The 118506-nt window shown below is 42.6% G+C and overlaps 1 protein-coding gene across 5 annotated transcripts; it reads right to left on the bottom strand.

Annotated features, from left to right (window-relative positions):
- Nucleotides 1-2216: 2216 nt before the first annotated feature.
- Lamb1 (laminin subunit beta 1) lies at nt 2217-70679 on the bottom strand. Of its 5 annotated transcripts, XM_027416975.2 has the most exons (34): nt 70559-70679; nt 70316-70437; nt 68981-69156; nt 66638-66773; nt 63677-63750; nt 57657-57845; nt 57508-57571; nt 53623-53825; nt 50359-50479; nt 49153-49341; nt 48514-48693; nt 48283-48395; nt 46658-46737; nt 36781-36916; nt 35560-35718; nt 34528-34655; nt 34233-34356; nt 33172-33376; nt 32115-32258; nt 31701-31932; nt 28108-28271; nt 26663-26887; nt 25451-25665; nt 24734-24830; nt 15709-16078; nt 12837-13021; nt 11837-12078; nt 9197-9400; nt 8508-8652; nt 6320-6527; nt 5570-5711; nt 4356-4532; nt 2609-2768; nt 2217-2493 (listed from the first exon to the last, which is right to left on the bottom strand). In XM_027416975.2, the coding sequence occupies exons 2-34, from the start codon at nt 70350-70352 to the stop codon at nt 2357-2359; spliced, it is 5361 nt and encodes a 1786-aa protein (XP_027272776.1). In that variant the 5' UTR covers nt 70353-70437; nt 70559-70679; the 3' UTR covers nt 2217-2356. The 5 variants fall into 5 exon arrangements, with proteins under 5 accessions (XP_027272776.1, XP_027272775.1, XP_027272779.1 ...); XM_027416974.1 differs by having other exon boundaries at nt 70316-70660; XM_027416978.2 differs by lacking the exons at nt 66638-66773; nt 68981-69156; nt 70316-70437; nt 70559-70679 and adding an exon at nt 64415-64484.
- Between the last annotated feature and the right edge of the window lie 47827 nt (nt 70680-118506).

Below are 118506 nucleotides of genomic sequence, written 5' to 3'. Positions count from 1 at the left end.
ATGTAAATAAAAGTGATTGTCTCTCATTTTATTTAACTCCCAAATCCCTGGTAGTTTAGAGGTAGAATTATTCGTTTAAACATTGAGGTTGTAGTTGGGCCTGTAAGTTAAAGGCCATTCACTTGCCCAAATGAAGATTCTGTCTACAAAACTATTAAATGGAGACTCATGATTATACCAGGGAATGAAGATACCAAAATAAACATGTCTTAAATATTTATTTACTGGTTATTCTGAGTGCATATTAAGATGGTTCTAATTCTTTTAACTACCTCTGATTGCCTTTTAATTCTTATTCTTTATTACTTTCATAACACTAAATATTTTACAGATAACTATTAAATGTTTAGCCTATACTTTAGGAGAAACAACGTAAGGGAACCTGTTATCTGCTGTCTTTTCCAATGTGCATTTTCTTGGCTTAGTAAATGGCTTTCTTATAGTCTTTTTCTTTTTCATTCTTATCTTAGCAAATGGCCACTTTTTAAAAAATGCTACATGATAGCACATACCTTTAGTCTCAGTACTCAGGAGGAAGAGGCAGGTAGATCTGAGTTCGAGGCCAGCTGTTTTATAGAGCAATTTCTAGGACAGCTAGGAGTATGTAGAGAAGCCCTGTCTCAAAAAGAAAAAGAAAAAGAAAGTGCTACAAAATTGTATTTACTGTTGTTATTAAATAGACCAAGCTGGCCTCTGCATCTGCCTTCTGAGTGCTGGGATTAAGGGTGTGTGCCACCACCATCTGGTGGAATTGTAGTTCAAAGAAAAGATTTTGCTAGTTGTACTTTTTTTTTTTTTAATGTCTAGTGGTTTTAAGACTGTTAGGGCAATGACTATACATTGTCAAGGCTGGATTCACTAATAAACCTTTCTCTATAAATACATTTTTTCTTTAATCAGGCAGTTAAATTGGCTCAATTCCAAACTTTGTTTGACAGCAGCTTTGCATCGGAAATGGTTTAAAGTTTTGTTTTGTCCCAGAAGTCTACTGAGTTAGGGAGTTTATAACATTTTCTCCTTTGTATTTGCCTCAAATTCTGTTTTTTTAACCATAGAAAGTTGGCTTTTAATTTTCAAGGGAAAGCTTATTTAAAAACCAAGACATTCTGGTTTGCTGTTCCTCTGTGTTTGCTATACAGTGCCTTTACATTTTTATTTCTTTCGCTCAGAATTTGCAGTTAGCAGAGGGTTTGTCTATATGTGCTAATGTATTTTTAAAATCTAAAATGTCAGTTCCAGGTTGGGTGATGGTTTATTTAAATCTCAAACATGCCCCCCTCCTCTCTTGGAGTTTTCTAATTTGGAAGTAGTAAAACATAATTTAATATGATCTCCTGGCTGTACAGATACACAAAAATAGTAGTTTTCTAACTCAAGAATTCTCATTCAGTATGAGAATATAAATATAATCTAGGCGAATAAATGCCTAAGAGTAAAACAAGCCTTTAAAGTCTCCTTGCTAAACTCTTAGTGTTTGGGGTCTTATGCGAGGACCTTACAGGTATTCATTCACTGAGCTGATTCAGTATATGAAAGTAAGGGCTTTTGGTAGAAACGACATGGGGAGTGGTATGAGTTTAATAGAGGAACCACACATGGTAAAGTATGTTTTGGTATTTACTAGGATTCATATTTTAGATGAAAGGGACAGTCTTAGACCAGAAGGAAGTTGCTTTATTTAAATTACAGATATTTACGTAACTTTTATGCAGGTCCAGGTTTATTTGCACCTGTGCTAGATATGGGGATCTAAGATTAGCCCACTCTTTTATAAGCTAATGATTTTCTTTATGCACTACATACTTGTTTAGAATAGTTGATTGTGAAGTTACATAAAGCATAATAAAGAACCTAAGAGTGTTGTGTGAGTAGCTTTTGCTCCATTACCATAGTTTCCATACATACACTGGCCTAAATCACCAAAATCCTGCCCATCAGTGGTAAAACCTAGAAGCCAGAGTTCTTCCTTCTGATGTTTAGAAATGGTTGGAGCAACAAAGAAACCAGTAAAGTGGTATAAGATACTCTGTATCCTTCCTGTTTAACTCCCACTCAGGATTCTCCACTGGGGGATTTAAAAGGAGTAAAGTTTTGAAGATATATAATAGAAATTAACGTCTTCTTAAAGTGCTTTAAAAGTCCATCTTTACACAGAAAGTATTTCTTGGTAGGATTCATGAAGACCAAATCAATAAAAGAACAAGAATTGTAGTAAATGTTTATATAAAACCAATGTATTTTATTTAACTCCATACAAAAGTGGGTGAATAAAAACATTAAATAGGAAATGAGTTAATTCTCACACATAGTTAGTTTACTTTGGTCATTGCAGCCTCCTTACAGCCCTTTTCCTGGGTTACAAGCAAGTGCTGTAAACTGCAACCTTTTCGCTTATGTCCTTAAGGAGCGAGCGGACCTCTCCTTCCAGTCGTACTAATTCTTGAGCTTTATCTTCTAGGTATTTTTGATTGTCTTCATATTTCCTTTCTAAGGCTGTGGTGATAAAAAATATGGTTATAAGTTAATGTAAGAACACTAAAAACCTAAGCCTAAGCGAATAAATAGATTTTCACCATTATAAAACAATAAACCGGAAGAGAAGACCCACCTTCCAACAGCTGAAGCTTGCTGTTGGCTTGAGCCAAGAGGGTTTTTGCTTCATTTTGTAGCAACTCAGCTTTCCTCCTGGCATCTGCTGACTCTTCAGTTTTTTGGGCAATTAAACTTTCTACCTTCTTATACTTTTCATCAAGTTCACCATCTAGAGCCTGTAGTTCCATGTTAAAAGACAGAAAGAGGTGAAAATGGTAATGCCAGTAATTAAATCCAGGAGCATTAGATCAAAGACATTTTTTGACAAGCAAGCATTCTGGATTAAGGGTCACCAAAGTAGCCAACTCTAAGTTTTAAAAACATTGCAAAATTTTTTTTGTGGAATTTTAAGTCTATTACTGTGGGGCTTACCTTGTTTATTTGGATGAGCGCTTACTATAGAAAATAAGCCCATCAAGCTATACAAAAGTACATTGGATATCAGAAAACCAGAAGGGACAGAAAGGGTTAGGAGTAACTTGTTGAGCTTGTAGCACACACACATAAAGAGGTGAATGGCTGGCTGTGGTGGGGGTTGCACACCTTTAATCCAGGCACTCCAGAGGAGGAGGAAGAACTGAATTGAGCCCAGCCTGGTCAACACAATGAGGTTGTCAAAAACAAAACAAAAAAAAAAACCAAAAATAAAAAATAGAGAATACGGGGTTTGGAATAATAGGCACAAACAGTAATTATGGAAATTCATTCCTAGAGCATTAAAAAATTTCAATAGGGGCTGGAGAGGTGGCTTAGGTTCTAGAGCACTGGCTGCTCTTCCAGAGGACCTGAGTTCAGTTCCCAGCACCCACAGGGTGGCTCACACTCATCTATATTCTGGCCTGCAGGCAAAACAATGTATACACGATGAATAAATTTTAAAAAATGTCAATAGTATTTTTCTTTCAATGGCTCATGAGATTATTTGGGAGGGTTGTATGTTCAGAATTACAGATATAAAGTAGGAACAACAGGGAAAAGTTGTCTGACACTGGCAAGTTAATTTTTCTTCGGGTTTGCCTCCCTCCTAACTCTGGTGCAGTAAAATTACTGTAATCCTGAAAAGCTCCAAAATCACACACACACACACACACACACACATATATATTAATAGGAAGGAATCAGAACTAGGTTATATAGTAGTTAAACAATCCTGACTCTACTCCCAAGTTAAAAAAGCTGTCTTTGGGCAGCCTGGTGTACAGAGCAAGTTCCAGGACAGCCAGGGCTACACAGAAAAACCATGTTTCGAAAAACAAGAAACCAAAACAAACAAAAAGTTGTCTTTGGAGGTAAATTTAGAAATGAAATGTGTATGTAAAACAGAAATCTGCTAAATCCAGTACCTTCCATTGAAAAGTAAAAGGGAATTCAAAACAAGCCTGGCAAGAAGTGAGGTTTGACTCCCATTGCCCTTTCTGTAAAGAACTCTTTTGAGCTTTCCCCATTCTGTCTCTAAATTATTCTCAATTGTGCAACTAACTGCTATGTTGTAAAGGCCTTTCTGAACTACAGTACAGAAATACCAGTCTCGTGTGCATCCTTTTAGACTGTCACCCCAGGCCCGTTAATTCCATTTCCCTAAACTCATACCCAAGTGAGAGCTGAGGGCCTAAGTTTACAGTGGGGTCCCATAATTCATTATTTTGCATGTATCTCTAAAGACTTAAAGTAGGTCACTGGGGTGTTTCTATCTTAATAATGTCCAGTAAGGCAAAGTGAGTAATTAGTTGCCTATTTATCAACTTAGCGATAAAGTTACTTACCTTCTTAACATCGTCTGCACTCTGTTTTACACTATAGACTACTTTTTCAATATATTCCGCCTCCCCAGAATTCTGGGCAGCTTTACGTTTGAGTTCTTCCACATTCCTCTCAAGCTTGCTGATGCGCTGGGAGGCGTTGCTCAGGCTTTCCTCGGAGGCTGCAGTTTCAGATTCAATCTAAAGGTGTAATGTTAATCATCCAGACTCCATTAATACAAGTTAAGGGGAGGTGAGGCTGCTGTGTTAGTTTGCACTACACTAGAAGCATTGACAGTGTTAAGACAGCTTAGTGGCGGTGGTGGTGGGGGTCACATGTCAGATATCCTGTAGATCAGGTATTTACTTACAATACATAACCATAGCACAATTACAGTTATGAGTCTGGGGTCACCACAACCATGAGGACTGTATTAAAAAGGGTTTCAGCATTAGTGGGTTGAGAACAGCTGGCTTAGATAAAGTGCCCAGCTTCAGTTGCTGTTGTGTCCATCATTCTTTTAGTAACATTTGCTGATCTAAGCTACAATTGGTGTGAATTTTTTCTTGGTGTTAGGAACTACCTTCAGACAGTCTGATGTGTTTAGCTAAAGAATATTCACAAATATGCAACTGTGAGAAGGATTTCCAATGAAAAGTCCAAATTACTGTGGAAGGATACCTTTCAGTTATCTTTTTAGAAATTTCTGTCAGCTCTGTGTTTAACTTGGTAGCTAGTAACAAGACACTAGAAATACTGAGTTACTCCAGAGGAAAAGCTGGTAAGGATCTATAATTGATCTCATTGGAAGGACAAACACTGTCTTTTTACAAGCCAGCCAGAGTAAGCAGCCTGGCCTTTAGTATGTTTCATAAAATTAACTGAAAAGCAAAACATCTATCAATGGTAATGCTGGTAGAGAAACAGGCCACAATTTACAAATCAAACCCAAGATTCTCAACCTCTTAACTTGGAAAAAATTATAAATAATTAAAATAAATAGTTGAAATTCTTAAGCATTGGTGCTTAGTTTCTGACAAACTCACTTTAGAGGGAAAAAATAAAAGGGTTTCGTGGCTCAGTGTCTTCAGAGTCCTATTTTTTTTCCATACCAACATTTCCCACTAAGAAATAGTTCATATTGATTTAAAGGAATAATTTTAGTGTTAAAAGAATTCTTGTCCCTAGTAACAGTTAATGTGAGTCTCTCCCATACAGCCCAGCTTCGCCTCCTTACCGACGTTAGCAGGTTTTGGGTTCCCTGGATATCATCATCAGCTTGTTTGATGGCTGCCTCTGCTGCAATCTGGGCTTTCTCAGCCTCTTCTAATGCTTCCTTCACCATGTCTGCAGTGACTTTAACATCTGTTGCACTTTTGCTGAGCAGAAGAACAAACACTGTTTTTAATATGAAAAATAGCATTTTCTTTGAAAGCGTATCTGTGGGGAATATTATTTTCAGGTGTGTGACTTGTTTATGCTGCATTTGTTTAACTCTGTGAAACTGTGTTACTATGCCTGTCTACAACACTTGGTGGTTCTAATAAAGCTCTGAATGGCCAATATTGAGGCAGAAGCAAGGATAGGCAGGGCTGGTAGGCAGAGAGTATAACTAGGAGAAACACAAGGAGAGAACAAGGAGAGGAGGACGTCAGGGTCCAGCCACCCAGCCAGCCATGCAGTAAGAGTGCAAGTAAGATACACAGAAGTAAGAAAGATGAAAGCCCAAAGGGAAAAGGTAGACAGGATAATTTATGTTAAGTAAAGCTGGCTAGAAACAAGCCAAGCTAAGGCCAGACATTTATAACTAAGAATAAGCCTCCGTGTGTGATTGATTTGGGAACTGGGTGGTGGGCCCCCCAAAAGAAAAAAAAACTGTCATTACTACACATAGCGTCCTGAGAGACACTTCATTAGTTACAGCACGCTAATTACAACAGATGACACCCTACCCACCCACCCAGATTGCCAGTTTGTCTTCAGATACCTTGCTCTTTTCGCTTCTTCCAGCAACAGCTCAGCTCTGGCAATGTCAGCAGCACTCTGCTGCAAAATAACTTCTACTTGAGAAAGGGTTTCAACTCTTTCCCGGATGTCTTCTGTCAGGTTCTGTAACTGCTGTGGAGTGCTAGGCATTTCCATTTTCAGTACTTCGTTAGCAACTGCTTCAATACTGTCCAGATCCGCACTATCCTCTATTAAAAGCCACGACAGAAAATCATAGATCTGGCTCACTCAGCCACATAGCCTCATGTTATCTACCACTTCAAGGTTACAAGACCCCTATTTCAGAGACAAGCCCTCATTCGGAGAAGTGCCATAGGCTGCAGAGGTTATGAAAAATGAGAAACCAAACAGATTTTGAAGGACATTTTAGGCTGGGGAGAATGGGCAGACAGAGCATTATTATATATTAACTGTGGCTTTAGGTTATGGAAGATGGAGGCCATCCAGCATTTAAAGCTGGGCCTGCAAGGCAACAAAAATCCTTAAACACAAGGTTGGTAGATATTGCCCCAACCCTTAGGAGGCAGGGCTGGGTTCAAGGCTAGCCTGGTCTAACAGTGACTGGGGATAGCTAGGTCTGCATTGACAGGACTGCACTTTTTCTTAAAAAGAAAAAAAACATTTCTTATCTGTTATCTAAACTTAGGAAATTCTAGAAGAGATTGAGGGCAATACTCAATCAACACTCAATCTTTCTAGCCAGCCTGACGTTTCCTATGTGTTGTTAAGCTTTAATTAAATAGGTCAGATCTATTTTAAGTATGGATCCCAAAGGATTTAAATGGGGAAATTGAAAAGCAGTTTATTATTTCTCCTTTCTGTTAAACAGATATTATTCCCCTTCCCATATCTATCTGAAAATCAGGCGGAGGATCAAATGAGCAGTAAGTTTGCTTTTTACACTGGAACTCCACGTCCCGTGGCATGTATGTATGGGCCACGGCTAATTTCTGGCCAGAGATGCAAGGGCATGCCCTAAGGTTTCTTCCCTCCTAATAGGGTCTAGCAAAGGAGTAGGAAGGGGTCCTCTTCTTCCATCAGCCAGTGTCTTCATGTCAGACTACAACTTGTAATAATAGGGCCATCTCAAGAATGAAATTAATAGGCTTAAAATGGCAAAAGAAAAAAGGCAAATTGAATGAGTCTCAGACCCTTGAAGTTACACTACTTTATGTGGGATCATAAATACCCTTCTTGACTAATTCTGATTCAATTAGAAGTTTTCTTGCAACCCATTAACATCCATGTTGATAGCATGTGAACTATAATCAAAACTTAAAATTTGGACCAGATTCTAGATATTTCTCTACAGAAAACATTAACTTCTGGATTAAGGTTCTGGATATACATGACAAAAGCTTGGGGGCATGGCCAAAATAACTCCTTCAAGGTCCTAATGATAAAAGCTCTAATTCAGTTTCAGAGTAAATGTTTTGAGTTCTTGGTAGATTGCTTGGGAGCCCCAGCAGGTATGGCAGTGCCTACACAACACCTAGGAAGGTTATTTACAACATATATTTCAAGAAAAGGAGGTTTACAGAAGAGGGCTTAGTGTCCAGAATGCTTACTGCCCATCAAAACCTGAGCTCAGAGACAGCATTCATCTGGGGGGCTTCCAAGTGCCCGCAGTGCCAGCTCTAGGGGACCTGGCCTCCATGGGCACCTCTGTATACATACATGCATACACAAAAATGCCCCCAACCCTTTTAAGGCAGACTGGGTCTCCTGTGGTTTTTCTATGTAGCCAAGGGTGATACTGATGCCTGTTTCCTGCTTCTACCTTTCAGGTACTGGGATTTCAGGCATGTACCTACAAGTTCTGCTTGAAATGAAGATATGTCTTTTTTCCTTTCATTTTTTATTTTATTATTTATTTGGTTTTTCGAGAGAGGGTTTCTCTCTATAGCTTTGGAGCTTATCCTGGCACTTGCTCTGTAGATCAGGCTGGCCTCAAACTCACAGAGATCTGCCTGCCTCTGCCTTCCCAGTGCTGGGATTAAATGCGTGCGCCTTCAGCGCCCAGCAAAATGAAGATATTTCTTAAGAGGGATATTTTCTGTTACTTTAACTAAAATGCAGATAGGAATTCTTGCCTCTGAAACAGAACCTTGCAGGAACAAATGTCTGAAGTAGAAGTAAAACAAAGAAGTAAAACAAACACTACTTACCAGTCAGAAAGTCTCTGATCTGCTTGATGAGGTTCCTCAGGTCCTCATTGCTCTTGTCCACTTTTTCTTTGGTAGCATTTGTTTTCAACAGGACATCCTGAGCGTTCTGCTTAGCTTCGTCTGCTCTCACTTTTGCTTCAGAGACCTAAACATGAATAAGAAGCCATCTCTGAAACCATCTTGCTCCCTCTAAAGTAGACCAGAATGTCAAACAGTCTGCAAAGTATTGTTGACAAGCACAGAAACAAATTCTTCTGTAAACAAAGTGTTGTGCTTTTATGTAGACTAAAATCACAATATACACACAGGCATTGAAATTTCTGTTCAATATTCTTAGGGCTAGCATTTGAAATGTTTCAAGGCTGATTTTGGCTCCTCTAAAACACTTGATGATCTAAGAAGAGTATGTCACTTTGGAACAATGCCCAATTTTGAGTGGTATAACAATGTTCTCTCAAATTACTGTTAATCTAAAATTTATGCCGCTTTCTCCTGACATACATGTTATTCCCATGAAGAGAAAGCAAATTCTTAGTCTGAATAAGAACCTCACTTGCACCTTTTTGACCACACAGAAACATCAGCTTTCACAATGGACAGTGAATTTGGTCCGCATATGGAGCTGACTTCTTTTCAGACCCTCCCTGCAATTGCAAGCCAATAGACAACAAAACCATGCAATGACTTACCATCTTGGAGAGCTGTTCCACTTCAGCTAGGGCACTTAGAACATCACGGTCAAAATCCATGGCTTTCTGCCAGGCGCTATGGGCCACGGTGACCAGACCACCACAGCCAGGTCCCCCACACTTCTTCTCTCCTTCATCAGTTCTGCAGTTGGGGCCGCCACATTCACTTTCAGAACAGTCAGCCCCTGGAGGTGTTCCACAGGTCTGCAATAAGCCAAGGGTCAGGCAAAGGGGTTCAGGGTTAGTCAGCAACGGAACAGCTGGGTGGCCAGAGAACACAGGTGGTCCTCAGCAACGATACTTAAAAAGTGTTTAGAGATGCAGGAGTTAACCAGCTTGCTTCCACTGAACTTTACTCATCTCCATGGCTTCTACCCAAATGCATTTGAGCCCATTACCTGCTTTATCAAGTTGTGTCCGTGTGAGAGTTAGAACTGAGTTAGACTGGGGTGGGAGGGAAGGCACCCCGGAACTCGTGTAGGCCTAGCAGCAAGCGCTCTGGTGAACAGGGTCTGCTGTGGCACCTAACTTTGACTTGTAACTTCATCATCAAGATGCGATGTCGTGAGAAAGATGAGATGTGCCAGAGGACAGTGCTGAGGATTTAGTGTCGACAGGGAAGCAGAAGGGTGGGATCTGAGTGAGGAAAGTGCTACAACATTTCAGATGGGAAGGAAGACAGCTTGAATGAACAAAGGTGGGTGTAGCTGTTCCATGTTCCTTCAACCACCCCACCCATCTAGCTCTCAGTCCTTCCTCTACCATGCGATTAAATATCATCACACGGTTATGGCACACAGATGCAAACAAATTCTAAGCCTGCCGTATGATAGGAAAGGGTTGTGCAGGAAAGAAGTTATATTTGGCACTTTTATGGAAACTGTAATGAAGAGGCAGGGTTACTGCAATGGGAAGTAGTTGCAAGAGTACCCCAACAGGAAAGTATTGTTTTAAAGATACAATGTGTTTAGTAGAGATACTGTGAACTCTGGCCCAAATAATTCTAAAATAACTATCATCCCATATATGTTAATAACTAAAATAAGGATCATTCATGTATCTGGTTTATAGCCCATAAAACACTTAGTAATTGTATTCCATGGGCTACGGAAGAAAATGAAGTCCTACTCAAGACCCGAACTTATAGAGCCTTACGAATGTTTTCTAAAAATAGGCTGGCAGCACACTAGATCTGCTTTGTTTCAACCAACATGAGCATGGCTGAGCTCTTCTCTATGAAGGATGAGTAGTACCAGAGGGACACATAGAGGGGGAGACTCTTAACAAGAAAATGGTGGTACAGAGCCCTCAGAAGTCTCTCACAGAATTTGTACAAGAACAAGAAAACAAGCTGCATGTTACCAGAAAAGCCTGCACTGAGGTATTCATTTGGAAGGCTAGAGCCATTCCTCCGCCTACATTGCCTGCTCTTAGGCTGCCTGTACTCTGTTACAAAGCAGAACTCCACTAGCAAGCTTAGCTGCACCTCACTGCACTTTGTAGATATTTAAAAATGACTATTTTTTCTCATTAGAATTTGTAAAGAAGGAACCTTGAAAGATGAAGAAAACTAGCATTTCAGGTGGAAATGTGGAGAGCTGTGCACTCTTAGGTGTCAGTTATGCTGAAGCCAGGCCTTCATTTCCTTTTCATCAACAAAATCGTGGTAAGAAATTTGTGCAGTAAATCATCATGAGATAATGAGTACCTAACCTTGCAGGCACCCATAAAATTGATGACAATACAGGAGGCAGCGTACAGTATTTCAGACTGTATGTGGGCAAGAGGGACTATGACAACCACAGAGTGGTTACTAGAAGTTTTTACCATCTCCAGTAAATGAGAAGCACCTCAGCTCGCTAGATTGTTGCTTTGTCATGGAAGGAGTGTGGGAGCGGGTGGTGGGCGGGTGTGGGTACCCATGGCCTTATAAATGGGTGTCCTCTTTGCAGGCTTTCCACCTGATTCTTAGATTCCTGTCTTGGCAGAGAAAAACTAGAAAATAATGTTGGTGTGTTCTCTCTGGTTCCCTCCCATGAAAAACAATAAGGAAATTAGAGAAAAAAATTGTTTTGGCTTTCTGCCTGATTTTCATTAAACTCACTACTCAATTTCATATGGCTCCAGAGTTACTTTTTAAAAGCTTCTAAGAAATTAATCTACTTTCTAGGCCAGCTCAGACTTTAATCTTTACCAGGTAATATTACTAGAACAAAGGAACATTAGCAAACACTGATGGAAAAACTTGGCAAAGTCTGTCCCTGAACAATTCTCAATTCTTCCACTTGGATGTTGTAGTTCAAAGGAAAACATGCAAGGTTTTTTGTTTTGTTTTAGGCCACATTATAAAAAGGGTCCAGTCTCAGTAAGAAGTCCTTCAGCTGATATAGGTAATAGGGGAGTGTCCTGACTCTTGGTGGTCTCAGAGGAACAGCTAGAGGTGGGAGCAGGCTGGGACTCACATACTCTGTTCCCCATGACTTGATCATGGCTAACCCACACTGCAGCCCAGCACCTTGGACACCGGAGTCACCCCTGCAGGTTTCCAAATGCAGCATCAAAGACAAGGCAAAAGTTTTTTGTTTGTTTTCTCTGTCTCCTAGGAGACCAGTGAATATGAGACCAAATCCCAAGCCTCACCATCTCAGCAGCAGCTGACAGATCTAGACTTTGCAGTTTGCCGGCCAGCTCGTCCAGGAGGCGTGCCTGTTCCTCTTGCTCTTCCTTGAACTGGGACTCTCGCTCCAACATCAAATCTTCTACTCTGTCTCGGGTGAGAGCTGATTGCTCCACTGTGCTATTGGGATCCGTGGTGGAGGCATTCACCCTCTTTTCTGCCTCAAGAGAGATCTGGAAATACTTGGTAACACTATCCAAGGCACCTAGGGCAGGAAATGAAATTGCCTACAATAAATCTCCTCGTCCCTAGGTTCCTCACCAACCAGGGCCCATATTTGATGTCTTGTGGCCCTGAATTAACTATAAAGCTTTAGGATTCAAGAAAATCTTTAGAAGTAGAGATTCCCTCTAATGAACAGATCCCTCTAAGATCTCTTCTATCCCATTAGTTCCTGGTCAAAATATGGAGGCTGCCAAATACTGGGGTGAAGACAAGAAACTAAACCATCATGCACATGCTGTTTCTACACACAGGCCAAACCCTGGTGTTGGGCAGCTTCAAGATGACTGCTTCTGCTCATTTGTCTACCTGGATCCATTCAAATGATTATTAGAGACATGAAGAGCACAGTGCATTTTGGCATTGGAGGCCGTATAATGAAGAATTATGTCATTAACATATTTCGCCTTTGCTTTTTGGGGAGGGTCTTATGCAGCCCAGGATATTAATAAGTAAAGTATTTTCAAAAGTTACTTAAGTGGCAGTAATCTCAAATGTGAAAGGATTTGCAGAATTAACAACTTAATATTTTTAGTACTCTTAAGTCTAATAGGCAGTTAAATTAGGAAATGGACCACATTTTGACTCAATGGAGCCTCTATGTCTTGTCCCCAGGTCCCATATCGGAAAACCAAGAACTTTAAGCCCCATTTGTGCCAAAGGCTCAAATAGCGAAGATTTAAAATTTTTAGAGGGTTACTTATTATCCTGGTTTGAGATTCCTGCACAACAAGTCCTCACCCTGAATATCGGAGTTTTTGATGAATTCTAGCTGCTCGGCCAGTTCTTTCACAGTCTTTTCCAGGCTCTTTGCTTCTGCCTGCAGTGCAGCAAGCTCTCCAGCTGTGCTATTACTCTGTGAAGCTGTGTCAGATAATCTCATTTCTACTTGAGCCATCTTTTCTGAAACATCTTTGGTTAATTTCCTATAAAAAGAAAAGTAATCTTACCTAAAATTGGCCCAAACTGTCAAATCTCACCACATTTTCCACTAGCATAACCCCTCACCCTCCACCTTCAGACAAGCCCAGTTCTAACCCTCTATGCTCTACTTTTATTCCTATAAGACACACTTGAAGCTAACACCTTTTCATTAAATACTTTGAAGAAAACCCAAGTGAAGCCTCAGTTCTGTGGTGGTGGTAGTGGGGGTTCCAAACTTCTGCCGTAAAATGAACAAAGGTCAGTGTAGGCTGCGAGTTCTTAATGCAAGCAGGTGCAAGCCTTGTAAGCCCAGACTCAAGACTCAGTGCAGAAGAATGTCTTCCATTCCCCTGCCAAAGCCCTTTTCTCTGACCCTCACCTCAGGGCTCTCCTTCAAGACAGAACATGATGAGAGGAAGTCCTGCCATGAGGCCGGCAGAAGCCACCTGAAGCAGTGAAGAGTCTGCTCCAAGCAAAGCTGCATCGAAGAAGTCTCTCCCGTCAACAAAACAACACCCTTTATTTAGAAAAAAGCTGAAGAGAGGTGATCACCTCTGGAGAGTGAAACATTGCCTTTACAGTAGTTCCTCTGGCCCTGAGACCATTTTTCTGAAGCTTGTGTACAAAAAACATATGATGTCTGTGTGCACACATACCACAGAGGAATGTTCAAGAATACCTGACCTCTGGGGATTACTGGCTCACCTCAAAGAATCTAGTGTCTTCTAAGGAATATGGTAGTCACTGTAAAGTTCTCGAAAATCATCCAGCCATTAATTGTGGCAAGCCTTTTCTTATCTACTCTGGGAGGCTGAGGAGGATAATCACCTTAGATCAAGAATCTGAGCTTCATTAGGCAACAGACTAGAGAGTTCCTTTCTCTTAAAGAAATTATCAACAACAAAACCTCTAAGATGTACAAATGTTACAAACAGGCAAACAGTATGGCTGGGCAGCTAAACTATTTACCAGCCCGACAACCTCCTGGTTTAAGCCTCAGGAGCTCCATGGTGGAAGGAGAAAAGTGACTACCATTGGTTGTCTTCTGATCCTCACATGTGTTCTATGACACGTTTGTACACACACACACACACACACACACACACACACACACACACACACACACACACACACACACACACACACACACACACACAGGAGAAAAGGCTAAATAAAACCTGGGTGGGGCTTTTATTTTTTATTTTTTTCTTAAGAATGTTACTTAAGGAACTGATGAGAGGCTAAGTCAGTTAAAGTGCTGGCTGTTAAACCTGACAAATCAAGTTCTACACCAGAACCCATGTGATACAAAGAGAACTGGCTCTTCCGAGTTTGATCTCTACATGTGCTCTGAGGCATGGGTGCACCCTGAATCCCCAAATACGTAAGTGCATATTCTTTTCTTTTCTTTAAATGATGCTCCTTAAGCTGAGAGGATGACATGGATGATCCCCCACAAAGAACAAGCACTGCAAAGGGCTGTGGAGTCTGGTAGGATGACTTTCCTGCTGACAATTCCCCCACCTTTTCACTTTCAGCAAGTGACTGATTCTAAGGGCTTTCATTTCTTTTCAAGTCTCAAATATCTTGCAATTAAAAATATTATCTAGAGCAGGTGGGATGGTTCAGCACATAAAAAGGTATTTGCTGCTAAGCCTGATGACCTGGGAAAATAATAATTTACATAAGTTGTTTGCTGGCCTCTATAAGTATACTACGACAGGCATATGTCTACACATGTACAAACAAACAACGATTTCAAATATATTAATATTTTTTCTGGACTGGGAAGCAAACCTAGGACTTGATGTATTCTCAGTGCTGAGTTCTCCCTTTAGCGCAGAGTGTATTTGTACATTCTTTGTTGCTATTCTCTGTTCTCATCATATAGCCCAGGCTTGCTTCTAATTTGTCATCTTTCTGCCTCAGCTGCCCTAATGCTGGGATCTTTCAGGCCTGTGTCACCACACCCATCTCTATTTTCCTTTTTTTGTCCTTCAACTCCTAAGTCTTACTGCATGCTGTTTTGGGGCTCCTTTCAACAGAAGTTGAAATATTGAGGGCATGGAAAAGGCTCAGATAAAGAGTAGAAACATGACCCCTGGGTGGCATCTCCACTCAATTCATATTGTTTTAACTGATAAAAATAATCAGTACTGAATTATTAGTAAAGAAATGAATATCCAAAACCCAATGAGGAGGCTGCTTCCACGTAGGCATTTCACGGTTTCATCAATGATCCTGTTCATGAGACAGCAGCTGAACAGAACAATTTGGGAATAAGGGTCTTATTTGTGGTTATGAGAGTTCCCTAGTAGTAGCAATACTTAAAATGACAATTTAGGTTCATAATCTTTCTGTGTGTTATTATATAGATCAAACCATGTAATTGGTTGGGCAATGGTAAGAGACAGACTCAGGAATTAACACACTTACAAGCCTTACACATGTCAAAGCTGAGACTCTATGGATCTTCTGCCCTCAAATCCAGTTCTGTTCCAACAGAGCTAAGTGGAGCACTGTGCCTCACACTCTGTGCTACTCACAGTGAACACTATTGATAAGCAAGGGGCCCAGAGCCTGTGTAATCGGACTAAGAAAACATAGCATAAGTACCACCCTGGGAAATCTTGGGTATTCAAAAGTTGAAACACCTTCAGGAATGATTTTCAGCTCATTAACTACTTACTCTGCTTCCTCAAAGAGATTGCCAATGTTTTTCAGTGGTTCTGCTGCTGGGCTCTGAGCCAGGATGTCTTTTATCTCATTGACTTTCTTCTCCACAGAGTCCACGGTCTCCCGATACGGACCAATCACACCACTGATTTTCAAAGCTTTGGCTTTCTCCAGGAATTTGTGGGTCCTGTTGGTCAGCTCACCAATGATGACATCCCAGAGAGCAAAGCACTGGTGGCAGGGTGTGCAGTCAGGGAAGACCCCCGAGTACCCTCTGGTGCACTTGTCACAGCGGGGACCCTCAACACCCTCCACACAGACACACTGGCCCGTGGACTGGTCACACTGTGGTGTCTCAATACCCCTGGGATCACAGTCACAGGCTGGAAGGAAAACAGAAAAAGCTTCAGTGACAGAAACTGGCATTTAAATCCTTAATCATGGTTATAGCCTACAGTAGGGCTTGGCCTAGCATATATGACTCACCTCTGTTGCCCCTTTCTTAATAAGAGTAATAGTAATTTAAAAATCAACAGGTAAGCCTTGCTGAACACTTCTTTGTGGCAAGCACTATAGACATGTTTTATATGTATCACATCATTTAACCTCATACCATCCCTATGGGCTAGGCAATATAGTTATAACCATTTCTCTGAAATGGAAACTAAGGTAGAAACATTACATGACCTGCCTCAAGTCTCACAGCAGGGAAAAAGACCAAGCTAGGAGTCAAGATTGAGCCTTCTGCATCTCCAGGGGCCACCTTGACCCCCATCCCACCTCTGCCTTTCTCTAAATCTGAGCTCCCACCTAACACAGTAGTATAGATGATCATATTGCATCCTGATGTGAGTCCTTTGCTAGACGTAACGTCCTAAAGGAGCAACACTTAAATAATCTAACCTACCCTCTCACAAAACAATGCACTGTGTACTAGGGAAGATATAATATAATATACTCGACCAGCAGAAAACTACATCTAAAAGAAATATGAAGAATCCAAAATATCTGGTTTAAAGGCTTCCACTACATTGTACCACTCATCTACTGTGACTAAATACCCTCACAGTATGAGCAACAGACTCATAAAAATGTCAGAAGAGACTCCAGGGGGTCTTGGGAACCACCTGGACCTAATCTGTGACTGATCCAATATGGTTGGCATCTCACCTCAGAGCCAAATGGCAAAAGGGAAATTCTGCCTGGCACAGGGAAAAAACCAGCATTTCTGGCCAACAGCTGACTGGCATCACTTATTTTAACACATACTTTCTGAATCCTTGTTTAGAATTCTGAACCTCAGGTCACTGAATCATTTTTCTGTCAGCGTTTGGCATAGCATAGTATTTGTGGAGTTTGAACAGCAAGAGGTCTGAATATGCATCTCTGGCATCCATTCTGGGTAAGGGTGTAAAAGGAAAATCAATATGGCCTCTTATTTCCCTAAGTAGAGTATAGACTCCCAGGGCAAGGACATGTCATAAGCCATTTTTCCACTCGGTACGAAGCACAGAATTCACTTGTACTCAGGAGTCCAGCAATCTTTGTCAAATGAGGTCCTAACTTCATGTACAAGCATTCAAGAAGCATTTCACATATCAGTTTGAGATATAACCAGCCTAAAGCAGCAGTGTCTCTCTGGCAAGTCTCTGTATCCTGACTCTACAATGTCAGTAGCTTTGATTTGCAACCTAAATGCTTTCTCATGGAACATTATCCAGAATCAGTTGGACTGGCAGCCCTAAGAGCTGCTTATATCTCCAGCCACTTCTCACCTCACAAAGGTGCTTGCAGCCTTAGAGGGCTGATGACACCTGCCACATGCTGCTTTGTGTTCCTCACTTTGTACTGTACCTATAACCTTTAACAAGCACCATGGGTAGAATACAATTAAGGACTATAAATACTGTCTTCCCCTAAACCCTTCTGTGCCCTAGGGCAAGGAAAGGGTGGATAGGACAAAGTGTATGTGTGTGTGTGTGGGGGGGGGGGGGCAATCCCTGAAAAGAGACAGGACTTCCACATTTGTAAGAAGGGTAAGGCTCACACCCACCTCAGGAAAATTCATGGCAAGTGTCCTACAGCACTTGTGAGAGCATGTGGTACACAGCAAGCACTCATCAATGCTAGGTCTCTCCAGTCCCTACCTGTGTCCCTGTATTTGGTGGTCTCCTGTTCCATTTTACCTGATCACAGGGACACTGAATAAAGGCTAGGGGTGTGTGTGAGTGCATGTGTGGTTATTTGTTTTAGGTTTATTTTTGTGTGTTTTCCAGTAATAGCTTATTCAAAAATTTAAGGTTTGGCATATTCCAGCCTTCAACTTTCAGGACTATAAAATATGCTTTCCTTGGAGCCCTGATGTTTTAGAACTAAATTTTAGGGTTTCAAAATTAAGCGTTTTTTCCCCCTTAAAATATGAACAATCCTCAGATCACAACTTTCTGAGCACCAGGCATTTTGTTTTCCTGCTTCTTTTGTAGGCAATGATTTATCAAACCAGAAGCCACTTAAGCTGTCAATCACTTCAAGTATGATCCCTACACCATTTGTTCTCTAGGTTCCTTAAAAGAAAAAAAAAAATCTCATGGGTCAATTTGTGAGGTTATCTTCCCTTTGAATATTAAAAGATATTTCAGACAGGTATGGTAGTACATGCCTTTAATCCCAATAGGTAGGTTATCTGGGGTTCCAGGCCAGCCAGGGCTTCGGGTGGGTGGACAGGAAGAGTATTAAAGTCACAGGACTGCAATAGGCTAAACTGTGCTTTAGGTCATTCTCACTGTGGATCTTACAGTGGGATGAGTAGTGATCCAGAGACACCAGGGAAAGACCTGGCCAAGTCTACTTCGGTCAGTTTTTCAGATGACTAGGAAGAGGTGTGATAACATAGCTGTTAAGTTTTAAGAACAAGTTTCCATTTCATTTGGTAATATGCAGTTGTCTCCTAAGCTCCCATCACCTTGAAGGACTGTAAAACAACACAAGAACCAAAGTAACCCAACATCTTAAAGGAGCGATAGTATTATCGTTTTTGGATGGGTTGGTGACTCAGGGCAGTTGCTACAACAGAAAATCTCTGCTCAAGTTAAAGAAAATGTTTAAATTGTAGTATCAAAAGAGTCTTCAGTAGAAAGGAAGAGACCAACTGAATATATGACTACTGTCATTAACTGGTCTGCAAGAAGTCCAGCTTTGCCATCCAGGCTGCATATCCAGTCACGGGGAGTCTTTGATGATGGCAAAGGACTTTATCTTTGCTGACCAAGTCAGCACCCAGGTCAGGGACTAATCTGAGAGAAACTGCCAGAAATACTACCAAACACCTGTCAAATGATGACTGTATTAAATTGTCAAGAACTGCAGACCCTGGTTTCATTAAGAATTTTTGTTTCTGAACAGTGAACTGATCTCCCAGTAAATGGAGTTCACCTATTTGCTCTTAGAAGTTGGCTGGCACTTCCCATCAATTTCTCTCTCTCTCTCTCTCTCTCTCTCTCTCTCTCTCTCTCTCTCTCTCTCTCTCTCTCTCACACACACACACACACACACACACACCTGGTTATTATAAAAGCTTGGAAACTTACCTATGATGTCTGCCACAAAGAGTACATAAAGCTACATAAAGCTCTATGACAAACTGGACTTATCTTTTAGAGAGATGGAATCCTCTTAGAATGAATGAGACAAACAAATTTGAAGATAAAAGATTCAAGGAAGATGATGATGAATGAAAGACAGACTGTCCTAGGTCAATTAACCATAGGCTAATACATCTAACCTGAGGCTCCCAAAACAAAATAAAAGCCTATTTGAGGAACAAACAGATATGGTCCTCTAAGTGGTAGACAATGTGCAGTTCTAGGTAGGATCTGCTATTGCTCGAATGATTGCTTGATATAATCCTTAAAATACCCCTGTATTGCTTGATCTGGTATGGTACTAGGGGATGAAACTGTTTAAAATACATGTAAGTGAAACTGTGTTCTATCCAGACCTTCTGAAAGGACTACAGTGGTCTATGGTCTTGACTGTGGAAGAATGTAAACTGCTCAGACATCCCCTGCCTGTGGCTATTTCTAATATGCTGACCTTGTCCCTAGCTAGTCAACAACTGTATCTCCTTTGACAAGGCGCTGGACCATAAAGGAAACAGATGCATGCCTTCACTGGAGCTGATCCATCACTGCACACCTGTCAATACTGAAGAAGTACGATGTAGAGATGCTCATAAAGCCTAAAAACCAGTATCATTTTAGATCACAAGAAGGAATGTCATCTAGTGCTTTTTGTTTTTTACAGTTCTCCATGACTGCATTTATAGCCGGCAACGACTTCCACAGCATTCTGACAGCTGCTATCTTGGGCAGAGAGACCAACATGCTGGGAATGTGCTAAAAGTGAACACATGGTGGAAGTTACTATATGAAGTGGGAGCTGCTGTCATGGCTAAGGATTCAATGTCCTGGGAATAAAACCTGCTTAAAGGATGTAATTTTTTGCATTTGAACATTCTGGGTTTGGGGTTTTTATTTTATTTATTTAAACCAAACTGGTGTGTGTATATATAGCAAAGAACATTAATCATGTATATTTTAAAAACTAGTAAAGAAAGTATCATCATCAACAACAGAAACCTAACTCCATTATTATCTGTGTATATATGCTGTTCTATTTACAGTTTTTTTAAAATCATGATTTCTAGGTGGGTAGATCCATGAACAATACTGTACCTATTTCAAAACCACTGAAAAGAAAACACTAGCCAACTGCTCTCACAATGGGAATTCATCTATGTACTTATTTCTAAGACAGACATGTAAGGTTTCTACTTCCTTACAGACTTCCCTGTCTTGTAGATCTTTTCTGCCTCCCAACAGAGCCCACTTTCACTGATGTGGCATTAATAAGGCTTCTCATTATCTGGTGAAACCAAACGTTCCCAAGAATCAAGCTAAAATTGTTTCCTGGGGGTCCTTCTCATAGGCACATTGTGACATGCTGTCTGTGTTGTCTGCTAGGACAGTCATTTCCTCTCTTTTAGCACCACTGCTGACAGGACAGGAGCATCAGGCAAGGGCAAGGACCCTGGGCTCCACAGGCCTGCTTTTGGTCCTGGTTCTCCCCTCATTAGAGGCATGGCTCTCAGCAAGCCACTTAACCTGAGCCTGAGATCCAGCAACTACGACAGAGGCTATATTCATCTGCATATGTAATTTGTTGCATCCATAAAATTAAGAAGGCATGTATAATATACCTAAAAAGTGCTCAGTACTAAAAAACTCCTCTGAAAATTCACATGCCCCATTTTCCCCAAATAGCCCATTAAGAGCCTCCTGGTTAGGCAAGAGCATCTTCTGAGATGAGATCTCATGGAGCTCAGGCTGGCTTTAAACTCATTGTGTAGTGAAGAATGGCTTTGAATTCTTTACCTCCCAAGTACTAGGGTTACAGGTATAGACTGTCAGGTCTAGCCTACTCACTTTTCATGTGCACCTACCATGACTGTTCACCTTTATATTGGAAATTGAAATCTGATTTTGAACACAGAAATGATGCAACCTGAGAATCAAATAGTGGAATCTACTGCCCCCAGCTTCCTACCACATCCCATTCTTGGCTTTGCCTACAGCCACCACAGGCTCCCAGCCCATGCTACAAGGCTAAATATTTGCTGATCGTGTGCATGGAAGTTTCTATTTCACTAAAAGCAAAGGAATACATGGATGACCATGACTAATCCGCAGAAGTCACAAGACAGAAGAGAACTGACGCTGCAAGTTGCCCACTGAGCTCCTTATGTGTGCCACAGCAGCCTCCAAATATTAAAATCTGTTTTTGACAGCGAGGAAATCTTAATACTTTCATCCTCTTATATGCAGCTTTCATTTTTCTGACATTCCAATCCCTTTCTTTTTCTTTTTTCTTTTTTTTTTTTTCTGGCCTTGTTGACAAAACCTCAGTTCTGGAATGAAGCTGAAGGATAACTGATTTCAGCTTTAGTAAAGACTAAAAGAGTAAACATGCCAGGCTTTGCTTTGCTGGCCATTCTGCCAGTCTGGACTATTAAGTCTGGCATTGGAGCACAAAGGAACCATAAACAACCTATCAGGGAATGAATGCAAAGCTTTATTTACCAACAAGTACTCTGGGTTCTATTATTAGGATTATAAAAGATAGGACCTCTTGCTAACTGAACTTAGGGTGCTCTAAAATCTCAAACAGTCTTACTTCCTGAGTCACAATGGAAGTAACAATAAAAGGTAGGTAGGCTGGATTTGGCGATGTACCCTTATAACTGTAGCACTTGGGGAGTCAAAACAAGAGGATAAAGAGTTCAAGGCCAGTCTGGGCTACATGAGTCCCTATCTCAAAGGGTAGAGGGAGCAGGGAGGGGAGTAAATTGTGGAAGAAGAATGAATATGTAGGCAAGGAATGTATGGTATTTCCTTCTTTTTCTGTGGTATTGAGGAATGGAAATTAGCTCTTCCCACATAGGAGGCAAGTGTTATAACCCAGGAGTCTCCCAGCCCACTACCCAGTACCCATGCCTATGCCTCGATGCTGCAGTTTCACTGGTTAGAAAGCCACTGGCCTTCTAAGGAGCCTGTGGCCTTACAAGGGCACACTGCACTCTTCCCTTTGCCATCTATGAATAGACAGAAAGATTCCTCCTGGGACCTCGACCCCTGCAGGGTGCAGAACAAAGCTTCCGGCTGCAGACTGAACTAGCAAGTTCAGCACTGGGTAGATGAGACTTTCCATCCCAGCACAGTTGTGGTCTTGTTCAGAGTTGGCACAATAGGCTGAGAGCCCCAGGCTGCCTGAACAATAGGAACATTCAACCATTTGTATGCTGGAGGCCACAATCATTTGTCTTTCACAAAACTACATTTTTTCCCATAAGGAGACGACTGAGCTATGACCTAAGTCCTTCTACAAGTACAGTTTCTGGATGGCAGAAGAAAGTCTAAATTCGTGCCCTCCAACAAACTGTTTAAACTGAGAATACATTGGCAATTCATTACATAATCCCAGAAGAGTGTGGTCTTCAATTTCAGATGGCACTTGTTCTAGCTGCCCTCTGGGGTCCTTCCATTGTTGATGTATCCCAGTACAAAGAGCCTTGAGCTGTGTCTTACTCTGCACTGTTGTCCCTGCCCTTAGCCAACATGGAGCTTTGTTGCCACCCACAGCCCCAGGCTGGCAGTGAACCCCATTCTCCAACCATACAAGTTCCAGTCTCTGTGGGAGCTTTGTAAATTCGGAGCATTTTTCAGTCTCAATGGCATTTGAGGGCCCAACAGATTCTTGTTTAAGGGTCTGCCTGAAGTGCAGCAGGAAGACAGGCAAATGGAGTGACCCCATGGCAAAGAGCAACAACAAACCCATCGTGGTGATAGGCTCAGTTCTCCTCTTCTACAAATTTCTACAAACCTTCCTTCCCCGTTTAGTCTCAGAGACTGGGAGAGACAATGTCAACCATATGTTCAAAAACATTTTATAAGCAAATTGCCAATGTGAACAACTAGGTCAAGCACCTTTTCCCCTGGACTTTGACCCTTTAGGAGACAGAACTTCCTGGCTCCATCTGAAATAGAGGAGGTTGGAATGATGGTACGATTTAGGAGGAAGCAAGGAAAAACAGAATTTCTCCATCCAGGTCCTATCGATTTCTCTTAGGGCATTGTTTTCCTTGAATCTACATCCAGAAACAGTTATTTCTGAAGGGCTTGAAAACAACTCGTTAGTGGATGGGCTAAAGGGATGAAGAGTTGGGATCTGAGAGTGACAATGTGGAAAGATCTGAGACTAAACTTTTAAAAGTAAACTCTATGTGTATTATATTGAAAACTATGTGTGTATAAGATGTGAGTTAGCTACTAGTCAAAGATCTATCATTGTACCTAGAAGAGGAAAAGGTCGTTCTTACATTTTGAGTTAGACAGGACCTAAAAGAAAAATATATCAAGGAGCATGTAAGAAAGTATAGGAAATATTTACCCAAAGATATGCTTAAAACATAGGGAAGAAAAAGTAGGAAACGGATAGGAAGCAGGCTAAACTTTTTTTTTTTTTTTTTTTGGTTTTTAAAGGCAGGATTTCTCTGTTTACTCTGGATGTCCTGGCACTCACAGAGATCCACCTGCCTCTACCTCCCTGAGTGCAGGGACTAAAAGGCATGTGCCACTACCATCCAGCTTAAACAGCTTATAAAATCTTTTTATAAATGTTTTTTAAGGTATGAAAAGTAACTTGCCTGGTTAAAAAAACTGGTAACAGTATAAAAATCAATCAACCCTTCTGACTGATAGGTTTTTAGTAAGTAGGCCTTTTTTTGTTTTGTTTTTGCTTCTTGAGATAGGTTCTTGCTATATTGACCTGGAATTTTTGCTTTCCTGCTTCAGACTCATAAGCGTTGGTGGCATTTACAGGCAGTAAGTTTCTATTAAGAGAAGGTCCCATTGCTCTCTGCCTATAGGAGAATCTGGGTTTGAATCACACTGCACAGACTCGGAACCCCAGCCGAATCCACTGCACTCCATATCCCCCTTCTAGTCTCACTGTAGGAGGCTGCAGCAACAGCCTGTTGCAGAGCCTGCTTGAGTCTCGGAATCGACAGATCTTATCATAATAACTGTACCTATGCACGCACGATTAAGGAAGCTGCCTGCCCATGGATGGCTCAGAGAAGGAAACAGGTCAGCTTGTAGGCATGCGTGGCTCATGTAGACTCACTTTGCTGAAAATCATTTTTAGAAAGTGACTGCATACACTGTAGAGTGTTCACGCATTCTTGCCTGTGTGTGTATCAAGACAGATGCCACCCCCACCCCGGTGTGGGGCTGAAGAAATGAGCACGTCCTTTGTTTACTAGTCATGTTTATCCACAAGGCTAGATTAGGAGTTCTTTAAAAGAAAAGAAAAAAAAAGAAGAGCACAAACTTGTTATGTTATTTTGACTGAAGGCCTTTGCAAATGTAAAACTCCTGTTCTTGCCCATCCCACCAAAGCATCAGCTTGGGGTCTGGCCTCACCTCGGCATTCCACATCGGGGTCTCCCCAGAAGAGCTCTTGGCACTCGCTGCAGGTCCGGCCTCCGAAGCCCGGCATGCACTGACACTGCCCGGTGAACTGCAGTCCAAACACAGACCTGTCAGGGGCTCTCAGAGGAGGAGCCACTTGTAACTTGTCCCAACCCAGTGAAGTGACAGAAGTGGAACCTGGACACCTGTGGTGCAGACTGGGGAGAGGGTGTCACACCAGCAGTTCCTAGCTATTCTCTTGTAAGGGGTTTGGAAAGGTCTCTAGCACGGTAGGATTTTGGCATCCTCACTTTTTCTATAGATGGACACCAATCCTAGGCCATCTCAACTCCGGGAGAGTGTCAGTTTTAGCCTATGCCAGCACAAGTGACAGCACTTTGCAAAGCTGCCAGTGGCTATGTAATTCCTTTCAATCAGAGCAGCTCTGAAAACTGTTTGATTAGGGGCCCGGCGAGGGAAAGAAATGACATGTGAGTCTGCATCCATAGGTGGACACTATCCTGACACGGATGCTCTGGATGCTAAATGAGCATGCACAGTAACTTGTCCTTAGCCAAGAGGGCAAACAGGGACTGGCAGCAAATCTATACTCTGCTGGCCAAGCTGAGTGCTCTGTGTTGGCCTTCCTCCATATGGGGCAAATTCACCTCATGGACTAGTTGTTACTGAGCCTCTCAGAGGCCTCAACCCTTAGTCACAACCCCTCACCTCATTGCAGGATGGCCCAAAGGAATGTGCAGCATTGCAGTTGCATGACTCACAGCCGGTCCCACTGGCCAGCTGCCAGGTATTGGGTGCACACTGATCACAGTTCTGCCCGATCACATTGGGAAGACACAAGCACTGACCAGTGGCTTTGTCACAGTGGCAGTCAGAGCCATTACAGTGCTCTTGCACAGTGCCCAGGTAATTGCAGACACACTCTGAAACAGAACAGCATGATCAAATGCACATCTGGTCACATTTACGGGCACACAGCAAGCAGAGGCTAGTTACATGCAAACAGCTAGGCTTTTCTCTCTCCAAATCTCAAAGCTGACACGCAAGAAAAAAAAGCCAAAGTCAAGTTTTAAAACAAACGCCTAAAATTAGCATCCTTTGAAGTTCTCATGATGACTATGCATTTGGCACTTCCCAGGCAGATGACATGTCCACACAAGTGTAATGGCAGACTTCTGCTTGTCTAGGAGTATTTTCGAGACATAAAGATTCAAAAGATTCAAAGTTTGAAAATTTTCAAGCTTTAAAAATTTAACTGGAAATTATAAAAACAGACCAGCAGGAATTGAGACATTCAGTGATTTCAAACTCCTGGCAGGAAGCAGCCATATGTCAGAAGCAGCAGGCAGAAGGCCTGTTAAGCTAAAAAGACTTTAAGGAATCCAGTCCTGCCGGTCCCCATCATTCCACATGTTTCTAAACAAAAACAGATGCCTGTGGGCTTTGTAGCCAGACAGCCTGGCTGATCTCCTGATAAGACAAATAAGGTCTGGACAATTTTATTGCTGTTACTTTTTTCTCTACCTTAGGGGAGAGGCCTACTCCACCACCGACATCAGAAAGGTGCTGCCCACCCACAGTGGGAATTCAGGTCTCTAAGACCTGCTCAATCAGCAAATTCATGGAAAGCACACAGTGCCATGCACTCTACTGCATGACATTTATCTTGATGACAGCCACAATTTCCCCTGGCATACAGCCACATCTTGAGACTTGTCTTGCCAAAGAATGAAGATATACAGATTTAAAAAAAAAAAAAATCTAGTCTCATCTTTCATTTGCTGAATGTGAAATTTTGCCTTACTGAACAAGGGTTTTCCTTGTGAAATAAGTACTCCAGTAACAAACCCTGATTTTAAAAGAGGGGTGGTGGTGGTGGTGGTCACCACAGTGGGCATGCTAAATGAATGTGCATCTTACTTCTACAGTCTTGCCGAAGAGCATCACCATAGTATCCATACTGGCAGAGCTGGCAATGGTCCCCTTCTGTGTGGTACAGGCACTTGAGGCACCTTCCTGTCTCCTTGTCGCAGGCTTCTGGATCAGTAGTATCAATGTTGTGGTGACACTGACAAGGCTGACATGACCCCCCAAAATCTGAGGGATTGCCAAAAAAGCCAGGGGCACAGTCATCACATCTGGAGCCTATGTGAAAACAAAACCAAGTACATTGTTCATTTTAGCTTTTGTGAAAGCCTGTTCACAAAGTCATTACCATCCCCATCCTGGCAACCCACCAAGCAATGACTTGTTAGTATCACTATGTAATTTACCAAGCCCAGTGTCTATGATCCAAAGAGAAGGAACAGGCTTCTAACTGTGAAGCCGGAAAAGTATAAATGTGCTCCCCAAAACTGCTGCAGCAGCCTCAGAGACCATAGCACAATGGGCAGGAGAGCCTTAGCTTCTAGTCATACCAGGGTGGAGCAGGCGAGGAGCTAAACAGAGATGAGATCACTTCAGTGTAGTTGGGTGTTAAAATTCTAACCCAAGCATTAGCTAGAAAAGGAAGAATCAGTGATCCTCTGTGAACAGCCAGGGAAACAAGCTCCTCATGGTGACCCTGTTTCTTGAAAGCTCTAAAATCATGCATGAAGTAATTCCTGGGTTGTGCATGAGCCTATCTAGCCACTGATCAGCAGTTTTATGGCTGGAATAAAAGACTCCCAAAACACACACACACACACACACACACACACACACACACACACACACACACATACACACACACACACACACAGAGCTAACTTCACTGGACTTCAGCTGGAAACAGAGTGTAAACAGTGAAGAACATATTCAGCTACGATCCATCCTGCTCTTGATTCTCCAAATGATCTTTTCTTTAGCCCACCCTACGGCCACCTCATGCTTTCCAAACACTCACTTGGGTTAGGTTATGGGAAGAAAAAAATTAAAAAGTAAATTAAGGCTGGGCGTTGGTGGCACACGCCTTTAATTCCAGCACTCGGCAGGCAGAGGCAGGCGGATCTCTGTGAGTTCAAGGCCAGCCTGGTCTCCAGAGCGAGTGCCAGGATAGGCTCCAAAGCTACACAGAGAAACCCTGTCTCGGGGGAAAAAAAAAGTAAATTAATCTTCCTTGTTTTGAAAACTGAAAAATTACCCCTAAAAATTGTGCTGCATTCAAATGCTGGTGATCCTGTTGTTGTAACTCCATTATCTTGCACACCCAAGGATCGGCTCTGCCCCATATGCTACATGGGTAAAGGGCAGGGGCCTCCTGAACCCTTTAAGTTTTAATGAAGGATGTAAAGGTGAACTTAACTGGTTTGCTGTCTCTTTCTCACTAACAATGAACTCAGACACATCTCCTGCCTCTTTGCTCCTTACGGTGTGTGCATACTTACCAATGTACCCAGGATCACAAACACATGCAAGCTGGAGAGTAATGGGGTCTTGATAACAGCTCCTGGCGAACTGGCGTCCACTGTTAGGACCATCTGGACAAGGGCAGGGGCGGCAGTGATCTCCCGACCCAATGATGGGATCGCCGTAGTAACCGGCCAGGCACCTGCAGTGGTTGTAAAAGACAGTGAGCCCTGACCCAGGCATAAGAACAGGCTTAGAAACTGGATTCTGTTTGAGGACCTGACTCCTCATTCCACCCGTTTCCCAACAAGGGACTTTTCAGAGCAGCAACAAGCATTCTTACACTTTAGTTAAAACTCCATGAAGGACTTTGTTTAAATAGGTTTCTGGGCTCCTCTACCAAATATCTTGGTTAACCAGGTTCCTGTTGGTGCTGAAGCTGCCTGATACGTGAAACACTTGCAATAATGTATTTGGGATGATATCCCTTGATTAGTGTGATGCTCTTCACTAACTGTTCCCCAGACGAATAGTTTCCCATGTAGACCTCACTCTCCCTTGGGCTGCATACCTGCCTTGGACATTTGGCTTTACATTCTCTGTTTTAAGGAGTCAGTCTGTCTGCATGGCTTATTCTTCTTAGTCTGTGAGTATGGAGGTTGGGGGGAGGGAGGGGATGCTAGAGGAGATACACTACAGTTAAGCTGGGGGTGGGGTGGGGGCACAGGTCTCAGCCATTCTTCAATCCAGCTTTTACCCAACAAAGCTGACAGGGATGCTGTACAGCTGTGACCCCCAAGTCTATCTCTTATATGGTTCCAAACCTGGGAGGGAAAGTGGGTGTTAGCAGCTTACAAATTCATCACATGCACGATTTTTAAGACTGTGAAGCTTGAATGGTTTGCAAATGCTTACACACCCAGATAAAGGGCTTTAATTCTGACTCAGCCTCCCAATTTTGAGCAAGGAATTACCTTACTGTGTCATGCTGCTGACCTCGAAATAAATGTCAACTAGGGTACTTTTACTTCTCATGTAACACAAAGCTTGAAGGAGTTTTGGGTTCAACCTGGCTATTACATAGACAGAAGTTGGACACTCTTGTTCATCCTCTGACAGTTATGAAGCAGTTAGAAGCACAGCTGGACCTGCCGCTCACCCTCAAAGATTTACACTTCATGTGTTATCCATGCTTTTTGTTTTGAGTTGGGGCAATAGTTTGTAAATGAGGAGGAAAATGAAGAAATACAAGAAAGCTCTCTACAGAATATCAACTATATATTTAATTTCATGCAGAAATAGTATAAGAACATGTTCCCTAGTTATGCGCTGGGGACTTCTATAGTGACAAGAAGCTTCTCGTAAAGAGCAGCTGAGGAAATCTCTAACACATTGGTAGGTGAAGCAAAACCAAAGACGAGCCAGAAATGAAGTGTTCATTTCCTGTCTCTCCATATATTTCATCCTTTCAGGCACAATCTGACCAGTTTCCTTGTAGATCAAGAGTATTAAAACTCTGATTGCCTGGGGATAAGGTATAGACTGAGAAATTTGCTCACACTAGCCAGCAGAATCTCCAATGATTTGATGATGTGTTCTGCAAACCTAATCCTTAGTCTTCCCCTTCTCACATACCCTTTCCCACTCTCCACTAGAATACAAAGTCCTTTTAAAGATCCAAGGCTAGTTGTAAATGGCCAGCCATTCGCTTAAGCACATCCCAGCACACCTCTTTTGAATCGGCATGTGGATGACTGCCTCTGGGACCCCCTCTTCTCTACTCTTCATACTAGCCTCCTATCTCCCCCTGAAAGACCAACAAAAAATTAGGGCAGATAAAGATAACATGGGATACATTAATTTCCTCCTTTCACTCTTGTATGACTCTAATTTTCTTTCTACAGAACAGCTTTGTGGTTAGAACCAGTTTACGGAAGTAGCCACTGTGACCTTCACATTCTCCACTATTCTAGCACTAAGCCAAAAGCCATGTGTTTGTTTCATCGACAGCTTGATACTTGCAACGGTTAATCTTGGTTGCCAACTTGACATAGCCTGGAAGAGGGACCCTCAGTTGAAGAACTGTCTGTCCCCAGTTGGCCTATGGACATGTCTGTGGGATATTTTCTTAATGGGTAATAGAAGCATGAAGAGCCAGCCCACTGAGAGTGGTACCATCCCTACACAGATGGGTCTAGGCTGTGTAAGATAAGTAGCTGAATGTAAGTCTAGAAGCAAGCCCATAAGCAGCATTCCTCCATGGTTTCTGTTTCAGGTTCCTGCCTTGAGTTCCCATCCTGACTTCCCTCAATGAAGGATTGTGAATTGGAAGTATAAATCAAATAAGCTTTTACAACCCACATTGCTTTTGGCTATGGTGTTTGTCATAGCAACAAAAAGCAAACCACAATACTTTACAACAACACCAGCACATTCCATTTTCCTTTGCTGTTCTTTCATCTGATGAACAACTTCTGCACCAGCTACAGTATTTAGTGTCAAAGTGACTCTTTGGAACCCATGCCCATGTTAGTGATGTGGGAAGGTAATGACTCTTACCCTACAAAGTAGGTCCTAACCAGTCTGTCATGAACAGTGTAAAGTAGCATGCATATGTCCACTTTACAAAGGGACTGAGAGAAACTGCTCAGATCACTGGAGGCACACTCCATGTCCTATTCTTAAACTCTACTGTGGTGGTTTGAAAGAAAATGGCCCCCAAAGGGAATAGCACTATTAGGAGGTATGGCCTTGATGGAGGAGGTATGTCACTGTGGGGGCGGGCTTTGAGGTCTCTTTTGCTCAAGCTTCCTTCAGTGTGACTGTCAGTTGACTTCCTGTTGCCTGCAACACTCTCAGCTCCAGCACCACATCTGCCTGCCCCCTGCCATACTCTCAGTCACGATAATAGACTGAACCTCTGAAAGTGTAAGTGAGTCATCCCAATCAAATGTTTTCTTCATACAAGTTGTGGTCATGGTGTCTCTTCACAGCAATAAAAAACCACAACTAAGGCATCTACCTAGTGTGCCTTGTATCCATGGTAGTTATTCAATTAATATTTGCTAACTGGAGGACAGCTTTACTTTACACATTTTATATCTCCAGGAAACTGAGTGCATATAATGTTTTGAATAACAAAGCCATATAAAGTGCATAGTCCCATTTGGATGAGGTTTCTGCTTTGACCCAAACTAGACAAGAATATTTCTCAACTCTCATCCAAGCCAGGAAGGGCCAATGTTGGGGTTTCCTCAGTCCAAGGCTGAATTGCCAGGCAATTCCCAAAAGTCAGACTTAAGGTGGTTGTGATGCCACTTGTCTAGCTCCAAAGCAATGTGTGGCACAAACCAGGTATAAGCTACACTTGTACTAGAGTGAGCTTTTAGAAAAAGTGAAATGTCAAAAATGAGTCATCTGGAGCATGCAAGAGATTAATTCTGTGGTTTGTCCAAGGTAATATTTACTTAGGCAAAGATGATGTCCTTCTCTTTCTTCCTTTTTCTTTTTGAGACAAAGCCTTGCTATGTAGCCCAGGCTGGCCTCAAACTCCTGATCCTCTTGCTTCTGCCCCACAAGTAATGGGATTACAGGTATCCCAGCTATCATACCCAGTATGAGGCCCACATACCTTTCACAGTTGTGTCCTGTGGTATAGTCCTGACAGCTCAGACACTCCCCTGTCACTGTGTCACAGTCTTCAGCATGACCGTTACATTGGCAGGGCTGGCAGCTGGGAAAACCCCAATGCCCGGGGAGACATCGGTCACACTGCCGAGCATATATGCCTTGGAAACAGTGGCACTGGCCCGTGACAGCATCGCAGAAAGCGTCCACAGACCCTTGTAGGTCGCAGTCACAAGCTGCAGATGAGGCAAACAAAGAACACACTGAAGAGACAGACATTCCTGCGCATGTGCACAGCCTCAATCAATAGTGATCTAGTGCTCATACCATCAGGTTCAGAGCAGAGCACTGACTTTGGAAGTCAGAGAACCCCCCAGGACCATCCCAGAATTCATTACAAAGTCTATAAAACACCTACGTTTGCATCCGTTGGGGCCAAAGCCAAAGGTGCCTGGTGCACACCTGTTGCATGCTCTTCCAACCACATTAGGCCGGCACTGACACTGGCCTCCGTTGGGGTCACACACAGAACTCAGGGAACCCTGAGGGTCGCACTCACAAGCTGCAGGGGAAAGAGCAGTTAGACAGAGAGCAGGAGCAGTCCATCACACCTGCCTCCCCCAGAACACTCCGTGACCCCTTTTCTGCTCTAGTTTCAAACATCCCTGTGCTGACTGGGAGGGAACAAACCAGCTGCCCTGGCAGATCCATGCAGTTTTTGTAGGCTGGAAGTCATTAAGGTTTTCTCCCCTTGGCTCACAGCTCAAATATCTGACAGCATTAAACCCCTGTGACCCCTGGAAGCTGGTTTAACCTTCCCTAGAGAAAAATGTCTGCTTTCAGTTAGCTGATGCTTCTCTGACTCTCGGCCCTCCATGCCCACAGCCTACACACAGGTTACATCCTCACATACTGTGTCTAGTCACCACTCATGCATACTTGTGATTTATTTTTATTATTCTGAATCATGTATGCTTGTGGGGGTAAGAGCACATGAGTGCAGGTGCCCATGGAGGCAGAGGTGTTGGGTCTCTGGGAGCTAGTTGAACTTGGGTCCTCTGTAAGAGCAGTGTGTACCCTTACCCACGGAGCTATCTCTCTACCACCTTTGTAAATTATTTTAATGTGAATTTCATCTTTTATGGTGCTAAATGACAAAACCATTTCTTATTTCTTATTTTTTTCTGAAACAAGGTTCCACTATAGAGCCCTGGCCTGAAACTTGGTATGTAGACCAGGCTGGCCTCAAATTCACAGGTATCTGCCTGCCTTTGCCTCTTGAGTACTAGGATTAAAAGTGGTCTACTATCACATCAGGCCAACTAAAACATTTGTAAAATAAAATCAAAGTCAGGCTTAGATAAGACATTGCTTCCTTCATGCTGTATTACAAGGAAGCACAGGTGTGGACCCCTCTGTACCTCCTAGTGACAAAAGTGCCCTGCAGCCTCCACAGCTGTTCAAGTGCTACCTACCGAGGCCTGTCTGGTGAATCATGGCAGAGATGCTGAAGATGATGTTTCTGCAGACATCTGTCATTGGCGTTTTTACTACACTCCGGCTGTTCTCCAGACACCGGTACCTCTGGAAGGTTTCCCAGGCACTGTTGGTGACCTCCCCATCTCCGGAGCCTCCAGCAGTGAAGATGCCCAGGGATTTACAGTAGGGCATGAGAACAAGCTATAGGGTAATAAGAGTGACTCGATGACCTCGTGGAGGAGCTCACATTATCAACCACAGCAAGCAAGCATGCCAAAACCTACAGCCTTCTACTGTGGGATCAGAAACACATGACATTCACGACACAAAGCGGAGACCTTCCCAGCTGTAAATATTCTGGCCAGAAAATGTTGAGGTAAACTTTATACTGCTAGGTAGGCTTTGAAGAACTATTGCTGAAACAGTTCACAGATTTGTGGGGAAATGGTTTGAACACATTCTTCCCAGAAAAGTGAAGTGCTATTGTAAGTGTTTGTCACAGCTCTGAAGAAAGGTTTCTTTGATGGAAGGGTTACAGCTCTGCTTAGGCAAGGGAAGGGCTCCCCATTGCAAGTGTTACCGCTCTGAAGGGAAAGGTATCCTAGCAATCTGAAGGCAGTAACTATCACAGAGTCACACCACCCAGCAAACCTTACACAGGATTTATTGGGAAAGACACAAAGTGGTCACCTCTGCTTTGGGGAGAAGCAGCATGGAACTGGGCAGGAGACAGGCTTACATAGGGTTTTGTGGGGAGGAATTTTCCAAGGTAGAGATTTCCTAGGTGGAGATTGGTGAGATTTCAAGTCCTAAGCTTGAAGCAAGCCTAGAGATTGGTGGGATTTTGTGCTCAGGGATTGGTGGGTTTTGAACAGAGATTTTTTTTCATCCAGAAGTGGGCTCAGACCTTTTACCCTACAGCTATAAACAAGGAGACTCTGGAAGCAATGACGGCCATTCTGTCTTAGTGCCCAGAGCTGTCCCTCCACACAGTACTTGGGTGGCAGCTGGGCACTTCCTACTAGGCTCTCTTGTAGGACAGGAAGTTGGCACTCACTGAGTCAATGAGCGTGTAGGGGTTCTCCACATCACTGCCAGATGCTGTGTACTGGGGCAGCTCCAATCTCACTGTGTAGTTCATTCCCTTCTCAAAGCACACTGGGCGAGGGAGGACGATATATCTGCCCCAAGACAAGAGAGCAGTAACAGACAGGCAACTTTTAAGCTTCCAATAACAACAACAGGGAGAAAAGCAAAGGGTTATGGTGATCATTCCAACAGAAGACTTTCTACAGCCAGTGCCTCACTCTGAAATGGTGACCCAGACTATAAGACCCCACTGTCACACTGACCTTGACCCTGGTGACAAAGACACCACCTGGTTGTCATCATCAGGAACAGTGTTGCCACAACGGCTGCTGGTTGGAATCTTTCCGGGTCGCTGTATGGTGATGACAGCTTTCTCCCAGTGGTCCGGTAGCTAGAGCAGGAAACAAAGAATGAAAGGAACTTTTGTGTTAGCCAGTCCAGTTTGGAAGACCTCTCTACAGTGACTAAGCTTCAGCAGAAACCACACAGTTGCTTTCCTGTCCCTAATGCTTCCTCTGCTACTATCCCCAACACTGGTTTCCTTCCTACGTGCCTTTGCTGTCTACTCTCAAGATACTCATGTATACACAAGCTCTTGCTCAATACACAGTTCCGAAGCCTTTTCTCATCCTGGTACTTTCCCCACATATACTTCTGACCAGATCCTTCGTCTAGCATTGGGAGTGACTCTCAAAAAGCCCCTCTTCACCTCTTCTCCTTTCTTTCCTTTGGATCAGTTTATCAAAACTCTACTTGTGTGCTGTATGTGTTGGCTCACATCTGCAATCTGAGCACTGAAGAGACTGAGGCAGGACTTCAAGCTCAAGGTTAGCTTCAGCTAAGATCCCATCTTTAACAAAAAACACTAGTTAACAGTTCCCACTCATGCTGGAAGGCCTAGAGCTGGGTCTGTAGGAAATATTCTAGAAGCCCTAGCTCACTGACCCTGTACACAAGTCTCCCATCTTCAGGTGCCATCTTCATCTCTGTTACAATGTCACCTCTGGCCTTTTATTGCACTAGGGGGAACAGCCACTGGGCAGCCAGGCCTCAGGGGGAGGATAGTTTTGATACACCAACATCACCTCCTTAACTTAGCCAGGCCTAACAAGAGACTGCTGAATGATAATCTGTATTTAAAAAAAAACACATGGAGATTAGGAAAACCAGTGGCTGGTATTTATTTCAATGCAAACTCATCTTCAGAGAATGTTCTAGCACTTATCAGGACTAATGTTTTTCTAGTAACAGCTCCTTAGATCCCCCACACAATGTATATTGATGACTTTCTTCACCTGTGGCTCGTAGCGAATCAGGATGTCATACTCCATGGAATATGGTATGTTGTCAATGAAAAACTCCAGATAAGCCCCCTCAGGCACTCGGACGAAGCCAGGTCCTGTCCAAGAAGGAATCCGGTCCTGGATGTACTGTCTTTCCACCACAATGACTCCCTGGAGACAAGGAAGCACTAGTTATTCTTTGTATGAAATGAAATTCACCTATACCTCACAGACAAAGAAGTTCAATGACTCAAAATTGTTGCTATCTTCTGTCTCCTAGCTACAAATTCCCTGGATAGTAAATTGATTTTAGGTTTGTGTCTTTGTTTTTTTCCCCCTCTCACATAAACAGGTATCTGGATGCTTTTACTTTTGTGGCTGGAGTTGTCTTGGTACATTGGAGAAGGAAGTCAAAAGTCTGGAATATCCCTTACTCGACATAACCAGTGGGTAAACAAAGGGAGGAACATGGCAGCTTCTGAGCATGTCTAGGAGTGCTGAGTCCTCCTCAAGCCTGCATGGCAAGCTTAGATCCAGTGCGGTTCCTTCTCTCTCCTCCACTGTAGGAGTTCGATATACTGCTGAGGCCTCCTTAACGATGCGTCCTCTCTGGTGGACTGCTCACAGTTATTACACAGAATCTGTGACTGGTCATCTCCAAAGATGGCCACCACCGAGTCCTTCTTAGTGTCTGTGAGAAGTTTTGCCAGCTAAGAAGCACACCCAATGTTTCATTCCCTGTGAACTATGCTGGCCCAGGGAATTGTGATCGGCAGAGTATCAGGGAATGATACTCTGGAAGCCATGCTTTGAGGATGCTCAAAGCAGCAGGTCATGTGGGGAAAGATACCCTGGCTCCAGCTGTGCCAGCCAGTTACGCTTAAGTGCCAGACACACATTTTATAACAGAAAGGTTTGGGATGGGAAGTGAAATTTGTCTGAACCTACATGATATAAGACCTACAATAACTTTGAAGCACAAATGAGAAGAGTGGAAAATACTTATTCTTGTAGACACACCAACCAAAAGCCTTATTGGAGAACTCTCTAAAGTCTACTTGTGAATTCCATATCGACTTACCTTTAAATATGACAGCATGTCCCCACCCTTATTCTGTGCTGAAAAGATCTACAAAAATATTTCTTAAATGACACCCTGATGAGGCGTGTGTATACCAAAACAGACACCACCAAGTGTTGCTCTACCAAGCTCGCAGAAGCTCCCCGACTTACAGGTCCCAGATTGGCATCCTCGGCTTCGTAGATGTAGTGGTCCAGGGTGGTGAAGTAGTAACCAGATTCCACCTCATTGCACTGCCGGCCAATCATGTGAGGCAGGCAGGAGCACTGGCCAGAATCCTCGGAACAGCTGAGGAGGAAGCATGGCTCATCAGAGCTTACTGAAGACACAGACTAACCCATTACAAGTCCTTCTGTTTTTATATTAAACTTATCATTGGGCAACATTTTTTTATTTCAATCAAAAAATAAAGTACACGGGAAGAAATAATACCTGTAAACGAATCCCAGCCTTATCTAAACACATGACCCTGAATGTTCACGGCCTGGTCTTTCCCTCTCTTTCCCAATGCTCCTTCAACACCACATTGAGACTTTCTGCAGACATCACACATTTTCTTGCTTTGGAATCTTAACACTATTTGCTTTTCTTGCCCCCTTCACTTTATTTTATGCATATGGGTGTTTTGCCTATGTGTATATACATACTACATGCATGCCTGGTGCTTGAAGAGGCCAACAGAGAGCACTGGATTCCCTGGGACTGTAGTTATACATAGCTGTGAGCAACCATGTGGGTGCTGGGACTTGAACCCAGTTTCTCTAGAAGTGCTCTTAACCACTGAGTCATCTCTCCAACCCCTCTTTTGCTTTTCTTCTAATTACAACTCCTTTTTTTGACCTCAGACCCAAATACCCAACTCTCTGAAGGATATCTTTAACTCAGCTGTCCCAGAGTTTCCTCAGAACAACTGATCCAAAGATGCGTCACTCCCTCCCTTCCTTGGTCGCCCCTGGGCTGATGGCATCCTATCCACACTGAGTCAAAGTGTGCCCTTCCCCTCCCAGTGGCTATGCTGTGCTTTGTTGTTCTCTCACAGCCAGCAAAGGTGACAGTTTTCTAATTGTTATCTATGATGGTTTGAAAGAAAATGGCCCTCAAGGCAGTGGCACTAATAGGAGGAATAGTGTCTTGTTGGAGGAAGTGTGTCATTGTGGAGGTGGGCTTTGAGGGCTCACATATGCTCAAGCCATGCCCAGAGAGACAAGTTTACTTCATGCTGCCTGCATACTTGTCGATACCTCTCCAGCATCATGTCTGCCGGAATGCTGCCATGTCCTGTCGTGATGATAATGGACCGAACCTCTAAACTGTAAGCAAGCCACTTCAATTAAATGCTTTCTCTGTAAGAGTTGCCATGGTCATGGTCTCTTCACAGCAACAGAAACCCTAACTAAGACAGAATTCTTGTCAAATATAGAACCTAACACAATTCTTCCACACAGCTGCCCCTCAGGACCTTTCTAGAAGGCATCAACCATGTGATTTCCCGGCACAATGGGCAGGTGTATTACACCTTCTAGTCTGGCCTTGTCAGCCTGATGTCTTTCCAGACCTCACCAAGCAGCACACTGCACTATTTGGAACTTCTCAAAGGCACTAGTGACTGTGACTTCTCCCTTGGCTCAGGCTGTACCATCAGCCTAGGAAGATCTCTCTCTCTCTCTCTCTTCCCTGTTGTGGCAGATCCTGACCACGAGCCCCTATCCCATAATTCAGACTTCCTCTTTCATGCCACCGCCTTACTTCTGTATACATACAGTTTACAACAAAGTTTGCCACCTCCTTACAGCGGAGGCCCCAAGTGAGCCTTCAAATCTGCTTTTCAGAGCCTAGACTACCTCCTAAGGCTTCCTTAGTTTCCTACTTCCATCACTGACAACTGACGCTCTTTAAGAGTGTGATTCTTCCTTACTTGTGTATAAAACCTTTGCTTTTTCCTTTATCATCATCATTAGCGGCTCTCTATCCATCAGCTGGACTGCAAACCTGATGGCTAGGTCTGGGTCTTCACACCTCAACTGCCCACATCCACCCAAGGTTCTGCACAGGGAGTATATTCAGTAAACAACAGATGAACAAAAGAATGAACAAAAGTTAGAAAACAAGATTTAATGTAGATAAATTCTCACTATATATTATTACTTTAGATAATAAATACACCTGTATAGACCACAATTTATTTATTTTTCCCTCTGCTGTATTTCTTTGTTTCTTCCCATGCTACCATGAGTCAGGTAAAACTCAAGTACATGCATCCTTTGTTGGCTTTATTTTTCTTAAGTGGGGGATCTCTGTAAATAGCTCATGCTGGCCTGGAAGTTGCTATGCTCCTACCTCAGCTTGATTTCCAGGATTTTAGACTGAATCACCACACCTGCCTTCAGCCATCCATTTTCACTCCACTGAAAGTCAAGATACAGTTTACCCCCAGGACCTAAGCCCACTCCCAAAGTTTAGGGGAAATGGGGCTCCAGGCAAGTTGCAACTCCAGCAGATGGAACAGGCCAAGGCTTGCTGTCACGTGACATTCTTACTAGCTGAGCAAGTCATTATCCCAAAGAACCAGTGCCAGGAAAGGAAAGCCTATTCTAATTAGGACCTAGCACTCTTGGCCCAGGCCACCAACAACGGTCATTTTTAGAAATTTAGCCATCAGATATTAATTGCATCATATGGACCCAGTTTCCCTACAGCAGATGCTTACTGAGGAACCAAATCAACCATCAAATAAGTCACCTTTTTCTATCATAAACAACCCATGGCGATGAGGATGGAGATGCTGGCAAACTCTCCTTTCCTAGGCAGCACAATTCTAAATAAACAACAATCTCCGGAAGATATGATTGCATGCAAGGATCTAGAAGGACCTTATTTCTGACAGCTCTGTGACCACAAGTCTAGTGACAGACTGGAATCACTGTCACTGTTAAGCAGAGCTTCAATTCCACACTAATGTTTTTGTGAGTTTCCCTGTGCCTGTACCAGTTCCCTGTGGTAGAATATTATTTTCAGGTGTATGACTTTTGTTTATGCTGCATTTGTTTAACTCTGTGAAGCTGTGTTACTCTGCCTGTCTAAAACACCTGGTGGTCCTAATAAAGAGATGACTGGCCAATAGCAAGGCAGGAGCAAGAATAGGCGGGACTGGCAGGCTAAATAGAAGGAGAACCAAGGAAGGAGAGCAGCAAGAGAACAAGAGGAGGAAGACGTCAGGGGCCAGCCACCCAGCCACCCAGCCACCCAACCACCCAGCCACCCAGCCACCCAGCCACCCAGCCACCCAGCCACCCATGGAGTAAGAAGAAAAGTAAGATCTACACAAGAAAGATAAAAGCCCAGAGGGAAAAGGTAGATGGTTAATTAAAGTTAAGGAAAGCTGGCTAGCAACAAGCTGGGCATTAATAAGTAATAATAAGACTCTGTGTGTGATTTACTTGGAAGCAGGGTGGCAGGCCCCTCAAAAAGAACTAGAGAACAAAACACCAAAATAATACAACCATTTCAAACAGTTCCCCACAGATGTTCTTCACCCTTACAGTCCCAGCAGGCAACTGTTGCGCTCACTCCATAACTCCAACCATGGATGAAGCACGTCCAGCTGCACTCTTGATTTCTTTTGTCCTGAAATACTCAGCATCATCCACACCACCTTCTCATTCTCTCTTCTTAAACGCACAGATTTTAAATCCTTTCTCTTATTCTTCCTCAATACGAACATCGGAGTCTTATTTCAGTATATTTCTCCACTCAGCATCCTCCTTCCCCTGCCACCGTCATTGCCTCAGGCCATGATGCCACTATCTCATGCACTTTCCTAAACCATCCTCTCCTGTGTTCACCATCACTACCCTGTCCACTAGCCCGGAGCCCTACTTCCACAGGTGTTTCTTGTAGAGAAACAAGCATTTCTCTGCACCTTGTCGCATCAGGTAATGTTGCCTCTGTTTGGCTTCCTGCAGCTCCACAGTTCATCTCCTGAAAATAGTAGCTTGTCTTCCTGGTATAACCCCGTGCTTTCAGATGAGCCACACTCCTCGTACTCTTCAGCAAATATTTGCCGAACAAATATTGTCCCTGGACACTGTGTGCTGGCATCAGTGCCCTCATACTTCAGTCCAATTTGCTTCTGAAGCAACCCTTAATTATTTATGGATAAATAATACGGGATGGGAAACTTAGAATCTTACTGGGAAGATAAGTAACAAAGCAATTAACCAGGACCAAGTATAGCCAGAGGCAAAGCACTCTGGGTGTACACAGGAAGCTGTAATTCACCTGATGGAGAAAATTAAGGGAGACTTCCTGGACGATGTAGTCCTAACACTTGAGGAGGACGATTCTGGATTCTGATATGCAGAGTGCAGAGAAAGAACGGGAATGATGAAAGCAAAGCAGTGGGAGAACCTGACCCCCCCCCTTAACCTCTACCCTTTTTCCTCCCAGCTAGAAGGTCCTCCCCCAACAATTACGAGACCATTCAACCTTACTCTGCTTTCAAAAATCATTCTCAAATCCAAGCTCTTCCCCAACAAAAGAATGGCATGTAACTGTTCTTTACTGGTCTAAATTCAAACGAAATACTATACAAATTTTCACACTCTCACTACAAGTTTTCCTGCAACCTGAATACAGAGTTAGTTTAATCAGTAACAGAAAGATAGCACAACACAGAATAAAGGCTCTGAGCAGCAGAGGCTTGCCATCGAAAGACATTTATCCTCTCTGGGACCTGCTGGTCTATGACTGCACATGGCAGACAGCATTTTGAAGATGAGATGAAGGGCAGGACCCCAAAATGGGTGAGATGATCCTGGATTATCTGGGTGGACTCAATCTAGTCCCAGGAGCTCTCAAAAGTGGGAAAGGTAAGCAGAGAAGTGGGTTAGAAAGCCATGCTGTCAAAGCCATGGCTTTGAGTAAAGAGAAAGGGAGTTGTGAGAGCAAGGAATGCTCTCTCTAGAAGCTTCGAACAGCCTTTAGGTAACAGCCAGCAGAAAACAGGATCCCCCTACAGCAGAAAACATGCTCCCCTGTTGTCCATCAAAAGCAGAGGATCCTATACCAACATCTGTCTGTAATCCAAAGAGACAGCTGCCCTACAAAACTGCAAGATATTAAGTTTATATTGTTTTCAGCCACTAAAGTGTGGTGATTTGCCTGGCAGCAATAAAAAAACCAATACAAGCTCCAGATTTTCCCAATAGGTCAAGGTTAAGATTACTTAGCACAGAATTCTCACAAATACAAAGTTCTGATGGAACATAATTACTTTTAGTTACACATGAACGAACAGGAAAAGTGAAGTTCAACTTTTCTCTATTAACAAGGAAAATTTCTAAAATATAAAAACCATCATTCATAAGGGCCAACTGCAGTACTCAACACGGCTGTCTTGTTCACAATTGATTCCAAATTAGAGCAGGTTTACCTCGAAGACAAGCACCACCCATTCCTTCTGGGTAGTGTCACTACCACCCCAACTACACTTCCTACAGGAAGAAATGATGTTCCAGAAACCCTTAATGTACATCCCTTGTAGCAACTAAAAGGAGGCTAGATAAAGCATAGCTATTCAGAGAGCTGATGAAAGTGTCATGTGACCTGTGCTCTGGCTTCACAGTGGGTAAATTTCAGAGCCTAGGGATGGAGCTGGTGCCAAGGGAAACAGAAAACAGAGTAAACAAATGCTGAAAGAAAATTGGGAGAGTGCTGGGAACTTCAGAGAAAGTAGCACCCTAAGAAAAAACCCACTTCCATCTGTTCAGGGAAAACTTGGTGAGGGTGGTGACAGCTCTGAATGGAGGAATCAGGACTGCCACAGTATGTGGCAGACCAAAGCCTCCCTGCATTATGGGACCATTCCAGCTGTCTCCCCTCAAGGGTGTCTAAGAACAGAGTTCTCTGGAGGTAGAGGCCACAGGCTGCATTGCAACCCAGTATACTCTGGAACAGAACAAATCCAAATGAAGAGACCAAAAAGAACACATTCTCGAGACTTCACATCTGAGGAGTGTTGGGAACTTCTGAGAAAGTAGTATGCACCTTCTAATGCACTGCTAAGAGGGAAGACTGGGGATACAGCTTAGAGTGCTTGCCAAGACATGGTGGGCTGCAGGCCAGATGCCCAGGGCTGACATTTAACTGAAAACATCTGGAAGGATGCTGCAAAAATGTTGATTTAAACTACTGTTAATGGTACCCACTTCCAATAATTCTTATTTATTCATTAAAGCAAGCAATCTGGACAAAAATTCATTATCTTGGCTTAGTTCTATTACTTAAAACAATAGGTCTGTTATGTGATAGGTAGAGTTTTAGTTGGGGGAATGGTAGGGGAGGAGGGAAGGGAGGGAACAGGGATTGACATGTAAAACAATCTTGTTTCTAATTCAAATAAAAAAATGGAAAAAAAAACCAATTAGGTCTAAGTTCTTTAAATATTTAAAAACTCAGATTAGTTGTCAACATACTAGATGTGGATGAAAAAGTTTTTACTGTACAACTCAAATTCCATTTGGCTAGCTCTACAAAATGTTTTGAAGTGTTTTTCACTTTAAATACTTTTGTACTGATTCTGTCCTTAGCTAAAGTAACCAAAGGGTTTTGATATCATTATTTAGAGACTGCTTCACCTAGGAAGCATATGTGTAGTTACTACATCTTGAAAGCTTTTTGCTCCTCACATTCTTTTTTTTTTGGTTTTTATAGACAGGGTTTCTCTGTATAGCTTTGGAGCCTATCCTGGCACTCACCTCTGCCTCTCGAGTGCTGGGATTAAATGTGTACGCCACCAACGCCCGGCTTCCTCACATTCTCTTAATCAACTGTCTACAGGAAAGGGGAAGGGGCTGCTGGAATGGGTAGGGGTGTCTGGTGCCAAGCCTGGGAAACCCAGAGACGGATTTCTGGAACATCTATTGTGGAGGGAGAGAACCAACTTACTGAGGACTGTCCTCTTACACACACGCGCGCACACACACACACACACACACACACACACACACACACACACACACACAGAATGTAAAAATAGTTTTTTGAAGGGATGTAAAAAATATATCATTTGTGCCACAGATCAATTCATCCAGCAAGTGTTCCCAGAGTGCCTTGGATGTGCCAGGTTCTCCTAGTTGCAATGGTAGATTTTGGGAGAAGCCTAGGTAACTCTTTGAGAAACTCTGCTTGGAGGAAACCCTGAACATGACCACCATAGGACTCCTTCCTCTCACTGGAACTGTATCTCATCAGTCATGCTAGACTGGGGGACAACTCCCTTTAAAATTCTCACTAAAACCTTTTGTTTCACAGATTCTCTGGATTAACATATTCTGAAGTTTGAATTTTTTTGCAGGAGAGATTAGAAGACAGGCTAGAGTGGAGACCAAGACTGGAAATATGTATGCACTCAAGAAAAGGAAGTGAATGGAGACCATGTAGAATAAAGGAACACCAGACATTCCTGAATTATGAAGGCCACTTTTATCTGCTCAGAAAGGACTTGGCGGGGGTGGTACAGCCGTGAATGGAGGAATCAGGACTGTGTCCTGTGGCAGACCAGAGCCTTTCTCCCCAAATCTATGGGACCCTCCCAGCTGCCTCCTGTCAGGAGGTAGAGGCCACAGGCTGTATTGCATCTGCGCATACTCTGGAACACAGTGAACTCAAATGAAGGGGCCAAAGAGAACACATTCTGGAGACCTCACATCTCAGGCCCTCCTAGCACTGCACAGCTGGGAAATTAGTTGTCAGAGAGTCAAGTCTTGAGGACACAAAGCTTGCTCAATGAATTCAGCATGTTCTCTGAGGGAAGATTGAGGAGACAAGGAAACATCTGTCCCTGCAGTCACTTATATTCTCCCTGCCAGATGTTCTGAGTTTGATCCAGTGATAGAGACTAAAGTTCTTTTCAGACTCAACTGTGGTTAACTCAACTCCCACAAGAACAACAACTGATAAACACATATTACACGTTTCTGTAGAGATTCACGTTTTATCAATTCAAAGAAACTAGCATATTTCAGTAACTAAAAAAGGTATGTAAACTTTATGAATAGATTAAAAGTTACAAAGAAAAAAAAAATGAAAAGATTCTCCCAACCAAATGAGAATCTATTTTCTATTCATTAAATGAGTACAGCCAAGGCCACACAGAGAAACTCTGTCTCTGAATAAACAAAACAACACAAAACAAAAACCAACAAAAATTAGTGAGAAAGAAATTGCTGCTACCAGCTGAGGCCAGGGCCAAGGGAGCCAGTGCTTCTGTGACAGACAAAAGGGAACTAGCTGGTTTAATCTGAGGAAAATAATATGGCAGTCTCTGAAAATGAAAATATGTACGTTCTTTGGCTTAGCAGTTTGATCACTAATAACCTGGTCTCTAGAGATGCCAACATTCATCAAGACATGTCTTTAAAGAGCTTCAGTGCAACACATTTAAAAAGGAAGACAAAAATAACCAAACTGATCACATATTTTCACCTGATAGATACAAAAGCTATCGAGAATAAAGATGTGAATCAGTGTAAGACAAAAGTTCTACAAGTGGAAAATTTGCCAGTTTCAGGATAACATGTTTAGGGCTGACTAGATGATTTAGTGGGTTAAGGTGCTTGCTATCAGGCCTGATGACCTGACTAACACACCAGAATGAGAGAATCAATTCCCTCAAGTTGTCTTCCCACCTCCACATGTGTGCTGTGGTGTGTACATTTGTGGACACAAATGAAAATAAAGGCAATTGGGAAATCATGGGCTGGTTTTCTCTTTGAAGTTGTCTATTAAAATATAAACAAATAGGACCTGGGGAACAGGCTCAGTAGAATGCAAGAGGACCAGGATTTGGGTTCCCAGAACCCATTTAAGTGCTTGGAGCCCACCTGAAATCCTAGCCTCATAAGTTGGAGACTGGGGATTTCGAGCAAGCTGGCGAAGGAGACTAGCCATGTAGTTAAGCTTTGGACTTGACTGAGAGATTATGCCTCAAAAGAATGAGGAAGGAGAGCACTCAAAGAAAACTCCCACTGTCAAACCACAGGCTGTTATACACATGTGCACATGTGTGCACACAATATATACATGGAAAGAAAAAGGAAAAAAAAACCCAAACAGGTAAAGCCTAACATCATTTTCAAACAAGAGAAGAAGCTGGGTGGTGGTAATGGAAGCCTTTAATCCCAGCATTTAGAAGGCAGAGGCAGGCAGATCTCTGTGAGTTTGAGGTCATCCTGATTTACAGAGTGAGTTCCAGGGCAGTCAAGACTGTTTCACAGAGAAAAGTGTCTTGAAAAACAAAAAATAAAACAGGGAGGGGGGAGAGAGAGAAGAAAATAACATTGACTTTCAACAGGCATATTTAACTCATAACTGCCTGTATTAATCTTTAGGGAGCAACAAGAAGCTTCTAATAGTGGCACTTTTTAGCATTACCCAGGAGAAACTTGGAAGAGAGAACAGGAAAACAAATGCCTTTGCATTTCAGTTCATAGTTCTTTGAACTGTCTGAACTCTTTACATGGCTTCCATAATTTAAAACATATGGAGAAATAAAAGTACAAAACCGAGTAACAGCATTATTTAAAAAAATAAATAAACCAAAGCATAAATTTCCTAGCTTCAAAAAAATTATCCTTTTTATTTTTATTTTTTAAATTATGTACATGTGTGTTATATCTGTGTGTGTATGTGCACATGAATGCAGGTGCCTGTGGAGGCCTAAAGAGGGCGCTGGAGGCTGGAGCTTGAATTACATACAGCGATGAGTGAGTGACATGGGTGCTGGTACCTAAATATGGGTCCTCTGCAAACACAAAGCCACCCCTAGGCCAACATACATGATTTTAACATTAACTCCTGGCATAACAACCCTTGAGCTCACTGAGACCATAGTACAAATGATTAGCTGGTACTCAAACCTAAGATGAATATACTTTACAGACTTTCTTAAGAGACAACAAAACTTCATATTTCCACAAGTCATGTGTTTCCTTGGTGCCTGCGTCAGAATACATATGAGATTCCACTTACCTATTGTTTAAGGCTCCTCCAAGGTCACAGTCACAAGGTCGACATCCATCCAAATCATTGCTTAAGCCCCAGTGCTGTGGCTACAGAACAAAAGATTAAACATGTAAAGATGGGTTCCTTTGAATGTACAAGAGACTCAGCAAAGAACAAGCTCCAGCCTGCTTCTGTTATTCCAAGCATTTCTTTCAACCATGAATACAGATATAGGGTAGGAATATTCTTAAAACAAAAAAACCAAAAACAAACAAACAAACAAACAACCCAGCTCATCTTTGAGTCATTTGAGGGAAAGTGCTATCCCGCTCTGAGCAAGCAGTTTCTTCATTTACATGGCTCTGGCAGTAAGAACAATTATGGCAAGCATTTGGCATGCCTTCACATTTCCCTCAATTCAGTCTGTCAAACCCCACAAGGAAAGCTTTAGGATTTGTGTTTGAGCAGAAATCGAGGAGAGCTTATTCTCCAATAAAAAGAAAGGCAACTATGAGGCCTTGGGATGCTCTTGATACAGAGGAGATCCTTGCATTTCAAAAATGAGCAGAGGTTCATCTGATCACAGACTCACTAATTTAAACTAGACTTCTAGATGCTCACAGACTCACTAATTTAAACTAGACCTCTAGATGTTAAGCATCTCTCAGGATTGTGCATACACACTTAGTGGCCACAAATACATGTATGTATGTGGCATGTGGATCCCCTAAGCAAAAATGAATAAAAGCAACATGAAAATATCACAGAAGCTATAAGACAGTTTTGTTAACTACCCTAATGTGTCTTCCATTCGGGGCTATAATTGAGGTTCAGTGGCAAGCCCCTGCTCCCCAAAAGAAATTATTCCACTGAACTGTTTTTTTTTTTTTTTTTTTTTTTTGGATGTACTTGTTGCAAATTTTGTCATTCTTGATGATTTTTTTTCCTGCATGAAGTATTAGTCACATCTTTTGGTCTCTGTTTTGTTTGTTAGTAAAACAATGTAAACATTTCCTTGCATTAGTGTCATTTTCCACAGGAACTGATATCACTCTGTATGGAAATCCCCAAATTTCTGTAACTAGGTTCCCACTGCTCACTTCAAGTCTTGTGACATAATTAGTAAGGATGCAATGATTCGTGTCCAGTTCTCTGAGGATCTCACTGGGAGCCTCAGAAGAGAGGTTACTAGGTTAGGAATATGTATATTTTTACTAGCTCCTAAGACATCTTGCTGAAACATTTTTCACAGTATGAGTCAACTGGCATTTCTGTTAGCAGCTAGCGAGTCTTAGCTCATGTACTTACTAGCAGTTAGTACTGCCATTTTTAAAAACTGTTCACTTGTCTTCGTAAGTGGTATTTATTGTGGTTTGTCAACTAACTCCCTAGGAATTCTCATTTTGGCTTTTCTCCCTCGGTCTCTTAGCATTACCTTGTAAGGATAATGGTAAAATCCATGATGGGAAAAGGATACCTTATTTATGAGGTATGATGGTACATACATACCATACAAGGACCTGGGTGGCGGGGTTGGGAGGACTGTAGTTTCAAAGTCAGCCTTTGGTATATATTGAGACCCTACTGCAAAAGCAAAACAAGACATGTCTCATTCACTAACTTCTCATCCCCAGAAATTAGGATTTACTTACCAGACATTGGTCACAGCGCTGTCCTGTCACCAGTCGCTTACAGTAGCAGTACCCAGTCTCAGAATCACAAGGATTCCCACCAGGAATTGTTCCCAGAGGATTGCAAGCACATGCTTTATTAAAGACAAAACAAAGCAAAGAAACACAAGTGAGTCCAACACTATGGTTTAGCTTTAGAATTTCAGTGTAAAATGGAACTGTATCCCTGGAGTATGCCCCAAAGTGACTTACATTTACAACCAAATGGGTCTTCAGCACTTAAACCATAGAAGCCTTCTTTACAGACATCGCAGCGCTCTCCTTCAACATGCAATTTGCACCGGCACTGACCAGCAATGAGACCCGCAGAGAAATCAGTGTAACCGTCACAGATTCCTCCATTCTCAGAACCAGCTGGGTCACAGGTACATGCTGAGAAGAACAACTCCAGGTTAAAGGCAGCAGGCAATCAGGCCACGGCTTTTTGTAAACACCCATGTCTCTTCCGCCCTCCAAATCCAGTCAAAAAGAACTTAAGGCTTGACTGGCAAGTAAGAGCTTCTGCCAGCATCCTAGACAGCAATTAACTAGCAATGCAGGATGTGCTGCTCAGCCTGAGCTCCAAGAGGAGGATACTGACAACAAACTACTCTGCATGAAAAGTGATAAAAACAGGTCCTACGGCCCGGCGTTGGTGACGCATGCCTTTAATCCCAGCACTTGGGAGGCAGAGGCAGGTGGAGCTCTGTGAGTTCGAGGCCAGCCTGGTCTCCAGAGCAAGTGCCAGGATAGGCTCCAAAGCTACACAGAGAAACCCTGTCTCGAAAAACCAAAAAAAAAAAAAAAAAAAAAAAAAAAAAAAAGGTCCTATGAATGACACCCCCAACGTACGTTCACAGAGATTGGGGTCTCGGACGTCCCTCTCGGGGTGCTGGTAGTAGAATGGTTTGCACTGCTCGCAGTTGCGTCCCATGGTGTTGTGCTGACAGTCATCACACACGCCCCCGCTGACATTCCCAGTGGCCAGGAAAACTGCCATGTCAAAGTGACATGAGCTGGAATGTTCATTGCAGTTGCATTCTGTACGACAAGACAAGACCAATGTCAAGAACAAAACTTTTAAATCTACTTACCAATGGAGGATGGAGTTGGCACGAAGGAAGCTTGTTTAGGAAAGTGGGGACTGAGTTTGAGTAAAACAGCAATTAGGGAGAAGGCTCCAGTGAAGAGAAAGGACACAGGCCTTGTTGATCCCGATTAACACACAAATCAGGTTAGCAACTTTAAAATTGCTAGGCTGGGCCATGGTGGCTCATGCCTTTAATCCTAACACTCCAGAGATAGAGGCAGTAAGTACTTTCTAAAGGACATGCTGGGTGATGCATTCTTAGAAAAGAATATGGGGTTGCATATCTGAAGAATATGGCAGTGTGTGGGGGGATGATAGTGGCAGGCAGGTGTAATCCCAGCACACAGGCAGCTCAACCATAAGCCAGACTTCTTTCATCACTGTGACAACAAAGGCTCATAGTTTCAGGGTTACACCCTACAACCGGCTGGCTCTGTGACAAGGCAGGGAATAATGGCAAAAAGACAGGGAATCGCAGAGCAGCTCCCTTCAAGGCAGCCAGGAAGCACAAGAGCAAACCAGAAACATCAGAGCATCCTCACCTCCTTTGACTGGACCTAACTTAGTAAACCCATCAGCAAGGAACACGTCAATGGACTGATCAAGTCCATGCCCTGGGGACCCAATTACTACTAAATAGCACCACCAGGTGAGGACCAAATCTTCAACACATGGTCCTTTGGGGGCACTTCAGACCCAAACCAAAAACATACGATATTTGTCTTTTATTTATCCTGCTGTCCTCCTGTCTTAAAAGCAGATACTTTGTCATAGACATTCCCAATGCCAAACATACTAACTAGTTCCTGTTAATTTAATTCAGCAAGTACACATTATTGCTCTGGGACAGACACAGCCAGGAGAGCGGCGCTATCTTTCCTCCCCTTGGCAAACAGAGTAACTGTAGAGCACAGATCCCCAGAAAGCGGATCCCACTGCCTCCAACAGCACTCCCAACTAACACTTACTTTTGCAGGCATTGCTGTTCCGACCTTCAGCAGGTCTCCATGGCAAATCATGGTAGAAATCCATGCACAGCTCACAGTTTAAGCCTTTGGTGTTATGCCTGCACATGCAGTGTCCATGAACCTGGGAAGTTACAAACCAGGAGAAGCAAAGTCAGAAACATACAAAAAACTGGCCACATTTTTTCCAGCCAGCAGAAGATACAATCTTTCACACACATCTCTAGCTCCTCAGAGTGAGGGCTTCTTTTTATTTTCTTTCCCCAACTAAGCAAGTTCTATCCTTGTAAGTTGATGACTATCATCCTTGTTTCTGGAATAGTTTCTATAGTTTCTATGATACAATGGACATTCAATTGGATAGCTACACAAAGAATCCAGATGAGCAAAATTGACAACTTAAGAATTTTTTTTTTTTTTAAAAAGAACTGTAGGCAACTAAGGAACAGCAGGCGAAATGGTCTTCCTCAGGGAAGAGCACATCAATTGGTTATTCAATACCAAATGATCATCCCTGAAAACATACATACAAGGTAACACACAGACTGAGCAGGTTGTACTTAGGTATTCAGGAATATATTATGTATGGATGTATGTATGAATACACACACACACACATTCACATATATAGCAACAATTAATGAAGAAAAAGGCACAAATTTAAAAGAGAGCAAGGAGGTAAATGGGAGGGTTTGGAAGGAAGGAGAGGGATGAAGAAAATGACGCAATTATAATATAAAATAAGTAATCATTAAGAATTAAAGTGCCAGGCGTTGGTGGTGCACGCCTTTAATTCCAGCTCTCAGGAGGCAGAGGCAGGTGGATCTCTGTGAGTGTGAGGCCAGCTTGGTCTAGAGAGCGAGTTCCAGGACAGCCTCCAAAAAGAATTAGAGTAACAACAAAACCCACCTAGGGCCTGTGAGATGGCGTAGTGGATAAGACCTTTGCCACCAAGCCCGAATACCTGAATTTGATCCCCAGTATCCATATGGAAGCAGAAACTGATCCCCTCAAGTTGTGCTCTGACATCTATATGAACTCAGTGGCACATGTGTGAACACACACACACACACACACACACACACACACACACACACACACACACACACACACTGAATTTTAAAATGCAATGTTTTTGAACTAGATATTTCCGAATAATTTTTAAAAAGCCATCGTAATAGAAACCTGTAAAAGTGAATGTAGAACTCAACACGCACTGGTCTCCAAGACCAGCTTTGACCACTGTGTATTTTACACCGTGCCAGGTGATCATTTCCTTTAAGAGGTTTCTGCTTTCCCCTTCCCCCACTTTAAACACAGCACTTATCTTTTTTAACCACAATAAAGAACTTTTTTTTTTCAACTGTTTGCCGTGTTTTCCTTCAAGTAAGAAAACAAAGCTATGAGAAAGACACATTAATTGCTCTAAAGGATTTGGGATGCAGTACTGTACGCCATTTTACTGCTTAAGGCCCTTGCATCCTGCGAAGGATAAACAGATCATTTCTACAAACAAGTATGCACGCACACAAGCCCTTTCTGTAATCCTGCTGTCTACTGCATTTCTACAAACAAGTATGCACGCACACAAGCCCTCTCTGTAACTCTGTTGTCTACTGAATTTCTACAAACAAGTATGCACGCACACAAGCCCTTTCTGTAACCCTGCTGTCTACTGCATGGAATTCGGGAACAGGACAGACAGGTCCCTCCTCTCTTGCACCTGCCCTGACAGGAGTGCAGTTAGAGATTAAACTCCTCATTCCCAAAGGTTGAACTGAACTGAAGAGCAGTCAGCCAGCCCACAGCACAAGACACTCGGCACCTTAATGTGCATATTCTATGAGAATGACTTGACATAAAGTCACAAAGATTTTTATGCTGCCAAGTAAAGTCTGTCTAGAATTCTCAGAAAGATGTGCTGATTAGAAACATAACCCTTCCTTCGGGCTGTTAAAAAAGCTGACTTATTTACCCATGAAGATTTCCAGCTGGAGTAAAAGGAAGACAATGGTTTTAGAAGGGCAGAGTACACATATCCTGCACCCTTTGGACAAAGACTAATGAGCTTTGAAGAGACAAGATAGCAAATAAGCCACACATATCTGTCGTCAAGGGAGGTCCAGAGACTATGGGAGATGCCTGGGACAGAGGTAGGGACTAGGTTTGAACGCTTGCCACTAGTTACTCATTTAGTAATTGCTAACTTTTTGTTCTCTTCTCTCAAGGTTGGCTGAGTCCCTATGTGGTATTAAACTCCTAAGGGTTTGAAGACTTTTTCTTTTCTAGAAACCACTTAAATGGATTAAAATACAATACCCCAGCCTAACTGCTACAGTTTGCTGCTCTGTTGTTGTAACCAAAACCAACTTGGGAGGAAAAAAAGAGTTTATTTGGCTTCCATGTCTTATACTTTTGGTTGTGAGCCCATGGCATACACTTCTAAGTCATAGTCTATCACTGAGGGACATCAGGACAGGAACTCATGCAGGAACCTGGTGAGCCACTGAAGCAGAGTCCATGGATGCTTGATCCCCAGGCCTCATTCCGCTTGCTTTCTTAGGACCAGGAGCCCAAGGGTGACACCACCACAATGAGCTGGGCCCTCCCACATCAATCACTGAGCAAGAAAATGCCCCACAGACTTGCCCACAGTCTGATGGAGGCAATTCCTCAATTGAAGTTCATTCTTTTTAGGGGACTCTAGTCTGTGTCAACTAGACAAAAACTAACCAGCATATTAACCATATGGCAAAGAAAGGAAATCTCAGATTTCAAACATTTGATTTGCAAACAATATAAAACTGGCAAAGAAAGGAAAGCTAAGGAGAGGACAGAAAGAAAACTCCATTGGTCTCTAAGTGTCATCTCTGGTCCTGGGCTACAATTGCCAGTTTCTCTGGGCTGAGGCCACCTTGTTCTTGCTAGCATAAAGCCTGGAGGATTGTGGTTTTTAATCTTTCTTAATGGAAATACAATCTGGATTGTTATTTAGACAAGTTTTTAATCCTTGGTAACTAAAATACTTCAGCAACAGCCTATAGCAATGGATTCCAAAAACTAATTCAAGGTCTATGAAACTAGTAGTTTTTGCACACGTTCTCATAACCTAAGCAACTCTTCAAGAGAGGAAATCAGTGCTTGACCACCAACATGACACAAAAAATCAAAGGCTATTTTGGGAAATTAAAACCCCTTAAAAATGTGACAGGCTTAAAGACAAGTTTTGCCTTTCAGATCACCTGTGCAAGCACCCACAACACTTACCATTCCTTCCACTGCTTCATCAATTCCATCCACGGGAGCACATTCGCTGGCATGGCCATAACAGAAGCAGTTACCACGAACCACCATATCATAAACGGCGTAATAGTACTTCTCTCTGATTTCCATTCTAGAGTCCAAAAGGTTATCTCCCAAAGTGTGCAGTTTCACAAACTTTATTCTCAAGTTGGTGATTTTTAATAGATCTACAAAGGTCACCAAGAGGAAAGGTCTCATCAGACAGGCAGGCATGCTGTGGCAATTGTACGTTACTTCTCTTTAGTGATGGATTGGACAAATGACAGCAGCCTACCTAACTTCAATCCTCCTGAATGAACTAGATGATGGTTGTAAACCTTACCACAGTTAACTCTGTACAACAGTGTCTGGAAGCAGGGGAGGGACTGGTCTCCTCAGATTAGTAAGAATGTCAGTTATAGTCTCAGAATTCCAGAACATACTGCCCCTAATCTCAAATACTGCACTACTTCTGCCTCCCACAACTGCTGCTGTCTGTCTGTAATTCTTTTCGGGTGGAAATGGGTTTCTCCTGGGTGCAAACTATAACAGGAATGGATACGTCTTTATTTTGAATAAGAAAACACTATCTGAAATTTCCTGCCACTTAAATCCAAGTTACAAGAACAGGTTTAACACTAGAGAAAACTACCCTTTTAGGGGAAGAATGTCTCAAGGAAGTCTTTGTTGAAGTAGCTTTTAAAAATCTTATATATATGAACTGCATTTCTATCATCCTCGTTCTCCTCCCTCTACTCCTCCCTAGTCCCCCAAACTCCCTCACAAATTCATGGCCTCTTTCAGTCAAGTTGTAAGCAACATTGTAGTCTACATTTTTTTTTTTTTAAAAAAAAACATTTTCATATTTATTAATGCAGTATAGTGACATGAGGACAAAGGGGCTTAGTTTAGGTTGCCAGGCAAATTGTTTTTCTTACACAAATGTTTCTTACAAATCAGTTTGTCTCCTTTTCCTTCCTGGGTCTGTAGCCCTAAGCTTATGGCAGAAGCTGGGCTGTCAGCCACAATCTATATAACTAGATAGACCAAGGGCCGGTCAATGTGCTACTCAGGTGTTTTTCCCTAATGGCCACGCTGCTGCTACTGAACTGGACCCCACAAGATCCAGTCAGTCTAGTGCCTCTGATAGTTTTGGAGACCAAATGCAGTTTTAAATAGTTCTAACACAGGCATAGTTTACAATGAAGACAGAAATGGCTGGTAATGGAAAGGGAAATTCTATGCATTAAACTTAGGCTCTTTGTAAAAATCAAATACAGAACAGAGAACTCACAATCACCGAATGGCAGCACAGTGAGCACTATTGACAAGAGGCAGAAAAACAAACATGAAGGACAGCTGGCTATTTAGAAGCCCTTGAACTTCACAGAAGTCATTAGAAGGGCAAGTAGCCCCCACTCTCTCCTGCCATATGGAGCAACAACAGAGCCTGAGGCTGTCTGCTCTCCTAAGAGGCATTGCTTTGAAGTGAGTCTTCAAGGTCTCAATGACAGAAAGAAATTCTGTTCCCTTGATTACTGAGTAAATCAAAGGTACAAACAACTAACATGGGAACTTCCTAGAAATAGGTCCAGGAACTACTGAACAACCAAAGGCAAGAAAATTGAGTCATGAATTTAATACATTCTTCAAGTCCCACACACCTCAGTTGCAAAGCAGAACGCAAGTCTTTTTAGGGAATCTGCGGCTGTTTGTCATGACCAGATTGAGGCCTACATCAGTAGTCTCACAGCTTGCTCAGAGACTGCATGGACATGCCATTAAATACTTGGGTTTTGTTGTTGTTGTTGTTTTCTTTGATTTTTGGTTTTTGGAGACAGGGTTTCTTTGTGTAGCAGTGCTGTCTGTCCTGGAACTCACTGTGTAAAGCAGGCTGACCTTCAACTCACAAAGAGATCTTCCTGCCTCTGCCTCCAAAGTACTGGGATTAAAGGCATGTGCCACCTCCCAGATAAATACTTGTTTTAAAACAGAAAAATGAGTAACAGTAGACCTGAGACAGTCTGGGGCATATGTCAAATTAATTTAAGTTGGGAAGCAAACTTTTCTGTTAACGTCCCCTGGATATCTTCTATGCTGTTCTACCATGTTGCAAGCTTGGAAGTTCCATGAGAACTTGGTTAAAAATAGGGCTGTGCACAGCTGGCAAAGACCAACAAGAACCAGCCCTGTTACTTGACTGATTGCAGCCTCCATAGCAAGGCAGAACAAGGGAGACTATCTCCCTCTTTGACTTTGACATTCCATTCTGACAGGGACCAGCTCTATGCAAAACCTAAGCTGCTGGCAATACAGTTAACATTACCACCACTCACAGCCTCAATCAACCGAAAACTTTCTACCTGTTTGGTTCTGGGCTGGCCAGTTACCTATGACTCATTTTCTCTCCAAGAACCTTTGGTTGGTATTTCTATCTCCACTCAAAAGATGGGAAAGGGAAAGTTTTAAGTACTTGATCAGGTCATGTAGCTGTATACACTACGGCAGCATGACACGAAAGCCAATGAGCCTAATTATTGAATATCTTGCTTCCCAAGATGAGTGTGTAGTCCCGCAATAACACAAACAATTGTTGGGCAGTGGAAAGAGCTCTGAACTAAGAAACGTATCTTATGAACTCAGGATCCACCTGCCATTTCACTGCCTTGTCACCTTTTGCATGCTATCCAACTCACACTCAGGTTATTCATTATCAAAAGGCTAGACAATCCTCACCTTACTACACACACTGGTCATGACTGGAATTTCTGGTATTCTTGCTTCCCACTGCTTGTGGATAAGACCCCCTTGCCAAGAATTTTAGGAGAGCACAGGCCACATAACCAGAGATACTTCTCAGTATCGTCTGTGCTCTAGCTACAAGACTAATTATAGCAATGAACAGACGTGATCTGTACAACCTCCATGTCTTATCTTTATTCTTGACCACTAGAATGAGGACAGTGATAGTGTTCTAACTCTGCTAGTGTGGATAATCCTAGGAAGGGAGATATTCTTATAGCTACAGTTACCAGATTTAGCAAATAAAGGATACTCAGTTAAATTCAAATTGATGATAAACTCTCATTTTTCAGTTTAAGTAGGTCCCCAATAGCAAATGATACAAAATTATATTAACCATTAATATTGGATGGGACACATTTGTACCAAGCACAGATATTACATGTGACCTTAAAAAAAGAACATGTCACTTAAATTTAACTGGGTATCATCTTGCATTTTATATAGTGAGACTAACTGTGGCAAGTGAGCTATATTTCTTTGAGAATCCCTCCAGTGCTGGACAGATGGCTCAATGGTTAAAAGCACTGGCTACTCTTCCAAAGGACTTGGCTTTGATTTCCAACACACATGGTTGGCTCACAAATGTCTGTAACTACACTTCCAGGGGATCTGACACCCTCTTCTGGCCTCCTAGAGCACCAGGAATGAACATGGTGCACATACATGTAGGCAAAACACCCATACACATAAAATTGAAATTGGAAATCCCTCTTACTATTTTCATACAAGCAAAAGAAGCATCTGTTTTATTTGAGCAACTGTATTTGGGGGGATATTTTACTACAGCAGCTTAATCTGTACTCTAATATACTGAGCAACAAAAAATATAAGGTGATATGGTCAGTATGATTGTTGGAGCTTTGCTGACATGATCAAATGTGTTCCCTATCAGTGAAGACTGATTACTGTTAATTTGGAGAGCTTCCGAAGACTATAAAGAAGGAAGGAAACGTAGGTGGATTTGGGGCTGAGTATCAAGAGTCTGGTAGCAAGGCTCTGGATAGGAAGACACTTGTTCCATGAGGACTGGTTCCCACCCCAGCGTTTATTAGAAAGCCAGCTTACTTTGTATCCTTGGGCTATAAGGATCTTCTATTTTGAAAGCAGGATCTAAAGCACGAAATATCACCTAAAAATAGGTAAGAGGGTTAGTATTTTCACAATGATCAAAAAACAGACTAGCAAGTAGAATTAAAATAAAGAGGCATACAAACCTCTCCTTCTGTTGAGGGCTCAATATCAGAATATCGAGAGTCACAGATGATGTCATCCACTTTCTTCATGGGGCCAGTTGAAATGCCTGGGAATGAGCTCTCACAGTCATAGGCAAAGTATCTGTACACACCCCAAGTCTTCCCAAAGTCAGAGGAGCGCTCGATCAGCATAGCAGCTGGGCGGAATGTCTGAAAGCAGGAGAAAAGTTTCATTTGATGCTTTGAATCTGTCCTTTTAAAAAATGTCACTCGTTGTGTGCCACCAGCCCTGACTTCATGTGGTTGGTATATCAGACTTGGCTGCCTATTGAACACTACATGCTGTTCTGTGGAGGCTGTTCTTGCAAGGAAACACTTCACCCACCCTAGTGGATCAACCAGCTGCTTCTTTTTGGAAGCTGATTATAAACAGGCCTTTGTAGCTAACACATTTTGGTATATTTAGTCACTGTTCCCATGACAGAAGTGAATTTGAACGCTTGCTCTTTCACTTCTTCATTTAATCATTCAATAGATGTATTGAATGCCATCCATATGCTATACAAGTCTAATAAGGAATATATCTGAGCATAAAAATCATAGTGCAATGTGTCAAACACCACAGTACAGTCACATGAAATGTGAGAAAACATCGAATTATTCACAATAGCCAGAGTGGCATCAACCCAAGTGCCTATAAACTGGCAAAGGAAGAACAAACTGTGATAATACAACAGAATACAATTCAGCTGCAGAAAGAAGGGAACGCCACACTTGTTGTAACATAGATGGGTCTTGAAGGCATTGTACTAAGTGAAATATGCCATATAAAATTTCAAATATTATAATTCCATTTATGTGAAATACTTAGGATAGTAGATGGAGACAGAAAGGGGTCACGGGAAAGGGGAGTGGCACAGGGAGAGGTTACAGCTCAGTGACTAGCCAGAGTCCCTATCTTGGGTGATGATAAAGTCCTGGAATTGACAGCAGTAATAGATTTATGATATCTTGAGTATGTCTAGCATCACTGAATTATACACATAAAAATGGGGATTTTGCTATGCATACTTTACCACAAAAGTAAATATTATTAGAGAAAAGAAAAATTTGAGAATGTTACACAGAGAAGATGATGTTAGATGGGACCTCGAGGGCTGGATCTCTTCAATAAATGAGATTATACTTAGAAATATAACTCTGATAGCATTGCCATTAAACATGGAAGATGACAAGAAGCAGAGGAACCATAGAAAGATGAAGGCCTTTAACTCCAACACTTATAACATGAACAGAGAGATATGAATTCTGTACAGTTAATGACAGTACAATGTACTGAATTATACTTGCTCAATTAGATTGTAGTGAAAAAGAAGATAGGAAAGAAACGCAGGGCGCAAAGCATGGGTGGCTGTGTTGAAAATGCGTCTTTGGCACTCAGCTTTGCAACATGGATTTGGAAGTCACTGCACTCACTTTATACCTGAATCTCTCCAACAAAGCAAATGGCAAGGGAAAGAGGTCAGCACTCCAGGAAAGTGCCTGAGAGGCTGAACACAGGAGAACTGGTGCCAGCAACGTCTCACACTGTGTGCTCATAGCGGCGCCCTTCTCCTTTTCAGCCAGCGGTGAAGCAGAAACGTGAAGGTCGGGGTGCCAGAGGAATAGGAAAAAGACCAACTCCTCAGAACAGGCTGCAGATTTCAGAGGGTGTGAGGAAAAAGGTCAAGTGGAAATAAGGGAGAAAGCAGAACTCTAAAAATAGGCACGGGCAGACGCCTCACACCCATGAGCATGCTGTGTGCACGGGCGGATGGCTCACACCCATGAGCTGCTGTGTTCACAGGCAGATGGCTCACACCCATGAGCATGCTGTGTGCACGGGCGGATGGCTCACACCCATGAGCTGCTGTGTTCACAGGCAGATGGCTCACACCCATGAGCATGCTGTGTGCACAGGCAGATGGCTCACACCCATGAGCATGCTGTGTGCACAGGCAGATGGCTCACACCCATGAGCATGCTGTGTGCACAGGCAGATGGCTCACACCCATGAGCATGCTGTGTGCACAGGCAGATGGCTCACACCCATGAGCATGCTGTGTGCACAGGCAGATGGCTCACACCCACGAGCACGCTGTGTGCACAGGCAGATGGCTCACACCCATGAGCTGCTGTGTGCACGGGCAGATGCCTCACACCCATGAGCACACTGTGTGCATGGGCAGATGGCTCACACCCATGAGCTGCTGTGTGCACAGGCAGATGCCTCACACCCATGAGCATGCTGTGCGCATTTTAGGCTGGGGAAGTCAGATTTCCATGGGGGAGGGGATCAAAGGAAAACTCAGACAGCCTAGGAAACAGAACTTAAATAAAGATGAATTTCTGAACTAAAATTATCACTTGGGGAAAAAAAGTAAAGTAAAATAAGATCATCACTTGACAGAACCCTTTGCACAGTGCTGATTTTGGAAATTAGCAAAAATTCACTAACCTATCTTCTACCTTCCTTAATAATTTCCACGTATCCAGGTATACAAGAAAACACTTCATCAAACTGAAGAGAATTGTAGACTGAAATTTTTAAACAGGGAGTGAGAAGTACCTTTGACTGTTTGAACCTGGTATGGTGCAGGCACAGCCAATCCCATGAGGTCAGGCTGGGAAGATGTGAGCTGGCTTGGGAGGGGCACACCTGGTCTAATGTCTCAGTATTAAAAGGCAGCAGAGAAGAAACACACAGAAGCCAGTCCTGGCTGTGCTTCCTTCTCTCTTACTTCTGGGAACTTCTAAATCCCAAGGGCCATTGACCAGTCATCCAATTTCCTGTGGAGTTATGAAGCTGCAGGGACCGGAACAGTACACTTCACCTAAAGGACGGAAGCCTACCCCCCACTCTGCTTAGTCATCAAGCTTCTCAGGCCCTTATTACTACACAGGGGCTGCTGAACACATAATAAACAGAGGGATTGGAAACATCTGTCTATAACAGAAACAATGGGCAGACACACACGAATGAGTTTTTCTAGTCTATGAAAACCCAAATCCAGTTAGCAAGCAGCTTTACCCAAGCCAGCTTGGTTGAGAATAAACCTAAGTTCCTCCCTCATCTGTGTCCTGCTCCCCTTTCTTTTCCATTTATAGCGCTTTTAAGGACCCCATCTTCCCCAGGACTTGGGCTTCTAGGTTGTTTTGGACACAACCCTTTCCTTCCCCTGTCCTGCCTCTAATCTTTCTCTACTTCAAGGCCAACCTTTGATTCTAAAGCATCCAAGTGATGTTTTTAGGAAGCAGGGCCTCCTCCTCTCTGCAGTGGTTCTCAAAGCAGAAAGGGCAAAGGGTGGCAGAGCATACAAGCAAGTGAATTAAAAAGTGTCCAAGAACAGGTGAGCTTCTGGAAATCCAAAACTTTTTTAAAAGACAGGGTCTGGCTATGCAGCCTAGGCTAGCCTGGAACTTTCTATATAGATCAGGATGGGCTTGAATCCACAGAGACCCAACTGCTGTCATGCTGGGCTTGTGCCACCATGCCTGGTTTCCTTGGCAAGTTTTTTCTGTGACCTCTGGGTCAGTGGCTCCCTACTTCCTATAAAGTTTACATTCCTCAGCAGAGTCAAGGGCCTTCTGACTTAGATCTGCCTTTCCACTCTTCCATCATCACTCTAAGCTTGAAGCATGTGGCTGCAAGTACTTAACGAATGAGCCCTGCCCGATGATCACACCAAAGGTACACTGATCTCGGGCTCATCCATAAACAGCCGTTTTCCTTTATCTTCCCTGTGAAATTCGTCTCATCCCTGTTTTTTCCTTATGCCAACCTGTTGTGTAATCATTTCCTCCAAGATTAAAAGATTCCATCCTGCAGAAAGCTCGTTAAGCAGGAAGGTAAACAATTCAAAATAGCTTCACGAAGTCCCCGAAACTGACCAGAGTCTCTTGGCCCCAAGAAAAGCTAAGAGTCCCTAGAGGGAGAAAGCCAAGATGCAAAGAAAACTCTCAGACTAGACCAGCTATAAGACAAGCAGAAATCTGCTGAGCTTCCTGGAAGAGGATTAGACCAACTGAGGTACCTGCAAAGGATACCCTCCAACCTGTTGAGCTGCCTGCAGGCTGAGCAGTGTGCTCCAGGTTCCCAGCTTTTGTGAGTTGTCACGATGCTGGAGTCCTTGGTGAGTCATTTTTGTTCCTAAGTAATCCCTCCCCCATAATCCTGTAACTCCAATAAAACTCACTGGTTCACCAAGTTGGACTTTGGTGGTATCTGAACTTTGGTTTGGCATTGGTTCCCTCTCTGGGGTGAGTAGATGTACATGTTTTATCTTCCCAGGAAGTTTTGTCACAACACAAGCTAACACTAGTATCACTATCTTCTGTGGAAGTACAGCATTTACAAAAGGTGTCAAGTTCCCAAATTTGCCAGGTCAGGAAGACTGCCCCTGTTCCCAGAGCACAGGGGCATGCCACACAACCTTTTGATATAGGCGTTTTCCTTCCCACTTACAGTGAGGAAGCCAAAGGCCACGTCCCATATGCCAGAAATGGGCAGACACAAATTACTCCAAGTCTGCCTTACCCCAGGGTTCTCCTTTCTCACAGAAGCTTGGAATCTGAAGGACGAACCTTCTCCCTTACACATGTACCCACAGATTATGTCTCTCTGTCTCCTCAGCCTAACCTTTAGCACCTTGGGGCAGAATAGAATTTCATTTCTGGCCCACTGTAGTCCCTTGAATTCATCAGACTATGCATTCAAAGGACTCTGCTGTAAAAGAACTCGGAGACATCCATGTGTGTGAAACAGATGCTTTCTCCAAAGTAAGACAGGGCCACAGACATCAATAAAGAGGACTGTGAGTACTTTGAAGATTCACATAACATTCAGATGACACCCTCATGTGGGGCTAAACCTGAATTTAACCACTAGGTTGAGTGTGGTCAATGAAAGGATAAAGTTGGTGGCAAGGAGTCTCTGATAGGCTAGTGACAGCCCTTATCCAACCACCTTCAGTATTAGGTGTCACTATGAACTTCCCTGCCCCAGCAGTCATCACAGTGGCTAGTTTGGGGGACAGCAAGAGTGAGGTGCAGAGACTGGGAACCCTGGAGATTGATGCTCTTATAGTTATATTGTGACACCACAGAGCGAGACTTCTGTGGCTCCTCGACATTGAGGTAAACTGATCCCCAGCCCCTTGTCCTAACCAGAGAGAATGCCAACAAGGCCCCCAACTCCAACGGAAAACTACTCAAAAGTGATTTCAATCTGGGGAGCAGTAAGTAAATTATGAGTTTTGTGAGTGCCAAAATGTACTTTGAGCCATGTGAAGTCTGTCATTTCCAGGCAGCTGCTTGAGAAACAAAGGCACTTTGTACAGAGACATTCCCTAGTCCTAGAGTCATTTTACATCTTGAAAAGAATCATGGAGAGTGAGAAAAGCCTGCATTTAAGAAGGCATGCATGTTTCTTTAGGAAATGAGAAACTTCCCACAATTTTTGCAAAATCTTGGAACCTAAGATAATACACTTCTTTTTGAGTTACCAAATTCAGCATTTAAAATATAAACATGATTAGAGATATACTCTGCAAATGTTTTATTGTGATTTGGGAGGGAGTCAAACGCTGTCTTTCTCTATGGGAGAAATAAAGAGATCTCTAATTAATAGGGGTTTTTGTTATTGTTTTGTTGTTTTGTTTTTCCAGACAGGGTTTTTCTGTGACTGGAGACTGTCCTGGAACTAGCTCTTGTAGACCAGGGTGGTCTTGAACTCACAGAGATCCAGCTGCCTCTGCCTCCCCAGTACTGGGATTAAAGGCATGCACCACACCGATCTAATTAAAAGTTTATAGATGAATTACCCTGGAATAGAGATTCTACTTATTAACATGACAATAGAACATCCATGTCTTTGTTTGAGAGCTCCTCAATTATCCCACTATACGACAACAGTAACATTTAAGTTCTCATTGTTTTTTCTGAATGTGGAAATCACAGTGCTCTGGAGCCGGCATTGAGAACGGGAGGGAGGTATTCCTTACCTTGAAAGTCATTATGAGATGAGTAAAATGGAATTCTGCTTCCAAATCCAGTTGGATAGTTACATTCTCCACGCCTATAGATTTTCCAAACAATAAAGGAGATGGTGAGATCAATGGGGGAACATCTGTGAACAGCTGACTCTCCTCCTAAATGGCCTTTAAGCTCCTTATACAAATTCCCTCTTTCTTCTTAAAGCTGGAGTTGAAGCTACTAATGGGGGTACTTTGTACTTATTTAGAGGTGAAGCACAAGTCAGAGTGATTCTTTAGTTTTCCATATATCACTCCAGAGTTCAGCTTACTGGATTTGCTCACTGCCACAAGACATCTGGCAGAAAGCCTCTCAGAGAGCCTGTTTGCTTTATAAGCCATAACCACTACCCAAACCCTCCAAGCCAAATGGGGGGAGGGGCATACATCTAGTGAACAGCAGGGGGTCAGTTTGCAGAGACACAATAGAAACACAAATATCCCTTTTTTCTCTAAGGCACAGGAAAGAAAGCAGGTGAGTATCTCGTGTGTTAGTACATGCTAACTCAGAGAAACTCATCCTTGATGGGAGCAACCTTTGGCTACACTTCTACATCTGAAAAACAATTTTCTTTTCCAAGGAGGCAAAGAACCAGTCAGATAAATAAACCTGTCCCGGAACAAATGAAAACTTCTTCCCTTTCGGGGGAAAGCCTGAACAAACAAGCCTTTGCACAGTACATGGTGCCCTGAGGGTGAGACACCCACTTGAACACACTAAAAAAAAAACCAGTGGAATTCCAGGGATAAGAAGCAAGGCCATCCCTAAGGCCCTCAGGTCCTCCAAGGTGCCCCCTGTCCCTGTAAAAAGATGCCTTTAGGGTTCATTCTCCCCAACAAAGAAGTCTTGAATGCAGGAAGACAGGAATGTGTCAGAATGAATCATGTTCAGCTGGTATATTTTCAGGAAGTCAGTAGGACCTTTTGAAATAAACTCGCCTGCTGGAAAATGGCCAAGTCGACCGAGGGGGAAAAGTGGTCACTGGAACGGATGTGAGTTAGTTGGAATGCTAAAGAAAAACACTATAATCACAGCCATGAGCCTTATCTGAATTACTAAAAAGAATCATCTCACAAAACCACTCTAAGCATTTCTTTTTGAGTGAAATATTAGCTAAGCAACTATACATTTCTGCTCTTCTAGGCTTTTGAAATAATGTAAAGCACAAAGCAAGACTAGCACCATCCCTGTAACAAAGGGACTCTCTCAGCAATGTGTGTCCCTAAAAGCACATTCCATTTAGATTCACAGCCTGATAAATCAGGACCCTTTGCACTTTTTCCTCTTAATATGGGAAGGAAAAAGATCTTCGGAGAACAGAGTATGATTATTTTACAGTGTATCCCTGTGAAGAGTGAGAAGTCACTGTCATTCCAGAGCATGTAGGCTCAACCTCACCCTCTAACCACCCAGCACCTGCAGAACACACAGAAACGAGATAAAGCCACAATCATAGAGAGCCTTCAATTGTCAACTATCAGACAACAGATATGAAAAGGTGAAGGGACAATCAGTGACTTTCTGGATGCTGAGCCCCATCTGTCTAATCTCATCTACCCTCTGTGACAGAGCTCAGGCCCCACTGTTTGCAAAATCTTTCTAGCATTTGGGAACTTTTGTTCCCCTCAAAGCTATTGAAATGAATGAACTCCTGACATCATTAAGAAAAACCTTTAACATTTACCACTTTTTAACTAAAATGGGGCCATCCTTCTCCCAATCCGCAGGAAGCTTTGTATTTGCATTTCACTGCAGGGTCAGTGCAGAAGGGGGTTGGTCAGGGAGAGCTCCCAGACTCTGTGCATCAAAAGGTTTAAGCTGTACCGGCAGTCCTCTGGAACTCAGATTGGTAGAATCTTTCTTCATTCTGGACTACCAACCAGTGTATTCTCTTTAAAAACAACCCATTCTAAAAAGTTAATCTACATGCTTTCTGAGGAGCATCTTTCTCTCAAGCAAGTTTGTAACCAATCGCACTCTCAAGACTGACCAATGAGCAAGCAACCTTCCCTGGAAACCAAGACTTCTAGAAAGCCTATAATTCATAGCCAGATACTGAAAGCCATAAAGGAATTCCTCTTAAGAGGGATAAATGGCAGGTGGCTACAGGCACCTAAGAACTCCTGAGATACAGGATGTGTAATGAAGAGGATCTAGTTGTTTCCAGGTTGTTTAAGACCAAGATTAGGTTCACTTCTTAAGGCTTCTTCTATAATTTAAAAAATAATTTAAAAAAAAAAAAAAAAAGATTTAATGAATGCAAGCATGCATAGCAGCATATACCTGTATTCTTAGTAATTTGAATATTGAGGCAGGGGGTTTCAAGTTTGAAGCAAGCTTGTGCTTCATATAAAGTTGCAGGTTGTTCAAAAAACGAATCTAAGATCTAATGTTATATGGTTAACTAACCAATACACCAACTCTTCCTGTACTCCCTAAATTTCACATAGCTTTGGTTTTACAGCAACATTTGGTTAAGCCAAATGACAAAAAAAGAGGCTGAATTCCCATCACTGCTAACAAAGAGGCATGTTGACAAACTGTACAATTGCACCACAGTGCTTATTTTATGGGATGATTATTTGTTTCATGAATCTTTTGTAGCTAGAAGGTGGAGGAAGAGAGGCTGGTAACAAAAAATGCTGCTATGTTCTGTGGAAGGTCCTGAGTATGCAGTCTTCCCATGCTCTCTCCTGACTCCCCTCAACATACACCCATCCCCTGAAGGCCGCTCAGGGGGAGGCCTACTAACACTCTTTGGTCTAGCATCAAACACTGCATCCTGACTTAAGAAAGGAGGGTCACATTTGATGAAGCAAGTTGAGTGCTCCAGATAGCATGCTAAAGCCAGTACAAACACCCATGTGAACTTTTTCCTAGTTAACAGTCAGTCATACTCTGTGGGACTTGCTCCCCTATCAATCACGTACCATTTTCAGATTGCCACCAAATCTTAAGGCGGTTTGGAGCAAAGGTAGTGACCACATTTTCAATGAGATGGCTGTCAGGATTGAAGGCCTCATGATAAGGGTCTTGGGAATCACATATGAAGCATTTCTTGTCCTCCTAAAAACACAACAGTTTCATGAGTCTATGAAACAATTTCATTTAAAAAAATCATTAAGTCCACAATACAAAAAAACAAATGACCACCTTTAAGAAAGGTAAACGTGTAAAAATTATGCAATGTATGTCATATTTTTCACTTTTAAACTTACTGAGTTGTCTAAAATGCTCTGGAAAATTATCTCCTCCTTTCTTACAAACTTAAGATCGAGAATAAAATAGGGCATTGTGTCCATAAACTTAATCACATTTAAATTTCTGGGCTTAAATCTTAATCTCTGTAAAGAGGTATTAGAGAGTTTTTGCTGACATGATGCAAACCAAAAATTGGGGGCAAAAAACCAACAACCCCCCCAAACCAATTTATTTGTCCTGATTTTGTAAGGCATACATGAAGGAGAGACCATATATGAGACAAAGTATGGAGTCTGTGGGAGTCAGAGAGCCTATTCTTCGTTCAAGGTTGGGGTGCTAAGCAGGCTAACAGGAAAACTGCTTAGAGTAAGGGGAGGAAGACCTATTCTGGGATCAACACAAACCAGGGGCATTTCTGAGGACCCAAATGGACACAAACTAGGATGACGGACTTTAGTTTCCATACAAGCAAATTAATTTCTCAGATCTCTACTCTTCACAGTATGTTATAGTGAGCCATAAACAGAACAGTTAGGGATTCCTTTCCCATATGGAGCTTGGCTCTATGCCTTTATTTTCTGAATACAGATTATTTTACACCTAAAAAAATGATGTTAAGCCTGAAATAGCCACAGACTAATAAATATCACATAAACAGGATTTGGTCAAGGGTGATGATATAAAGCTAATACAGACTGTAATTTTACAATTGTATTTATGTAGCTTCTTGACAAAAATGATTTGAAGATGAGGGTGGAGGGCAGGAATCATGGAACAATCAGGGCCAAGACCAAAGGGATCAGGAACTACAGTTGCCTGCTTTCCTTTTATACCCGCTCATTTCAGAAAGAGAAGACCTTGAGATCTGTGACAGGCACTCTATAGTATCACAGATAATCATACAACCCAGGGAGTCTGGCTCTACTTGCTTTTAAGTGCAGTTTTCACTGTGGGCAAGGCTGATTTCAGAGTCTGGTGATTCACTGACAAAATCCCCCGACCTCTGAAGTGAATGTTAGCAAGACAGTTTAGGTGAAACTGAAATGCTAATATTAGAAAAGGTAACATTAATTGCTTTCGTTAACTTGTAGTCAAGGAAACTAGTACTGAAGAACAATTACCAGAACTTAAAAAAAAAAAGTTTAATTATAGCCTCTCTTCTAATCAGGAGGAAGCAGTCTAGACAGGTCTCTATAAATCTGGAAGCAAATGAAGTAGAATCCACTTTGCCACATTGGAACTCCATTTTATTACATGTGCTAACAAATCCCAGGTCACTGTCCTGATGAAGCACAGTTACTCACAAGCCTGGGTGGACTGAGAGGGTTCTGCATGCAATCACTTTGCAAGTTTCCCTGCATGTGAGAATAACACCTTCTGTTACTGTATCTTTTGCAGTCTGTTTTTATTTTTCCCAGGGGATGGGAGCTGGGGGAAAAGACTGAGCAAACAGATTCTGCTTCAAGATACTATATGATGTTCTTTCTTTCATATTAGCTCTTATATAAGTATGGCTTCTGGAATCTAAAACCTGAGTCCACGTTTAGAAGCAGGCACAGCCCAGAAATTTCATTTTGGTCTTCCACCATCACAATGCCATGACAACCAGGGCATTTTTTTCAATGAGGAAGTGTGTCTGATCCTCACAAGGCTTCAGTGCTTGGGACATCCTTATACTCAAATGAAAGATGGAAAACCCAACACCATCGGTCAGCACACAAAGACGATGATTGAACTATCTTCAACACACTTTCAAAAGGGCTTGAACAAACAGCACCAGCAAACACGCAGGGCCCTACAAGGGCACAGGACAGAGGCCAAGCTCCTCTGCAGCCCGGGCTTCCCCTACTGATAGGTGGCGGTGGCAGGAAATGTTTGGCGGATGCGACTGTGCAAACTGAACCTGGGAAGACAGGGTGAGCTACCGGCCTGATCCCCGGGCTCTTTTGCTGGCTGTTCTCCTATTTGAACTGAGAGCAGGATGTGAAGTCTCCTGGGCATGCCCCTTTGGTCAGCCAGGAGGCGGAGGAGGATGCAGCCCACAGTGTGTTCACCAGCCAGACCCGCCTTACCTGGAGGTGGCTGACAATACAGTAGGGCTCTGGTTTGTGCAGTCCGCATGTCGAGGTCACTGAGAGCTTTTGAGCTCGGCCAATAAGAAGGTCGCCAGTAGCAGGGTAGCAGCTGCCTTCTGCGCAGCCATAGCTGAACTCTGGTTCCTGAGCATGCACTCGGGTACCACACAGGGCTACCACAACGTTAGGGGAAGGAAGAAGAAAGCAAGACACAAGTCAGAGCGGAAAACACACGCACGCGCACGCGCACACACACACACACACACACACACACACACACACACACACACACACACACACACACACACACACACACACACACACAGAGCAGGGGGGCAGACAGAAAGGATTCAGAAGAAAGAATATATCGAAAAACACAGAAGAGAAATGAGCGCCAGAGAAGGCAGGGCAAGGAGAGAAGGGAGAGGAAAGAAAAACAGACATGTCGTTAGGTTTGACCAGCAGTCAGCTGAGCGCATCACCAAGGAAATCCACCAGACTCTTTTGTCTACTATGATCTGCCCCAGCCAATCAGCCCGTCCGCGAAAGGTGGACGTTGTGACCCGGCCACTTAGAAGTGCCTGGGCCAGGGCGCAGTGAGGTGGGCTCCGCCACGCGCTGCACACCCGCTCGAGAGATCCCGAGAGCACATGGCAGTGCGCACATCCTCGGTGCGAGTGGGGTAAATCTGTGGGCGTGGGGACACAAGACTATATACTCGTGCACGCGCCAGGGTCACCGGCGATCACGCCGGGTGAGGCACTGCGTTTGTGGTAGAAGCCAATTCCCTGAGCTGGTGTGTCTCTGCAGTTCGGTAGTGGCTTCAACGCTTCGCCATTCCAGCAAAGCACCCGGCTCAGCTCTTAATGGTGCCACCCCAAGACAAACAGCGATAGTTAATTAAAGCCACATGGCCCCAAACTGTTCCCAAGACGAAGCCTGTTCTGGGCTCTGACACTTTTGTGCGTAATGGGTTTTTCGAGGATCCTCGGCAGCCTGCCCAGCCATGCCAGGGGGCCTGACTTCGGTGGTGGGGAAACAGCGCGAACTGGTAGAGGGTGCAAAGCCCCGGAGCGATCGCCTCGGGGGTCCGAAGGACTGCGAGCTCTGTACGCAGAACCCGGGGATACGGGTCGGCGGACCTCGGTGTGTGCGTCCTCGACCACCACCGAGCCGAGAGCTGTGGCGACCGATCCCAGGGGGGTCATTTCCAACCATTCCCTCTCTCCCGATCCACCAAGGTTCCCTTCAAAGCAGGAGAAAACCGGTTTGGGGATTTTCTTCCCTAATGCCGGAGCACACCCCTCCCCCCAAGCCCTTCGCCTGAGTTACCTAGGACACCGAAGGCGAACACCTGGAGCAGCCCCATGTCCAGTCCTTGTAGCCGAGGGGACGCGGCAGGGGAAGGAGGTCGCCGCAGGCAAGCTGCCTGCCTTTTCTTCTTGTCTTCCTTTCTGGAGAGGTAGAGGGGGGGAAAGGCAGATGTTGAGAGAGAGGAGAAGGGCTCTTCCATTTCCCGCAGCTCCCACCGGCGTGGAGTGCTGGAGCCAGGAAGGGGTCAAGTCTCTTAGATACTTTGTTCTCCTCTGCCGGCCGGAGGAGCGCTCTTTGGGTTCCTGGCAGCCCACCGGCCCAAAGAAGGGAATTACAAAGTTTCGCCTTGGGAGGAACCGAGGGAGGCGCCTCTGCTCATGCGCACACGGAGAGCGGGGTGGGGGTGGGGGGGCGAAGGGGCGGGAGGCAGCAAGGGGTGGGGGCTGAGGTCCGGGTCCCACCTCCCTAGGCGCCTCTTTTGTTTTAAGGCAGCATCTGCGGGCGCAGTAGGGCTTTGGTGCAAAGCGTGGGCTGGTGGGTTCACTCCTGGGCGCGCTTCCCAAGCGAGCGCTCGGAGCGGGTTCCCGAGGGATGCGTTGGGGCTGGTCCTAGAGGTGGGTGTACAGGTCAGCCAGCAAAGCCCCCTCCCCCCAGGACCTCCCGCGGACTCGTGCATTTACTTTTGTCAGAAGTAAGCCACCAAGTGAGCCCGAGGCACCTAGCGCTGGGGGAAGGTGGGTTGGGTTAAGCCTTTAGAGAAAGGGTCAAACTGCTTGCCTCTTAGGAACTTGAGCTGTCGTTAACCGACATCTCAGAATGAAAGAGCTAGAGCTTTGCGTGTATGCTATATGTGTGGTGTAGCATAGGTGTGAAACCTGTTTCACAGAGAGGACATCATTAGCTGCACATTCTTAGCGCACGAATTTATTCAGGACATACCTACAGACCCTGCTACCCAGGGAGTCATGGCTCTGAATTATTTGTTCAAACACACACCAAGTTAATAGCCCACGTCTTACCTGAACTCAGGTAAATTATCGATTTTCTTTTCCCACCCCAGGGTAGAAAGGTTGGCACGGCCAGAAACTGGGGGGTTTTGATGAGACGCCCTTCTCCATACTGCAAAACAGAGTCCTGCTAGGAACTCCATGTTGTGCCCAAGTGGAGAGGGAGGGCTCTAAGAATGCCTCTCGAAGCACTGAATAAGGTTAAGTGGAGGTAAGCAGAAGGTCCCCATTACTAAGGGTTAGAAAGGAAAAAGAGATTGGGGAACAGACCCCAAACCTTCCTAAAATCCCAACTTAAAGCCTTAAAGCTTTCTTTAGTCCTGCCCTGAATGAGGGGAGCATCAGTCAGCTGTTAGACCAGTCAGAACTGATTAGTTTTCAGCCGTCTCAAGACTGGATTAAGTGGCTGATTGGTCAGTTTTTAATTTAGCTGCAATTAGATTGGGACTAGGGAAGTTTCTAACCATTGGACCATAGAATAAGCTGTTTTTCAAGTTTAGAAATGTGCATTAATTATTCACCAAGTTAGCACTTACTCTGCTGCATTTTCTCCAACCTCTTGGATGTTTGGGATCCTTTAGGGCTGCACTGAGAGAGTACCCTACTATTGAAAGGGTCTACTGTAGGACTGCGCTCTATATAGATCAACAGAAAAGTAGTCAGATGCAGACTTTTTTTCTCCTTGATCAGCTTTCAGGGCCCTGGATCAGTTTTATATTAGCTTTTCATCCACCCCAGTTGCAAGTGCTGTGCCATTCAGTTCTGAGACTGGCCTCAGGACTGTGCCAGCGGCAAGTCAGTTACCTTCAGCACTCTTCAAGAGATGGCTGCTCTCCTGACCACCTCACTCCCCCAAGTCAATTTAACACTACTAAAAATCAACCAACCAAACAACAACAGCAAAAACAAAAAAGGAGTTATTTGTGTTTGTGTGTGGTGCATGTATACATGGAGGACAGCAGTTGAGGTCTGGTGTCTTTCTCAGTTGTTCTTATTTACTGAGACAGTGTCTCATTGAGTCTGGCGCTCCCTAATCCCTCCTCTTATCTCCTAAGAGAGATGTGCTCACATAAAAACTTGCTGGATTCCTTTGCCTTCATTAGAAGTGAAAGGAGCCCTGAGTTTACCTTACACTCCCCTGTCCTCCATACCTTCCTCTCTGCAGCCCAGGCTCTTGTCCTTGGGTTCTCTGTTTCCTCACGGTTCCTCCTTTGCCCCACTACTGTCCTGCTCGCTTTCATCTCCACCATACTACACATATCCACAGACCCTGGGGTCCTCTTTGATCTCTTAGGGGCATATACTTCAGGGCCACACCCTTCCTCTTGAAGTCTCCTTTAGTCCCGGCTTCTAGGACATGATTCTGAATGTTTCTTACTGGATTTGATACTTTCCATTTCTCTTGACCATCTCTGATCCCTTAAATACCAGTGTTCCTAAAGGTTGTATCTTCATCATTTATTCCCCCCACACACGTTCATTCATATCCAGGTTCCCCACCAACTGGCCCAGTCTCCCTCTTCTTGAATTCATGTCTGTCCCCAGTATCTGACTCAGAATTTGCACCTAGTTTGTAACAGGCCACCAAGTAGCTCCACTTTGATGAATAGATACATAAACTTCATGCAAAACTGAGCTCATCTCTTCACCCACCCTCATAGAACAAGCTCTTTCTTTTTTGTTTGTTTTTTGCTTTTTGAGACAAGGTTTCTCTGTGTAGCTTTGGAGCCTGTCCTGGCACTCGCTCTGTAGACCAGGCTGGCCTCAAACTCATAAAGATCCGCATGCCTCTGCCTCCCAAGTGCTGGGATTAAAGGCATGTGCCACCACCGCCTGGGATAAGTTATTTCTTATTTGGACTATTTGTGCCATGGTCCACCCCTTACCTCCAGACAGAAAGCCAGACATAGCCATGGCATGGCCAGCAGGGCACAAATGTAGAACTCCTTTATTAAAGCCATATTAATAGTGAGTGGCAGCACAGCATTGACCTAGGATAGGGCTCTCCTGAATGTTAACGTACAAAACGAGTGTCAACAAAGCCAGCCCAGCTTGTAAATCATGGATACATCTCCTTCACTCTCTTTGACCCAATTGTGTGATCCTACTGTGATTTCTTAGCAACTAGTTGCTGTATGCCTCTTGGTATTATTTCCAGATCTTCTCCTCTCCAGCCAACTCCTCCCCAGTACTCAGTACTCCCCAGTCTTGGAAGGTACAGCCTTGATCCTAATTCTCTTCTTCAGAAGCTATAGAGTATGTCTTAGCGGGGCGTTGGTCGTGCACGCCTTTAATCCCAGTACTCAGGAGGCAGAGGCAGGTGGATCTCTGTGAGTTCGAGGCCAGCCTGGTCTTCAGAGCGAGTGCCAGGATAGGCTCCAAAAGCTACAGAGAGAAACCCTGTCTTGAAAAACAAAACAAAAAAAAAAAAAAAAGAAAAAAAGTCTTTATGGCTCTCTATTCATGGGCCCTTTGTAGGGACTTAGCAGTGCTTCCGCATAGCCTTTTACACACCCTTTCCCTCTTACAGCACTAGTTCTGATGCAGCACTTGTGTGACACAATGCTGTAACTATGTGTTTGGGTGCTTATCTCTCTCAGGAGACAATGAGGCAAGGACAAGTAAAACGTGCCCCTCCCCCCAGCTAGCATACCACCAGGCCCATCACAGATGCTTAGTCAACAGTTTTTACTCAAAGTGAAGACTAGTCTGTTTTTTAAATCTTCCTTAATTCATGTGTCCACCTTCTAGTAACCTACTATGAATTTGTTTCTAGTCAGAAAATATCACTGTCCGCTTGAATTTGTGTTAGGAATACTTCCAGATTTTACAAATGAACAAATTCTTGCAGCTCATTATAGTTTACACAGCTTCCTTGACTTCTGAAGATGTTGCAGATTCAGGAGGAGTAGATGTCTTGTTAGTAAGCCTTTTGCTCTGGCTGGCGACATACTCACTAATACTCACCTGTCTCCATCCCTGGAGAGCTCTCTGATTTAGAATGGCAGGAGGGATTGCAAATTATTGGCTGTTTGTCTCACAGAGTATGGGTCAGTTATTTCCCGGAGGCCTTTGTTATTTCCACTTGAAAAACTTCCACAAATATTTATTTTCAAGGTCATCTTCATTTCACAGTATTTAAATGTCAAGTATGTGTCTCATCTTAAATTCTGATTAACATTGAGGCATCAAGGACTTTGCATTCAAGACTTTGATCTTTTAGATTGGAAAACCTGATTATTTACATAAGCTTGTTCTCAAGAAAATATTGGATTTTCACTGCTTTGAAAATGAGATTGAAGTGTATTTCTAGAGATTCAGAATTGATATCTCTCTCATACACACAAGGTCTTAGGCCTTACATATCTGTTTTTTGAAAAAAATATGAATAATTACACTTCCTTTGGTTAAGGAGAAAAATAAACAACACTGTCTAACTTACTTAATTTCAGCAATACAGAATTTCACTTACAAACCAATTCTTCTTGCATATTGTAGTTCTTACAACTTCCTTGATTTTTGAAAGTGTTACAGGTTTGGGAGGCAACAGTCAGATGTCAGTCACAGGTACCTTTGTGCACACCCCTTGAGATGTTCTGAATGAGAATGCCTTCCATAGGCTTAAGTATGTGAATACCTGGTCCCCAGTTGGTAGCACTCTTTGGGAAGTTTAGGAAGTATGACTTTGCTGGAGGAAATATGTCACTAGAGATGGGCTTTGAGATTTCACAGCCACATCCTGCTTCCAGATCCTTTTCTCTGTTTCCTGATTAGATTTGAAGATGCTATCTTTCAGCTTCTTGCTCCTGATGACATGCCTGTGTTTGTTGAATACTTCCTCATCTTGACAAACTCTTACCCTCTGAAACCCTAAGCCAAAATGAACTCTTTCAGCCAGACAGTGGTGGCGCACGCCTTTAGTCCCAGCACTCGGGAGGCAGAGGCAGGTGGATCTCTGTGAGTTTGAGACCAGCCTGGTCTACAAGAGCTAGTTCCAGGACAGGCTCCAAAGCCACAGAGAAACACAGAGAAACATAGAGAAAGCAAAAACAAACAAACAAACAAACAAACAAAAACCCCCTCTTCTATAAGTTGCCTTGTTCATGGTATTTTATCACAGCAACACAAAAGTAACTACTATGCTCCTTTTATACCATGCAGATCAGTACTCTGCAGTTTTGCTTTGTTTTTGTTTTTTACAAAATAGCCTTGTCCCTGGGAACTCTTTGAAGGCAAAGTCTGTATTTCATCTAACGTATTCCCATCAGGAAAAGTTTTCTAGTATATTATAGATATTGAATATCATTTGTTGGATGAATAAATAAATACATTTAATAGCCTTTCTTTCACTGCTTAGAGATATCTTCCATCATATGGAAAGTATAGACAGGGGTCATGGCGTGCTATGCCTCAAACTTCATAATAGAAGATATTTGTGTTTGTGTTTATACCAAGTCTCCCACTGCTAACTTCCCTTGGATTGCCTTTAGAGAACTAGTCCTCTTCGTTTCAGCCCGAATGTTCCAATGGTCTTCAGCCATTATCATCTCCGTTCTTCCAGGGATTGGTTCAGGGATGGCTGTGAAACTCACATTTTCCAGTTACAGTGACTCTGAGATTTTACGTGTGTGTGAATTCCTTGGAAGAAACTCTCTCTTAGTCCTTGTAACTTAGAGTTTTGTAGCTGTCAGTCTTCAATGGTGGAAGCCGCTTGAGCTTGGAATCAACACTAAAGAAAGCAGAAGTATATCTTTAAAAGAAAATGATTTATTTATTTATATGTGCATTGGTTTTGGTATGCAGGTATGTCCGTGTGGGGGTGTTGGATTCTCTGGAACTAGGGTTACAGACAGTTGTGAACTGCACATGTAGGTGATGTGTATTGAACCTGGGTCCTCTGGAAGAGCAGCCAGTACTCTTAACTGCTGAGCCGTCTCTCCAGCCATCAGAAGGTATGTTTCAAGGATCCCTTGAGGTATCTTGGTTCAGCTGTACCTGAAGTCATCGTCTTCCCTCAGCTGGTTAGTATTTTTGGATGTGTAGCATGAATGAGGAATAAATTTGGTTTTAGCTTAAGATTTAGGCAGCTTTCATATCCACCCCAGACGCTCTTTGGGAGGCCAGTACCAGACTAATCCAGCCCCCTGATCATGGATGCCAATGGGGAGGCCCCTGCACTCCTGGGAGCCTCCGGAGGTGGACTGGCGTTTTGCCCTGGTGTGTGTGGGGGACTTCGAGATCCCATCCCACTTGAAGGGATGCACTCTGTCTCTGAACACATGGGGAGGGACCTAGGCCCAGCACAGGAAGATTTGGTGGACTTGGTGGAGCCCCGGTTGGGGGCCCTACCCTGCCTGGGGAGTGGTGGGTGGATGGGGTGGGGGGTAGGTTGGAGGTGGGGGAGAAGGAATGGGGTGAGGGGAGGGAGAGGGAGAGGGGAATTACATGTGAAACAAGCCTGTTCCCTAACTTGAATTAATAATAATAATAATAATAATAATAATAATAATAATAATAATAAAAACAGAAAAAAAAAGATTTAGGCAGCTTTCTTTGCTGCAACAGAGCATAGTTTGTACTTTCTGAAGCTATCAACCCTTTTTAATACTTCTTTACAAATGGCTATCCATCTACAGAGCATTGCAAAACAGGTATCTCAACTGAGAGGACCCAAATCTGTACTAGAATGCTTTAAGATAGTCACTGAAGTGGGCATTTGATATCATCCAGGCTTTTCAGGGTTTAGAAAGTCTACACACCAAGTGCATTTTACTTCCCAAGAAGATGGTGAGATCCAGTCCTGAGTAACTTCTTTTCCTTTTCTTTTTGTGAAGACTGAGTGAGTTAGTGGTGCATCTGTGTGAGTGAGTGTGCACGCATGTGTGCACGCATGTGAGTGCTCATGTAGACTCTGCTTTGTAGAAATTAGAAGAGGGGGCTTATGTCCTATCATTCTCCACCTGCTAATCTGAGGCAAGGTCTCTCTGCCTGAACTCAGTCCTGACATTTTCTCACTACACAGGAAATTATCAGGTCCTAGCAATCCCCTTGCCTTGGCCTTGGGCAGAGCTGAGGTTACAGGGGTGGGCTGGACTTGGATCGACATATAGACCCTGTGATCTGAACTTTGGTCCTCTTGATTGTGCAGTAAGCTGAGCCATCTCTCCAACCCACCTTCACTTGTTCTATCTACGACTATCTGTGACTGTTGATTCTTCGTTTATGGATTTGGGCAGCTGGTTGCCAAGTTGGCTCTTTAAAAGTAAGTCACAGAGACTGGTATCTGAGATGGGGCTAGATAGCTGTAGGAAGCTTTTTAAGGAAAAATTTTAAGGCAGATTGATAAGGATTGACATAAATGTAGCCAGCTAAACACTTAAGACATGAATCTAGTCATCAACCCCAACTTCACCTTCTCTGGATTCTGTTAGGAATAATGAACGTGGGGAACCATGGCGGATTCCATGGCAGGCAAGGGTGACTGAGGCAGGGACAAACATTCCAGGCAGACAGAGCTTAAGTGAGAATATTTATTAGAAAGGGAATGGGGAAGGAAAGAGAACAGAAGTAAAGGGACATAGAGACAGAGAGAGAACAGAAGAGAAGAGGGAGACAGGAAGAGTCCTGCCCACTCCAGGGGAACAATTCGAAAGAGAGCTTTAGTGGGTGGGGGTGTGTCTTTTAAAGGGCTCCTTTGCACCTGGGCTGACCAGGTATCTGCCTGAGTGCATTCTGCCAGGTGACAGGGTCAGGCCAGCATAATGCTTGAATCCTTACACTATCTTTGCTCTTACTCATGAGTGACTCACCATATCTACTGAAAAACACCCTTAGAAGATTGAACAAGCAGCTGAGTATTAATTCTGTGATGGATGCTAAGTTTTACAGAGGAAAGCAACTTAAAATGAAGTTTAGTGACTTTATCTTTTAAAACAGTCTGCCTAAATTTTTTTTTAAAGGTTGTTTCCAAAAGTTTATTTGGGTTAATGGGACCTGCCTTTCCCAGCTCTATAAGATGTTAAAACCCATAAAAGTCAGAAGCCTCAATGCCAGCTGTCCTTATTCCCATACCTAAAGTTTTAATTTTTCCTTTACTTTGTTGTTTAATCCAGACTCTGTCTTATTAAAAGGTCAAGGCCAGACTTTCTGTGAGCACCTGAATCTTCCCATCTCTCCCACAGCTCCAAGTGTACAGGGTGAATCCTAAGAAATGCAAACAGACTCACAACAACAACAACAGAAAACTGGTCTGCCTATGGTTTAAACTAGTTGGGTTCAGGGCATGTCATTGTACCAGAGACTCCAAGTGACATGTTTGTAACCATAGAGTTCTGGGTTGTTAATTATTACCTGGGATCATTCAGGAGCTGGGTTTCATTAGCAAGCTGCACACTCTACTATTTGTGGCTTATAGCAGAACAGATTCTAACTCCCAGTCAGGGCCTTCTTGCTTGGGAAAAAAAGATGTTTGCCCTGATTGTGTTTCTGAAGTGATGGCAACATTAGTAGAAGCCTAGTCCTTTCTCAGGCAGTGGCAGTCTTGCCTCACCTCCACCATAGTGCCTTTTCAGGCTCTAACCACAGTTCACCTCAAATAAAGGGCTACCCCCCTGGAAAGAGCATTTATTTCCATACAGGTGCCCTGCTAAGGCTGCTAATCAGCTTGAGGGAGGACAGTCCACCCTGAGCCCAGTGGTCCATTTTTATCACATCAGAAAACAGACAATGTGGTGATACTTTGTGATCTAACAAGTAAAGCTTGCTTGAAGATAAGAGTGTGGAACTAGCCGCTAGTTAGCCATAGAGGCCAGGCAGTGGTGGCTCACACCTTTAATCCTTGCATTTGGGATGACACACCTTTAATCCCAGCACTAGGGACTTGAAGACAGCAGTGGTATGGCTGGGTGGAGAAAGAAATATAAGGTGGGAGGAGACAGGAGCTCAGGCAGGAGTCTGAGTTTTCACAGATCCAGCATTCAGTCTGAGGATTCGTAGAAACAGGTCTGAGTATTCAGGAGAGGTAAGAACTAGTGGCTGGCTGCTCTACTTTTCTGATCTTTCAGCATTAACCCCCATATCTGACTTTGGGTTTTTATTATTAAGACCAATTAGAATTTATGCTGCGAGTCCTATGTTTTTCTGCAGAATTAGGTGCTGTTTAAATATTGGCCTCCTGTTAACCAAACATGGTAGAGGGCATGCTGGTTCTCTCCACCTTAGCTAACAAAATACCTCCATTCCAGTGAGGATCCAGGACTCAATGATGTCTAACTAGTCCTGTTTAGAAATCATGAAGTGCGATGCTTATAATCTACAAAGATGCTTATAATCTCCCCCATAAGTGGTGCTGTTACTTACTATTTAGTCGATCTTTAGCTTTGGAAGCATCACCTACCTGGTTAGTAACTTTAAGTCTACTGTGGCACAGCTATCATCCCTTAGTAGGCATTTCTTCAGAGCCCATTAAATGCTAAACATTGCTATATACAGTGACAGATAGTCTACTCATAAGAAAAATCAGACTTACATTAGTGTATATATTATTGGCAAAAATAAACAATGGCTCCAATTTAAGATGATGAGAAAGTCATTTTTTTCCAATGTAGGATTTTGTTCATGTTAGGAAAAGACACTACTAGTGAACTACATTCCCCAAAACATGATCTTCTGTTTCCAGAAATGAAACATACATTTATATAAAAACATGATGTTAAAAGAGATACATAAGTGATGATGCTTTTGCCTGTTTTTCAAATTTTTTAATTTTTATTCTTCTCTCATATATTACATTACCTTACCCACAGAGACCTCCCTCTCCCCTCAGAGAAGAGCAGGCCTCCCAGGCACATGGCATAATATGCTATAATAATATGCTACAATAAAAGCAGGCACATAGCCTCACATGAAGATTGGACAAGGCAACCCGGTAGGAGGAAAGGGTAGGGAAAAGCATCAGACACATGTAACTGGAGTTCTTAATTGGTCTAAGTAATAAAAACCCAGAGTCAGATATCCAGGAAAATGCTGAGGGATCAGAGAGAAGGAGCAAGCCACAGCCACACCTTACCTCCTTAGCATCTCAGCAGACCCGAGAGTCAGTTCCTGTTTCTCCCTGCTTGTATCCTGTCTCTGCCCCCCTACCTCACTTCCTGTCTGTCTGTATAGACCTCCAGACCTCTATGGTTAGCTAGTGGCAAGCTCCAGTCTCTGACCATCAGACAGGCTTTATTTGTACAAACAAGGTATCACCACAGAGACATCCTTGCTCCAACTGTTAGAAATCCCACAAGACATCCAGAAAAGCTGCTGGGCAGTGGTGGCACATGCCTTTAATCCCAGCACTCAGGAGGCAGAGGCAGGTGGATCTCTGTGAGTTCGAGACCAGCCTGGTCTATAAGAGCTAGTTTCAGGACAGCCTCCAAAGCCACAGAGAAACTCTGCCTTCGAACCCCACCCTCCCCAAAAAAGGAATCCCACAAGAACACCAAGCTACTCAGCCATAACATCTGCAGAGGACCTGAGCCAGACAGACCCATACAGGCTCAGTGATCTCTGTGAACTCCCATGAGTCCTGGTCAGTTGATTCTATGGACCAAGTTCTCATGGACTCCTTGACCTCTCTGCTCCTCCTAGCCTTCCCCCCCCCTCTGTAGGACTCCCTGGGTTCTGCCCAATGTTTGGCTATGGGACTCTGCATCTGTTCCCATCAGTTGCTGGATGAGGTCTCTGGTCTCTTTGATGGAGATTCTGCTAGGCTCCTGTCTCAGAACACTAATACTTGGAGTCTTTGCTGGGATTACTCTCACAGATTCCATGGACTTTCCATTGCATGAGGTTTCCATCTTGCCTCCCCCCCCAGTACCAATCATTTCTCCCAGTATTCCCCTCCATCTGATCCATCCTGTTTCTAATCCCATTCACCTGTAAAATCTATTCTATTTCCCCTTCCCAGGGAGATTCTTTCATCCCCCCTTAAGCCCTGCTTGTTACTTAGCTTCTCTGGGTTTGTGGACCATAGCATGATTATCTTTTACTTTACATATACCTGTAAGTGAGTACAGACCCTGTTTTCCTTTCTGGGTCTGGACTAACTCACTCAGAATGACTTTTTTTCTAGTTCCAGTCATTTGTCTGGACATTGCATGTTGCCAATTTTTTTTTTTTTAACAGCAGAGAAATACCCCAGTGTGTAAATGTACTTTATCCATTCTTCAGTTGAGACATCTAGATTGTTTCCAGTTTCTGACTTTTTTAAAAAAATATTTTATGTGCATTGTTGTTTATGTCTGTATGTATGTCTGTGTGAGGATATCAGGAGTTAGAGACAGTTGTTATCCACAGTGCCTTGTGGATACTGGGAATTGAACCTGGCTTCTCTGGAAGAATAGTCAGTGCTCTTAATCACTGAGCCATCTCTCTAGCCCCTCAGTTTCTGACTAGTATAAATAAAGCTGCTATGAACATAGTTGCGCAAGTGTCCTTGTGGTAGGATGGAGAAACCTTTGGGTATATACTCAGGAATGGTATAACTGAGAAACCGCCATATTGATTTCCAAAGTGGCTGTACAAGTTTTCACTCCCACCAGCAGTGGAGGAGTGATCCCCTTCTCCACATCCTCAACAGCATGAGCTGTCACTTATGTTATAGATCTTAGCCATTCTGACAGGTGTAAGATGGAATCTCAGAGTCATTTTGATTTGCATTTCCCTGATGGCTGAAGATGTTGAATATTTCTTAGTGTTTCTCAGCCATTTTAGATTGTTCTGTTGAGGATTCTCTGTTTAGATCTGTACCCCATTTTTAAATTGGATTATTTAGTTTGTTAATGTCTAGTTTCTTGAGTTCTTTATATAATTTGGAAATTAGGCCTCTGTCACATGTGGAGCTGATGAAAATCTTCCTACTCCGTGGGCTGCCATTTTGTCCTATTGATGGTGTTCTTTGCCTTACAGAAGCTTTTCAATTTCATGAGGTCTCATTTATGAATTGTTGATCTTAGTGGTGGTACTATTGGTGTTCTGTTTAGGAAGTTGTCTCCTGTCCCAATGTGTTTAAGGTTATTCTCCAGTTTCTCTTCTGTATTTCTGGTTTTATGCTGAGGTCTTTGATCCACTTGGACTTGAGTTCTGTGTGGGATGATGCATATGGATCTATTTGCATTCTTCAACATACTGGCATCCAGTTGGACCAGCACCATTTGTTGAAGCTTTTTTTTTCCCATTGTGTATTTGTGGCTTCTTTATCAAAAATCAGGTATCCAAAGGTGTGCGGATTTTCGTCTGGGTCTTCAGTTTGATTCCATTGATCAACATGTCTGTTTTCATGACAATACCATGGAAATTTTATTACTATAGCTCTGTAATACAGCTTGAAATCAAAGATGGTAATAACTCTAGAAGTTCTTTTATTGTACAGGATTATTTTAGCTATCCTGGGCTTTTAGTGTTTTCATATGAAGTAGAGTATTGTGCTTTCAAGGTCTGTAAAGAATTGTGTTAGAATTTTGATGGGAATTGCTTTGAATATATAGATTGCTTTTGGTTAAATGGCCATTTTTACTATGTTAATCCTACCAATCTATGAGCATGGAAGATATTTCCATTTTCTAATATCTTCTTCAATTTCTTTCCTCAGAGATTTGAATTTTTTGGGGGGGGGGCTTCGAGACAGGGTTTCTATGTGGCTTTGGAGGCTGTCCTGGAACTAGCTCTTGTAGACCAGGCTGGTCTGGAACTCACAGAGATCCGTCTGCCTCTGCCTCCTGAGTACTGGGATTAAAGGCATGCATTACCACTGCCTGGCCAAGATTTGAAGTTTTTATCACAGGTCTTCAGTTGCTTGGTGCCATGGGGTTTCTATTGCTGTGAAGAGACACCATGACTCTGGCAACTCTTATAAAGGAAAAACATTTTAATTGGTAATGGCTTACATTTTCAGAGGTTTAGTCTGTTATCATTATGGTGCACTGTGGTGGCATGCAGGCAGACATGGTGCTGGAGAAGGAGCTGAGAGTCTTATATCTTGACTTGCAGGCAACAAGAAGTGGTCTGAGTGTCACACTTAGCATAATTTGATCATAGGAGACCTCAAAGCCTGCCCCACAGTGACACACTTCCTCCAATAAGGCCATACCTACTTCAGTAAGGGCACACATCCAAATAGTGCCAATGCGCTTACGAGGACAAATTATGCTTAAGCTACCATAGTTGATTAGAATTACCCCAAGACATTTTATATTATTTGTGGTTATTATGAAGGGCGTTGTTTCCCTGATTTCCTTCTCAGCCCATATGTCATTTGTATATAGGAGAGCTACTGACTTTTTTTTTTTTTTTTAGTTAATCTTGTATCTTGTCACTTTGTTGAAGGTGTTTATCAGCTGTAGGAGTTCCCTGATAGAATTTTGGGGTCACTTCTGCAAAAATTGTGATACTTTGACTTCTTCCTTTCCAATTTGTATCCTCGTGGTCTTGAATTGTGTTATTGCTCTAGCTAGAATTTCAAGTACTATGTTGAATAGATATGGAAAGAGTGGACAGCCTTGTCTTGTTAATGATTTTAGTGGAATTGCTTTGAGTTTGTCTCCATTTAATTTGATGTTGGCTATTGGTTTCATGTATATTGCCTTTATTATGTTTAGGTATGCCCCTTGTATCCCTAATCCCCAAGACTTATCATGAAGGGATATTGGGTTTTGTCAAAGGCTTTTTCAGTATCTACTGAGATGATCGTGTTTTTTTTTCTTTCAGATTGTTTATATGGTGGATTGTATTGACAGATTTTCATATGTTGAACTATCCATGAATCTCTGGGTTGAACCCTACATGATCATGGTGACTGATCTTTTTTTATGTGTTCTTGGATTCAGTTTTCTAGTATTTTAGCTTTAATGTTCATGAAAGAAATTGGTCTGTAATTCTTTCTTTGTTGAATAATTGTCTGGTTTGGGTGTTGGGGTGACCCTGGTCTCATAAAATGAATTTGGCAATGTTCCTTCTATTTCTATTTTGTACATTAATTTGAAGTGTATTGGTATGAGCTCTTCATTGTAAGTCTGGTAGATTTCTGCACTAAAACCATCTGGCCCTGGGCATTTTTTAGTTAGGAGACTTTTAATGATCTGGTCCTGATTTACTTTGGTAAGTGGTACCTATTGATTTTCCAATTTTGTGGAGTACAGGTTTTGAAGTATGACTTAATGATTCTTTGAATCGTCATGGTGTCTGTTATGTTCTCCTCTTTGTTTCTGACTTTGTTAATTTGGATATTCTCTCTGTGTCTTTCAATTAGTTAGGATAAAGGTTTGTCTATCTTGTTGATTTTCTCAAAGAACCAACTCTTTTTTAAATCGATTCTTTGTAGTCTTCTCTTTGTTCATTGATTTCAGACTTCAATTTGATTATTTCCTGCCATCTAATCCTCTTGAGTGTGTTTGCTTCTTTTTTGTTCTAGAGCTTTCAGATATGCTATATGAGATCTCTCTAAATTCTTTGTGAAGGCATTTAGTGCTATGAACTTTCCTCTTAGCCCAGCTTTTATCTTCTCCAATAAATCTGGGTATGTTGTGCATTCATTTTCATTGGAGTCTAGGATGTCTTTAATTTCTTCCTTTATTTCTTCCTTGACCCAGTGGTCATTCAGTAGAGAGTTGTTCAGTTTCCATGAGTTGTAGGCTTTCTGTTGTTGTTGAAATCCAACTTTCATCCATGGTGGTCTCATAGGATACAGGGGGTTGTTTCAACTTTCTTGTATCTGTTGACACTTACTTTGTGACCGAATATGTTGTCAATTTCGGAAAATGTTCCATGAGGAGCTGGGAAAGAGGTATATTCTTTTGTGTTTAGGTGAAATGTTCTGTAGATATGTTAGATCCATTTGATTCATAATGTCTGTTAGCTTCATTATTTCTCTGTTTAGTTGTTGTCTGGATGACCTGTCCATTGATGAGAATGGGGTACTGAAGTCTCCCACTGTTAATGTGTGAGGTCCTATGGGTGATTTAAGCTTTCATAATGTTTCTTTTACAAATGTGGGTGCCTCTATGTTTGGGGCATAGATGTTAAGAATTGGAGATTTTTATTTTTCCTTGATGAGTATGAAGTGCCCTTCCCCGTCTCTTTTGATTAATTTTGGTTTGAAGTCTATTTTGTTAGATATTAAGACAGCTATACCAGCTTGCTTCTTGGGTCCATTTCCTTGAAATATATTTTTCTAGCCCTTCACTGTGACATAATGTCCATCTTTTGATGGTGTTTCTTGTATGCAGCAGAAGGATGGATCCTGTTTTTGTATACATCCTTTTTCCTTGTGTCTTTTCATTGGGGGAATCAAGCCCATTGAAAATGAGAGATAATTAATGATCAATAATTGTTAATCCAATTATTTAGTTGTTGTTTTTGTTGGTGTGTGTATGTGTGTTTTCCTTCCTTGGATTTTGCTGTTATGAGATTGTTTATTGCCTGTGTTTTCTTGAGTGTAGTTAATCTCCTTGGGTTGTAGTTTCCTTCTAGTACCTTCTGTAGGATTGGGTTTGTGGATAGATATTGTTTAAATTTGACTTTGTCTTGCAATATCTTGCCTTCTCCATCTATGGTAATTGAAATTTTTGCTGGGTATAGTAGTCTAGGCTGGCATCTGTGGTCTCTTAGAGTGTGCAGGACATCTGTCCAGGCCCTTTTGACTTTTTGAGTCTCCATTGAGAAGTCTGGTGTGATTCTAATAGGTCTGCCTTTATATGTTACTTGACCGTTATCCTTTGCCATTTTTAATATTGTTTATTTGTTCTGTATGTTTAATGTTATGTGGTATGTGACTTTCTTTTCTGGTCCAATCTATTTGATGTTCTATAAGTTTCTTGTACCTTTATAGGCATGTCCTTCTTTAGATTATGAAATTTTTCTTCTATTTTTTATTAAATATATTTTCTGGGTTTTTAAACTGGGATTCTTTTCCTTCTTCTATTCCTATTATTCTTATGCTTTGTCTTTTAATAATGATCCAGATTGCCCGGATGTTTTGTGTTAAGAATTTTTTAGATTTAACATTTTCTTTGACAGATGAATTTGTTTCTTCTATCATATTTTCAATGCCTGAGATTCTCTTGTCTATTTTTTATATTCTGTTGGTGATGCTTGCATATATAGTTCTTGCTTATTTACTTAGATTTTCCATTTCCAGAATTCTCCCAGTTTGTGTTTTCTTTATTGTTTCTACTTCCATTTTTAGGTCTTGACCAGTTTCCTTTGCCTGTTTTTTTTATTGACTTTCTTGGCATTCTTTAAGGGATTTATTGCTTTCATCCAATTTTTTATTGTTTTTCATCAATTTCTTTAAGAGATTTTAAAATTTCCTCTTTATGGGCCTCTATAATCTTCATAAAGTTGTTTTTAAGGTCTTTTTCTTGTGCTTCAGTTCTGTTGGAATAGTCAGGTCTTGCTGTTGTAGGATAGCTGGGCTCTGGTGGTGCCATATTGCCTTGACTTTGTTGATTGTATTCTTACACTGACTGGCCTTTAGGCATCTGGGTTTGGGGTGATTATAGGTGTAGGTACTGATTTGAGTTTGTCTTTGTTTGATGGGTGTTTTGTTCATTAGTTACTGTTTCCTCTTTGGTCTTCTGGTCTGTGACCTGGATTTCTGGAGGCTGGCTTGACCTCTGATCCAGTAGGGAGTCTCTGTCTAAGTTGGAGCTGAACTTCTGGCAGCTAGTTTGGCCTTTGGTGTAGCAGAGGTTCTCTGCCTGAGCTGGGGTGGGATACAGTGCTTAGAAGGAGAGTGGGAGATTGTGGGCACTGAGTGATTGGAGGAGGTCTGCTGCTGGGTTTTGCCTATTTGTGGTTCTGGTCACAGGTGTGGTCTCTGGTCATACAGGGAGTCTCTACCTGAGTTCACCAATCTGGTTTTCTGGTTGCTTGGCCTGAATCCATTCTTCCAACTGTCATGGCCTGCACCTGAGCAGAGGAAGGCTGTTTGAGTTGAGAGCAGGGACCTGGAAGCCAGGTGGACAGGACAGTGGACTGGAGCAGTAGAATGGGTCTCTGGGAACCTAATCTAGGGAGTGAGACAGTTCAGCTGACAGGCAGCTCCTTCACCTGTTCTTTTGACTTTGTATTTTTGTTTTTAAGCAAGGAGAATGTGTTTGTCTGAACTGATAAAATTAATTGAAAATTCTAACAAAAAGTTTGTTTTGAAGTAAAATATTTGTTATTCTTTGAAGAAAGTGGCCTGAAGTGCTAAGCTGTGGTTCTTTCCCTGAAATAAAAACCCAAAGGCCCATGGGATTGAAATGCACCTGTCATTAGTGAGAAGTGCCCTTACACCCGTGTTCCTCAGTTTTCTTATCTGTGAAAACAGTACAAAGTTTAGAGTCCTTCCTTCATCAGTATGCAGGCCATTGAAATCTGATACATTCCCCATCTATCAACCAGCCTCCCCTCCCACCCAGCTCTAGCTTCAATCATCTGCAAGTACTGTTCATTGCTTGCAAAACTACACCCCTGCTTTTGATTCTTCTAATTCCTGTCATTTCAGATACCTTCCTTCTTGCCAAGCCAGATTTTCCATCTTCCACAGTCAGCTTAGCACTGATGACTGTTCACGTGTAGAAAGAACATTCCCAATCCTACCCCAGGATAGTAAGGACTTGGTCACATGCTCATTGGAGAGAAACTTTCTGAACAGTTCTTGTATAGATGAACTGTATCTGTTACTCACTGTTATGTCCCTGGCACTAGCATGGAGCATAGCACACTGTAACTACAGTGTCTGATAACTTAGCAGGTATTGTATAAATCCAGTTTTTCTGTGTATTATATTTTAAGTGGCCTGGGAACATCTTAGAATAGCCAGTCTTGTCCACAGAGCTGCCACCTGTCAGATGCTCACCCTGTAATTGTTGAGAGCATTCAGGATGAGGAACTAAATACCTGGGACTAAACCCATTGGGCTTTTGGAAAAGTCACTGACAGGTGAGTCTTTTACCAGAATACATCATGGCGATACACATGAACACCTTTAAATGCATACCGCAATTCACTTTTTGCAGTAGGATGTACAAAAGACAAGTAATTTGCTCTGCTCTGATTTAGATACAGGGAATACTAATATAAAAACTATGAATTCAACATAAGTTTGTATAGTGATTGCTGGGTATTGTAATGAAGGGAGTATAATCTCTGTGAAGGCTACTAAGAAGTAACGCAACTAGTCATGTTGGAACTCAAGTGGTGCCAGTTAAATGGTAAGTTAATGTCTTCAGGAATTAGCTGCTTTATCTGTAACAAGGCTCATGAAGACTGTAGTGTAAACAGCTATTGACATATTAAACTGTGCTTCTCTGGAAGGCAATCTGAAATACATATTAATTTAAAATACTCCAGATCTGATTAGGAATGTGCACCAGATTATGTCTACCATATTATTTCAATACAGAAAAACTGGAAACAATACAAAAAGTCTCTTCCTAGGGGTTCATATAAAAGAACTAAGAAATAGGATACTCAACAGTTGCCTAGAAATATTAGAGGAGAAATAACTTCCAATTATGGAAAATCCTTAATTCATAATGGAGTAAAAACAACCACTCATGGTGTCTTAGGGTTTCTATTGCTGTGAAGAGACACCATTATCATGGCAACTCTTATAAAGAAAAATGTCTAATTGGAGTGGCTTACATTTTTCAGAGGTTTAGTTCATTATCATCATGGTGTGACATGGTTCTGGAGAAGGAGCTGAGAGTCCTACATCTTGACCCACAAGCAACAGGAAATGGTTTGCCACACTGAGCATAGCTTAAGCGTTGGAAACCACAAAGCCCTCCCCCACAGTGACACACTTCCTCAAAAGGCCACAACTCTTCCAACAAGTCCATACCTCCTAATAGGGTCCCTTCCTTTGAGTTTATGGGGGCCAATTACATTCAAACTACCATGCATTTGGAGTAGTTAAGAGTATTTACTGCTCTTCCAAAAGACCCAAGTTCTGTTCCCAGCATTAAATGTAACTCTGCGGGATCTGATGCTCTCTTCTGGCCTCTACAGGTACCCACATATAGGTGGCATATTCAGACATAGACTTGTAATAATTAAAACAAACAAGCAAACAAACAAACAAAACCTTTCTGGGTGGTGCTAGTACAGGCCTCTAATTTTAGTACTTGGCGGGCAAGTAGATCTCTAGGAGTTCAAGGCCAGCCTGGTCTACAGAGTGAGTTCAAGGACAGCTAGGGCTACACAGAGAAACCCTGTCTTAGAACAAAAACCAAACAACTAAAAGAATAAATCAAGCTTGCTAATGTTCCCTTAAAAATGCTAGTACTTGCCCCCAAAGTCACAGAGAAACCCTGTCTCAAAAAACCAAAAAAAAAAAAAAAAAAAAAAGCTAGTACTTTTTAGTAAAAAAATGAGTTTGAATATGGAGTGCTATGGTCTGTTTTGGTTGGTACACAGTGTTAAAAGTAGCTATGATTTTTTTGATAACTATATTCCTTCATTCTTATATTGTAGTTTGTAATGAGCATAGTACAAAATGACTTTTAGGCATGTAAAAACAGCTTAGTCAGGATCTCCACTATACACAAGGCTACAGCTGATAACCAGAACTCAGTGACATCATTGACTAAAGATAACCAGACACAGTCCTAGAACCCCATGACACCCACTGGACAGTGTACAAGCAGAGAGCAAGAGCAATGCTCTGCTCTGCACATCTGGAGAGACACCTTGATCTGCCCTGAGGCTGGAGAGTCTCCCTCAGGATCATGACCCTGAAATCAGAGACTTGTGTTAGAGACTGAACCTGACCTTCAGCTAAGATGTATTACACAAGTGAGTAGCCTTGGGAAGATAGGGTTAGCACCTTTATCAAGAATTTAGAGTGTGAACTTTGTGTGATGACCCTCAGCATAGTAGAATATAAATTTTGTCATACAGCTACGTGTATCTACCTTCTTGCTCCCAACACAGTCAAAATACAGAAAATTGTGTTAAGAGCAGAGACAGGTTTTTCTCCTGCTTCAAGAAATGTGTCAAATCTTTCATATTGTTTGCATATTAGTATTGCTCCCCAAAGTAGGTTTGTAGGTTTTCTATTTTGTTAAGGAAATGAAGTTTAGAAACATCTGTACATTACTATGCCTCTGCTCTATAGCTGTCTGTACATTGGAAGATTACAACCAAGAAGCCTTAAAAAGAAAACATGATTATTCTAAATATCTGGGGCTAGGGGTGTAACTCGGTGGGTAGAATACTTGCTTGGCATACACGAGGCCTTGGATTTAATCCCCAACATGACAAAACAATATAACACAAGACCCCCGAACCTATGTTAATTATGTCTAAAGAGGCTGATATTCTAATACTGACTTAGGAGAAATGTTAACTTCCTGTTCCCAGTGAAAGCAGCTGTACTCTTATTAATCCTGACTACTCCGTTTTCCCATTCATGCTCTGCCTTCTTTAAATGAGTCACAGCACAGCACGACTGACACAAAACTGAACCTGGACATCATAAAGATCCCCATCTGTTTATCTCTAGATACAGAATGTTTATACAGCTTTCCCAAGCGTCGAGTATTTTCCCATGGCACGGATCTCTGGAATTCCCAAACACTGGCTTGTTTGTCAGATTTATAGGCTCCATGTAACTTCTATTCCTAATTCTTTCCAGAGAGCAAAGGACAACCTAGTTGGCTCAACAAACTGAGACTCAAGAGTTAGACTCTTTCATAGAGTCATAACTTGGATTTCTGTTTGGGTTTTTGGAAAGTTCTAGAGATTTGTGTTATATGATACAGAGCTATTGTTCTTTTCTGTTTGTTTGTTTGTTTTTCAGCACTGGGTTTTTCTATGTAGCTCTGGCTGTCCTGGAACTCACTCTGTAGACTAGGCTGGCCTCAAACTCACAGAGATTCCCTCTGTAGCTGCCTCCTGAGTGCCAGGATTAAAGCGTGTATCACCTCTCCCAACCAGAGCCACTGGTCTAAACCAAGAATTTTTTTTTTTTTAGTAATTATGTGTGTGTATAGTTTTCATGCATAATCAAATAGATTTTATTGAATCAATACATCCTGTAACATAAAATTTGATACTAATAATTTTGCCTTCTTTGTCATGTTTAAATTGAAGGCTGTTTTTAAAAACAACACAGAGTGTTTTGAGGAATCTTAAATTAATTTCGTCAATTGTGTAATAACTTATACTGTATGTATGTTTGCTCAGTTGCCTATTCTCAAAAGACACACTGATCTCAAAAGATTATACAATTTTATTCAATTACATTTCAAAGATAAAGCATTTCTATTTGGTTAGCTGGTGTGCTGTTTCTCTTTTTTGAGAATTACTTTCTGTGGAAGCTGGAGAGATGACTCAGTGGTAATGAGTGCTTGCTGCTCTTCAAGGATCTGAGTTTGGTTCCAGCTTCCATGTTAGCTATCTCACAAACACCTATAACTCTTCTGACCTCCGTGGGCATACACACACACACACACACACACGTATACACTCACAAATAAAATTAAAATATAATTACTTTCTATGAAATTCATCACATGTTCAAAATATTTAACTTACAACATTGGTCATTTACATAAAGAAATTAGTAAATTTAAGAAAATCTCACAAGAATATGAAAATATAAGGCTTTATATTTATAACTGTTTTTAGATATATCCTTAATTTTCTTTGGGGCAATCTGTTTTCGGGTGGAAGTTGCTTGAATGGAAAGGAATGCTGTCCATCCTTTGGGCTCCATAAACTCAATCCGGGAAGTACAGCTGGTGCCTGTCTGAGGCCATGACCTTCCTTAGGGACAACTCACCCTAATTTATGGTCAAGTGAACTGGAAAATATCATCAGTGTGTTTAACTTAACCTAAGGAGCTGTGGAAGATGACTCAGTGCTAAGGGAAGAGGCTAGATCCGGGAGGCAAAAGGGAAAAAAGACCAAGAGTGAGGAGTTGAGTTGTGTGTTTGTGGTTCAGAAACTAGGGAAAAGAGTTTTAAGAACTACTGTAGTTATTATATCAACATCATCGTTATCACTGTGGTTGTGTATAGTGTATGCATATGTGGTTAGTATCTGCATAGTATATGTGTGTATTGAGCTGAGGACCTGCACATCTAGGCAAGTGTACTGAGTCACATCCCCAGCCCTAAGTGAAAGGACATTTTCAAATTTTAAAATTTTATCTATCTATCTATCTATCTATCTATCTATCTATCTATCTATCTATCTATCTATTTTTGAAGCACTGGGAGCTGAACTTAAGGCTGGTGCAAAGAAGGTATTCTAACAATGAGCTATATTCTGTTTTTTTCAGTTTTTTTATTTGAATTAGAAACAAGATTGTTTTACATGCAATACCAGTTCCCTTCTCCCTCCCATCCTCCCCTACCACCCCCCAACTAAAACCCTAACTATCACATATCCTTTCTTCTATTCTTCCCCTGACTCAAACTTTCTGCTTCCTCATGACCTCTGCATCCTTCCTCTTCTTCCCTTCTCATTCTCGTAGCTCCCTCCCCCCTCTTCCGGGCTCTCAATTTGTTCAGGGAATCTTAACCCTTTCCCCTTCTCCAGGGGACCATGTGTGTCTCTCTTAGGGTCCTCCTTGTTTACTAGTTTCTCTGGCAGTGTGGATTCTAGGCTGGTAATCCTTTACTCTATGTCTATAATCCACATATGAGTGAATACATATCATGTTTCTCTTTTTGTGATTGGGTTACCTCGCTCAGAATGGTTTCTTCTAGTTCCATCCATTTTCCTGCAAAATTTAAGATTCCATTGTTTTTTTCTGCTGAGTAGTACTCCATTGTGTAAATGTACCACATTTTCTCTATCCATTCTTTAGTTGAGGGCATCTGGGCTGCTTCCACTTTCTGGCTATTACAAATAGTGCTGCTATGAACGTCGTTGAACAGATGTCCTTGTTGTATGAATGTGTTTCTTTTGGGTATATGCCTAAGAGTGGAATTGCTGAATCTTGTGGTAGACTGATTCCCATTTTCTTGAGGAGTCGCCATACTGATTTCCAAAGTGGCTGTACAAGTTGGCAGTGGAGAAGTGTTCCCCTTTCTCCACATTCTCTCCAGTATAAATTGTCATTGGTGTTTTTGATTTTAGCCATTCTGACAGGAGTAAGATGGTATCTCAGAGTTGTTTTGATTTTCATTTCCCTGATGGCTAAGGATGTTGAATACTTTCTTATGTGTCTTCAGCCATTTTAGATTCCTCCAATGAGAATTGTCTATTTAGTTCTGTACCCCACTTTTTAATTGGATTGTTTGGTGTTTTGGAGACTAGCTTCTTGAGTTCTTTGTATATTTTGGAGATCAGCCCTCTGTCAGATGTGGGGTTGGTGAATATCTTTTCCCAGTCTGTGGGCTTGCTGACTGTGTCCTTTGCCTTACAGAAGTTTCTCAGTTTCAGGAGGTCCCATTTATTAATTATTGATCTCAGTGTCTGTGCCACTGGTGTTATGTTCAGGAAGTGGTCTCCTGTACCAATTCATTCAAGGGTATTTTCCACTTTGTCTTCTAATAGGTTTAGTGTGGCTGGGTTTATGTTGAGGTCTTTGATCCATTCTGACTTAAGTTTTGTGCATGGTCATAGGCTTGGGTCTATCTGTAGTCTTCTACATGTTTGCATCCAGTTATGCCGGCACCATTTGTTGAAGATGTTCTCTTTGTTCTATCATATAAATTTGGGTTGTTTGCCAAAAATCAGGTGTTTGTAGGTTAATATCAGGGTTTTCAACTCTATTCCATTGGTCTAACAGTCTATTTTTGTGCCAATACCAAGCTGTTTTCAGGACTATAGCTCTGTAATAGAGCTTAAAGTTAGGGATGGTGATGCCTCCAGAAGTTCCTCTATTGTACAGGGTTGTTTTGGGTCTTTTGTTTCTCCATATAACGTTGAGAATTGTTCTCTCAAGGTCTGTGAAGAATTGTGTTGGGATTTTCATGGGGATTGCATTGAATCTGTAGATTGCTTTTGGCAAGATTGCCATTTTTACCCATTTTCTCCAAAATTGACAATGAGCTATATTCTTAATCCTAAAAGAGAAGATCAAAAACAACATTAAAAAGATTTTTAATGGCTCCTGTAAGGCATAGCTTCTTAAGTTTTGGGTTTTAACCCCTGTGGGACATCTAACTGAATGTTGTCATCACTGTAGCCGTGGTTCTGAACATGCAGCAGATTACACTGGGCCTTGTCACACTCCTCAAGGCCTAGGAGTGCTCCCAGGAACACCTTGACAGATTTCAGGTTGCTGTGCATCTCAAATTGCCTTTTTAAAAACTGTATGTACAGATTTTCTCACATCTATTTGTGTGTATACACATTCACAAGCAAGCCACAGACACATGTGGAGGTCAAAAGATGGCTTTCATGATTTGGTTCTCTTTTGCTACCATGTGGGACCCAGGGATCCACCTCAGGTAGTCTGGCTTGGCAGCTTTACAGGGTGAACCACACAAAGTCTTCCATCCTTAAAGAAACACAATGGTTTAATTCTAGAGAAAAAGACCTTTGCCATTTTCCTTCCCTACCCTTCAATATATGAGTATGGGTCTCTCTTGCTCATTGCTGAGTACATGCTGCTAGCTGAGCCTTGAGTTTCCAGCAGCTCTCCTGTCTTTGTCTCTCATCTCATGATAAGGATGCTCTGGGGGTGTAGATGCCTGCATTGCTGTGGTTCGATTTCTTTGTGGGTTCTACAGATCCAAATTTGGTCTGTCAAGCTTGAGTGGCAAGTGCTTTAACCACGGAACCATCGATAAAGCTCCCATTTATTTTTTTCTTATGTTTTTAATGAAAATTTTACATACCAACCACAGTTCCCCTTCCCTCCTCTTGTCATCCCCCCAACTCCTCAGAAAGGATAAGGCCTCCCATGGGGTGTCAATAAAGCCTGGTATATCAAGTTGAGGCAGGACCAATCCCCTCCCCGCTGCATCAAGGTTGAGCAAGGCTTACCACCATAGGGAATGGGCTCCAAAAAACCATTAAGCTCCCATTTAATTCTTTATGTAAAAAGAAATATTATCTTGTAGGTACACAAATTTGCTTTTATCTTTAGTAAATAGTACAATTATATGTTTATGAAATAATTTTTAATATGAATTTCTTTAATATTTATTATCAGGAAATGTTTAATTTTTGTAGCTATTTTATAGACCTATATTCCCAGGGTCGTGTAAAAAATTTCTCTGACACAAAGGGTCATGAATGTAAACAGTTTAAGAATTTTGTTATAAGAAATTCTAATTATTAAGATGGGGAAATTTTTTTGTCTTAAGCCTATATTCATTCCCATTGACACACTCTCTCTGAAGGCTGAGATAAAGGTCTTAATAGTTCCCAGTGTAAACTTTTAGAGGCCCCAATCACGTGGTATGAACCAATTTCTTGTGACAATTGAACATATTTTTGTTCATTGATAGTCTGAGGACCGCCTGGCTTGCATCAATTTCTCTAATAAGTGATTAACATTGCTTTAAAGTATTCTGTGCTGGGCTAACTTCTATGGGCGACAAAGAAAACGTGACTGAACACACGCCCTGTGTTGCTCTGGATCTTACTATCTGCTTAGCCAGCCAGATAAGGCCTATCAGCCAGCTGACAATGGAGAGATTGGTAGAGCTATTGAATGTAGTGGCTGGGGTTCTCTAGGGCTTTTTCTGTGAGGCAGGTTCATTGGACTGGAGAGATAGAGAGACAGAGAGACTTCAAGAACAATAGTGCCAGAGAGACCACCGCCCTGGGTGTGAGTTACACATTGTAATAATCAAGATGACTGAAGATTTCCAAGGTTCTCATTCTCTCCAAAGCCTATCACATGAGTTACCTTGTCACCCTGGGAAGGGGATTAGATGTAAAAATTAGCTTTTTCCAGCTGAAGGAAATACAGACGCACAAGTCAAGGACAGGATCTGTACATATTGTCTGGCCCTTGATCCCTCATGCCCTTGAAGCAGGGAAGACAAGACAGTTGCGGTGGGCTGAAGAGGATTTGAGGCCCCTAATGCCCCAAAGGTATTCATGAAGATGCAGTTCTGGCTGTTAAAGAGAACAAACCACGCAGCTTGAGTGGGAGTGTTTTCCTCTCACACACAAGCCTGCAGTATGTCTCCAAGGGAGACCTAATTCACTTGCCATTGTAAAAAGATCACAATATATCAGTTAATTGTATTGACAGTCAATAATTGACAGTATATAGGTGTATGTTTGCCAACTTTCTTTACTCTGATGAAATGCCAGAGAATAAGGAAGAAAAGTCCCTTTCCATTCACATGGTCCCTTTGCCTTTTTTTGGAGATGCAGTGGCATGGCACATCATTACATGGCTGGGGCCTGTTGTGTTGGAGATGCAGGGGCATGGTTAATCATTACATGGCTGGGGCCTGTTGACCTCATGACAGCTGGAAGTGAGGAAAACAAGGAAAGGTTTGAGTTTCAGTGTGTCCTTCAAGAGCATGTCCCGCCTCCATTCCTAGACTTAACTTTCCCAGTGGTGACCCACCTTGTTAAGGTTTCCAGCTCCTGTCATTGCCACAGTTGGAAACCAAGATTGACATATGGGCATCTGTAGTATGAATAATAAAAACTCAGAGACAGATATTGGGGTTCAAGCTGAAGATCAGAAAAGCAAAGCAGCCAGCCAGTAGCTCTTACCTCTACTGCGCTGAAATGGAGATCCTGTCTTCCATGTGACTGGAAACTGAATCTTCAATGAGACCCGTTGCTTCTTCTTTATATACCTCTCTAGTGCTGGGGTTAAAGGTGTGAGCTCTGTTACTCTCTTAGACTGATTCTCTCTTGCGTAGCTCAGGGTGGTCTTGCACTCAGAGATCCATCTGCTTCTGTCTCCTGGGATTAAAGGTGTATGCCACCACTGCCCAGCTTCTATAGCTAACTAGTGTGGCTGGGCTTGCATTCTGATCCCCAGACATGCTATTAAATCATAAACAATATAACATCACCGGCATCCTTGTGTCATCACACAACAGTACATCCTTGCAGACAAACTAGACTTACCTGAGGAGAAGGAACCACATCTGAAGAATTACCTCCATCGTACTGGTCTGTAGGGACCTGAATGGTCTTGATTGATGAAGGAGGGCCTGGGATATTTAAGAAAGGTAGCTGAGCAAATGAATGAACAGCATTGCACCACTGTTCCTGCCTCTGCTCCTGATTGAGTTCCTTCCCTTATTTCTCTCAGTGATGGGTTGTCACCTGGAAGTATGAGCCAAACAAGCCCTTTGTTCCCCAAGTTGCTTTTGGTCATCGTGTTTATTATAGCAACAGAGAAGCAAGGTAGAGCACAGGATAGTCCAGATCCATACTCTAGTGAGGCTCTTTACATATTTACTCACTTGGTGACTTGTTGGTTTATCAGCTACTTATATCAAATTTTCTTTCCTGGAAGACGGGGAGATCCGTGCTTTGTGTAGTGAAAGCTGATAGAACATTCTGTAGGTAAAATACATTGATCTGAAACCAAGAGCAGAAAAACAGGTGTTGCTGTTCACAATAAAGTCTAGATGACTTGAAAGTCAAGTTTCTCTTCCTGTGCTGTGACTTGTGCTCTGGTCTCTAAGGAAATATAATTTTATGAATGACACTGTGCTTCTTCCATTGAATTGTAGTGAGTATAAACTCATACACACATACCCAGCTATTTGGGCCTCTTGCATTAAAGATTATACCAGCAAAAGGAGAGGAAGGTGATAGAATCGGTTATTATTGGACCTGTTATAAATGCAGCTAGATCTTTAATACTTAGGGTCAGTAGGGAGGAGTGTAAAGAAAACCTTTACCATCTTGTACTCTCAGAGAATTCTGTGTATACATAGGACCTGCAGAAGCTCAGGATTTGGGCTGATTTGGAGCAATACTTCAGTCAGTAAAGTGCCTGTCATATAAGCATGAGGACTGAACTTGATCCCTAGTACCCACATACAAAAAGTGGATGTAGTGGCAGCTTTGTAATTCCAATGCTGGGGAGGTGAAGATGCATCCCTGAGGGCCACTGGCCAGTCAGCCTAGCCTAATCACAAGCCCCGGGTCCTAGTGAGAGAACCTGTCTAAAAAGCCAAGACTGACAGCTCCTGAGAAACAACACCTGAGATTGACCTATGATCTCTACATGCTCAGAATCCTCAGGAAAGGTTTGGGTCACCTGACCAGGTGAAAAGACACTTGCTATAAATTAAGGAACATCAATAAGTAATCACAAGAGATCATTAATCTAAGCAGGCGCTGAGAAGTTACAGAAACACAGCTACAACTTTGTCAGTATGCTATTTGTATATTTGTTTTTAAATATAAGGTATTTTAAATTTTGTTTTGTTTCCCATTCCATACTGTACAATGTTGATAATAAGTTACACTGTAGCCAGACAATTGTTACAGAAGGATGAATGAGGTAGAGTTCAACTGGAGAACAAATCAGAAGAAGGCACCCTGAGCCATGAGACTGTGGGTTGGTTTTCCTAAAAGATGGAAGTCCGGGCTACAATTGGTATGGTGGAAGCATTTATTTATTTTAAAAATGAAATCAGAATAAAATGCTATTTGGAAATCAAATAGATGGATTTTAAAGGAAAATTATATACATTTTTTTTTCTGAGGCAGAATCTTACTATATAGCCCCAGCTGGCCTGGAACTTGTCTTGTAGATCAGGCTGGCCTTGAATTAACAACTCTGTCCTCCTGCCCCACCCAGTGCTGGGATTAAAGGTGTATGCCATCATACCCAGTGAAATTTGTAAATTTTTGGTGCCTGACATGTATGAAATCTTTCTGACTTTGGAGGATTCCAATTCCTTCCCAACCTGAAAGCCAAAAGAGCCAGCAGGGCACAGAGAGAAGCTCAACCAACTGTAACACTCCTCCCAAGAGTATGCAGTCAGAAAACAGCAACACAAGCAGCAAAATGTTACTGCGAAGTTAGAGAGTATCCAGGAAGCCGTCTTTGGTGGCCAAGATGTGATCTTGGCGAGATGCACAGTTATCCTTAGTTATAGTTTCTTTAGCCATTTTTTTCAGTTTTATGTGCAATTAAATATCTTCCTTCCTGCAACCAAATACCCAAAAGGTAATATCATGATATTTAAGTGGTCTTTTTGCTATTTTTGCATTTTAATAAAGTGATGTTGTAATGGATTACCTATAAAATTATTGCCTCCATTTTTAAGATATTTTTATTTTTTTAAATTAGCATACAAAGTAATAGTTTTCACTATGTCATTTCTAAATATATGTGTCATTATCCTTGGTTCTTATTCACCCCAACTTTAAGATTATTTGTATATCGTGGTCTTACCATAGTTGGGGTCTCAGTTGATGTCCAAGCTAATGCCAGGGGTCTAGACAGCCACTGGGGCTGTGTTAGTATTGCAGGGCCACTCAGCTTCAGGGGCCATGCTGATCTGAGTGGCCTGCACTGCAACCTGGGGCCATGGTGACATCTGAGCCCTGGCTGCTACAAAGGATGGTGTCTGGGTCTATGGTCCTACCACTGTCAGGTCACTGATTTCTGTGGCCCATGGTGCCATCAAGGGCTACACAGATACCCAAGATCCTGGCTGCAGCCTGTGGCCATGTTGGTGTCTGAGGGCCATGCTGCCACCAGGGCCATACCAATCTGGGTGGCCTTTGTAACCGCATAGGGCCATGGTGTCATCTGGTCCTGAACTACTGCCATGTAACATGTCTGGATCCGTGGCCCAACAGCAGCCAGGGTCTGGGCTGATATCCATGGCTTGAGTTATCACAGGGGGCTACAGTAACCAGACATGTTGAAATCTGAGGGTTGAGCCAGCCCTGACCATCATGACCCTGGGATAACTTTCCCTGCCCCTTGCTGGACACTGTAGAAGGAAAGCTCATCCTGTGCTCTAATGGGAGAGCTGAATTCCTACCCCACTACTCAGGAGAGATGGCCCCACCCCTCACCACAGGTGTGGGAGAGATAGCCCTGATGATATGGGCCTAGGAGAGTTGGTTTAACTCTCACCCCAGGGGGCAATCCCAATGGTTTGACTTACCAGCACAGCCACCACCCAGACCCACATCCTGGGCCTTGGTTGGCCCACCCTAACATCTGTCCCATCTGTGACCTGCTGGAATGTGTGAAAGGACTGGTCCTGCAGAATGATAGCCTCGGGGTCTCCATGACCCAGTCAACAGTGGGATACCTGAGAGAGTTTTCAATGAGGGGCCAGTGATGACGGTGTGCCAGAGACCTTGAACCAGATCAATGGCTCATTGCAATGAACATTTTGCAAGTGGGGCTGATTGGACAAAAGGGACACACTGCAGCTCCCGATGCCACTAGAATGAACAAAGTGTTGGAAAAAGATGGAGGAGTGAGGTGGATTTTTTTGTTTGTTTTATTTTTAGTTAATTTGGGGGGCATGCTATAGGGGTGTGTGGGTTGGATATGGAGGGCCTGGGAGGTAGGTGGGATTGGGGTCCATGATGTGAAATTTACAGAGTCAATAAAGAATTATGTAAAATTAAAGTGAAAGACCCCCAGGAGCTCAGGCCCCCAGGATCTTGGTCCAGGGACGAGGTCACCCCAATCACCAGGCGGAGTCGAAAGCTTGATGCAAACTGCACGAGGCTTTATTATAGTTGTTGAATTAGCTAACCCCATGTTAGCTCGGGTCTTTCATCCACCCGCCATGGTAGATGGCTAGAAAGGCCGCTCAAAGCGTCTGCATAGAGATCTTATAGGGAAGTGTCTAGGGGTACTCGCAGGCTTAGGACTGGTGTGCCTCCAGGCTTCAGTTTACCTTCAGGGAGGGTTTGCCCTGTGTTGTTGATTGGTCAACTGGTTGTTATGGCTCATAGGCCCTCCCAGGGTGGTTGCTATGCTCTGCGTGTCATTGCTGTGTACTTGTCCATAAAGCACACCCAGAGCCATAAAGCATAGCACCACCAACTAACTTCTGATTGGTTCCTTGCCACAAGGCAAGCATCTGACCTCCTAGTGACTAAGACAAGGTCAGACAACCATGTGTTCGGCTGTTATGGCTGCCGAAATGGGGAGCTGGTCTCTTCAAAAGTACATTAAAAATTGTAAAAAATAAAGATAGATTATTTGTATACGTGTTCAAGTATGTATGGAAATGCACAAGTCTTTGAGTGTGTGTGGAAGTCAGAGGACAGCCTCTGATCACTTTTTGGAACTCCATGGCTAGTTAGTTTTGTCATCCAGCAAACAGAAACTCTTTAACTGTTCCCACACTCCAGACCTATTCCTTGAGTAGACTTTGATCCCTGTAAAAGGATAATTGAATAGTGCAATTGCAAACAAAAATTTAAAAAATAAACATCCTTTCCACATTTTTTAGGATGTGTACCAATTTAAAAGTAGGTGTCCTAATGGGGAGCTGGAATGTGTCCCACCCTTAACACTGGAGTAAAGAACTTAGACTTCTTTGGAGGGCTGAGGATATAGCTTAGTTGGTAGAGTGTTTGCCCAGCATACATGAAGTCCTGTGTTGGATCTCTAAACCACGTGAAACTGGTTGTGGTGGCATAGACTTATAATCCCAGAGCTCTGGAGGTGGAGCCAGGCAGACCAGAAGTTCAAGGTCATCCTTGGCTACATAGCAAGGTTCAAGGTCAGCTAGATTGCAAGAGACCCTATCTTAAAAAGGAACAACAATAGCAGCAACAAAACACCAGAAAACAAATAAGAAAACAAAAAAAATAAAAACCCATAACAAAACCCAAAACAGTTTAGGGCTGGGGAGATGGTTCAGTGGGTTGAGCACTTGCCATGTAATGTTGAAGACCAGCCTGGACCCCTGCAGCTCTGGAAAGTTAGATAAAATAGGATGTGGGTCTGCAATCCCAGTGTTCCTGTTCTGAGGTGGGAGGCAGAGACAGGAGAATCCATGAAGCTCACAGGCTAGCTAGCCTGGGGGTGATGAGATCCTGTCTCAAGTAAAGTAGAAGGGGAGGACCAGCATCTGAAGTTGTCTTCTGACATCTACACACATCAAAGTAGCACATGAGCCCACATTCAAATCAACACTGTGCTGGCTAGTTTTATGTCAGCTTGATACAAGTTAGCATCATTAAAGAATAGGAGCCTCAATTGAGAAAATGCCTCCATAAGTCCTGGCTGTGGGGGCATTCTCTTAGTTAGTGATTGATGGAGGGCCCAGCCCACTGTGGGTGGTGCTACCCTGGGCTGGTGCTCCTGGGTTCTATAAGAAGGCTGTGAAACCAGCATAGGACCTACCCAAACACCCTGAAGGTGGTATCAGTTAGGAGGCCTGGGCAATTGGATCAGTATTTCTCCCTAGCATATGAATGGACTTTGGGAGCCCATTCCTCATAGAGGGATACCCTCTCAGCCCAAACACACGGGGGAGGATCTATGTCCTGCTCCAAATGATATGACAGACTTTGAACATCCCCCATGGAAGGCCTCGCCCTTCCTGGGGAGCAGAAAGGGGATGGGATAAGGGGTGGGTGGAGTACAGGGGAGGAGGGGAGGAAGAGGGAACTGGGAGTGACATGTTAAAAGTAGCTTGTTTCTAATTTAATTTTTTTAAAAAAAGAAATAAAAAGCAGGCCGAGCAAGCCATAGGGAGCAAGCCAGTAAGCAGCACCCCGTCTATGACCTCTGCATCAGTTCTTGCCTCTGGGTTCCAACCCAGATTGAGTTCCTGTCCTGACTTTCTTTGATGATTGACAGTGATGAGGAAACATAAGTCAAATAAGCTCCTCCCTCCCTAACTTGCTTTTGGTCATAATATTTCATCACAGCAATAGAAACCCCAAGATATGAAACACACACACTGGGGGGGGGGTGGATAAAAACAAACTTCATGGTGGTTGTATTTGTGACTCTCGGGGCCATTTTTTCGACATCTTTCAGTGGAGGCTTGTAGGTCCCATTGTTTGATAGCAATGCTCGACAGCTATAGATTTGATGAGACATTTCTGGGTAGTCCTTCCTGTAGAGAAGTTTCCATCTGTTCTTTCAGATGCATTGTAAAATAAACTGCAGTTTTCCTTAGTCGCCTACCTTCTAACACTACTCACAGTTATTTGTAACCTCAAAGTCCTGTTTTGAATTTTTAAGTCCCTCGTTTATGAGCCAGTCCTTAAGAAAACTGGCTCCAGCTGTCTTGCTTTCTGTGTAAAGGTTGGCATATATTAATGTGGGGCCAAACTGTCTTAGACAATCACAATGAAGGAGTGAATTCCCAAGCAGAAGTGGTGTGGTCTGTTACAAATCCTACATACAAAAAATCAAAACCAACCAAACAAAAAAACCCAGTGATGAATGTGAAGCCATAGACTCACTGGACACCGTCCAATCTTTTATGCTAAACAATAAGAACATGATTGCTAATCTTTTTTTAAAGCAGCAGATTTTATAGCAAAAATGGCTACAGAAAAATTATGAAAAGTAGCTCAGTATTTATGCTGAACAGCATTTAGAATGCTGTTCCAGTGCCTTTTGGGGAAGATGAAATCCTCTTGTTGAGAGAATGAATGACTAGGGAAGTGAGATATGAGGTACACTTTGAGTTTCATACATTTTAAAGTGTTAACAGTAAAATTCAAATCCAAATGAACAGAAAATTAGACAACGCCATTCATGCCATCGTACATATCCATTCCTAGCATCAGAGATATTTAGTCAATGTTGTGTTCACTTAATGGCAATGGTGATTGGTGAGTGGAGAGTTTACTTAGATTTTCACTTGGCAGAAGAACTGCTTGTTTTAAGTTATGGAAAAGAAAAGACAGAGAGGGAATGTTTTTGAAGCCAGAAACAAACTCACTCCTTGTCTCCTGTAGTGGCATTGACAGGGCTTTGCTTTGACTTTTCCAGCCACACTGAGCAGTCCAGGTGAGGAGCAGCATCAGTGCTGGGCAGTGAAGAAGCTGACCTCAGTGTTCCACCAGTGCCCACAGCTCTCAGGTTTGTGCTTAAGAAGACAGAAATGCTGGTGGTGGCAAGGGATGTCTTTAATCCCAGCACTTGGCAGGCAGAGGCAGGCAGATCTCAGTGAGTTCAAGGCCAGCCTGTTCTACAAAGTGAATTCTAGGACAGCTGGGACTCTTACACAGAAAAACCCTGTCTTGAAAGACAAAAAAAAAAGAGAAGGAGGAGGAGGAGGAGAAGGGAGAGGAGGAGGGAAAAAAAGAAAAGAAAAGAAGAAGAAGAAGAAGAAGAAGAAGAAGAAGAAGAAGAAGAAGAAGAAGAAGAAGAAGAAGAAGAAGAAGAAGAAGAAGAAGCCACCAGGAACATAAGCACAAGACTTTGCACCTAGACTTAGCCTAATTATAGCAGGTGGCATGTTTCTTTTCTTCCCACAATTTTACTTCTAATGGTGACAAATTGATTTTCCAACTTTGATTTATCTTGTCTACTTAGACTCAAATCTTGTCTTTTCTAAATCTGAAAGATGAAAAGAATGACATATGTCTGCTTCATATGTCCTTCCTCTGCTTTCTCATTATAAAGACAAATTTGTGTGTATCTTAGAGATGTGTTTTGATTCAATGGATAAAATTAAATCTGTTTTCAACCGGGTATTGGTGGACATGCTTTTAATCCCAGCACTCGGGAGGCAGAGGCAGGCAGATCTCTGTGAGTTCGAGGCCAGCCTGGTCTTCAAAAAAGAGTTCCAGGACAGTCTCCAAACCTACAGGGAAATCCTGTCTCGAAAAACCAAAAATAGATAAATATATAAATAAATCTCTTTTCAGCAGACTTCTCAAAAATTTCAAACCATCAACCAGATAAAATTGATACTTTTACCCAAAAATTTTATATCAAAAGGCATTTAAAGTTGCCATGCAGCCAGGTAGTGGTGGCACACACCTTTAATACCAGCACTTGGGAGGCAGAGGCAGGAGGATCTCTGAGTTCCCAACAGCCAGGGCTATGCAGAGAAACCCTATCTCAAAAAACAAAACAAAGATAATTAATTAATTAAACCAAGTAAAAATATACAGATGCCGTCTATAGCTAGTTAGAGGTGATTAGAAATGAATAGGCCCTGCAGCTTTGAGTGGGCTTGTTGCTGCTTTTCCAAATCAAAGTATTTTTTGTTTCTATTACTTTAACTTAATAGTAAATGTGATCTCTAGACTTCCAGGTTTTCAGAAATGTCCTCACTAATGCAGAAGTCCATGGACTGTGTCAACAAATTGAGTTTTTGTTTGTTTTGTTTTGGCTTCACTCATATTTATCAATTTTTTTTATCAACTGATCCACTTATCTACCTGTCTATACATTCACTTATTCTTCATTCAGCAATTATTTGAGAATTTGAATAAATCTTAATGAAGAACCTAGAGAATAGGGATACAAGATAAAGAGCTTTAGTGGGAATTTGTTCCCACCAATAGTTTGAGTCTTAGGTCATGGCTTCGATATTCGTATGTGATCCCTTATAAGGAAGAGGAGGGGTTACGCAGGCTCTCTCTTGGGGTGATGGGCAGAGAACATAGGATCATCCTGAACCTCCAGGGCCAGAAGACTGAGGCGGCGTTATCTTTCAATGTGTGAGTGTTCCCTAAACAAATATTTGCTATTCTTTTATTCAGTGTTTGTGGACTTCCTTAATCTGTCCTTCAGTTGGTGCCCAACCTACAAGTTGTAAGAAAACCACACAAAGGTTGGGGCAAAGTTCTGTTCTTGTTTGCTGAAAAACAGAAATACTCATATTCAAGAAGCCAAAAGACATTGAACATCTGGATGCATAAAGAAGAAAGGATAGCTATCCAGAAAGAATCACACACACACAAAAAAAATCTGACTTATGGAACCAATATCCAATACAGGGTAAAATCTCACTATATCTCCTTACTTCCCAATATAATGGTAGTCCCAACACACCTACAAATCAAAGCTGGCTTTGGTGTTGGACTATGGCTCTCTCCTTCTCTAAATTCAAACATATTGTTAAAAAAAAATCAGAGTTTCTGTCTCATATCAAAAGAGCCACCTGGTGTGAAACAGGAAAAAAAAACTAAAAATCTAGGGACTATTATTATCAAAACTCTGTTATCTTCCCCAAATCCTATTTCTCCCCATACTAATTTTCATCTTCATCGGTACCTTTGCTTATATGCATACCTATAAAAATTTAGACTTTCCTATTTGATATTAATGTTTAATTCTTCCACAGTGAACAATAAAATTTCCTAACAGCAGTCTCTAAAGTCTCCATAAAGAAGATGGGGCCCCACAACATTGATTCCACTTGGTTCAAAATGATGTCTTTGAACTAGTAAACACCACTCAAGGGTCGGTTTTTGGACTAAAACTGCTCTAGACAATTCCAGATTAGCTAGCTGAGAAGGTCTACCTTCTTACAACACTGGATAGAACTTCAAATAAGAACCTCAGTTTTTGAAGTTCCAGTCCATGTTTAGTTGGTCCCAGGGTGTTGAGGCCTGTGAAAATTTCACACACTAACTCTGTTCTCTACTGTAAGCATCAGTCCTGAACAAGCTTGGTGTTCCCATCCCTGAGAATCACCAGTGGCTGACCTTCACCTTGAGCTAAAGTCTTCCGTAGCATTCTCGGTATATACGAATTGTCACTCTACCCCAGAAATGAAAATACTCTCAGAACAATCCATAGCATTGGAAGCATGTCTAATTGTAACGCCTTTTATATGAAATTGGGTCTTTAAGAGAAGTTCCAGGTTGAGGACAGTCATAAAAGGCATGGTTTTGAATTGTGTGTAGGGCTTTGAGAGAGGGCCATGCCTTTTGGTGTTTGGTGTAGAGAACCCCACAAAAAATCAAAAACTTTGAAAATTAAAGAGCTATTTGTCCCTTTGAAAAAAAAAAAAAAGAACCTCAGATAAGCCTTAACTGATACTCAGAGATGGACTACAAATGTTACAGCTGGTCCTCTTGAGACTTAACATTGTCTCAGTTCTTTTACAGGATCCCACAGAGAAAACTTCACCCCCAAGACAGCTGAAAGTAACTCTGAGAAAACAACATTCTCTTTCCCAACAGGTGGGATTTTTGTTTTTTCTCAAGGTTATCGATAATTGTCATCTGTTTAGTGTTGGTTATAAGTTATAAAATTTGGGGGTGGAGCTGGGCATTGGTGGCACATGCCTTTAATCCCAGCACTCCGGAGGCATTGGCGGGCAGATTTCTGTGAGTTTGAGGCCAGCCTGGTCTCCAGAGTGAGTGCCAGGATAGGCTCCAAAGTCACACAGAGAAACCCTGTCTCGAAAAACCAAAAAAAAAAAAAGATATTTTGTATATTGATACAATTTAAGGATATTTTTGTCATTTTGTACCATACAGTTCTACCTTTGATGAAGATGTTTACATATAAATGTACATAGTTACAATTTTGAGGTCATTGTCCTCATGCTGCCCATCTGTTTAAAGGTGGTTTATTTTTTATGTGAAGTTTAGTCAGTAAACTATGTATGTTATTGAGAATTACAGGTTATAGTCACTCATGCTTCTCATAACTAGTTATGTTAGTTAGGTTCTCTAAATGCTCAGAGATATACTCAGCATAGATATTTGTTCTTCAAACAATTCAAAGACCTACAAAATGTGGCATTAAAATATTTTATTGACATGAGACACAATTGCTCCTGACAGCACCAAGCCATTCCTGAGAATATGATGGGCACCTGAGACACTACGTTTGGAGTTTGTTTTTTTCTTGGCAAAATTGACCTATTGGGCAAAGAATTGTTCTTTCCTTGACTGCTGCCAGTGGATATTCTGTTCTAACTAGATAAGCAGGATATAAGCAAAAAAGAGACTGCTGGACCTTACCAAGACAGGGTAGAACAGTCTTTCAATTTTTCTGCTGCTGATAATAGTCTGTCAGATACTCTAGGCTTTAGCAAAGTTGTTTGCTGTGATGTTACTGTGAGACCTTGAGTGACTGTCCAGGCAGCCAGCTGTTTCTGTCATTTTTTACACCTTTGGGAAGTTGCTCACTTGTACATCCTGCTTACTTAGGTAATATTATTTTCCTTCTCAGGTCTTTGATGGGGTTGAAGACTAGAAAGTCTCAGCTAATATCCTGTCATATCTTAGCTAAGACATTTTAGGTATAAGACTCAGACTTCTCAGGATAGGACAGCTGTTGGAATAATCTCTTTTATTTGCCCCTTAACTATAGCCTGATTATTTAATGGTGTTTAACAAACTCCAAACGTAGTTAGTGTTTTTCTTGCTTGTTGATTTTCTTGTTCTAATTTGTGTGTATTTTATCTTTCTTTCTCTTGTATAATATTTGATATCTGTTCCTATTGTATATAGTTTTGTATGAGGTTTAGAACCCTCTTATTTAGATGAAAGGGGGAAGTGTAGTGGCAATTAGTTTTCACCAATAGTTTCAGAGTCTTAGGGCATGGCTTTGGTATGCAGATGTGATCCCTTTAAGGAAGAGGAGGGGTTGCCTGCTCTCTTTTGGGGTGATGGGCTGAGACCTGACCATCATCCTTCATCACAGCATCCTGCACCTCCAAGGGCAGAAGACGTGGAGGTGGTGCTTTACCTTTCAGTGAGTGAGGGAATATTTGCTATTCTTTCATTTGGGTACTCTGCCCTTCAGAGAGCTACAGATAGCAACATAAAGTGATATTTTTTTTTTTTTTTGGAAAGAAACCCTTACCTCAGGTAGAAGTGGACCTTACAAAAGCAAGAAAGTGAATGCACCCTGCTTCATTGTTCAGAGCACACCTAAGGCTCAGTTAGTTTAGAGTGATTGTCAGACTAGCATGCGGTAAAGGAAAGGGCTGGACTAAATAGGAAACTGTTCTCTGAACAAATGCTGTCCTGCTGTTTCATGTGGAGAGGAAAACAATTCCTAGCCTGTGACCTAGCTTTTTTCCAAGTACTTGAAAAGCCAGCCTAGAAAGCAGAATGAATATGTTCTCTGTCATCCTGGTGAAATAAAATGAAAAGCAGTTTGAAAGCTTGCTGAAGGACGATTTTGTCTGAATATAAAGAAAAATGTTACAGCAGCCATTGCAACTTGAAGGCTAAGGAGTGGCGTGGAAGTAGTGAGTGTTCTGTCACTAGACACTTTTCAAATGTAAGTCACTTGAAATTAAAAGGGGGATTCAACCTAGAACCATGTTTGAAAAGAGACCCCTGTGTTTCTACCAGTTAAATGATCTTGCTTGAACAGGCTACTTTTCATTCTCTCTGCCAGATCCAGTGTCCTGGAAACCTACCCTCCATGGTGGCCTCCTCAGCTTCCTCTCCCCTCTGCTTACATGCTCACGAGGCTGGAGAAATGTGCTGACAAGCATACTGAGACCAGCAAGTAGTCTTCACGTCTGTTCAGCACCCGGTAGCCTTTTCTCTCTTAGATCTAACTCTTCCTCATGTGCCAGGGTTCACAGGGCTCTGGAAACATTCCTTTTTTCTTTTTAATTTTAAATTTTTTATTCATATTACATACTTACCACAGTTCCCCATCCATTCACTCCTTCCCCTTCTCCATCCCCCTCCCCCATCAGAGAGGGTAAGGCCTCCCTTGGGGAGTCAACTAAGCCTGGCATGTCCACTTGAGGCTGGACCAAGTCTCTCCCCCTTGCATCAAGGCTGAGCAAGACATCCCACCATGGGAAATGGGCTCCAAAAAGCCAGTTTACGCACCAGGGATAGATCCTGGTCCCACTGTCAGGGATTCCTCAAACAGACCAAGCTATACATACAACTGTAGCCCACATTCAGAGGGCCTGGCTCAGTCCCATGCAGGCTCTCCAGCTGTCAGTTCTAGCAACATTGTTGCTTCTCTTACCTCTAGATATCTACAGGTCTAGAGATGCTAAAGGATTCGCACTGCACAACACTAACCAGCTCCCCAAGTTCTTCTATAACCTTCCTTGCTCTAACCTATTACCAGCAAGATGACTCAGCTCCAAAGGGCATTTGACAGCACACGGTAGAAACAGAGAAATGACTCCTAAAAGTTGTCCTCTGACCTCCATATGAGTACTGGGGCACACACACCTCATCTGCCTCCACACACATGCACAGATACACAAATAAGTGCAACAAAAATGTGAAGTTTTTAAAAGATGTAGAATCTGCTTCTCTCCCATGCGTATACTCTTAAACCTGGGCTGACTTTAGGAGTTACCTTGACCAGTGGAAGCTGAGATAATGCTGTTGCTGGGCTCAGTGGCCATCGTCTGTGCTCGTTGTCTGGGGATCATATATCAGCCATGCTTGGATTTTAGGTCATTCTCCGGCATAACTGGCCCTCTGATCCCTCTGACGCACTGATCTACTCATGTACTCCAGATGGCTTGTGCAGAAACGTGACCCAGACAACTCACTGCAAAAGAGATACAGCTGTCATTTGAAGCTATCAAATTTGGGTTGTGACGTAGTGAGCAGCTAACAGGGATGACTCAGTTGTAAGTACCTCATCCAAAATAATGGCAATCATACTTTCTGTTTCTGGCGGGGTCCCTGGCTGCAGGCCTCAGGGCATCTGTTTCTAACAGATGAGTGGGTTCTTCTCTAGTGGCAGGTTGGGAGTGACAGTCAAACCCTATTTTATTTCCCTATTTTGTTGAGCTTTACAAGCTGCCTTAAAGAAAAAAAAAGAAAAGAAAACAGGATGTGTTATCTTAGATCTCCTGAGAAATCTGAGACCCTTAGACACTCAGGGAGGGCTCTGGCTTAAACTTCTCTTGCAGACCAATTTCCTGAATTGTGTTAGTCAGTGCAGATAAGTGGCAGCAATTTGGACATAAAGCATAGACAGAAATACTCTTCCTATATTTTTGCCTCTGTGGTACGGACTAAGGTCTGAGGGCATCTGAGCTGACTTTCATGGTATTAGCAATACAGTGTAAGGCAAAGCTCTTCCATCCCCTCACATCCCTGCCTGCCTTCTTGAGCCTTTTCTACTATTCGCTTTGAGAAGTTTTCAGGAAACTTCTGAAAATGGTAAAAGGAAAAAAAAATCCTGAAGCCCTCTGCTTTTTAGACAAGTATATAAATAAAAATTTCAGTTTTTATTTCACCTGAAATAGTGATAATAGGTATTTTCCCAACTTTGTCCCAAACTTACATTGCATTTTCATTTTATCTATGTCATAGCCATGATATAAGTGGCTGTAATTATTCTCTCATAATAAAGGATGCATTTACAATTAAGGAGTCCTGTCTAATATTTTAAGAGTTGCTCATCCTGCAAAAAACATTAGTTTTAAAGTTCAGGGAGAAAACAAATATGGCCATGAGTATTATACTGTACTCGTTATTTGATATTTGTTGAATTCAAATATTTTAGGACTACCCAGAAAAATCATGATTATGAGTGTGGAAAAGAAGATTCTGTCTCCTTTCTTTGCTTGTGTATCCATGTGTGGTATGTGTGTGCAGGTATATTTGCGTGTATATTTGCGCATGCGAGTGTGTCTGTGTGTGTGTGTGTGTGTGTGTGTGTGTGTGTGTGTGTGTGCATGTACACATATTTGTGAGGAAGAGATGTTGCTATCAGGTCTCTTCTTTGTTGCTTACCTGTTAGCTTTTCTCCATGTTCTCTTACTGAACCTGGAGCTGGATAGGCTGCCCACCCTCAACTTAGGGTTTCAGGCAGTCTGTTCCTGGATTTCTGTGGGTGTTGGAGATCTGAACTCACACCATCGTGTTTAGGAAAAAGACACTTGACTGACTGAACCATCTCTACAGCCCAATTCACTTTGTGATCATTTACGTGCATACAGTACACTTACTATATATAGCCTACATATATTAGGATTTGCATTTTGATCAAAACCCTTTTCCGCCTGTTGTGGTGTCACATGCTGGTAGGATTTGCTGAAGGAGGTAGAGGCAGGCCAGCCTGGGCTACACATTTAACCGCGCGTTGGTGGCACACGCCTTTAATCCCAGCACTTGGGAGGCAGAGGCAGGTGGATCTCTGTGAGTTCAAGGCCAGCCTGGTCTCTAGAGCGAGTGCCAGGATAGCCTCCAAAACTACACAGAGAAACCCTGTCTCGAAAAACAAAAAACAAAACAAAACAAAAAACCCTTTTCCAGAAAAATAATTCCTTCTGATTATCTACTCTAGATCTATGTTGGGTGATTCATGCACTAGAATCTAGAACATTCTATCCACCACAGAGATTTTGTTTTTTGCATTAGAAAGAAAATAGGCATAGTAGGTGAGAGAGACCACAGGGTTCCTCAGCCTCATCACTACTGACACTGGTCACTGTCTGTTTTGAGGAATTTTCTTGTGTTCTGTTTGACTGCCTGCCTGGTCTCACATTTGCTATGTAGCCAAGGATGACCTTGTACTTCTGATCCTCCTGTTTCTCCCATGCACAGTACAGTTTGTATATGCAGTGCTGGAGATCAGACAGGGCTTCTGGCATGCTTGGTCAGCAGTCCACCAACTGAGCTGCATTTCCAGTCCTTGTCCTGTGCTTTCTCTCTCTCTCTCTCTCTCTCTCTCTCTCTCTCTCTCTCTCTCTCTTTTGGTTTTTCGAGACAAGGTTTTTCTGTGCAGCTTTAGAGCCTATCCTGGTACTCACTCTGGAGACCAGGCTGGCCTCGAACTCACAGAGATCCGCTTGCCTCTGCCTCCCAAGTGCTGGGATTAAAGGCATGCTCCACCAACGCCCGTCTGTCCTGTGCTTTCTAATATGGTCAGCAATGTCTCTGACCTCACAAAATGTCTTGAGATGTCTCACCTCCATCTGGGAACACTAAGTTGAAGAGACGACATTTGAAGGAGACTCTGAGAAATCAAAGAACTTTCTCATTCAAACCTTCCTGGAAAATCCACACAAAAGGCTCATGTTACAGCCTTCCACACACCTTATTCCTCAGTGGACTTAGTGGAGGCAAAATCGTGTTAATGACAAATTCAAGTGAGTGTTGAGCTCTAGCAGAGAGATAGAGTGTTGTGATATTACTTACTGTCAGACAGATATTGTGGGTAAAAGAATAGGTACCCGTTGTCCTCTGTATTTTATTGTCCCCTCCCCCATCCCAAGTCAGCCAGCCCTATGCTGAATTTCATTCTAGCCATTCTGTGCATTCCTTCAGGCTTTATATTATATCTTGGGCATTATTCCTAATCATATGTCATATGTTGATGTTTTTTTGTTTTAATCTTTCTCTCCCTTCATCCCTCCCTTCCTTTAAAAAAGTTGTATTTGTTTTGTGTGCATTGGTGTTTTGCCTGCATGTATGTCTGTGTGAGGCTGTCAGATTCTCTGCAACTGGAGTTACAGTTATGAGCTGCTATGTGGGTGCTGGGAATTGAACCCAGGCCCTCTGGAAGAGCAGTGCTCTTAACTGCTGAGCCATCTCTCCAGCCCTTTTATTTATTTATTTATTTTCAAGATAATGTTACTCACTATTTAGACCAGGCTGACCTCAATCACAGAGATCCACCTGCCTCTGCCTCCTAAGCACTGGGATTAAAGATGTGCACCACCACACCAGGCTAGCAGTTTTAATCCTATGCAAAATATAATGTTGCAAACCTTGTACAACTTTTTAAATCAAAATTATGTTTCTGTAATGGTTCATGGGGCTTAGTCAGTGTAGTCCTAGAAGCACAAGCATGATGGCCCAAGTTTGGATTCCTGCCACCTACATAAAAGTTTTGTGGGACTTCAATCCCAGTGCTAGGGAGAAGACAGGCAGATCACCAGAATTCACAGGTCAGTCAGCATAGCTGAGTCCATGAGTTCTTACGGGAGAGTTATTAGGTTAAGGGGGAAAGTTATTGAAAAAGACACCTGATGTCAACTTCTGGCACACATGTGCATGTGCACATATTTGATTAAGTGCACATACCCATATGGAGACACACACATACACATACCTCACATGCATAGGCACACATACCCATATGGAAATACCCCCACACGTGCCACATACATGAATGATGTTTGTGTGGGTTGTCTAAGTTAATACACATACATATATATATGTATTATACACACATCTCTCTCTATACACACACACACACACACACTCTTAGTTTAATCATTTTTACCCATTTAATGTATCTGTTGTTCGAATAAAGAAGAATACATTTTCCTGTTCTCTGTCTGGTCCAGGTAGCATCCACATTTCCCGATACAAACATCTTATGTTTGATTCTCTCTTCCTGCTGATTGTGGGTAGTATTTAGAACTCCTGTTGAATTGTTTTACAAATCTGACTGGTTATCCTGTGTTTAGTTGAGTGGTCATGCACTACACCTTCTTTGATTCTTGGAGAAAGTCAAGGTCCTTCCGAGGGCATTTCTGCTTACCACTGTCCAGCACTGGGGGACACTGACCAACCAGGACCACTTTAACATTTTTAGTTTGGAGTTGGGGGATACTTTGGTGTTATGAATCCTAACTTGAAACTCATATGCGAGCTGTTTTAGTTACTTTTCTACAGCTGTGATGAAACACCATGACCAAAAGCAATATGGGGAGGAAAGGGTTTATTTAGCTAACATAACCTGAATCATAGTCGACTGAGGGAAGCCAAGACAGTAACTCAAAGTGGACAGCAATCTGGAGGCAAAAGCTGAGTCCATGGAGGAGTGTGGCTTCCTGACTTGCTCCTCATGGCTGGCTCAACCTGCTTTTTTATAGCTTGGAGAACCGCTACCCCAGACGTAGCAACACCCACAATGGGCTAGGCTCTCTCTTATCAACTGCTCATTAAGAAAATACCCTGAAGACTGCCTTACAGTCCATTAGGGAGAATTTTTTTCTTTTTTAAAATTTAAATTAGAAACAAGCTTGTTTTACATGTCAATCCCAGTTCCCTCTTCCTCCCCTCCTCCCCTGCCTCCTACCAACCCCTTATCCCATGCCCTTTTCTGCTCCCTAGGAAGGGTGAGGCCTTTCATGGTGGATCTTCAAAGTCTGTCATGTCATTTGGAGCAGAGCCTAGGCCCTCCCCCATGTGTCTAGGCTGAGAGAGTAGCCCTCTATGTGGGATGGGCTCCCAAAGTCCATTCATATACTAGGGATAAATACTGAGTCCCCATAGATTGCCCAGGCCTCCTAACTGACACCTGCGTTCAGGGGGTCCGGAACAGTCCTATGCTGGTTTCTCAGATATCAGTCTGGGATCCATGCGCTCCCCCTTGTTCAGGTCAGCTGTTTCTGTGGGTTTCTCCAGCCTGGTCTTGACCCTTTTGCTCATCACTCCTCCCTTTCTGCAACTGGATTCCAGGAGTTCAGCTCAGTGTTTAGCTGTGGGCGTCTGCTTCTGCTTCCATCGGTTACTGGACGAAGGCCCTAGGATGGCATATAAGTTAGTCATCAATCTCATTATCAGAGAAGGGCATTTAAGGTAGCCTCTCCACTATTGCTTAGATTGTTACTTGGGGTCATCCTTATAGATCTCTGGACATTTCCCCAATGCCAAATTTCTATTTAAACCTATAATGGCTCCCTCTATTATGGTATCTCTTATTTTGCTCTCCTCTATTCTTTCCCTGGCTCAATATTTCTGCTCCCTCATGTCCTCCTCTCCCCTCCTCTTTTCCCCTTGTCTTTCTCCTAGCTCCCTCTCCCCTCCCCCCATGCTCCCGCAGATGATATGATAGTCTACATAAGTGACCCGAAAAACTTTACCAGGGAACTCCTACAGCTGATAAACACCTTCAGCAAAGTGGCAGGATACAAGATTAACTCAAAAAAAAAAATCAGTAGCCCTACTATATATAGAGATAAATGTGCTGAGAAAGAAATCAGAGAAATATCACCCTTTACAATTGCCACAAGCAACATAAAATATCTTGGGGTAACTCTAACCAAACAAGTGGAAGACCTGTATAACAAGAACTTTGAGTCTTTAGAGGAAGAAATTAAAGAAGATATCAGAAAATGGAAAGATCTCCCATGCTCTCGGATAGGTAGGATCAACATATTAAAAATGGCAATCTTGCTAAAAGCAATCTACAGATTCAATGCAATCCCCATTAAAATCCCAGCACATTTCTTCACAGACCTTGAAAAAACAATACTCAACTTTAGGTGGAAGAACAAAAGACCCAGGATAGCCAAAACAACCCTGTACAATAAAGGAACTTCTGGAGGCATCACCATCCCTAACTTCAAGATCTATTACAGAGCTATAGTCCTGAAAACAACTTGGTATTGGCATAAAAATAGACAGGTAGACCAATGGAATTGAACTGAAAACCCTGATATTAACCCTCATACCTACAATCACCTAATTTTTTTTAATCTTTTTTTTTATTTGAATTAGAAACAAGATTGTCAATCTCAGTTTCCTTCTCCCTCTGGTCCTCCCCTAATACCCCCCCCCCCAACTAAAACCCTACCTGCCACATATCCTTTCTTCTATTCTTTCCCTGACTCAACCTTTCTGCTCCCTCATGACCTCTGCATCCTTCCTCTTCTTCCCTTCTCATTCTTGTAGCTCCCTCCCCCACCACTTCCTGTACTCTCAATTTGCTCAGGGGATCTTGATCCTTTCCCCTTCTCCAGGGGACCATGTATGTCTCTCTTAGGGTCCTCCTTGTTTACTAACATCTCTGGCAGTGTGGATTGTAGGCTGCAATCACCTGATTTTTGACAAAGAAGCTAAGAAGGACTCTAAGGGATAAATGGTCCCCAGGAATGGGAAGTGGCATGAACTCCTGAGCTAACTGGGAGCATGAGGGTAGGGGAGAGGGAGCTGCTGCAATAAGAGTAAGAGAAGAGGAGTAGAGGAGAGGAAATGGAGGAGCAGAAATATTGAGTTGGGGGAAGAATAGTGGAGAGAAAGCAGGATGAGAGATACCATATCAGAGGGAGCCACTATAGGTCTGAGAAGAGATCTAGAACCAGGGAGATCTCCAGAGACCTACAAGGATGACACGATCTGACAATCCAGGCAATGGTGGAAAGGATAACCTAAAAGCCCTTCCCCTAAAATGAGATTGATGACTTCTCTTTATGCCATCCTAGAGCCCTCATGGCTGATGGAAGCAGAGACAGACATCCACAGATATACACTGAGCTGAAATCGGGAATTTAGTTGAAGAGAGGGAGGAATGAAGAGCAAAGGGGTCTGTACCAGGCTGGAGAAACCCACAGGAACAGTTGGCCTGAACAAGGGAGAGCACATCGACCCCAGATGCTGTATGGGAGGCCAGTACAAGACTGATCCAGACCCCTGAACATGGATGTCAATAAGGAGGCCTCTGCACTCCAGGGAGCCTCTGGTAGTGGATTAGTATTTTTCCCTGGTGTAAGAAGGGACTTTGAGAGCCCATCCCACGTGAAGGATCCCATCCCACACTCTGGCCCTGGACACATGGGGAAGGGCCCAGGACCAGCATAGGAAGACTTGGTGGACTTTGCAGAGCCCCCGTTGAGGGCCCTACCCTGCCTGGGGAGTGGTGGGTAGATGGGGTGGGGGGTAGGCTGGGGGTGGGGAGGAGGGATGGGGGTGAGGGGAGGGAGAGGGAGAAGGGACTTACATGTGAAACAAGCTTGTTCCCTAACTAGAACTAATAAATAAATTTAAAAAATTATACAATGGAAGAAAGAAAGCATCTTCAACAAATGGTGCTGGCATAACTGGACACTGGTGTGTAGAAGACTGCAGATAAGTCGGGCATTGGTGGCGCATGCCTTTAATCCCAGCACTCTGGAGGTAGAGGCAGTCAGATCTCTGTGAGTTCGAGGCCAGCCTGGTCTCCAGAGCGAGTGCCAGGAAAGGCTCCAAAGCTACACAGAGAAACCCTGTCTCAAAATAGCAAAAAAAAAAAAAAAAAAAAAAAAAAAAAAAGACTGCAGATACATCCATGTCTATCGCCATGCATAAACTTAAGTCTAGATGGATCAAAGACCTCAACATAAATCCAGCCACACTGAAATCCACAATTAATAAATGGGACCTCCTGAAACTGAGAAGCTTCTGTAAGACAAAGGACACAGTCAACAAGGGAGGCATTTTCCTTCTTTCTTTCTTTCTTTCTTTCTTTCTTTCTTTCTTTCTTTCTTTCTTTTCTTTCTTTCTTGGTTTTTGAGACAGGGTTTCTGTAGCTTTGGAGGCTGCCCTGGAATTCACTCTGTAGACCAGGCTGGTCTTGAACTCACAGAGATCCGTCTGCCTCTGCCTCCCAAGTGCTTGGATTAAAGGCATGTACCACCAACTCCTGGCAGTTTGTGAGTTTTTAGGTTTGTTCTCCATCAGAACACAGAA

This window comes from Cricetulus griseus, chromosome 5 (assembly GCF_003668045.3).
Source record: "Cricetulus griseus strain 17A/GY chromosome 5, alternate assembly CriGri-PICRH-1.0, whole genome shotgun sequence".
NCBI lineage: Eukaryota > Metazoa > Chordata > Mammalia > Rodentia > Cricetidae > Cricetulus > Cricetulus griseus.
This window is presented reverse-complemented; position numbering and strand designations above follow the sequence as displayed.

Coding starts and splice junctions, on each gene's coding strand:
- Lamb1 (XM_027416974.1), bottom strand. CDS start 70,496: ATGGAAGAGCCCTTCTCCTCTCTCTCAACATCTGCCTTTCCCCCCCTC. Junction 36,917..46,657: donor GGAGGAGCCTTAAACAATAG/GTAAGTGGAATC, acceptor CTTCCTCCTCAG/CTGTTCCGAGGATTCTGGCC. Junction 24,831..25,450: donor TTGGGCCATCCTGCAATGAG/GTGAGGGGTTGT, acceptor TTTGGACTGCAG/TTCACCGGGCAGTGTCAGTG.